Source organism: Argiope bruennichi, chromosome 6 (genome assembly GCF_947563725.1).
Source record: "Argiope bruennichi chromosome 6, qqArgBrue1.1, whole genome shotgun sequence".
Taxonomy (NCBI): Eukaryota; Metazoa; Arthropoda; class Arachnida; order Araneae; family Araneidae; genus Argiope; species Argiope bruennichi.
The window spans coordinates 138382863-138491760 of NC_079156.1; the positions used below are offsets into that span (position 1 = coordinate 138382863).

Genomic DNA, 108898 nt, shown 5'->3' on the forward strand with positions numbered 1-108898 from the left:
TTTCAAGGCCTATGCAGGTTTAAAACGCCACCAGCATATACGGATTTCAGGCACTCCCACAGCCAAAAGTTACATGGGGTGATGGAAAGGAGTGGCCATTCCTTCTGAAAATATTGACTGATAACTCTCGAAATGCTACCGTAGAAGGGTCTGTGCTGAACGATGAATATGTGGCCGTGCTCCATTTTGCAGAAAAGAATATTGAGCCCAAGCATTGTAATTGCGAAATAACAAAAGTTTTCAGCATTTTCCCATATTTTTCGCTATTAACGGAGCAGGTAATAGGACCTGTTTAGGTGAGATTCTCCAAAATGTACGGTCCAAATATGAAGTTGGCCGTGAAACCGCACCACACGGTCACATTAGTGGAATGCAACGACATTTCCTGGATCACTGTGGGACGTTCACGTGCCCAAATACATCAGTTCCGAGTATTGACGGACCCATTAAAATAAAAATGAGCCTCATTTCCCCACAATATTTCCAATGCGGATCTCCATTCGGCCAAGAAACATTAAATGAAGCGCTTTTCATGATCTGTGATTTGTAATGCTTGCATACGACTGATCTTATGCAGATAGAAATGCAGCGTTTTGCGTAAGATTTTCCATACAGTAGCAAAGAGCATATCGGTTTGGCGAGCAACTGCATGAGCGCTTGTACTACTACTAGTCTCTGTAGCAACATCTGTTATTGCATCGCCTGGTAATGCTTTTCGTCCTCTGCTGGCTCTAAGTCCTAGTGAACCAGTTTCCTCGAATTTTTTAATCATTGTTCTCAGTACTAGAGCAGACACTGGACTTTGATGCAGGTTGTGAAGGTTCGAAATGGTTTAACAGCCACGGCATTACACTGTAGAACAGTTTTACCAGTAAAACACCTTGAGGTAAAATAGGGCCCATATTTAACATACATCAACAATCAATCACGAACAGCTAACAGGTCAGTTGCTCTTCCCTTTTTACAAGGAATGCATGGCGCTGTTGTCACACACGCACTAGGAGTTTTACATAATCCATCTCGATATGCAAATTTCCTCGTTCGTTCGTGGTAGCAGCGCCAATATTTTTCCTATGAGCAACTTTTAGTTCTTTTTTTTTTTTTTGCCGGATTCATCCTCCACAGTATATATGTATATGAAATGTGGTTTCATTTCGTTCATTCGTCTTAGCTGTAGATGCCACCAAGCATGGAAAGTTATTTTATGGCCATCCTGTGCTTATTTTGCTTTGAAATTGCCATTGAAAGGCAATTCATTCAAACTCCCACATGCAACGTTTCCAAAGTATCCGGCATAAAAAAAAAAAGTATTGCAAGAATTCAAACTTTGTTTTGGGGATAATGCGCAATGGCGTATAAAAATTCGCCAGGTGCTCTTCATTGATCATTGCAAGATTTGGTAACATCAGATGATTTCGGAGCGCCTTAATACTGCTTGTAGGATATTTCAGACAAATATTGGCTACAATTTTTTGATTGTCATATGAAATAAATGCTTGCTTGAAATGCTCTACTTTGTAAAGTTTGTGTAATTAAGTACAAATATGCTACCCAGCTACGATTGATTAGCTGCGATATTCCCATATGAATAGACAGAATGGTTTCGGTTAATCTGACCTCGGGACGAATTCTGTTTCCTCAAAATTTCTGCGTTTCAGTGACATCAAAAGAAGAGTTGGTTGAAAAAGTAGTGCTCAATATTCAAACCAATTACAAGAATCACAATTAGCTGTGCAAACGATTTTTATGAGCTTAACAATATTAATTAGTTTTCAATTCGAGGCAGTCACATACAAGTCTACCGAATTTCTATAAAAGCAGATAAAACGGTTTATTATCCAACAGATTTTTTTGAATTCACGCGATCTGCCAGAGCTGTCATCACACGTACTTTAATTAATAATCAGCATACCAATTATTATACTGTTAATTTTCAACCAGCCAAAGTTTTGCAAAACCAGGCGGCTTGCAGTAAAAATAAAAAAAATCAATCATCAACGTTGTAAAGGAAACGATCTTCACAGGACCTTTCAATGGTGAAGATGCTCTTATTCTTAGCATTCTTCTGATTCCAATAAACATGCCATTTCAAAAGATGAGATTGCAATTCCTAATTCGGATGGGTTTTCTATTCCATCAACAAAGCTTAGTGTCAATCTTTAGAATTATGCTGTTTAGATTCACACGTGGATTCATTGCACATGAATATATATACGTTGAGTGTTCTAGAAGCAGCAAATAAGACAATCTCTGTATGTGCACAGACAATGGGACTACAAAAAATATTGTATACCTGCGAACATTGTAAAATTAATCGTATTTGAAAGATAGATTTCTCTTTCCATTTTCCCCCATTTAATCAGAGTGAGCCACAGCAATGCGTGGCTGGATATAGCTAGTATATATATAAAATGTGCGTGTAAGCACATATTTGTGGAACTTTCTGATATTTATTTAAAGCATATTGTGTTTTTATGAGCAAATAATCAACGCATAAAAGTATTGAAAAGTAGTAGAAGTTAACAAATTGTAAACTGACGGAATCGTAATAAGAACTCAGTTTACCCGATATTTGAATTAAACACGACTCTGACCTAAAAATGAGTAAGCAACAGCAAATGGCAATTTTTAAATTAAAAATGACAAGTAAAACTTTATTTTTACTATTTAACAGTTTTATTAATAAATAAAATGGAGTTTTAAAATAATTATCGTTAAAAATGTCAATAATTTTTAATTTACTTACTTAAATCTTAAATTTATAAAGATTTCAAAAAGTGAAATATTTAATAGCTGTTTCTATTGAATACATCCTGCAGCAGTTAACTTCACAAGCCGATTGATATCCTTAGAAATGCATTTATTCATAATCATTGAGGACAACCGGGAATCCAAGGGACTAGAGAAAAATTCGAATCAAGAAATGTTTGAATTAGCCATTGTAATAATAACTTCACCTCTCATGAAGCAGGTTTGGCATCCACTTGCAACCAGAGAAGTTACTGCTTTCTTTTTGTTGGTTTCTAGAAAGAACCAGCGGGAGTAGTCTCCCCAAAACTTTCTCGCATGCCCTCTAATAAAGTTGTTGTTTCCAGTGAACGCCATGCATGGCATCGAAGAACAATAGCTTCGAAATGTTAAACTTTGGCTTAAAGTTAGCATTTTTACGGAATCTATCGTGTGAGTTTTGGCGATTAATGCCTGGCATGCGGTCAAAAGTATCCAAAAATTGAAATAGAGTTTCAGATACTTTCTTCCTAATCGAGTGAGGCAGAAAGACACTTGTAATCACATGCCAAATTTGATATACTTAAGTCGCTGGTTTTTTTAATTTAGATGTTTCTGAACTAAACTGACTGTCGAACAGACTGCCGACCCCTTGCTGGATTCCGCCCAACGTTGGGAGGTGTCTGTCCGGCTCTTTTCGTTTTCTAAACAGATTTTGTTCAAAATTTGATAGAAATCTACAAATTTGCTTTTTGCTACAATTTTGCTTTGCCCACCTATATACCAAATTTCATCCGCCTAGCTCAAAGTGTTTTTTTATTACAGACAGACATTTTCCTTTTTTTTTTTCTCCCGAATTCTCGCATTGAAAACGTATAAATGTGTTGAATTTAAACTTTCAAGCATTATTTTTAATTTCCGATGAACAACAATGTTGTACTTTGTTTTATATTCTTTTAATGACCCTATAGAGTTTATCTATTAATTTTTAAGCATCATATAATATTTTTTCCAATTCACGCACGCACACGCCGCTGTTTTTTAAAGTTTGCTGAAAGCTTTAAAATATGAGATTGAAAAAAGTTTTACACATACAAAGATCTATTACATTTAAATCTGATTAGAAAACTTATTATTTGTTTTATCTCTTGCAGGAACATTAAACGAAAAATTTCATAATGCTTTTGTATTCAAGCCAGCTCTTTGAAAGCACAATCTTAAACTCATAGTGTTGTATGTGATAGAATTCGTTGACGACGTCTGAATTGATCCCTAAAAATAATATCGAAAATCAAATTATCATAAGTCTTTAAGCGAGATATTGTTACAAAATTTTCCTTGTGGATGTGTTTGGAGGCAATCCAATAAGCAGGATCTTACAAAAATAAAGTTCTTTATTTTAAAGAAGTCTACCAGAAAAACTGCAAAGTAGCACAAAGCGAAGAAATGTCCCCAATCAGTCACACTTTGGTCTTGAGTGCCTGCTTTTTATAATCTCTCCACAGGAAGTGATGTAGTCTTTGGAAAGTTCCAGAACTTTCTCCAAGCTTCAGGGAAAAACTGACCTCAGTTGATACAATGTTCAGACCATCTGGATTCTTCTAGAAGATTCTTTTTGTCGTCAGAATGATCGCCAAATTTCTCGCCAAGTTGTCAATTTTTGTCGCCAAGATTACCATGTCAGGGATACGTTTTACCACTTTGTAATACTGCTTCCCCCTTCAAAGACTGCACGACCCGGGCAGTCTCATTACATAGAACTATGTTCAGTGGTTTGGCATTCGACGACCTCCGTACTCTGTAGAACGACATCGTTCAATCTCTTGACAATAGTATAAAGTCAATCCCACTTCTGTTGTAACTTCGGACTCAGACCTCTCCGTCGCTTCGGCTTATACATCCAGACGAGATCACCCTCCTTATATTGGTAGTCGGTCGCTCTGGAGTCGTAACGAGTTTTCATTCGTTCGCTGACCAGTTTAATTCACTCTCTACCAAAAGCATGTATGCTTTCCAAACGTGTCTTTAAATTTTTCATGTACTCTTTCGGCGAGGAAGGCGTTTCACTCGGTTGTCCAAAGAGAATATCACAGGGCAATCGCAGCGTTCGACCAAACAGCATTTCTGCTGGGGTTATTCTGGTCGCCTCATGTTCTGCGCTCCTATAGGCCAAAAAAAAAGTAGCAGATGTACATCCCAATCAGTCTGATATTTGGAAACAAATAAAGACAGATTATTTAAAATTGTTCGATTAAATCTTTCAAACATTCCATTGGACTCGGGATGCAACGCTGTCGTTAGAGTGTTCTAAATCCCCAAAAGTTTTCAAAGTTCAGAAAAGAGCGCGGAATTAAAATTTGTTCCTTGATCAGAATGCAAAATCATAGGCACGGCATAACATCGATCCAGCTTCGAATGAATTCTCCAGCTACAGTCGAGGCCTCTTGATCTGGAATGGGAATTGCTTCGGGCCACTTGGTAAAATAGTCCATAAAGGCTAGGACATACTTATTGCCCTTTGTTGTTACAGGAAAAGGTCCTTAAATATCCAAAGTCATTCTTTCAAATGGTGTGTCCACATTATAGCCTTGCAAACGACCCTTCGTTCTTGTTTAAAGTCCTTTTCAGGTTCCGCAAGCATGGCATCCCTGCACCATTTTTCAACGTCAGCGTGAAGTCGATCCCAATGAAATCGTTCTCTTTGTTTACTCAAGGTTTTCATGACTCTAAAATGCCCTCCACTTTGGTTGTCATGAGTCTCTCGCAGAATTTCTGGATTTCTACTCTTTGAGAAAATGAATTGCCATCGACAGGAGGTTCCATCATCACTCTCCCACTTGCGGTATAAAACACTGTCTTTCAGATGTAAAGAGTCTCAAAGAGCCCTGTATCGTTTCGTTGCCGGATTTTCCGGAGCGATTTCTTGCCAAGATGGTCGTTCCGCCGGATTTAGTTTCTTCTCCAAAATTGGCTTAGTAGTGGGATCTTCCAACTGCACTTTTTGTATCTCGCTTGAAGACCATGGATCCACCGTTGTTATTGTTAAAACTTTTCCGAAATATCCGTTTCCTTTCCGAAAGTTTTTTCCCGCAGTCATGCAATGTTTGCAGCTTTCCCTACAGGGTCTTCGTGAGAGGGCATCTGCGTTTCTGTGCGAGATTCCTTTGCGATGCTGGATTTTGAATTCATACTCCTGAAGTCTTTGAATCCAGCGAGTTATCTGACCTTCAGGCTCTTTAAAATTTAAAAACCATCTCAAGGAAGCATTATCAGTCCGGAGAAGAAACTTCCGTCCATAGAGATAGTGATGGAAATGCTCTATAGACTTTACAATGGCTAGTAATTCTTTACGCGTGACACAATAATTTCTTTCTGGCTTATCCAGGCTCTTGCTGAAATAAGTGATGACTCGTTCTTCATTTCAAATCTTCTGGGATAGCACGGCTCCTATTCCTTCATTACTAGCATCCGTAACCAATATAAAATCTTTTTCAGTCCGAGGGTAGTCAAGACAGGGGAAGTTGTCAAAGCCTGCTTTAAACTGTTGAAAGATTTATCGCATTCTTCTGTCCAATTAAATTTAGATTTAGCTTCAGTTAATTTGTATAAAGGTCTTGCTATTGTAGAAAAATTTCTTACAAAACGTCGATAATAAGTACACAGTCCAAGGAAACTTCGAAGGTCATGCACTGTCTCTGAACGAGGCCAATTGACTACTGCCTTAATTTTCTCTGAATCGGTTTTAATTCCCTCTGCTGAAATAACATGTCCGAGGTAAGTTACCTGCTTTTGGAAGAATCGGCATTTCTTAGGGCTTAACCTAAGGTTGGCTTTCTATAGTCTCTAGAATACTTTCCGAAGGTTATTTAAATGTTCTTCAAATGCCCTTCCTACTACTATGATGTCATCTAAATGTACTAAACAGGATTCAGACGGTAGTCCACAATACTTCCTCCATTAGTCTTTCGAATGTTGCAGGGGCATTACAAAGTCCGAAAAGCATTACCTTGAATTGCCAAAGGCCTTACCCAGTGGTGAAGGCTTCTTTTCTCTATTGTCACGTCGGATCTCTACCTGCTAGTACCCACTTTTCAAATCTAGCGTCGTGAACCATTGGCTTCTGTTCAAAGCACCCAGAGTATCATCTATTCGCGGTAGAGGATAACTGTCTTTTTTTAGTAATTTCGTTCAATTTTCTGTAGTCTACACAGAATCTTGTCGATCCGTCTTTCTTTTTGACAAGAACAATAGGCGAAGCCCAGGGGCTTGACATTTCCTCATTTATTTCGTTGTCAAACATTTCTTTAATCAATTTCTCTGTTTCTTCTTTCTTTGCAAGGGGCGACCGTCTGGGGTATTGTTTAATTGATGGATGGTCACCTGTATCGATTCTATGTTGTGCCATTTTGCACCGGCCAACATCAGAGTCACAGATCAAAAACAAGTTTTTAAATTCCTTAAGTAATTTTCTTCCTCTCTCTGTTGTTGTTTATCAAGCCCATCAAGATTTTCCAAAATTGCAGCAGGGTGTGCTCCAGAAAACTATTGAGGACGAGCGACGATATCCACCACCGGTTCCCATGACGCAATAACAGTTACTTTGTTCACGATCTCGGGTTTATTGTTCAGATTCAATACTCGAACGGGGATGGCTTCCGTTTTCAAATCAACTAGTGAGGCCTCTGCAAGCATACCTTTTTAGGAGACTTAACTAGGAAAGTCCGTTACGGAGTATCTGAAATGTGCAGAAGCTTTAGGAACTCCCTGGATAAGACATTCAGATCTTGGCGGTATTTATGTTATTTCCTTGGCCAGTACATAACATGACTTTTAATTCTGTACATGGCTGAAAATAGAGCTGCTCTTCCCCTGCTGCGTTTCTCTTAAGGTGTACAGTAAAGTTAAATTTTTGAAGGAAATACAGACCTAGAATACAGGGATCGGTGATGTCAACTATGTAGATCTTATAATGAAATTTCCTTGATCTCAATTCAATGGATGCATCTAATTTGCCATGTATTTTCGCATTTTCTCCTATAGCAGTCTTTAAAGAAATATTAGGAGCCGTGTAATAAAATTGTTCCTTTAATTTCTGGGCCAAGTCTGTTCTTAAAAGTGTGACATTTGCTCCCGTATCTACTAACATCATACACTGGATGCCGCAAATAAGTCCTTCTAAGTAGAGTCCATTTTTATTTCCACTAAGAGCGGAAACTCTCAGTCCTTCTTCAGGGGCTTCATTCAGAAAAGGCACCTTCGGCCCGCAAGACGGCCATGAGTTAGTTTCCCTGGTTGGAAACAACCACCGAGTACTCTCTCTGTAAGCGTCCCTTCTTGTTGCACCTCCAGCAAGTCACATTCGGGTTTCGGCAAGGCATGTCCTTCTTTTCACCATCACGGCTGTTCAGTAATTTTTCCAGCATATTGCAGAGTGATTCAAATTTGTCATCACTTTTCCTGCCGGTATCATCCTGAATCTGAATTGGTCTGACATGTCTGGGACTTCTGGAAACAGTTTTTGCAGCTTCATACTTCATGCTATAAGCTAGAACTGATTTTAGATCTTTTTCATCCATTAGCCTCTTTGCATTCTGCGTTCTTCGTCTCTGATGGCATGAACGAAATACTGCGCTGCTAGGCTTTCCCGAACATCTAGAGGGCATTCGGCGTAAGCCAGGCTCATTAATCGCTCCACATCTGGGGCCCAAACTTGAAGGACTTTTCCTGCCGTCTGTTGTCTTATTTTCAGCTCTGTTATGTAAAATTGGGTTAGATGGCTGTCCCCAAATCTGGATTCCAGGGCTTTTTCAATTGTCATTAAGTCCGTCAACTTTTCAGATGGAATTCCTTGAAGAACCTCCGTCGCTGATCCTCAGAGACTCTACAAGTTGGCTAGCTTTTATAACATCTGTCCATCCGTTTGTAGAAATGACAACATCAAACTGGGTTTTAAAAACAGTCTATGATGTCTGCCCATCAAATGTCAAAGGCTTGACTGTCTGTCTGGTATACGAGAATTCTGGACTTGGTAGGAAGTTATGTGGTCTGTCCTCAAGTTCGCGAAGTCTCTTCTCGAGATTGCCTATCCTCTCCTGAACTGCTTCGATCTTGGTTCGAACCTCGCCCTCACTTCTCTAATCTCCCTCTCGATACTTTGGACATCTTCTATCTTCTCTGTGCAACGTTAACGTTATCCTTAATTCTCTTGACTTGACTCTCGACTCTCCTTTTGGCCTTTCCTCATTTCGTGGTGTCCAGCTTCCACTTTCTTTTCTAATCTTACATTCATCTCCTCTTGACATTTCTTCATCTCTGCCATCATGGCAAATAGCTCTGCGAATTTTTCATCCATTCCTCTGGTCCAAGGCATACTCAGGAAAATCCAACTAATCCCACTCCTGACACCAAATGTTACAAAATTTTCTTTGTGGGTGTATTTGGAGGCAATCCAATAAGCAGGATCTTACAAAAATAAAGCTCTTTATTTTAACGAAGTCTACCAGGAAAACTAAAGTAGCACAAAACAACAGCACTTGCATCAGTCAACAAGAAATATCGCCAATCAGTCGCAATAACACAGCGCATTCGATCACTAGCTGTACAGCTTGCTTGCTATCCAACCCAAGCAGCAAAAGATCGTTGGCCAACCATTGGCCAAGCATCGCCCCACGGAACGAGCGAGATTGGGGCGAGATCGGAGGCGATCTCGCCCCGACATTGGTCATGTCCCCCGGCGGTTCGCCGCGCGATGGTCGCCCCGACTTGTTTTCGACGAATTTGCCGATCCTTTGGCGACTTGTTATTATCACGGGCGACGTTATACCAAGCGTTTCGCGACCTGTTTTATCAATGGGCGACCCAATACCAATCATTTCCCGATGTGTTTTAACAATCGGCGACCCAATACCAATCATTTCCCGATGTGTTTTAACAATCGGCGATCCAATACCAATCATTTCCCGATGTGTTTTAACAATCGGCGACCCAATACCAATCATTTCCCCTTGTGTTTTAGCAATGGGCGACCCAATACCAATCATTTCCCCTTGTGTTTTAGCAATGGGCGACCCAATACCAATCATTTCCCGATGTGTTTTAACAATCGGCGACCCAATACCAATCATTTCCCCATGTGTTTTAGCAATGGGTGACCCAATACCAATCATTTCCCAATGTATTTTAGAAATGGGCAACCAAATGCCAATCAATAGGCAATTTATTTCTGAACACTTGCTGGTGTCAAATTGAAATATTAGTTTAATGGTTGTTCAATTTTCTCAAACTCTAGAAACTAGTGTCATAATATTTAAAACTATCATACTTTCAAAATTTTGTCAAAAGCTTGAAAATACGAGATATTTTGAATAGTTTACTTTTCTTTTTTACCTATTAATAATAGTGTTTGTTATTTATTTTGATAAATTTAAAATTCCATAAAATACTTGTTTTCGATAAAAATTCATGGAAAATGTCATTCTAACAATTCTTCCAACTTTTTTTTAAACTATTATTATAGCATAGATTTTACCACAATTTTACCCTATAAAATGTTTAAATGACATTTTTTTACTGTTCTTAAAAAAAAAATAAACAAATGTTAAAATTATCTGAAATAATTTTAAATTTGATCCCCTGAACATCTATCTACATATAAGATTTATTTCCTTCATTGATATTTCCTATTTATTTTCATTGTTTAATGCATGGGAAGAAATGTTAACATAATCATAGTTTCAATTATATAATTAATCAGTATGATTTTAACTGATATTAGAAATTTAAAAGTAGATGTATTATATATATTGCCTATATCATTTGTTTTTAAAAGCTATTTTATAAAAATTCGAAACAGAAAAATATATAATTCCTATTAAAAAATATATATATATATATATTTTTTTACTATACACACTTTTATATTGCTTAATGTGAGCAATAAACAAATAATTCCTAAAGAATAATGAATAAAACACAAATTCCTATTTTAACACCCTAAAATTTAATGCATTGGTTAAAAATAGTTTCAAACACTAAATTATATAATTCCTATTATATATTTCTTCAATAGAAAATATTTTAAAAGCACAAATTAATAAGTTACTTCAAATTTCTAATATTTTCATAATTTATGTTTAGTGAGGTTTAGATTCGTAGCAAAATAACAAAATTTGATCAATGTTAAACCCCGAATATTTCACAAATATGTTTCATAAAAATTCCATATACAAAAATGTAACGCTTCTTTCAATTTTACTGATTCTATTTACTATTGATTTTACAAAATTACTTCATGAAGAAATTTTGTACCTCATTATAAATTTTAGTGTTAGCTAATGTCCAATAGATAACATTTTACAAGAACAAAATAATAATTTACTTCAAATTTCTAATATTTTTTTTATTATCTATGATTAGTTTGGTTTTATGGCACAAGAATTAAATTTGATCTTTGATTAACACTGAATATTTCTCAAAAATTCCATACACAAAAATGCAGCACTTCTTTTAATTCTACAAAATTCCTTATATTTACCATTAACATGTAAAGTTTCTTCAAGTTGTAGAAATTTTACACATTATAAATGTTAGTGTCGGTTGATGTCCAACATACAACATTTTACAAGCACAAATTAATAATTTACTTCAAATTTCTAATATTTTCTTGATCTATATTTAGTTGTTTGGTTTTGTAGCACAAGAACCAAATTTAATTAATGATTAACACTGAATATTTCACAAAAATTCCATACCCAAACATGGAACACTTCTTCCCATTATAGGAAATTTTATTTACTATTAATTTACAGAGTTACTTCATATTGCATTAATTTTAAACCTCATTATAAATGTTAGTGTTAGCTAATATTCAATAAACAACAATTTACAAGCACAAACTTACTTCTTATTTAATAACTTACTTCAAATTTCTAATATTTTCATAATTTATGTTTAGTGAGGTTTAGATTTGTGGCAAAATAACCAAATTTGATCTATGATTAACTCTGAATATTTAAAAAATATGTTTCACAAAAATTCCATGCACAAAAATACAACACTTCTTATACTTATACGAAATCTTATTATTAACTTACAAAGTTACTTTATTATTATTAACTTACAAAGTTACTTTATTATTATTAACTTACAAAGTTACTTTATGGTGTAGAAATTTTATACCTTATTACAAATGTTAGTGTTAGCTAATGTCCAATTGATAACATTTTACAAGCACAAATTAACAATTTACTTCAAATTTCTAATTTTTTTTTAAATCTATGATTAGTTTGGTTTTGTTTCATGGCACAAGAACCAAATTTGATCTATGATTAACTATGAATATTTTACAAAAACTCCATACCTAAAAATGTAAACACTACTTTCAATTATACAAAATTTCTTTAGACAAATATTTTTTTAATTATTATTTTCCCCTCTTCATTTTTAGGAGAAAAGAAAAACAACTATGCAAAACAATTTATTTACAAAGACCTTCATTAAATAATATTTTAGAAATACAAAGTAAAATAATAATTTACTTGAAATTTTTTACTGAATTTTCTGTAATGACTTATACACCCAAGCAAAATCCTGAAACTATGATTTATAATTTAGAAGAATAAATAATATTGACACAAAGTAATTTATAAAAAATTTATTTAAACTTTATTTATTATGTAATACTTGAAGAGTTTGAAATTTCTAAAAATCCACACACATTTATATAAATATTCTATATATGTATAACTGAATCTTCAGCTACATATAAAAAAATTATATATTTATTTATACATTTCATTTTTCCTTTTTGCTGAACCTAGAAAACAATTATAATAGTAATTGAGATTTCGCTTCATTTAAAAGTACAAATAAAACATTTGTTGACAAGTGGACATGAGTAACTAACAAGCAAAAGTCTTATAGAACTTCATAAGCATAATATTTTTGTTCTGATACTGGACTGTGTAAGCAAACTTTATAATAATGTTTAGGATAATAAAGAAAAAAAAAAAAAAAAAACTCAAACTAATGGGAGTAAAATTTATGTTACTGTTATATGAAATGCGAAATACTTTGAAACTATTCATATAAGAGAACTCAAAAGTGCCTGCATAATCTCAAGTTTTAAAGTAGTTTTTTTTTTTGAAGTTTAAAATAAATACATTCTGCTAAACTTTTTTTTAGCCTCATGTCAAAATAAAAATAATTACACAAATGTTATTTCAATACCAAAATATAAAAATGTTATTTAATACTTTATTAAACTTCTTTCATAGAAAAATTGTAAAGGAAAAGGAAAATTAACTAAGCTAAATAGAATTAAAATCACTTGAATTGTCAGTCTGAAAAAATAATGAGGTTGCCATTAAAAAAATTTATTCAAATTATATAGAAAAATAAAATTTGTACAAAACAAAATTTATGCCTTTCTAATTAAGGCAAATAAGTTTTCAGATAAAAAAATCAGAAATTAAAATTTACCTACTTGTCATTCAAGCCTATCACATTGCAACATTTTGAAGTTTTACTACATTTTTCACGAAAAGACATTACATATTTTGGCACTTAAACACATACATCTGATAAATCCTTGATTGCTTCCACTGCTCTGAGTAATTGCAACTGACCAGAGAGAAATTTTCTGATTTGGAATATCTTCAATTCTAAACAAGTTCTTAGGATATAAAGTGAATTGGGACATATAATTGTTTTAAATTTCCTTCTGATGTTCCAACTAGGTAGAAACCATACTCCGTCACATTAATTATAACTTCCAATATTTTGCTCTTTCTTGAAGTCAGGAATAGAAACTTGCACAGTAGTTTCCAAAAAAATATTGAGAATTTTTTTTTTGTTTATATTTATCGATCAATTTTAAAATTTATTTTATCTTTAATTGCATTTTCAGTTTTGAAACAAAGGTTGCACAAAATTTTTATTTCATTGAATGAGAGATGTATTTCATACTTTGCCAGGTTGTCATTTGGCATTCTATAGAATGCTTAGAAAATGTATGAAATACAAATTGTTTCATACATTACTGGCTTGTTTTAGGCATTCTATACAATGCTTGGGCATTCTATAGAATACTGGATTTCATATTTTGCTGGTAATACATATAAAGAATTATACATATACTTTTCTTCAAGTTCACTCTTCTTTTTGCAGATTTGATGAACCTAAAAAACATATTCCTTAATTAGAATAATGATTGAGCTTTCACTTCTTTTAAAAGTACAAATAAAATATTTGTTGACAATTGGAGATATGTAATTAAGGAGTAAAATAGATATATAGAACTTCATAAGCTTGATAATGTTTTCAATCTGATAAAACTATATAGGCAAATATTATAATAATGTTTAGGACAATAGAGAAAAATAATATAAACTAATGGGTGTAAAATTTATGTTACTATTTTATGAAAGGTGAAATAATTATAAACTATTCACATAAGAGTATTCAAATATAACTACATAATTGCAAGTTTTAAAGATTTTTTTTTTTTTTTTGAAATTTACAATAAATATATTCTGCTAATCTATTTTTTTAGCTTTATGTCGAAATAAAAATAATAACACAAATGTTATTGCAAAACCAAAACATAAGAACGTAATTTAATATTTTTTTAAAACTTTTTTCATTAGAAATTGCTGTTAACAAAAGGAAAGGCATTGTAAATGAAATGGAAAAATATCTGCAATAATTTAAGAACAGACACACACACACAAAAAAAAGATAGGAAATAAAATCACTTGAAAAGAATACAAACAAGAAAAGAAATGATAATCGTAGCTTACGCCTAACGCTAATAATATCACGTGCAACTCCATGTTAAGCAACGAGTTCGAACGGCTTCAACAAAAATAATCTTTTTTATTCACTATTTAGAATAAATAATATATTATTTACAAATATATAATAATAAAAACTTTACACTTACCAAGTTTCTTGAAATGACAGTATGCGTTGCAGGTTGAATTTCAAAATCCAATACACGCCAGGTGATTCATGGGAAATTTCTAAAATATGTTCGCATAGCGCCACCTAGGAAAAGCAACTTTCCCGACATCGAGGCGACTATGGGCCGATTGCTTTGAGCCGGTCTTTTTCACTAAGTCGCCGTAGGAGTTCGCCCGATGAAAAAGCGATCTTCAGAGGCGACAGAAAAAAATATGGTCAAAATCCGATGTCGCGCCAATGCAAAGGTGACATTGGCAAAATACGGGCGGCGTATATCAGATGGCTGCGATGCTTGGCCAATCGTTTAGCGACTTCTCTTGCTGCTTGGGAATACTCCACTCACACCTTGGTCTTGAGTGCCAGCTTTTAATAGTCTCTCCACAGGAAGTGATGTAATCTTTAAAAAGTTCCAGAATTTTCTCCAAGCTTCAGGGAAAACCTGGTCTCGGTTGATACAATTTTCAGACCATCTGGATTCTTCTAGAAGATTCCTTTTGTTGCCAAGGTCGCCAAAATAGTCGCCAACTTTTGTCACCAAAATTGGCATATCAGGGATGCGTTTTACCACTTTGTAATAATATTATTTAAAATAATTATTGATACAGTTTCCAAAATTTATTTTTATTTAATTATTTTTGTTGAAAGCTTTTCGCCTCCCGGACGCATTTTTTTTTTTTTTTTTGGAGAAACAAATAATTTTTGAGCAAATGAAAATATTTCAATTTTTTGGTTTTATTTATTTCTTATTTAGATATGCATTTTAAAATTTCTTATAAAAAATCTCTCGACAATGAAAGTCTTAAAATTCGTCATTATTTTAATGTTCAATTTTCTACGATCATTCCGGTATGCTGTAAAGAACATTTATTGAATATTTGCAGAAGAGACTTTGGTTTTGGTGAGATTTTGTGGAGCTAGAGCCTTATCAGATTTTTCTGCTCTAGATAAGATTGTTTAAAATCACTGATAAAATGAAACTCTGAAAAAGAAAAATGAATGGATAATATTGTAGTGACAGGTAAGGTGACTCCGTCCGATACAGATGACTGTAAAACAGTCTTTCTGATGATGGAACCAACTATGCTGGGAAGCAGCATTATAGATTCGTAACAATATTGATTTATTAGCGATATAATGATAAAACAGTGAAAACAGCATGTTGTTCTCATTATTATGTCGTTTCACTTTACTTCGAATTTCTCTCAGTGTTATTTTAAATTTGTATATACGGGCCACGGTGGCCTGGGGGTAAGGTCTCGGCTTCGGAACCGGAGGATTTCAGGTTCGTGACCCGATTCCACCGAAGAACCGTCGTGTAAGGGGGTCTGTTGCACGTTAAATCCGTCATGACCAAATGTATTCCCACTGGTGTGGTGTGGTGTGGAGAGGGGGGTGCCAGCTCAGGTTTCGTCCTCGTCATCTGACCGCGGTTCAAAATTACGAGGTCCATCCCAAAATAGCCCTAGTGTTGCTTCAAACGGGATGTTAATATAACTAAACTAAACTAAATTAAATTTGTGTATAACATTGCATAAATTCAATTGCGTATCATGTATCACTTACGGAATGATTTGGACCATGAAGATAAATGTGACTGCTTTAGTCATAGGCTTTAGTATTCCAAATTCTTGTTCCTGCCGTCGTAACGATCATTATTCAACTGCACCGGATGTTTTGACTTGGCGAGAAAAATGTATTGCTCTAAAATATCCCCGAAGCCCCATTACGAGAATGACATTTTAAAGTTCTGATTCAAATAGCAGGGATGGTCTTCCCCAAAGTTCCTGGTGTACTCTCTAATAAAGATGGTATACTTCTCTCTTCACATACCTTGGGCAAAACTAGGAATGCCACGAGTGCTTAGATTTTCTTTCTCAGGTTTCCACACATGAGAGCTGCGTTGCTTCTGTTAAATTTGATTTTCTGGAAAGTCCAGACTCAATCACTAAATAAAATATATCTAATCTATAGATTTTACCAAATTCAGATTCGTGAGAAATCCCTTGACTCCTCGATATGTCATCAAGGGACATGCATTCCGAAAGCATCTATTTTCAAGATATATTGAAAAATAAAACTTAGGCAGTTAAAGCTGTGTTCCGATGACCTGTGCGCGCCTTGATTACCAACGCATTTTTGCTCTGTTATGGTTTTCCAAGGATCTTTGATGTCTGTCTTTTTTAACCGATAATTTGCGGGAAGCTCCAGACCGATGTCCACAGGTAGGGGCGGTCCAACAATGGATAAGTTTGCCGATTTACTACCATATAAGATCCAGGCCGTCGGAACGCGGCTTAACACAAACTCAACAACTTGTCGATTTCCTTAACTTATTTTGTGGAGTTTCGTCTCGAATTGATTTCGCCATTTTGCAAGCCTAGCTAATCAATCAAAGTGTTCTACCATTACTATGCAGTCATATATTAAAATAGTACTATTCATCTTTTTGAGAAGATATATTTCGTTAAAATTTGCCTACTTGACTATATTAATGCCACCTATATGGTTGCCGAAGGCACCTGGTAAAAAAGCTTGATTCAATCATATCGATCAACTTCTCTTATTGCAACAAGCGTAGCAATAGTAATAAGTAAAAGTTGAATAAGAGTAATATAGAGCATTCTGATTGCTTATGTAGGTTGCAGTTATATATTTCAATGAGGCGAAACCGTCATGTTGGTGGGAAAAAGTGGCGAAATCATGCGGATGTTAAGGTTGACGGTTATGCCAAAGTGGGTTTAAAATATATATATATATATATCCCAAAATGGTAAGGGAGTACACAACCATTTCTGAAGTACTGAGGGATTATGAGCATTCAAATGAAATAAAAATTCATGAAGTCGGTCCAGGGATTTAGGTGGGCAAGATTTCCCCATAGAGAATGCATTGCGAAGATCACCCCCCCCCCCTTTTCTCGAAAATGGAAAGCGGTGGGAAGCATTAGATCATGGATGGCATGTCTAGAAGTCATAAGCGTTCCTTCATATGAATTGAAAATACCGAAATCGGATTAGTAGTTGGGTTGGGTGACTGGTTACTTTTTTCCTTTATTAGTTTAAATCAATAGATTACAAATGCGACTATGATTTACAATTTACTGAAAGTTCTATCGGTGCCTCAGCTTCTCCGATTTTTGCTTTGTCCTTCACATTTTTGTTTAGAAAAAGGCATTTATTGTTATAATTATCTTGGTCATCGTATCGAATGTGAGCATTTGAAGAAACCTCTCTGCAGTTGCGGTTCCGTAATCTCACACCAGAACTTAATTTTTTTTTTAAATATAGTAATTTTATTTTCAACATTTTCATCGATACATGCAGTAATTTATTAGTCATTCTGGCAAAATTTCTTTCCCCTCCAATTTGTTTTGTTGGTATAATCTTGTTAAATTCTTCCCCTGCTTTTTAACTATAAGAGCGGAACTTTGTTACCACTCACTTCCTCACGCATCTGAAATTTTCTGCGGTTATTGATTCTTCAAAATAATAGAATATTTTAATAATTTTAAAGCCCACTCTTACCAATTAATGATTTAGGAGACCAATTAAGTTTTTTGGCAGCCCTGAGGCAATGCGAATTTTTTTACCCCCATCGAACTTTCAAAATCAATTTTATTTATTGATCTTAATTTAATATTTATATAAGTAAATTTAAGTGACAAATTTGACAAACTTAAATAACAAAATGTTTAATTACTTTCTAAAAAGTTTGTTTCATTATATGTAAAATAATAACAATAAAAAATGCAGAACTGTAATTTAAAAGTAATTTGAAACAAAATAGCAAGTGAAAACTTTTCTTAACACAATTTACATAATATTTGATATTAGGATCAGGCATTTTCTAGAATTACAAAATAACATTAAACGTACCAACTTTAACTAAATGTCTAGTAATGTTTTACTAGAATAATGTTCCAAAATAACCTTTAAATAATACTTGATTTAGAATAAGTTTGATTGCGCAGTCTTTCTAATGAAATGAAAGCACAAAATTGAATAATTTTCACAATGTCGAAAAAAAAAAGAATTAAATTTAAAAAAAACAAGCTCAGCGTTTATAGACAATTGCCTATTTAATAATCTAACCAGTGGTTTATATAAAAATGAATTTCATTGATACTCCATTAAAAAAATTATTTTGAAAGGTATTAATTTTTAACTTTCATAATAACCGATATAAAGTGGGGGAAAATAGAAGCAGGGGGGAGAGAAATCTTAAACAACTTTTATTAATGTAGGAAAAATTAATAAAGATTTTTTTTTTCTTCTTGAAAATAAAGCAATTTTACAATGATATTAAGATGCAATGTAATCACGAGAAGAAAATTTTAAGATATTTATTGGAAATTAAAATTTATTGTAAATGTGATTAACATTTCGATGTATTTTATTTTGATTAGAATCTCGGGCTTTTGTATTAACATCCACATTTTTGATCAAAAATTATTTCGAGTTAAAGTCAAAGATTGTAGAAAAATTATTCTAAAATTTATGCCTCAAATATAAATATTATAAAAAGGCGAACTAGAATATTTGCAAATCTAGTAGAATATTTAAATATACAAATATGTACAAATTGGAATATTTGTCCTTAGAAATCTAAAATGCTGATAAAAGATAATTTTTTCGCAGTTTAATTTCATATAATGTTTAAAATATTATTACGAATTTATAATATTGCTTTTCTGCACAATTAGTTTCATGGTAAACAAGATAGTTTCACAGTTAACTTTAACGAATATTGAATGGGTGGTGAATCAATATCCCTGGCCTTGGCTTGACGACAAAATTGAAAGTACCTGAGCTACTGGAATTTCGGCGATATATTAATTAGGAGTGAAGATACGATAATCTTCTAGAACATTCATTGCCCTATCACGAAAAATACAAATGTAGAGAGACGAAGTCAGTCAGCAACGGAAGAATTTAAAAATGTGAGTAGTTGAGCGTTTCTCTCTCCAGTGAGATTTGTCTGAGGGCTTCTCGCTGTTATGGTACTCTATTACCGATTTGCTACTGTGTGCTGCATTTCATTGCAAGTGTTTTTCTTATGTACTGTGATGAAATATTGTTTATGACTCTTTACTTGTGCCACCTATAGGGGGCCCTCTCAAATCTATGAGATATCTACCAATACTAAATAGAACGGGAAAAAAGAAAATTAATTTTTAGCGCAGCTCTTCTGTAACATTTTCTTTTTCCCCGTTCTATTTAGTATTGGTAGATATCTCATAGATTTGAGAGGGCCCTTTAAGTGGCACAAGTAAAGCGCATCCCTTTTAAAAAGGAAGAGCTTTGCTTTTAGATCTATCAAAAGTACTGTAGACAGACAATATCTTCTCGACACTCGCTGCCGTAAGGTAGAAATTAATTCACATCGGTGAGGCAATTTTGATTTCTCCCCCAAGATTTGGTAGCAAATGAGAATTCTTTTTTTTTTTTTAAGAGACGCCGGTTGATAAGTATTTTGAAAATTTAGACCAAAAGAAATATACGTTTTTAAAAGATCGAGCCACCGTCGATACATTGAAGTCATATCACTGACTCTCTGACCCACCCGAAGACACTCGGGTAATAAATACTGAATGACCGGACCGCCGCAATAGTAACACTAGCGGGAGCTGTGGTCGAGTCCTAATGGGGTCAATTCATGTGACGTAAAAGTCACATGTCATGAGCTATCCGCGCATGGCATTTAAGTTTCATCCGCACCGCTTTCGTCGATTAGTCTGCCATTAACGTTCTCCGCCGAGTATGAAGCGGATTTTTTTGTTTACATTTGCAGTTATAATTTTTGAGTCATTTTCTTTCCTCTTATTATGTGTTAAAAGAGGAAATACTGGTGTACTGATGGATGCTTTAATGCGAAACACAAGAGTGACTGTCATGATAAAATGTTTTCTTATTTTCCTTTCAACAATCCTCCTAGGGTTGATAGCTTTAGTATAGATTTTTTCAAGCCTCCGAAGTCGGTGATATGCTTCGATCATTTTGAAGAATTCATTCAGTGTGTGTTCATTTATTAAATCGTAAATGGAATTCCAGTAATCGCAAATGTTTCAGTAATTTTTTAGAAATCTTCTTCGAAGAAAAGAAATTGGTAAGCGATTTCCCAAGAAAAACAATCAAACAAAATCATGAAAGCATTTCTAATTCACTTTATTCACATTTGATGAAATTTCTGATAATTTTGAATATGCTTAGAAGGTTTTAAAATGTTTACATGAGTATTACATTGCATTTTCTAAAAAATCTTATCTAAATGTAATTAATAAGATTGTAAGTAAACAAATTCCAGCTGCAAAAATAACAACTGCTATAATGTTTAACTTAGGTGGAAATGAATAAATTTCTTCAAGATTTATTTAATAAGTGAAATCTTTACTAACTACTGAAAATTGAATTTTCTTATTGACTATTATAATATATATATAATTGATGTATTTTCTTAAGCGTGCTCTTAATTTTATAAATTGAATGCTATATATAAGAAATATATATATATATTTAAGTTTTGAAAACACATGTCATTTATTTAAGTATATAAATTAGTTAAGTATAAAAACCATTAATTAACGTCAAATAATTTTTGCATTTGATTTTTAGTTTTTGGCATAATAATAAAATGCATTGTGAGGCTTTACTTTTTTATTATGAACCTTAAAGTTTTCTTTATCTTTTAGTAATTTATGTTATTCAGTTATTGCTGGGTAATCATGTCTAATAGCAAAAGAACAAAATGGATGGCTCCAGAAAGCATTATTACTAGTTTTCTAATTACATTTTCAGATTTGTGATGGATTCAAAGTGAATTTATATCAAACAACTTTTCTATTGTTAAAAATGAAATGTCAATAGTTTATTGTAGTATTTAAACTGAAATTGACTTTTATCATAATATCATGTTATACCATTGTGCACCTCAGTGATTTCTGTTTTAATAAATACAGGTCTTTTCATTGAAAATCAATTTCCATATCAGCATTTATTATATAATTTTATTCCCAACTTCATTGCTACATGCATGTTTCACTTTTTTTTTTTTTCTATTTTTTTAACATATCAATTTTGAATTATAAAATTCTGTAAAAGCATAAAAGTGTTTCTTCTAACTGATCTTTATATCCTATTTAACTTCTCTCTCTCTCTCTCTCTCTCTCTCTCTCTATATATATATATATATATATATATATATATATATATATATACTTATAATAAAGCTCAATGTGTGTGTGTGTGTGTGTGTGTGTGTGTGTGTGTGTGTGTGTGTGTGTGTGTGTGTGTTGGCGCTCTACAGGCCAGACCGTTTGACATACAGCTACCAAATTTGGTACATGTATACCTTGGAGGTTGGGAATGTGCACCTGGGGTTTCTTTTTTCAAATTTTTAATTAGAATTTTAATTATTAATTAAAAACAAACTTTCCAGCCAAAAAAATCTTCCATTTTCCCCACCGCCAACTTTTCCGCCAAAAAAATCTTCCATTTTCCCCAGCGCCAAACGAGAAAGGCTTCAGTTTTTTTTTCTCCCAACAGTAATGAGGCTAGGGTTAAAAATTTTCGGCGGATTATTTCAATCGGTTCTGTTTATTTTCTTAATGTTTGATGCATTTAAAATTAAACATTGTTAATGAATCAATGTTTCAGATTCATTCTGAAGTACTTTTGAATTAAAATAAAACAGAATAAAGGAAATTAAAAATTTCTAATCCGCATAGCGTTACCCCAACTGGCGTAGGAAAAATCACGTATTTGCGTAACTGGGGAAGAAAATTCATGCATGCGCATTCTGTTCTGAGTGTTGCCATGACAACCGTTATCAATGGATGATTTAAATTATTTTTGAGTTAGTCGCATGCTTTTGTAAGTAAATTGTATTTATGTTAGTTATATATTTTTTGTATATGCTTATAGTTTTAAGTACATCGTTTTTTAAGTAGTTTTTTTAAAACCTGTTTTCAACCGTTTATTTTAAACGATTCGTTTTATTTTCTTAGTGTTTGATGCATTTAAATTTAATCATTGTTAATTAATCGATCTGCTCATAATGAATCTAAGAAAATTTTGTTGACCAAATCTTGAGATATTACATAAATTAAAAAAGATATTCTTTAGTGCCCATAAAGTTAAAACGCTGAGTGACTCTATTTTCAGTAATCAGATTATAAAAAAATGCTTTGTTTCAGTAAAAAATATTATTATATTAATTGAAGATTAATTCTTTCCACTTTAATTTAAAGCATAAATTCTACGGGTGCTAACAGAAAATGAGAGAGATACATATTACGTTATGACTGAAGGCCTTTATAATATTATGAATGAATTATATGATAATCAAAATTTGAAGTTTTAAAATATTTTGATGAAGAAGCTATTAAAGTAGAAATTGCATAAAATATTTAATTATTAAAATTTTAACGAACATTAAGATTGGCGAACCGGCTGGTCGCCAAAGGCGGCTAGTACTTATAATAAAGCTCAATGTGTGTGTGTGTGTGTTGGCGCTCTACAGGTCAGGTCATTTGACATACAACTATCAAATTTGGTACATGTATACCTTAGAGGTCGGGAATGTGCACCTGGGGTCCCTTTTTTTGAAATTTTAATTAGAATTTTAATTATTAGTTAAAAACTAACTTTCCCGCCAAAAAAATCTTCCATTTTCCCCACCGCCAACTTTTCCGCCAAAAATCTTCCATTTTCCCCACCGCCAACTTTCAGTTATTTTTTTCTCCCAACAGAATTGAGGCTAGGGTTAACATTTTTCGGCGGATTATTTCAAACGATTCTGTTTATTTTCTTAATGTTTTATGCATTTAAAATTAAACATTGTTAATTAATCCATGTTTCACATTCATTCTGAAGTACTTTTGAATTAAAATAACAAAGAATAAAGGAAATTAAAAATGTATAATCTGCATAGCGTTACCCCAACTGGCGTAGAAAAATTCACGCACTTGCGTTAACGTAACTGGCGAAGAAAATTCACGCATGCGCCATTGTTTTCTGACTGTTGACATGGCAACCAACGAATGATTTAAATTATTTTTAGGTTAGTTGCATGCTTTTTTAAGTAAATTGTATTTATGTTAGTTATATATTTTTTGTATATGCTTATAGTTTTAAGTACATCGTTTTTTAAGTAGTTTTTTTTAACCTATTTTCAATGATTTAAATTATTTTTAGATTAATTGGATGCTTTTGTAATTAAATTGTATTTATGTTAGTTATATACTTTTTTGTATCTGCTTATAGTTTTAAGTACATCGTTTTTTAAGTATTTTTTTAAACCTGTTTTCGACCGATTATTTTAAACGATTCATTTTATTTTTTTAGTGTTTGATGCATTTAAAATGAAACATTGTTAATGAATCGATCTGTTCATGATGAATCTCAGAAATTTTTGTTGACAAATTCTTGAGATATTACATAAATTAAGAAAGATATTCTTTAGTGCCCATAAAGTCTAAACGCTCAGTGACTCTATTATCAGTAATCATAGTATTAAAAAAATGCTTTGTTTCAGTAAAAAATATTATTATATTAATTGCAGATTTAATCATTTACACTTTAATTTAAAGCATAATTTCTACGAGGGGTAACAGAAAATTAGAGAGATACATATCAGGCTATGACTGAAGGCCCTTATAATATTATGAGTGAATTATATGACTATCAAAATTTGAAGTTTTAAAATATTTTACCGAAGAATCTATTAAAGTTGGAATTGCGTAAAATATTTAATGGTACGACCGGAGTTTAACCTCCTGCTTGGAGCAATTTTTAAAAGTCGCCAACAACGACCTTGCGAAATGTTCAAAAGCAAAGGAGCAGATGTTCAATTATAGTGCATAATAAAGATTGCCAGCTTTGGAGCGTTATCGCAACTTGGCGAAGAAGGGGGTTAAACTCCGGTTCAACCTATTTAATTAATAAAATTTAAACGAGCATTAAGATTGGCGAACCGGCTGGTCGCCAAAGGCGGCTAGTATATATATATATATATCATGACCTTATTCTTGTTTATTAAATTTATTGTATTGTATGTTTAATTTTATGATATCCATTCAATGTAATTTTTACCAATGTAACTTTAACATTAAAAAAAAATTCATAAACGTTCTGCTTTAAAAGTATATTGTTCAACATAATGTTTTTATTCGTGATAAAAAAACCCCTGTTGTTTAGTATTTAGAATGTTTCTGTTCTGTTGAATAAAATTGATTTCATCATTTACATTGACATTCTTGTCATACTGTGTTTATATTATTTCTAAGTGTCTAGAAAAATAAATGTTGATAAATAGTAAATAGTTTTTTTGAAAAAGTGAGTACATTTAAACATCCATTTGATCATATTTTTTCAAATAATTATCATATATATTTTATCTATCTATATATATATATTTTGTAATGTGTAAATAAAAATATGAAACTGTAATTTTGTTTGTTTTCCTTTAATGATCTCTAGAAATTAAAATGAAATAACTGATTCATAAGTTGCATAGATTTAAAAAAAGGTATCTATACCTTTTATATTTCATAATTTGAAATTGTAAACATAATTTATTCAATATATACTAATTTGAATTTCATGTTCTTTCCTCTGAGCAAACTGAAAACATCAAAGTCTCAATATTAATAAAAATCATTACATAAGAAAAAAAAATGTAATAATTGTATTAGTAAGCTTTAAAATATTAACTTATCTAAGAGTAATAATTTATTTTTAAAAAGAACTATATTTATAAGATTCAACATTCAATAATATTTAAATAATATGTAAAAAAAAAAGAACATATGTAATTTTTCAAAACACTGCCATAGTCATTTGTCAAAATGTATCCTTTGGATAAAAAAAGAGAGGTGGGGAAGGATATGGGAAAGGAAAGAATAAAGCAGCACCAAACGAATTAAAAAGCGACGTTAGTTAATTATGTAAAAACAATAATTCCATTGAAAATACTAATTAAAATTTTGATATAAGAAATCAAATTATATAACTACGAAAATTTGGAGAAAATAATTCAAAATAATATCTTTAAAAAAAATCAGAAGTTTTTAATAATTGATCGGCTAGCGTAATATTTACTAAACAATGGTTTTATCAACGTTATCGGCAGACATCCCGACATGCGCAGAACGGTTGAAAATTAAACAGAAACGATTTGTTTGGTACCTGACACGTGACCGTGAATTGACCCCATTGTCATCACCGGCCATGGTATAACCTTTCTCCAGGAAGTACGTCCCGTCATCGATGGGAGGAGCCAGATCCCCACCTTTTCGTGTACCCTCCAGGTAGTGAGATCCAACCACCATGCCGGAAACATCTCATCCTCATTTAGAGGTGCAAAAATGGGGGGTGGGGGAGGGAATGTTGCTACATTGAAGAATAAAATTGTTTATTTTGGGCTATTAATTCTGGCTAGAGAAATTTAAAATATTCCGCAATTAGTAACGGAGCAATTTTGAAAGACTTTTGATACAGTTTTGTCTTTCAGAATCTTTTATTTAATAGCTAATCACATAAAAACAAACACTGTAAGGATAGTTTAAACATTGGCTATTGACTTATTTACAAAGATGTGCGGTCCAAGGAAACATCTTCAAAAGAAATTGTAAATTTGTTGAATCGGTTCAAAATTGGCCATCACAAGACCGGATGTTAAATTTCAAAAGTTAACCAAAATTTATATTTATCTATATACTTCGCCGATTGCCTCTGGAGCATCAAATATTTTTAATTCGGAAGGAAAACGCTTTACGGAATAGAAGAAAGATTTTTCTCTGGCGTAGATAATTCAGACTCCTCATTTATTACAAAGAGAGCCACCATTTCCAATAATTCTAGCCAGTTGTCAGATAAAAATAAATTTTGGTAAAGTTTTTAATGTTCGATTCTGTGATGGACAACTTTTGAACCGAATTTTACAAATTGCGGTTTCTTTTAAAGGTATTTTCTTTGTGGATTGTACATTTTGTAAATAAGTTAGTATAGCAAGTGTCTAAATGCTTCTTCCATGCTTATTTTTTATGTGATTGGTTGTTAAATAAAAAATCCAGGAAGACAAAATTTTGTCAAAATTCTTTTAAAATTGCTCCGTCACGAATTGGAGCCAATTCGGCTCTGTTTTATGACCTGTGCATTCGTGTGGAATAAAGCTTCGCTATCCGTTACTGTGGTCGGTAGTCTTTCACACCCATAGAGCTGAGATACTAATAGAGGGAGTGCAACCCTACTTTGGTGTAGGACAAGATAAAATCACGTGACTTTGGGACAGAATTTGTGTTCACTGTAACCCCATTCTCCATTCCCCATTATATTTCAATGGCAGATTTTTTCTCGCTTTTAACTGTTGGATTTTAAAACTTATTTAAGCCATGGTTAACTATTGCTGTGCAATTGGATGCCAAGAAAAAGCTTCTAAGGATAGTCTTGTATCATTTCACAGGTATGTACAATAAACATATTCCGTTTATATCCATTTTAAGTCAATTTAAAATTTCGTAACCTCCATCACTCAGTGATTTTGGTGTTAAAACTGAATAATATTTCATACTTTGGTTTAGTTATAATATTAAATTTATTTAATTTTTATTAAGCTTCATTTAAACCGATGTAACTGCATTATATTTTGTTACTTGCTTTATTTTAATCTCAAATGTGTTGCAAGTGCTTGGCTGCAAGCTTGGCGGGATTTTTTCTCGCCAATACAAGTGTTTACATAAAACACTATTGGTATTAGTAATGGTAAAAAAACACTATTGACCGATTAATAATTGTGTATTTATTTTAGTGCAAATAAAGTTCCTTATTATTTCCAATATGTTGTGTTTTTTTACCATAAATATTCGAATCGTATTATACCGTAAAAGATATTAAATCAGCATTGTGAATGAAATCGTGAAACTAAAACGTTTTATTTAAAATGTTATATAGTAAAATTTCATAAATATGCTAGCAGTAATTGATGTTTTTATAAATTTTAATTAAGATCTAATAAGAAACTAGTGGATATTCTAAAGATAAACTATTAAAGAAAGAAATGCTATCTTTACAGATAAAAATTTTGTCTAAATTTTAACTTTATTAATAATTTGCGATATGCACATACCCTAAAATCTCCGTTTTCGTAAAAATTTCGAATTTCCTTATTATTTTGTATTAAATCAACACATTTAAGATTCCAAAAATGATTTAATTTTGTTTCTGCGGTAGTTAGAAGCGAAGTTACCGCCAACACTATAAACTAGAAGAGAAATATTTAAAACTGATATTAACAAGGAGAAGGCACGATGTTTAAATTGAGTTCGGAATGAGATTTTGTATAATGATAGTATACATTTAGAATGTTTATTAATGAAAATATTAAGACTCAATAGTCAACCTTAAAACTTTCAAATTAGCTTATATACTAATAATAGGTTACCCAAACGAGCGCTCGAGTAGTGTAGTGATTAGGGCACTGGCGTAGCATTCAGGAAACCTGGGTTCGATTCTGAACTAACGTTGTTCTTTTTTTTTACTTTCTAAATTATTTTGAAATAATTTAACAGTTTTAATTAATTTCTTCATTTTTTATGCAAAAATAAATATTATTCAGAATATTCAAGAGAAAAAAAAAAGACCAGGGTCACTTTTATAATCTGCTTTTATTATAATTTTTTTTTATCTGCATGAGATAATGATAAAAGTATTTGAACATGTAATGTAAAATTAAACGATGTTTTGGGGTAAAGAAACGAAATAAAATGTTTACTTAAAGAAGAAAAATACTCACTTTTAATTAATACACAAAAACAAAGTAAAAAAGTAAAAAAAGTAAACATAATTTAAATCAATAAACTCGGCTACTGATGTAAAAAAGAAAACATTATTTTCGAAGCCAGTTTGTTTAGTTTTCAAAGAATGAATATTATATATATATATATATATATATATATATATATATATATATATATATATATATATATTGTCACGTTTATAGGCTTAAGAAGAGAACACTTTTGAACAATATCACTTTATTTAAAGTCAACCAAAGACCTCGGTTACTACAAATGAAGCTCTTATATATACACATGTAGAATGTTCTAGAACATTCCTAGAACTAACTAAAGAGGAAATGACGTACAAGGATTAAGGAAATTATAATTTGAATATTCCAGAAACTTCTGGAAGAACTGAAAGGAAAATAAATTAATAAATAACAAATTTTTTTCCCGAGGATCGAACCAGCAATCTCTTTGCCCGCAGTCCGATGTTTTATCAACGAGCCACGGAGACATGTGGCTAGCTTCGTTGCATTGCTTCCTCCTCAAGAGAACAGCGTCTCGATGTTATAGACGAAGGTCCTTAGAGCGTGATCTTGTCATGGGTCCGGTATAGGGCGGGGTCGTCTTCTGAAAATCCACTTCGTCTAGATCAGGATTCCGTATGTCCTGTCCCACGGTCGTGGAATCTGAAAATATATCCTCTTGGGCTTCTGGAGCGTAGTAGAGCTTCATCCTCAGCACATGAACAATGTCCTTTGACTTACGTCTCCTAGAATTTGGATCAAAGTCCTGGACCTCGTAAGTGACCTCCGAAAGTTGACGCAGGACTTCATACGGACCGAAATAATTCTTGAGAAGCTTTTCGGAGCGGCCCACCTTCCTTATAGGAATAAAGATCCACACTAAGTCACCAGGCCGATACAGCACTGCGCGATGTTTTGAATTATAATGACGTCGGTCTTTCTCTTGGGCATCAAAGGTGCGGATTCGAGCCAACTGACGCGATTCTTCTGCGCGGGTTACTAGCCCCGTGACATAGTCTTGTCCTGTATCCTCGATTGGGTGATGGAACATAGTATCGAGTGTAGTTTCGGCTTCCCGCCCAAATGTCAGGAAGAATGGAGTATACCCAGTGGTGCTCTGTTTAGCCGTATTATAAGCAAAAGTGACGAACGGCAGAATTAGGTCCCATGTTTTATGTTCGATATCGACGTACATCGACAGCATATCCGCTAACGTCTTGTTGAAGCGTTCCGTGAGTCCATTCGTCTGCGGGTGATAGGCGGTAGTCATCCTATGCACCACGTTGCATTGATTGTTAATTTCGGCTACGAGCTTTGACTGGAAAACTTGACCTCGGTCCGTGATAATGGTTCTAGGGGCTCCGTGAGTTAGAAGAATCTCTTCCACGAAGAACTTTGCTACTTCTGGTGCTTCTGCAGTGGGAATGGCTTTTGTGACGGCGTATCGTGTAAGATAATCCGTACACACGATTATCCACCTATTTCCTTCTTGAGACTTCGGAAATCGACCAAGCAGGTCCATCCCTACACGCTCGAACGGGACTTCGGTTGGAGGTAGGGGAACCAAGTATCCGGGTGGCTTCAGAGGAACCGTCTTTCGTCTTTGGCACTCCCTGCAATGCCTTACGTAATGACAGACGCTTCGAAAAAGTCGGGGCCAGAAGAACCTCCTCCGAAGACGATCGTACGTCCTTGAAAATCCAAGATGTCCAGCTGTAGGCTCGTCGTGAAAATGACGAAGGATTTCTAACCGCATTTTCTTAGGAATGACTGGAAGCCACTGTTTTCCGGATGGGTCAAAATTTTTCTTGCAGAGTATGTCATTCACTATAGAGAACCCCGAACTTGATAAATCTGGCGACTCCTCGCAAGCTTTGATATGCTGGGCCAGTGATGGATCGCGACGTTGTTCCGACACCAAATCAATCATTGCCGCCAGGGTTTCTGTTTTCAGCACGTTGTCGTCAGGCACAGGATTTCGGGACAGACTATCAGCGTCGGCATGCTTCTTTCCACTTTTGTGAACAATACAGACGTCATATTCCTGAAGCCTCAAAGCCCATCTTGCTAATCGACCAGAAGGATCTCGTAAATTAGCTAACCAGCATAGCGAGTGATGATCCGTAATTATTTTAAAGGACTTCCCAAAGAGATATGGACGGAATTTTGCTATCGCCCATATAACTGCAAGGCATTCGCGTTCAGTGGTCGAATAGTTTCGCTCTGCTTTGGATAGGGTCCTTGAAGCATATGCAATGACTCTTTCCTTTCCGTCTTGCTGCTGGACTAACACAGCTCCAATACCGTACCCACTGGCGTCGGTATGCAGTTCGGTGGGAGCGTCTTCGTCGAAAAGTGCCAACACAGGTTGCGAAGTCAATGCTGATTTAAGGTCTCTGAACGAGTCTTTTTGAGCTTTATTCCAGCAGAATTTAGCGTCCCCTTTTAAGAGCTCTTGGAGAGGCTTAGCCCGAAAACAGAAGTTTTGGATGGACCGTCTGTAATAAGAGCACAGTCCCATGAAACTTCTTACATCGTGCACAGTCTTCGGTGTAGGAAAGTTGGTGACAGCGGACACTTTATCGGGATCAGGTTTCACGCCTTTTCCGGAAACAAGATGTCCAAGTATTTTGATCTCCTTGGCTCCAAAATGGCACTTTTTCGGATTTAAGGTAAGTCCGGCTTCCTGTATGCAAGAAAGTACGCAATGCAGCCGATGCAAATGTTCAGAAAAGGTCTTCGAAAATACAATTATATCGTCCAAGTAGCAGAGGCACATCTTCCACTTTAAGTGACGTAATAAATTGTCCATAGTTCTTTCAAACGTTGCGGGTGCGTTACACAATCCGAACGGCATTACCTTGAATTCATACAGCCCTTCACTAGTGATGAAGGCCGTTTTCTCCCTATCTGCCTCGTCCACTTCGATTTGCCAATACCCCGAGTGCAGGTCCATCGATGAGAAGTATTGAGCTCCTTTCAAGCAATCCAAAATGTCGTCGATTCTGGGTAAGGGATAGACGTCTTTTTTAGTAACTCTGTTCAGACGACGATAGTCCACGCAGAAACGCCAGCTGCCATCTTTCTTACGAACTATCACCACTGGAGACGACCATGGACTCTCCGATGGTTGAATAATATCTCGCATCAGCATCTTATCGACTTCGTCGTTGATTATGCGTCGCTCCACTGGCGATACCCGATAAGGTCGTTGGCTGATCGCAGGGTGGTTTCCGGTGTTTATCCTGTGTTTTACGTTGATCTTGCGGTTTTGGCGCTGTGGTCCACCATGGAATGAATCTTGAAAATTTCGCAGCAGATTTTGCATCTGCTTCCGCTGCTCAGCACTCAGGGTCGCGGCCATCATTTGGGAACAGTCGATTGGGTCAGTGTACGTCGCGACTTCCACATCGGCAAATGAAGGCACTTCGGTCAGAGTATTTAGGCCGTCGGTGCTGAAAGAATTAGCGTAACCAACACACATGCCTCTTGGGATGTAGCGTGCTTGTGTTTGCCCGTTGGCCACCCAGAGCATACCCTTGTTTTGGAAAAAAGAGGCTATAGTGGAGGGAATGGCAATTCCTTGATTGATGCTTAGACTTTTATTCCCTTCCACAACTAAATCAGTGGCGTCATGTACGTCCGGTGATTGCACTATAATACGTTTGAAGGAACAACCAGGTATGATAAAGTCCGAAACGGCATACAAGTTGAAAGTCTGAGGCGCCGTCTGTTCTTGAAAAACGTCATCAAATGCGAGTTCAGCTCGGCCACAGTCCAAGACAGCTTGTGATGCTTTTAAGAAGTCAAAACCCAAAATGATGTCATGGCTGCAATTCGGCATAACAATGAACTGGTAGGGCTGTGTTCGGTCATTTATGGTAAGTTGAAAGACAAGTTCCTAACGGCTTTGCATAATTGCCGTCGGCGACCTTCAGAATGATGTTTTCCGAGTCGCTGAACATGACTTTCCGCCGTTTCCGCCGGTATGCTTCGGAGACGACAGAAAAAGATGCACCAGAGTCTACCAGCGCTTTGCCGGGATGGTCGTCAAGAAGAACGTCGATGCGATTCCCGTGCAATTTAGCGGCAAATGGAGGATTCTGAGAAATCGCGGCCTCACCTCCAACACAGGTCGCGGAACTTAGTTTTCCTCATTTCGGCGGTTCGGCGACTGGCTATATCTTCTGTAGGGAGACGGCGATCTATAACGGCGGGTAGGCGATCGTCCTCGACTCGGACTTGGTGAAGGATTTCTGCCCGTTTCTCGATTGATGTCAGCGGTACGATTGTATGTCCGGTAAGAAGTTGCGTCACGTCTGTCGTTCTTGAATTGGTCAACAAATGAAGATCTATCTCTGCAATAGCGTACTACGTGACCTGGGCGGCCGCAATGGAAACAGACTGGCCGATTGTCGGTGGTACGCCATACGTCGGTTTTCCTCGGCATCTGGTTCTGTTGAGGCCATGAAGTCTGGGCAGGCCTACTATATATTGGTTGCATGCGGCGTTTAGGTTCTTGAGCGACTCTTCCCAAGTTTTCACGAGATATAGGAGCCAACGATTGCTCGATTTCCTCTCGTACGATGTTTTCGATGGATTGTAGTTCGGAATATTGGCTTTCGACTTGTGGTGCAGTCATTCTTTGTATTTCTTCCCGAACAATTTTGCGTATCAGCGATGTTAACGGTTGGTCCTCGTCCACGGAAGCTATGGGAATAACATTGGGTAAACGAGAAAACTTCTGACGTCTAATTCTTTTTTGTTGCATTTCCTCGATGTACTGGCAACATTTAATGAAATCGACTGTCGTTTTTACCTCTTTAGGTAACAGTGCCTGGTACACATCTTCTGCGACTCCTTTCATTAGGTGGGACACTTTTTCTTCGTCGGACATGTTTGGATCTATTTGGTTGCAAAGTCCCAGTACGTCTTGAATATAGGATTGTGTAGCTTCACCAGTATTTTGCGCTCGGCCTTTCAGGCGATCTTTTGCTCGCCTTATGTACAGTTGGGTGTCACCAAAGGTTTTTGTCAGTTCTTCTTGAAATTCGGCCCACGAGTTCAGTTTATCTTCGTTATTATCAAACCAAGTCCGGGCGGTCCCATCCAGGAAAAAATATACATTAGCTAAGCAAAGTGTGTCATCCCATTGATTAAATTTCGATACTCTAAGGTATTCTTTCATCCATTTGGTCGGATCTTGTCCAGGATCCCCTGTAAAAATTGTTGGCTTTTTAGGCTCCCTTATTAGGGCAGGAGAAATCAGAATAGGTTGAGGTTTTTCTTCTCCTTCCGGCATTTCCGTGCGATTGGGCAGTTTTCGTGGGGCAACAACGAAAGGTCCAAATTCCGGAGGAAGATTTAAGAGTCTGCGGCTTCGCCGTATTTCTTCCGCTTCCAGACTGAGAAGTTACCCGGCGCCTCCACCAAACTTGTCACGTTTATAGGCTTAAGAAGAGAACACTTTTGAACAATATCACTTTATTTAAAGTCAACCAAAGACCTCGGTTACTACAAATGAAGCTCTTATATATACACATGTAGAATGTTCTAGAACATTCCTAGAACTAACTAAAGAGGAAATGACGTACAAGGATTAAGGAAATTATAATTTGAATATTCCAGAAACTTCTGGAAGAACTGAAAGGAAAATAAATTAATAAATAACAAATTTTTTTCCCGAGGATCGAACCAGCAATCTCTTTGCCCGCAGTCCGATGTTTTATCAACGAGCCACGGAGACATGTGGCTAGCTTCGTTGCAATATATATATATAAATTACGTGTCACGTTGTTTGTCCGCGATGGACTCCTAAACTACTTAACCGATTTTAATCAAATTTGCACACCGTGTGCAGTTTGATCTAACTTAAAAGATAGGATAGCCCTTTTTTTGAATTTTTAATTAGAGTTTTAATTATTAATTAAAAACTAACTTTCCCGCCAAAAAAATCTTTTCATTTTTCCCATTGCGAAATGAGTACGGCTTCAGTTTTTTTTCCCAACAGCCATGAGGCTAGGCTTAAGATTTTTCGGCTGATTATTTGAAACGATTCTATTTATTTTCTTAATGTTTGATGCATTTAAAATTAAACATTGTTAATTAATAGATCTTTCATATTCATTCTTAAGTACTTTTGAATTAAAATAAAACAGAATAAAGGAAATTAAAAATTTCTAATCTGCCTAGCGTTACCCCAACTGGCGTAGAAAAACTTACGCATTTGCGTTACGTTTCGAATCCGAATGTTCGAATTATTTATGATCCTATCTGAAAACGTTTCTCAGGAATAAGATATCATTTTCCACAATTATTTTTTAATGCATACAATAAATTTGATACGTTGCAAAGGATAAAGTATCACGATCTTATGTTTGAATTTTGTATTACTGTGCACGGTGGCAATTCTCAGAAATAAGATATTTTATTTGAAAATGATTAATTACAAACGTTTTAAAGATCACTGATTAATATAACATACTAAAATTCTGCTTTTTTTAATTATAAAGAAGTTTGGAAAAATACTTGGAGGTGCACACGGATAATTATTACTTTTCGTTTTGAATGAATTCCGATTCTTTATCTGACTTTTTACTAAGAAAAATGTTGCACGGCAATAACATTTGTTACCTTCATTGAATTTTCAATTAAATGATTTTATTTCTTTTGTTAAGGATATCGTAAAAAAGGTAAGTGAACGAGCCAATCATAAGTTCCTCTAATCGGATAATAAAAATATATTAACTCATTTGTATGCTAAATGAAATTTAATCTTTTTTTATATAAATTATTGAAGATATGATAATAAAAAATGGTTACAATAATCGTTTCAGTTTTTCATTTCTTTACTAATAAACTGCATGTACGTATCAAGTTATGTCAGCTATCATTCACTTCAGCTACAATGCTTATCATTATTTAATAAATGTTTCTGAAACCGATTTCATTTTGTAAATGAATTTTGAATTATTGCAACAGACAAATGTATCAATGACGGAATAAATCTCATGGCAACTTCATGTGTGGAATATAGAACTTTTTTTTTAAAAAAATTCTTTCCTTTAAGCCGAGGAAGCCAGAATCTGTATCACTGAAGTTAGAGGATTTATTATACATCATAAAGGGTTTACACTAAAAAGGAACAAATTATTTGTTCATTATTTGACAGTCACAATTATCTGTTAGCTCCAAGCGATTCTAACAGATGGCGATATCTGTTGACTGGATTGAGTAAGTATTCTAACAGATGGCGCTGTGTTAAAAGTACCAACGTTTCACATAAGCTACAATTTAATGGCATAACCACCACGTGTTGCTGAGGCTAAAGTATAAGTTAAATTTATTTCGTAGTAAACGCAATACAATGAAATTCAATTGTTCTTACTTTTTCAATTTTTGGTATTAGCATAGCCGATCACGTGTTATTTAGACTAAAGTATAAATTGAATTCATATTATAGTAAAACTAATACAGTGGAATTCTTCTTGCATTTTTAATTATTAGTGCTTCATTGTTCACCAATCTTTAATTAAAATGCATGTTTAAAACAATCATTCTTATGGCGAAGTGTTGAAACACTTCGATTGGCCATAAACATGCGCGTACAATTGCAAAATGATCCATCAGCACAAATATTTTCTGAACAATTACTAGATATTGGGAACGGTAAAATAGAACTGCAACCAAATACGCAATGAATTAAACTGCCAGACAATTTCTGCACTGTTCTTCAGGGAAAAAATGAATTGATTCAGAGTATTTTTCCGGATATACAGAGCAATTACTTGAATCATAACTGGCTCAGTGATCGTGCTATTTTGGCAGCCAAAAATGTTGATGTTGACGAAATTAACTTCCAAATACAACAGTCGTTACCAGGCGATCTGATGTTTTTTAAATCAATCGATACTGTTGTTGATGAAAATGATAGTGTAAATTTTCCAATTGAATTTTTAAATTCACTAGATATACCTGGAATGCCACCACATAACCTTCGATTAAAGATTGGTTCACCTATTATTCTCCTGCGTAATTTGAATCCACCACGATTATGCAACGGTACGCGTTTGGTCATCAAAAAGATGACCGGAAGTATACTTGAAGCTACCATTTTAACTGGAAAGTTTAAAGGAGAAGTGGCCCTGTTGCCACATATTCCGATGATACCATCAGAATCTACGATGCCCTTCAAAAGGTTACAGTTTCCAATTCGTTTAGCTTTTGCCCTGTCTATAAATAAGTCTCAAGGCCAAACAATGTCCATTTGTGATTTAGATTTGGAAAATCCACGTTTTTCTCATGGACAACTATATGTTCATGTTCACGTGTAGGAAAACCGTCGAATCTATTTGTGTTAGCTAAAGACAGGTTAACCAAAAATATTGTGTACCGATTAGTTCTAAATTAAATTGAAATTAAAAGTATTTATAATTCAAAATAATAAACATTATTTTCAAAGATTTAAAATTATCTGCCCTACCTACCTCATTTATAAGTTTAAGTGTTACGTGTTTTTTACTAACAACTTTGTAATGTACTCATTTGTTACAAACTTGAATACAAAAAATAAAGAAATTTAAATATATTTTTTTTTGTATTGATTTTTGCTCAATATCAATGGTAGTAGAAAATCAATTATGGAGGTCCCCCATGTTTTTTTACAAATGGCATCTGTGTAAAAAAGCATGGTGGTCCCCATGACCGTGTTCTCCTACTGTTTCCCTTGAATAGTTTACTACTATGTAATATAACAAAAACCTTAGCCACAGCAACGAGTGGCCGGGTCTGCTAGTATATATATATATATAACCTGACCCAATGCCGGGAAACAAAACGTTGCGCGGCAGTTTTTGAGTACGCCAAGATTTGCGATATGGCGCCAAAAAAGGCCAGATTTCTCACACGTGACTTGGCTCATGTTGCGTACACTTGTTTAGACTAGAAACAAGCGACTAGCTTTCTCCATTTATATCAGCTCTATGTTCACACCCTACACCCACCAGAGGCGGCGGCAGAGATTTGCCGACGAGGGGGCAAGATAACTCCGACAGGGGAGGCAAGCGCAATTTCTCTTATTTTGCTTCAAAATAACACATAATTAATTATACATTAATTAATTACATTGATTTTATTAATTTTACTTTTAATTAACAAAAAATTAAGTATTATTTATTAAATATTAATATTTTAAATTAATTATTATAATTTTCTTTATTCGGATGCTGACCCTTGCTTTCACTCTTAAAATTTATAAAGATATTTGCAAAAAATATTCTCAATTTTTTTCCCTTGACCATCAAAAGATTGTCAATATTTGAGTCTATTTTTTTATGAAACTCTTAAGATTTAATTTCTCTGAGATATAATTTATTTCATTCTAGATTTTGTATATAGATAGAAATACAAATTGCGCCAGAATGACATGTCATGATTAATGAATAAATGCATACTCTTATTTTATATCAGAAGCAATATGAAATGATTATTGAAATTAAATTCAAAAAGTTTTATAAAAGAAACTTTTTTAGAAATCCAGAATAATTAAAAATATATATATACAGGGTGATTATAATTAAAGTTACCCTGTTTAGACCTACGTAGTGTCCGCTATAGAGGAAGGATGTCGAAGAAACTTGATATTTAGGTTGTATGGATCATGGGGAAAAAAAAATCTGCAATAAAAAAAATTAGTTTAAATTCCGGCCGATAGATGGCGGTTTTCATGTACGATAAAGGCCGTTATGCAAATTTAGAGTAATTTAAAAAGCCAGTACTCACTGCCGCAAAATCATTCTTCGCCATGTTGTTAGAGAAGAAAGGAAGAGCTTTACTGATAAAGTTGTTTTATCAGAACAGCATAATTTGTCAGCTGCACTGCGAGAATACCGGCGCTTGAAAGACTTACGAAAAGGGCCTATGTCCAGGTAGGCTTTGAAAAAGATGATTATTAAATTCGAAGAGACTGGAGAGTTGGGCGTGGTACAAGGAAGAGAACGGAAACGGATTTCAAATAAAACTGCGGAAGATGTCGCTCTTGCCGTGTCGAAAGAGCGTCTGATTCTTAATATTTTTCATCAAGTGCTCAAGCGGTGACACGTGATTTGTCCCTCCCTTGGTCTACAGTACGAAAAGTTCTTCGACCCATTGTAAAGTGGTATCCATAAACATCCATCATGTGCAAGCGCTGAATCCTGCAGGCCCGGAGAAACGAAATCAATTTGCTAGAATTTTTTTAGCCAGAATAGCCGTTGACAATTCATTGCCTTGGAACATTTTGCTGTCGGGCGAGGCTCATTTTACCCTAGGTGGAGCAGTTAATACTCAGAACTGTCGCATATGGGTTACTGCAAGTCCTAATGATGTGCATGAACAATCTCTACATCCTGATTACATTACTGTATGATGTTTTACTGCTGATTTCATTCTTGGTCTTTTTTTTTTTTTTTTTTTTTTTTTTTTTTGAGGAGAACACACCTCATGGTCCTCAAAGGTGTTCCGTTACGTGTGCCCATTACTGCGACTTTCTTCAGCAGCAAGTCATTCTTACGTTACAAGAACGAGAATGTTTAGGGACTACTGTCTTCATGCAAGATGGTGCACCACCTCGCATTGCTCGACCAGTGACGGCATTGCTTCGTGCATATTTTCAATCTTTTCTAAGATCAACGGGAAATTTCAAGAAGTTTTACACCTGCCTGGCCTCCGCGTTTTCCAGACTTGAATCCCTGTGATTTCTGGTTATGGGGATTCCTGAAAGATCGTGTCTATGGAGTTAACATACGGACTCGGCATGAATTGAAAGCAAGCATAACACGTTATGTTGCTGCAATTGATTGAGAAACCTTTCGTGCCACTGTTGAACACGCCATAACACGCTTTGAACATGTACTTGACGTAAATGGAATGCACATTGAACAAATATTGTAATTAAATAAAGGTTTTAAGTTTCAAATTGTGTTGTTTCTTTTCCATGCGCAGCCTTCTCATCTGGCGGTTGAAATTGGAACTAATTTTTTTTATTGCAGATTTCTGTTCTCCATGATCCATACAACCTAAGAAAATCCGACTACTCGATGTAAACAATTTTTTTCTCCATAACCTATGATAACATCTTAACCGAAAGATAAAAATTAGTAGACTTTAATAAATAAAAGATAAAAAATATCACTTAAGATAAAATAAAAGAATATCAAAGATAAGATAAAAAAATATCACTTGCCAGTTTATTGATTATTTTACTAAATATAGTACAAATTATAAATTGAATAAACGGCATTTAAATCAGATGACTGAAAATTTGCGGACTTAACATCGACGACATCCCTCGCATTGAATTCTTAGACGACCGATTAAAAATGTTTGGTAAAATGTAAAATATTGTTCACATGTCGCCTTGTCGGTTATATTGCCAAAAGTAGTGCAAATTAAAAGTTTGATGAACGACATTTGAATCAGGTGTCTGAAAATCTGTGGATGCTCAACATTCATTGCATTCAATTCATAGCCGGCTGTCCAAAAATTGTCAGCGGAATGCAAATATCTTTTTTACTTTGTCGGACAAATTATAAGTTCGTTGAACGACATTTTAATCAAATATTTGAAAGTCTGCAGACTTACATAAACAATCACCGCATTGAGTTCATAGTCGACCGACCAAAAATTGTCCGCAAAATGCGCCTATAACCTTGTCGGTATCTTATTCACTTGTTACCTTGTCTGTTCTATTTCCAGAATTAGTGCAAATTATAAGCTGAATGAACAATATTTGAATCAGATGTCTGAAAATCTGCGAACTTAAGGTCTCAATTGCATTCAGTTCTTAGCCGGCTTATCAAAAACTGCTTGCAAAATACGTCCTCTTATTGACCTGGAACCCTGTCGATTATTTTGCCAAATATAGTCAAATCGCTTTAACCATTACTTGGATTTTTGGAAAGTTTACAATATATATTAACTTTAAGGTGGTTTTTAAATAATCATGTTTGATGATGCGCAACTCTCTATAATCACCCTGAAGTGGTGATGACTTTTCCCGACAAAACTCACACTCTCGCCGACGGGGGGGGGGCAACAGGCTGCCGACAGGGGTGCAATTGCCCCCCTGCTACCACCGCCTCTGACACCCACCCACACGTCGGAATCAGATTTTCCTCTAATAGTAAGGATGTAAACTTAAAGACAGCTGATCGATTTGGGTTAGCTCAATTACAGCAGTGGTAATAGGAAACTGTTGAGTAATTTTTTTTCAGTCATCAAGGATTATTGACTCAACACTTATTATATTTTTAGTTTAACAGATTGAAATAAGTGAATCGTATTTCATACTAATTGGTTCATTTCTTATATGTATTTAAATGAGTCATTTTACTGAAAAGGTATTAAATCGGATATAGTTATACTCCTGAGCAAAATGCGAAGATTTAACTCATATACATTATTTCAATGCATTGTAGCACGTTATTTCATGCCTGTCAGTTAATTTGTTATACATATTTAAGTGATTCACCTTATCCTAATCTAAACAATTGGAATAGGGCTGATATACTTCTGCAGTGTTTGAGTTAGTCAAAGAAACACTGAATTTCGGCAAGATTACCTAACTCTTTAGAAATGTGGAGCAAGCATACATCCTCGCACATTGAGTACCGTTTATATAGATTCAACTTTTTATTAGAAAATCAAATGGTAAATAGCATTAAGAGATAACAACTTTGTGAAAAAAGCAAACGCATCCATTTTTGTCCGCAATAAGGCACAAATTTATTCTTTATTATAATGAATTCAATAATATATTATTTTTTGCTTCTTTTTAGTAATAATTAAAAATATATAAAATATGATTTTCAATTCCATCATAGATTGGTTGGAAATGTAATATGTGCAGCGCATACTCTTAAAATCTTAATTAAAATGGCAGTATAAACAAATATGGTAATCAACTGGTTTGTCCATAGTAGGGAACTGGCAAAGTTGCTCAATGGCAATTAGGTCCCTTTCCACAAAACACCACATGGGTCCTAAAATGGCGTGTAAAGGAGAAAGAACAACGAGAAAAGGAAGCAGATAATTGTCAGAATTTTCTTTGCCTTTAATAATTAAGTAAACAAAATAGGAAGAAATTACTTTTTGTTACAAACACACAACTTCTGTGTAAAGGTGGTTGCAGTGACCACTTAGAATTTTACGACTATCAGTATCCTACGGCAAAACAGAGGGAATGCTGAAAATAGTTGTCCTAACAAGAGAAGACTAAATGATTCTTATATTTATGCAGCTACATTTATAACTGATGAAAAATTTGACCGGCAGTTTTAAAATAAAAGGCAGTCTACTACGGACCATGCAAGAGACAGAAGAATGAAGAAATTGGATGACTCGAGTTACATTTGAGAAAACGGAGCAAGCATAACTTAGATTTATGCGTTTGATGGCATTCTTTTACAGGATGGTGGAGAAGACAAAAAGAGTCAATCTTATTGGGCAGATATCTGGCGATTCTTTGGGAGCAAATATGTGGCAATCCTAATTTTTGTGAGCATAAAGTAAGGTATTCAAAAGGAGAAAATCTTTTCTGAAGAGGTGTGTACTTTCTTGTATTAAATACTGGCACTCTCAGCAACCAGCGAATTCGCACATCTCATTATTTGTATTAATTCTATCAATCAACTGTAAATGCACCAACTTAATTTCTTTCGCCTAAGATGAAAAATTTTATTACAAAAGACCAAGAAATTAATGAGTAACATACCGAAAAACACAATGAAGAAACAACAAGACAGAAAATACATTGAACAAAATTCTTTGTGCAGAACAAAACACGCTAATAACTATGATATTCAATAACTATCATTTTTCTTTTGATTATGAATGAAGCGAATTTAAATTACAATTCTATAACTTATTTAGTTAAAGTTAATATTATCTTTAGCACTAATGAAGATGAGTGTGTATTTTCAACGAGGGAGGCGGGGATCTTTCACGGTAGAAGCAGCAAAGATGAATGTTTTCATAGTTTACACATTTCTCTACTCTACGACGCTACTCTTTTTTCAAAATAATCGAATGCAAGTTAATAATACTTGTTAAGTTTAAAATTTTAATTTCTTATATTAATACTCTAAATTTTTGTATTGAATAGGTTAAAAATTATGGAAGATTTAGAGTGTCACATAAACTGAAGTTGAATTATTTGACTCATATATATTTCATGGAGTTTTGATTCAACAAGCATAGTTAAAATGTTATCAATTTCTGTTTATAATTAAAGTTCAAATTAGGCGAGATGACAGCAAGTGCATATCACAATGAACAGAGCATTTATAAGGTTTTTAAAATATTCTAAATTACCAAGCAAAGATTACCTGCTTATCAATATGAGAAATTTAAAAAAAATATTTTTTTTTTTTTTATGAGGGACCTAAGCCCAAGCTACACACAAAAGATTTTATTGATATTTTTCTCAAGTAATAATTTTAAAGAACTAGCTGATTGCCATACAGTTGGAAAGAAATATTTGCTTTTTAAGATATTTATATACTAATTTTTTGATATTTAATTAAATATCTTAAGAAATACTTATTTTGAAATTAGAAAATAAAACAGTCGACATTGTAAACATTTGCAGAGTAGAAGATGAACAGTTTGTGGAGATTTCATTTTGCTACTATTCATTTTTGGAGGAATTCTGATGAGATGCAAACATGCATTTTTCCCCCCTTTTCTATATGCAATAATTTCACTTCATCTGCATTCTGAAATATATTTATTTAGTCACTCGAACTCAGGCTTCATTTTTAATTTCCAAGTTGCACAGGTTTTTGATTTCCAAGCTCAATTTGCGAGTGTGTACATTAAAAGTTGATTCTATACAAGAATTCTCTTTGAAAACTATATAGGTTACAGTATAAGCCCAAGAGAGCGCTTGTTTCTGAAGTTCTATTCAATTTGTGGCATTGTTTGGGCATGGCTTGGACAAAGAAATCTTTACAATATATAAAAACTGAATTTCTTCCGTAGCATCACAAAGAGTAAAAATTGTTGTTAAAGAATTCCATGACTACTTCTCCTTAAACTGCAGAAAATCTGTGTACACACACACACATATATAAAGAGAGAGAGAGATTTAAGTCTGCTTGTTAGTAATTCAGATTTACTGAATATTATATTAATTAGAAATCTTTCCAAATGAGGAAGAATGAAAAATGTAAAGTAATTATGTTTAATACAAAAGTTTAATAAAAAAGAAACTGGACTGGCTGATGCTCTCAAAATACTGTTCAACTTGAAAGATTTTAAAGAAATTGAAATGAAGTATTATTTATTGGCAATTGATAGAAATACAAATCTTTTCTATTTCCAAATATGTATTTTATTATAGCAAAGTTATGCCATCCTGAAAATTTTCTTCGAGAATTAGTAGCTTCTGTACATAAGTAAATATAAAATGCATCATCTTCACATGTTAAATAATAGTAAGAACGAGAAAATTTTGAATGCATATAATATACATTCCTCCTTTTCCCAATGCATCACCCATTTAAAAAATGCAGAAAAAAGCAAATTAATAAAATGATTAAATTTTTTTTATCATATTCAAGATAATTAACAATGTTAAATCATATATTACAATTGAGAAGTTTTCTTGAAAATTATGATTTGAATAATTCAATTAACCGATTTGAAATAAAACAGCTACAAAATATGTGCATATCAATGATTGATTAACAAAGATATCATGTTTGTCAAGAATTTGCAGTTATGCCTAAAGCTCTTTAAAGGCAAGGAAATACAAAAGTACACAAATCTGTTTCAATGTAAAATAAAAAGTTATCTACAAATTAGAGCTGCATAACTATAAATATCAGATTCTTCTTAATCTTACCAATAATAATAACAACATTACATAAAAAAAAGAGTAGAAAGAAAAATTAATGATTAAAAACTAGACTAAATGCTTTAATCAATAACTACTATTTATAACAGCAACAGTCTAATATATTCAATTATAGCATTTTTACCAGTAAGAAACTAACAACCCTTTTCTAATTACATCAATGAAATTCATAACTATATAATTACTAAATCTATTAATATTTAATAATAATTGAATACTGCTGTACACAAAAAGAAGCTTTCAGTGCTCAAATCATTACAATACTTGAATATTCAATCAAAAAATGCCACTAGTCTTTTAAGACAAGAAGTATCTACAATTATCCATAGAATGCAATCTATTGAATTTATATTGACTCCTGGTCACACAGAAATAATTGAAAATCGATTCTATTTTCTTGATCTAAACCCATCAAATTCCTACATTTTAAACTAGATTTCCCGTAAGAACTTGATTAAATATTTAAAAACATCCAAGCTCATAAAAGCTGAAAACACATAAAAATTTAGAGTAGTAACCTGAATTTTCTCATTTTAATAATAAACACAAACGTTATGGCTTTCATGTTCTAATTCAATGTCTTCATTTTTTAATTAAATCCTAACATTTTATATCCATCATTTTCTTTGATTTTCAACCCTTCTAAAAATTAAAAATTTCATAATATTATTTGGTATTTAATGGGAATTTACTGTTTTGCAAAAAATCTGTATTATATTTTTAAGTTTTATCATTAAAAAGATGCATCTTTAAAAAGTTTAAAAGCAAAAGAAATTACTAGATGGAACAATTTTTTCCAATTTTAACACAACCTTCATAAATTATATATTAGAAGAGATATACATAACCAAATAACTACCAACATTTCTTAAGAGGATACATGTAGAGAACCACTGAATGCCTAATAAACTGAACACCTTAAATGATAAGGAAGAAAAAACAGGATGTACATACAATCATTTGATTTCTTTGAATTGGTGACCATCTAGTCTTTCTAAAGATTCTCTCCCCATGTTAAATTAGGTTTTATAACATGTAAGGTAAAATAAAAGAATTAGGTGCCAGGTTTCTCACCAAGACAGAAAAAAATGCAGGCCAAACAACACTTATCAAACAATTGGCAAATTAACTAATAAGTAAAAGATTAACACATCTGGCGACTTATCTTCAAAAAGTTACACACTGATGCCATTTGTCGCCATATACCCGATTCTTGCAAAATTCAATCCTGAATTTATGTAATAATTTAATTTTTATGTTAAACAAAATGCATTTAGCTATGACTCTAGCTTACGGACAAAAAAACTGAAGTTTATGAAGCTCCTCAGACTTAAACTTTACGAGTAAGGAAAAATGTAAATGGATATCATGGATTCTCAATTTGGACACAAATCATCACAGGAGCTTAAACTAAAAATTAACCTAAAATACTAAATAAACTTAAAAATAATTTTAATTAATTAATACTAAAACTATAGATAAATGCTGTTTCCAGGAATCGCATGCTCTCTGAAATTTCAGATTGAAAACTTATCAACATGTACATTTTAGGTTATTAAACCAGTTTCAGAGCGCTTTTATCTTCACAAATTTTAAAGAGCATTATGACTCTACTGAAAACAGCACTGAGTTAAAATATAACCTTATAATATTAAATAGCTAGAAAAAGCAAAATAAAATTTTATAAATTTACTTAAAAACTAAATTAATAATCATTCTATAGCCTAAAAGTTGAAAAAATGTAAGAAAATAATCGTATTTATTTTGGTAGCACAGGCATGGTCACAGTTAAACTATTTTACAAAAAAAAAAAAAAAAAAAAAAAATTCTTGACCCACTAAAATGACAAAAATTCCATGCATTGCTTACAGTTTGTTTTCATAGTAATAAATAAAAGTATTTTTTTTTCATTATTTAATTTCTGCATATTTTTTCAAATGTTTGATGCACATGAAAATAAGTGCAATTAATTCACACGACTGAACGGTAACTATAGCAACGAAACTATTGCTTGGAATTTTATCAGCTGCGTGGAAAGGATCTTGGAATGAACTGGATATGTAAATATTTAGGGCATAGCATTGTAAATCGGCTTGACATTTTGTCAAGTTAATCTTGAGCGGCTTACCGTGATATTTAGTTTTCCGCTTTGCTTCGCATCTTATTATTTTAGCATAATTTTTCCACGTCGGCGGAAAATTTCTCATTCTTAAATACCTTCTTACATGCAAAATTTTATATACATTAAAAATGGAAAAAGATTTTGCACTTGCTGCATCTTTAGGAAAGGAAAAATATCCAAAACTCTCATCTAAAATTCTTCAATATGGTACTGCAGGATTTCGAGAGAAGTAAGAGTTAATGTTTTTGTTAGATTTTCTATTCTTGGAGGTTAATTATGAATAAACAAGTTAAACAACATCTGATTAATATTAAGAAATTTTTTTTCCAGAATCTATCGCCAATATGGTAACTAAAATATTTTCGAAATGTTGATTTTTATATTTTTTTTGTTATTGAAATTTCCAGTTTATAAACCAGAAAGTTCAAATATACAATTTAAAATAAATACCATTTTAATGTTAAGAAGCTTTTTTTTTTAAAACATTTTATCCCCTTTTTCATATATTGCTATATGTTTAAAAAAAAGAAATTGTTTTGTGTAATATGTTAAAAATATATTCTTTCAAATGCTATCAGTAGAATATATACAGTAGTTCAAACAATTGAGAGTAAACCTTACTTTTACTTGATAAATCTGACTTTCATTATAAATAATACATTACTGAGAAGCACAAACATGTTTTTATTTTTACACATAACAAATGGTTTCATTTAAAGTAAGAATAAAGAAAAATCAATGGAAAATTAAATTGAACAATTTTGGGAGCATTTTAAATAAACATACGCATATTTTTGCCTCAAAAATTAAGAATACACCAATTAAATTTTTGTAATATCTCGCATAGAAAGAAAGTGTCAATATTTAGTTGCATGTCTTATGGCTTTTATAATGGGCTCTAAATGTCGTAGTACCAATTCAACCAATTTTTATTGTATCTGAAGATATTTTGTCCCATTCTTCTTGCAGCACTTGTTTTAAATAGGTTTTGTTAAAATTGGGTAATGGGTTTTGTTTCTAATTTTGTGTTTTTGGACTGCTGTTTTGAGTGTGGCCCACAGTTTTTCAATGATATTGATGTCAGGGGACTGTGGTGGTGTGTGTAACTGCTGTTTACAATAAAAAAAGAACATCTTTTGACCTTATGTGCAGTTTAGAGTCATTGGCCTACTGGGAAATGAAATTTCTCTCTAAACTCAAATCTTTAGCACATTCCTTTAGATTGCTGCGAAGTATATTCCAATAAACTATATGGTTCATAATGCCATCCATAAAAAAATTTCCTACTTTAGATGTAGCGACACAACCCCAAATCATGATGTAGTCACCACAGTGTTTAACTATAGGACGTAAATTTTTTGGATCCAAAGCACTATTGGCATAGCACTATTTTTTGGATCCAAAGCATTGCGACTGCTGTTATTGCCAAAAATGTTGATTTACTTTCATCACTAAATATAACTTTCTACCAAAAGTTATTGGTCTTCAATTAAGGACTTTTTGCGAAATCCAAATGCTTTTTCTGATTGCAAGGTGACAAACATTTTTTTTTCCTAACAACTCACATTTTATATTTAACTTGTCTAATTTCATTTCATGCAGTTCCAGCATTTGCATTGTGCTAAAGATTTGAGTTTAGAGGGAAATTTCATTTCCCAGTAGGCCAACAACTCCAAATAAACTGCACATAAGGTCAAAACTTGGTTTTTTAAAATTGCAAACAGCAGTTACACACATTACCACAGTCCCCCGACATCAATGTCATTGTAATTTGTGGACCACACTCAGAACAGTGGTTTAAAAACATAAAATTAGAAACAAAACCAAATTAAAACAATTATTGCAAGAAGAAGAGAGTAAAATATCTTCAGATACTACCAAAAAATGATTAAATCGGTACCATGACGTTTAGAGATCATTATAAAATCCAAAAAACATACAACTAAATATTGACACTTTCTTTGTATGCAAGATATTAAAAAAATTTCATTGGTATATTCTTAATTTTTTTAAGCAAAAAATTATTAAAGCAAAAATTTTTTTAAGCAAAAAATTTATTTAAAATGCTTCTGAAGCTTTTCAAATTAGCAATTTTTTGTTGATTGTTCTTTGTTTGTACTTTAAATTAAACCATTTGTTATGTATAAAAATAAAAACATGTTCTCTCTTCTCGGTAATGTGTTATTTAAATTGAAAGTCGAATTTATCAAGTAAAAGTAAGGTGTCCTCTCAATTGTTTGAGCCCCTGTATATCATATTTAAAAGTAATCATGCTTTCTTTTTTTTAACTATAAAATTGCATGCTGTGTAAGGAGAAGGTTGCATGTGTCAATGAAATTTTATATCTTTACTACATAGTTTAATAACATATTTTTATTATGTTTTCTATTAAAGACAATGCAGAAATTCATCTTTCTTTTCTTTTATACTGGGAAATTTATTTAATTACTTTATTTATAAAAAAAAGAGGTTATATATTAGATTAATGTATTCTCTGTCTGAAAATGATTTGTAATTTCTTTTAAATATATTATTTTTCAGCAACTATAGTAAAATGAATAATTGGTTATACTCCTTTGTCTTAAAAACTGTAATATTTTATACAAAAATATAAAACAAATATAAAAGTTGTTTTGGAAGGACTATAATAAATTTACAGGAGTAGGTTGAGCATACTAATGTAACATAGAAGCAAAGAGTCAGGAGTATTATTACTGCTACTAGTATACCAAAAGAATAATTGTAGATAAGTTTTCAAAAAATATTTTATTGTATATCATGTGCATAACATTGCAGAAGATGCTCCAGAGGCATACATTCTAAGTCTCCTTTTTTGTATATTTTTATTTCTTTTTTTGAGTGCACAAACTATTCATGTAGATTGTGTGGGTTTTTTTGAAAATTTATTATACTATTGTGCTATTTCTTTGCTCTTTTAGATCATATGTTTCTACATTAAATATATATCCTTATCTCTGTATTGCTATTTATAATTTTGTGTTACATTTATAGTAGTTAAATTTGGAATAATAATGGTTTGTATTGATAAATTTACAATTGATTAATATTATCAAGTTTTTCAGAATGCTTTGGAATTTTCTTGCACATATTTTAAACTTATTTTCAGTTAAATTTTTTAAAGAGTATTTTTGTGAATTATATTTACATGTTTTTAAATTTTTGTAGGGCATTTGAATTGCCTCATGTTATGTATCGTATGGGCCTACTTGCTGTTCTGCGTTCAAAAGAAAAACAGGGTATATTTTCATCAATATTTGTAACCTACATAACTTTATCATCAAATAATATTTTGTATATTATTATATTACAATAATATATTTCTGATAATTCTATTCTTTTTTAAATGGATATGTTCAACTAATTTTTATCAAGTACAAAATTTCAGGAGTTCCTTTTGTCACAAATGTTATTATTAAAAATGAAAAGTAAATTGAAATATAGATTAATATTATAGCTATTAATTTTTCTTACTATTAATTTTGATTGAATTGTATTAGGTTTAAAAAAATTTAATGTTTATAAATTGCAGGATTTTGTTTTTTTTTTTTTCCCTCAGTGGCATAAAATTTAGAAGGGATTTTACTGTGTATTGTTTTTTCATATTGTATTATGTGCTTATCCCTCTAAATATATTTAATAATAATGGCTTATTTGCATACATATTCTTTTATTTACTTACCTTATATATTTATCAATATAATTTTATGTATTGATAATATATATTTCTGTTTGCGCATGAATTATTTGTTCTTGAAACTAGTATATTCTAATATAGTTTTTTAGAAATATTCTAATACTGTTAATATTTTAAATTAATTTATGGTGATATCACATAAATTCAATCAGGGTCAGTTTATACATAGCATTCAGTAACTGCAGTACCTCCAATTATTTCTGGTATATAAATTGAATTTGTAATTTATTTCAAATTTGTTTGTTATGTTTAAATTCATCAATAATTTAATTCTGTTTCTCTTAAATGTTTTAAGCTTCTCTTCAATGTCTCAAGTTTCTCTTTAAATTCATAGTTTCTCCTAATGTTTCACAGAGAGATGCAGAGAGTTAGAAAATAAAATTATCTAAAACTTAATCAGTTTTTGAAAAAAAAAAAAAGTACCCTTTTGATGGATTGTATTTTATTCCAGTCTTGTATTGTCTTCTATCATATATGAACAGTGATAGAGTACAGCTTTTAACTTACTCTGTTTTTGATTTGAATGGAAGAATTATAAAAAATACAGTTATAGAGGTGTTAGAAATAGAGGAATACAGTTCCCTTTAGGAAACAATATCTTATAAGAAAAACTGAAAATAAATAAGACAAGAAAAGATAATTGATTCTTTGTAAAAAAAAAAAAAAGTTAGTTTTTTTGTCTTTAAATTTAAATGAAATATATTGTTATCCAAATTATTTTTTTAACTGTTTTTTTAAAACTAACATTTGGTGAAAATCTAATGGAAAACAAATACAAAATTTCTGAAGTATCAATATCATTATTTACAATCATATTTAGCATTGCAATTCATAATTAAGAAGTCTGATCAAAACTAAAGCAGGAGCACAGCACACCAGCAAAGAAATGTGATAGAATTCATTTTTTTTTTCATTCTAGTAATTCTTGTTACTGCATTAAAACATGAATATTGCACTTCAAAAACAAAAAAAAGAACTTTTTATTTTTTTATTCTAACCTATGAATACAGAAAGATTACATGCAACTGATAGATTTAAATAGATAAAAAATTTTGTGATTAGCAACAAAAAAAAAGTCCTTGATTTTTTAAAAAAAGAAACAATACAAAAAGAATGAATTTTTACTAATAGCAATTATCAGTAGTATTTATTTACACATATTTTTATATTAATTGTGCTTTAAAATTTTTCTTATGAACGGATAAGAAAATAATTTTCCTGGATATATATATTTGTTTCAACTAATCAGTATATGATCATATTATTTTTTTATCTATAGTTTACTTTGGTTTTATGAACCTTTATCAATGTAATAAGCAATATGGAAAGAATAAGCAAAAAATTAAAAAGTAAATTAATTTATAAATTAAGCATTAAACTGTTGAAAATTTATTTAGAATTGGCAAAATGTAAGCAATGTGAATATAAATTGCAGTACATGAAGGTTTGAAGTTACTGCACCTCTATAATTATATCATAAAATCCATTGTATACAATTACAGTTCGTGCATATCTACAAATTTTTATTAATTATGATTATTGTTACTTTAATTATACTAATTTTATTCTAAACAAGGTTATTGCAATCCCAGTTTTTATTCTAAAAGGTATATAAAATCATTAAAATTGTAATACTGATTCAATGAACCCTATGGCATAGCAAGTGTAATAGGTACCTGAGGCATAATATTATTTATTATTGGTCATTAGTGATTTAATGAATATAGATAGTGCCAGAGGCATGATAGTATTTCCTTACTCTTTTGTGATATTTAATTTCAAAAATGTTATAAATCCAGTAAAATTTTATTCCTGTGGCACTTCATAGATCTGGTGCCCAGGACATGAAATACCTCCGATCACTACACCACTGATTGGATCATATATAGTAAGGTTGAAAAACAAACATGCATAGCTCAAATTATCTATCAATTAACTTGATAGAAAAAGACAAAACAATTATCATCATTTTATTATATGATGTAGTTGATAGCAGCCTAATAAGGACATATCAGTGGTACATAAATACATCCAGATGCAATTCTTGCATTGGTACTGCAAAACATAATTGTCCATAACTTTTTCATTCATAAAAATAATCACTATTTTTCAAATATTAATCATCAGTATTCAAATGCAATTCCTTTTAGTGTTTTCTGCCTTCAGAAAAAATCCAGGAAAAAAGTTTCCTGTCTTTCTAGAAAAAATAACTTTTCAAAATACTGCCTTTTAACTCATACTGTTTTGCTGTTTCTCATATGCAATAATAAAGAAAATCTGTTTCAGCTGCTAAATTTGTAAGGGAAAGATATTACAACTCCAGAAGTGTTAGAATGGGATTTTAAATGTCTCTATACATTGAAAATTTTATTGCAAAATTAAATTTGAAAATAAATTTTAAAAGAAATAATAATTCTTAATGTTAAATGAAAATTGATTAAAACATATTGTACCATATTTTTTATAAACAAGCATAAAAATAATATCCATTCAGATACATTTATTTAAACTTTGCATGTTCATGGCATTTTATTATTCAATCACCACTGCATAAATTTTTATGAATAGGAGTTAAGAACTATATTAATATAATTATGAATATTTATTCAAAAGTTTAGTTTCAAATAAAATAACTTTTTTATAATTGTTTGATTATAATTTCTTTGTTAAAATTGATCTAAAATTAATAAAAAAAATCTTATTATTTATATGAACTACTAAATTATATATGAAAAAAACAACAACAAAATTTATTTTTGTCAAAATCCATTATGATGAAATGGAGTATAATTACAACATCTTATCTATTTATTTGAACTGAATTAAGTTTTAAATATTAATAATCAGCATTTTGTAAAATAACTTTAAATTGAAAATAAATTGTTTATTTTAATAAAAAAAGATTTATTAGCCTTAGAATCATAAAAGTACATGTATCATTTACACATGTCATTGACAAGTTTAAAATATTGTTACAAATCTGTAATTTTGCTACCCGGCACGAATAGTGTCATCGTGGGAAAAACCGTTGTAAGATCTGTCCTGTGCGTGCTGAGCGGGTGCCGCGTCAATGACCTCAGAGCTTGGTGACTAAATGGATAATACTGGAAAGTTCGAGAACTTTCACGATTCATCCACAAAGAACCGACATGCACCCAGGTACGTCCTGATTGGTCTGAAGATTCTAGCCCCACCTCCCGGAACTATAAAAGACAGGCACTCGGAACTGAAGGAAGTCGTATGTATCGTCAGAAGTGGTGTGTGAGAGTAGTCGGAGTCGCCGACACGTAGAGAAACTGGAGGATTAGACAGCAAGAAAGCTGCTGAACTAGCAATTAAATGTGCTGCGTCATTACGATTTATTGGCGGTATTTGTAGCAGAAAAATTTTTGTAACATTTGGTGTCAGAAGTGAGGTTATTTGGATTTTCCTGTGTATGCCTTGGACCAGAGGAATGGATAAAAAATTCGCAGTTACTTGCCATGATGGCAGAGTTGAAGAAAGGACAAGAGGAATTGAAAGCCGGATATGAAGAAATAAAGAATGAATTAAAGAAAGAAATTTTAGAAAATAAAGGTCATAAAATCGAAGATGTCCAAGTTATCACAAAAAAAAAAAAAAAAAAAAAAAAAAAAATGAAGGGAAAAACGAGAGCCAAGTGAAAGAAGAAAAGACTGAAGATCGAATGGAGACCGGTGTCACCGGAAGGGAGTTTAGCCATCCGGAGGATGAACCGAAGTTCAATAAGGAGATGCACGAACAGGGAGACTGTCAAATAATGGCAGAGCTGAAACAGGCTTCTCCGAATGAGTTCCCTGAAGTGGAATCGAATAAGCAAACACTTGGGGATGGAGAAGATGAACTCTGTTTGGACGGGTCTGTTAGTGGCGACTCGTGCTCGATGCCTATGGATGCAGGTGTTAATGCGACCCTGTTCGGAATGGATTCATCCCAGAAGTTAAAAGGACAGCTTCTTTGCAAGTCTCTTAGTAACTCCTTGCAGAGTGCTACGGATGAAGACTACGTGGCTGGAATCGCTGATCCCTGTAGTTTCGGTCTCGATTTCTCTCAAGAATTCGGCTTTGATGTGGACTTTCCAAGGAATGTCATGTAAGTAGGAGCCGAGGAATCTCCTGTGCATCTGGTCGAGTTACGTCGTCACAGAGGAACCTTTCTCGTAAAGGCAGATGTCCTCTTCAGAAGATCCTGCATTTGAAGCTATGGGCAGTTCTCAAGTGTCGAGAATGAGTCGGGAATAGTTAGAAATATTCCCGTGAAAGCTCTGCCGACGAATGCGAATCCCTGGCTTTCAAGTGGACTCCAGAAGGCACTGTTGGATCATCCTGATATACGGTTGGTTCGATAGAAGAAGTTCAAAGTGTCCAACCGACCAGCCTGGCAAGAATTCATTCCGGAGAACTATGCTAAGATCCGGCGTTTGGCTCCATGGGACACATTGCATTTTAGGAAGAAAAATCCAGTCTGGGTGTACAATCCGAAACGACGAAGAGGTCCGTGTCAAAAGAATTGAGAAGGTTCGGATGGATCTTTAGTTGCCTCCAAATTAGTGAATGATGTCATCTTCGAAAGTATGGGAGTCGCTAAACGCATCAACATCATCACATCATTCGGAAGCCTACGCCAGCTGTTGGATTGAAGTGGGACTGTGGGGACGTCAGTCTTTGAAGAGGGGAGCAATGTTACAAATCTGTAATTTTGCTACCCGGCACGAATAGTGTCATCGTGAGGAAAAACCGTTGTAAGATCTGTCTTGTGCGTGCTGAGCGGGGGCCGCGTCAATGACCTCATAGCTTGGCAACCATTTGGCGAGTTTGGCGACTAAATGGATCATACTGGAAAGTTCGAGAACTTTCACGATCCGTCCACAAAGAACCGAGATGCACCCAGGTACGCCCTGATTGGCCTGAAGATTCTAGCCCCGCCTCCCGGAGCTATAAAAGACAGGCACTCGGAACTGAAGGAAGTCGCATTTTTTTCTGTTCATTCGACATTCAGTCCTCAGCCATCGATGAGGACAGTTGTAGTGAGAGCGGACGCTCAAGTAGTTGCTCATCAGCTTCACGAAATTACATTAAAGACCCAGAAAAGAGGTTTAACTTTAACTCCTTTATTTTTAAATCGGTAGAGGAACTAGTTGATGCCAAAAAATACGCTAGACAGGCAGTAAAGAATCAAATTTCAGCTGACCCTGGAAATCACGATGAGATGGAAACTGAACAGCCCTTCCAACCAGTTGACAAAAAACACGTAGCTAAAAGAAGAAACTCAGTAGATAACTCAACAATAGATACAGCCAACAAATTTCAAATCCTGGAAGACGAGACACAACAGTCAACAAAAGAATCTCCCCCTATCCACCTAAAACTAACCGAAGACTACAATTTAATCCTACAAGAGATCTGCAGAAAATACCCAGGTACCTACAGTAAGCTCAATAACGGTTTCATCAAGATAACTACAATTTCAGAGTCGGATAGACTGGGTATCATAGAAATCCTCAATAAAAAGAAAAAAGAATACATAATCTCCGAAGATCCCACCAACAGACCAATTAAAGTTATCATCAAGGGGCTACCAGGAAACCACAACAAAGATGAACTCAGAAGGGAACTAGAAGAACTAAATTTCGCAATTGTACGGATCTCACAACTAAAGAACTTCAGAACCCAGACCTTTCACCCCATATTCCTGATTGAGATAAAAAAAGTAGGAAACTACAATAATATTTACAACATAAACCACCTGTCCTACATGAGGGTTAGGATTGAAACCTATAGGAAACCAGCCAAAGCCACGATGTGTTTTAGATGTTCTGGCTTTTACCACAACGCGCCTAATTGCAGATGCAATCCGCGCTGCATTAAATGCAATGGAAATCACCTGACGGTGGACTGCAGCATTAAAGAAAAAATTCCGGAGCCAGTATGTATAAATTGCAAAGAGATAGGACATTTAGCTTCTTGAAAGGGGTGTCCTGCCTACCCATCTACATCAACAGGAACCAGAAGATCATATGCTGAGACCCTCAGAAAGTAATCCCTAAATAATTCAAACCCAATCTACATCCCAACAGTGGCCCAGGAACCAAAGAAAACCATCTGAGTTCAACCCAACAACAAAAGCCCATACCACCGTCCCGGATGTCTCTGAAATACGTAGTATGATTGAAGCATTTAAAGAAATCAAGAAACTAATAAAAGAACTCCCAGGCCTCCTGACAATAGCAGCCAAATTAAAAGAATCGAAGTCCAAAGCAGAACGAAAACTCATCCTCCTAAATGCACTTCTAGAATAAGCTCCAGCTTTCCCGCCCACCTCCACGTAGCAAGCTCCTGATTCGCTGAACTCGTACAATAGTTTATCCACCACCTGACCTTCGGAACCCAGAAAACCTCACCCACTCCTACTACACAGACTTGCTGCTTTCCCATTGGTCAACAGAACTCACCCCCTCTCCCACTCCCAGTCTCTGCTCCCCGGTCACTATGAAGGACCATATCGACCTCAGTTTGCCACCAGTTCATGGCACACTCAGACGCAAGGTCTTATCTGTTGCAAGGAAGGAGATAGCCTCGCTTCGCGGGGCGGGTGCTCCATAATCGCCGAATCCCGCCGCCGAAAAACTGAAGGAAGTCGTGTGTATCGTCAGAAGTGGTGTGTGAGAGTAGTCGGAGTCGCCGACATGTAGAGAAACTGGAGGATTAGACAGCAAGAAAGCTGCTGAACTAGCAATTAAATGTGCTGCGTCATTACGATTTATTGGCGGTATTTGTAGAGAAAAATTTTTGTAACAATATGGTGTTATTTGATAATATTTTATCCCTCTCCTATTTAATAGCACTTGTGCATTTTCTTTTTTAGGTACATAAGCCTTTTTTTTAAACAAAAAAAAAATCATTTACTGTGATTTGTCTTTAGTAATGTGAGAACAATGTTTGTTTGAATTCCAAAGGGAAAACCGTTGGAATAATGATCACTGCATCACATAATCCTGAAGAAGACAATGGAGTGAAATTGTGTGATCCCAGTGGGGAAATGTTGAATAAAGAGTGGGAAGATTTTGCAACTGACTTAGTGAATGTTAAGTAAGTAATTCTTTTATATGTATTTATTTATCATTTGCAAAAACTTGCAGTTATTTTGTTTCATATATGTGCATGTATCATTTGAAATACTTTTTTTGTTTCCAAATCAACAGTATCTTAATAAAAAAATATGTATAAGAATTACTTAATTAATATACTGGTATCTTTCATATTATTGAGTCTTTCTCCCAAAATTTATAGATTGTTATAGACTATATATTGCTCATAATATATTCTTCTTCTTCTTCTTCTTCTTTTTTTTTTTTTTGATATTTATTTCTGAATACTTTAATTTTCACATTTGTGCTAATTATTATATTAGTATTAATGGTGATATGCTCTTTTAAAGCTTTAACCTGCTTGTGAAACCTTAATTTTTTCAACTCATTTCACAATGAAGTTTTTTACTTCACATTGAAAAGCTACATATTTCCATGACAAAAAAAAAAAAAATCTTCAGGCTAATTGATCTGCCTTGTGATATGAATTATTTTGTCAAGCCTAATTAACATATTAATTACACCATTGATTAATTTATCTGCTGATAGCTAAATTATTACTTAACCTCTCCTCTTATTCTCATTTGGGTATACTTTTTTCCTGACAAATGCTTCAACTGTTGAAGACATTAAATTTTTTTTTTCATAAATTTTAATAATGATCTGATTGAATGAAATGTCACATTGAGAAAAGATTAATGACTCTAAAATTTGTTGATAAATAAATGGAACCTTTTATAAATGATTAGCTTTAAAAAATGTAATTATTTTGGATAGTCTAATTGGTATCATAACTCAATGAGATTTGATTTGCACAATATTGAAACATTTTTTTTTTATTTAAAAGTTAGGGTGTCAAGAATATTTTACTGAATATTGTTCATAGGACTGAAAGATCATATAAAATTTAGGCTTCATAATTTTATCAAAAGTATACTTATTGATAGAAATAAAATAAAAAAAAATATTTATCACATTTAGAACATTTCCTCAATTGAAAGTATCTTGAATAGTTCAGAAATTCGCTATTGAGCTATGACCTGAGTGAACATCTTGTAGACAAAATATTTCATGGAAATGGTGATTTGCAAAATAAATTCTTTCACAAAAAAAAAAGACTAATTTTAAAGACAGAAAGAAAAATAAATTTATAAAATGAGTTGGAATAACAGAAGCTGAATGCTTTAAAAAAAAAAACAATTCATTACAAATAAATTAAATTAAAAACCTCTTGAAATTGTCAATATATTAATGCTAATCAAATGTAGATTTTAAAATACTTTCCAAGCTACAGTAAAATATTATTTAAACTACATTGGAGTATCAATTAAATTATCAAAAATTTTGAACAATCAGTATTTAACTTTGGTTTCTTGAATTTAAAAGATGTAGCATTTACTTATACTCATGAATGCATCACGAAAGAAGTTCATTATTTCAGATAATATCAGAATTTATATATTTGAGATTATATCAAAATTTTGAAATTTTCATGTCTTATTTAAGGCCAAGCTAATTCTGAAACTTTCGCTTCAACAACTTGCCTTGGTTTATTTGTATTGCTGAAGAAACCATTGGGATCAAGTTACATAAAATATTTAATTGAAAATTTTAGCAGTCATTGATGCTAGTATTTAATAAAATTAATATGACTTTTATTTTCTAATGTACGAATTATAAAGAAAGTATTTTAATTGTCAAAAAATGCAAACTCGAGATATTGACAAATCTTCATTTTTAGACTTCCCTGGCTCGAAAAACTTATTTAGGAAAATGTATATTTGTTTGTGACAAAGATAACTAAAAAAAAAAAAAAAATGTGAACTAGCAGGATGAAATTTGGCATATGGTATTTATAGCAAATTTGTAGATTTCTATTAAATTTAGAGCAAAATCTGTTCTTGCGAAATCTGGTTGTTCGAAAATAAGTCAATGTGATAACTGCAAAACGAAGATAACTTGATGGACGAAATTCGATATACAGATTTAACATTTGTAGTGTATACAACTGTTTACTTTTGAGCGAAATGCAGCAAGAGGTTGACCGTCGGTAGGTCTGTACTTTCAGAAATATTAAACACACTATAACTCCAAAATACATTGATTTGCATATGTAAAATTTGGTATGTGAGTTTTTGACTACAAGTGTGTGTGCATCAAATTTTTATTTTATTTGGTTGTTAAATGTGTCTGAAACACGAAATCGCTTTTTGGATACTTTTAATCGCATGTCATTGAACAATTGCCGAAAAGTCGCCAAGGATCAGACGACAGATTCAATTTAAAAATAAATTCATTCAAAAGTTAATATTTCGTAATTGTTGTGTGCTTATGCCATGCATGGCGTTCTTTGAGATATCATCTTTTATTAGAGAGTTTTACGAGAAAATTTTAGAGAGGCTATTCCCGCTGTATTTATTAATTTATGTTGTTGACTTATTTTTTTATGAAATTGAACAGTGGTATAATGTTTTTTTTTCTTTTTAATACTACTAATGAATTTGAATGAAATGAATACAAATGAAATTTGAATCTAAAACATTTTAAATAATGTTGTTTCAACACTGTTGAATAATATTTAGGAATTACATTAGGTGACATTTTTTTTTATTCATGTATAATTGGATAGTTAGTAATTAATTCATTTCATTGAATTCATTCATTCATCAATTCATTTTATGTAGTTCTATGCCCGAAATAATACATTAATGTTGCCTTTTGTTCTTTTTTTTTTCTCTCTAAAAGTGCTTAAATTTTGTATACATGCCCTTAATAAAGGTTTTTACTCTATTTAAAGAAAGTCAATTCAAAATTTAAAAAAAGTGTCACAAGTTATTTATAAAAAATGTCACAATTTTTCTTTTCAAAGCTTTTTGTTATATTATTAAAAGTGCTTTTTGGTTAAGTACATGCTTTCAAAATTAAGTTGATTGAGTTAATTTTTTTTTTTTTTTTGATACAAGAATCAGATTGGCTATACTGCACCACACATAAAATTAGACTATAAAAGTTAGAATTCTAATTCATGGTATAATTAATATTAAAATTCGTATTTTTTAAAAATTGGTGTTTTTACTTTTGAAACTAAAGTGATGAAGAATTTTGCTTTTTTTTTTTTTTTTTTGTATATTCTGTCTTTCAGATTGGCTGCCAACCAAATATTTTAATCCAAACAGTTGGCACATTTTGTAATTGAATTTTTAATAATTGAATTGACAAAACTTTATTATAATTTTTACATATCTGACATTTTTACATTGTTATTCAAAGATCATGCTTCATAATTATATTTGTCAGTACTATTTTTATTCAAAAAAAATTTAAAATTGTATAAAAAACAGAAAAAAATTTATGTAAATATAATTATTATATATATATATATATATATATATATATATATATATATACTATGAAATTAGTATGTTATTTTGTATACTATGCATAATATATACTAATATACATAATAATATTTATTATGTATATTCAAAATAAAAACACAACCTGAAATTGCTTTTATTTGAATTTTTTTTTTCGTTATTGTTGTAAAGCTTAGAGAAGCCATAGCTAATGATGTAAAAAGATTTAGATTGTATTTTAATAATAATAATTTTGAATAGTTACTTTTTGATTGTGTTAATGTTTGATTTATTCGATTTTATTTCCTGTTATTAAACTAATACTTTACTGTAAATAACTTATGTTGCTATTTTCTTAATGTAATATCTATACCTATATATTTTATTTAGTGATGAATATCTTAGTGATTGCTTGAAAACAATTGCTTGCTCAAGTGGAATCAATTATGATATCCAAGCTAATGTTTTCTTGGGAAGAGATACAAGGTAATATTTCATATTGATTACATTTTTTTTTCTAATGTAATTTTTCTTTTTTTTATTTATATATTCCATAGTACACCTAGTAAGATAAATACAAATTATAATTTAATGAAAAACGTTTTCAGGCTTTGCTAGACTATGAAGATTCCCTCCTCCCTTTCATTATAATATTTTTACAAAATATTTTTTTCTAGTGATTGGTTGAATTACTTATGAAATATTTAGCTAATTTATTGCCACTTATTATAGACAGAATGTGACTTAATAACTGAAAATAATTTCTATATTTAAAGGAATTTCATTTCACTAAAGCTGGTCTCTATTTAATAGAAATCTTTAAACAACTTTTGTGCATTTTTAAATTCCTATCTTCCTTACTTTTTTAATAATCTGGTGGATCAATCATGCTTATTGATTTTTGTCTAGGGAGATCAACACCAACTTAATTTTATCTCCAATCGGTTATTGTGTTTAACAAATTTGTGTAAACCATTTTAACCCAAACTGAGAATGATTGAACCAGCTATTTGCATTTTTACCTTCAGCACAAAGTAGATTATTTTTATTTATTTGTATATATTTTTAAAATTAAGTGGGTAAAATGTTTTTGAGATTTCAAAATTAATGATTTATCTGCCTTAAAATACCTCATATCTATGAATTTAATTTTGCTTGTTTTAATATAATTGACTGCTTGGAGAATTAACCAAAAATGTAGGATAATTATATTTTTTGTTTGTTTTTGAAAACTTAACATTGTTTAGCATTTTTTGGTTTTTATGCCGTACTATTGAATAAAATTTTTTTATTTTCAGAAAAAGTAGTGAAAGTTTAGCAACTGCAGCTTTAGAAGGAGTGAAAAGCTTAAAAGGAGAAGTGAAAGATTTTGGTACATTTTCATGAAAATCTTTTCTTCAATTCTGCACTTTGTCTTTAATAATTTCACTGATGTTTAGTGTACTTGATCAGTTTAATTAAGACATGTAAAATGGTTTTTGTTCTTTTATTGAACAAGATTGAAGCTTTGAGACTTAATATGTTCGAAAAATATTAATAAATGCTTGATGTGATAACAAAATGCTAAAATTTTCCATTAATTTTTTTGTGTGAATATAATCTGTTTTAATTTATAAAGAGTTCATTTTATGATCATGCATTTTGATGTATCATTTCAGATAGATTGTAAGATGATATTTTTTTAAGAAAATAATACTGTTGATGCATTTAATCACTCTTACTCAGTGCTATACTGTACATAACTTGTGATAGGTAATGCGACATGCAAATGTATTCTATGTTTGTATATTTTTATTTATTAAATTCATGCTCAATTATTTTTATTTATTAAATTCATGTATTTATTAAATCATGAAATTCTTTACAATTATAATTTTTTAATCCAGAAAAACTGACATGTTTAAATTTGAAATATATTGTTAATGCCAAAACTGGAAGAATCTTTGTATTTTTATAACAGAGACAAAGGTTTTGATATTTACTATCTTTTTTGGCGGTGGTGGTGGATAGATATTTATACAATGAAGAATTTTTTCGAGTTAAAACTGTAATTGAAATACTTAATGATTATAAAATTTATCTTTATATTCCCTATGTTTTCTTTTATTAAACATCTTTGAATCAAATCAAGTATTTACATGCACCGTACGTACGCACACACACACACACAAAATTCTGTTCATAAATTTAAAATTTTGAATGCAGATTTATGGCCATATAAATTCTGTTCATTTAAAGAGTTGATATTTTTGCCTGTCAAATTTTATTCAAATTTGTTTTTCCACAATTTGCATATTTAAAAAAAGTATCACAGTTTAATAATATTTTTTGAAATATTTCTCCTTCTTTAGGTTTGCTGACAACACCTCAGCTGCATTTTGTTGTGAAGTGCCAAAATTTCCCAAATTATTCTACTCCTACACTACCAACGCCTGAAGGATATTATAAAAGGTTCTCAAGTGCCTTCAACTCATTGATTAAGCAGATGACTGACCATCCACTGCAGGTAAATTTTTAAACTTTTAGGAATATTTTTTTTTATTAAAGAAAACTATATATTTTGCAGTTAAAAGTATTTTTGTTTTTTATCGTCTTTATTAGTTTTGGTGATTTTTATCAATTAAGATTGGGCAGTAAATAGAATATCAGTATCATCAAAGATAAATTGCTTTTTTCCATATATAATATACTGTGCATTTCAGCATTGTATTTAATTTCTTATTGAAAGAAATAATTTAATATTTTATTAGTTAAGATAATAAAAAGGCCTCATTTTGTTTAACAATTAGTTATGAAAAATTATAAATACCTTTGGTTAAAATTTTTGTCAGATACTTACATATTTAAAAAAAATGTTGAAAAAAAAAAAAAAGAAATTGAAAGAATTTTCTAATTATAAAAATTAGCATTTTTTTAAAAGTCATCAATAAAATATAAGAAACAAAGAATTTTTTGTTTCTTAAAAAAAACATATTTATGCCTTGTGTAGGGCGAGTATACCTTTACTATTTTCAGGTGAAAAAGAGTTTGCTAATTTATTAAATGTTCAACTATAACCTAAAATTTTATGTAAGGAATGAGCTGTTTTTTTAATAAATATTTAAATTTTTATCTTGAAGTTTAATTTGGGGATAGTTTAATATTATTAATGTCCGGTTTTAAAGAAAAACTAGGGCTATTTTGGGACAGACTTCGTAATTTTGAACCTTGGTCAGATGACGAGGATGACACTTGAGTTGCCCCCCCCCCCCTGCTGAGCTGCCTGAACTTGAAGCCCTCCGTTTCCGATTTTTATCTTGAAAGAAAAGTATTTAATTTCTGTTTGAATTTTATAGTAGAATATTTTATCATATATTGGATTAAAGTAATTTTTAAAGGTGATTCTCTAATCACGATCACAACAAACTTTTTGAATACAAAGTAAGTGCTTAAGTTTTACTGAATTATCCTACATATTAAAAAAAAAGCAACAACACTTCAATTCACAAACAACGCAATGAATTGAGAAAGCAGTATTTTATGATGGCATAGTGAAAGACACTTTTCCTTTTCAAAATAAACAGTTTTTTTATATGAGCATTATAAAATGCAAAGGATTCCAAAATACAGATTCCGAAGAAAACCAAAGCACACATATTTTAATCAATTGATTCTTATGAAAATTAATTCAATCAATAACAGCACATGAAGCTTCAAAATTAAATTGAATTGAAGGAATCATTAGATTTTCATCTTTGCCTCATAGTGCTTTATGATTTTTAAAATAAGAATAGTTTTTTATATAATATGTTTGTAAAGTATTCTATTAAATTTGAAACAAAAAACTTATAATTCTAAATGTGTACTGAACAGGACCATACAAGACAGGCAAAGTATACTTCTGAAGTGTATGTGGATGGTGCAAATGGCGTTGGAGCAATGAAACTTAAAGAACTTCAGTCATATATAGATTCTCTTCAATTTCAAATATTTAATGATGGATCTAATGGGATTTTGAATTTCAAAGTATGAAAACTTTTTTCCATTTATGAATAATATTTTATAATATTCTCACAAAAAAATGCAGTTTATAAGCAATTACTAGTAAAACATGTAAAGCTTCATAGGCAGCAATTTAACTAATTTTAATCCAACTATGTAATATCAGATTCATATTGACTTTCTTTCTATACAATTGTCTGTACAGATAATAGCTTTAAAATTGATTAATTATTTTTTATTTCTTTGTACATTAGCTAATTATATTATTAATAATAATATGTTATTATTTTAATTGGTGAAATTTCTGTTAGTAAATTAATTAAATAGGAAAGTCAGTGAAATTTGATTTAAAATAAGTGGGAGGGTTTAAGTTTATTTTTATATTAAAAACACTTGATTGAAAAAAATAATAAAAAAGTAGATATGCATTTGTAAACAAAATGCATTTGAATTTCATAGGTGAAAGTACTTATAAATTTACTATTGGCATTTTGATATTTTTCAAAAATTAATTTATTTTATATAAAAGTATTTATTTTATTGCATAATAAAATAAAACTGAAACATCTTTCTATTTTATTATTAACTGACAGTGAACTGTTTTTATATTTTTAGTGTGGTGCCGATTTTGTAAAAGTTGGTCAAAACCCACCTGAAGGTATTGGTAGTATTTATTTTATTGAATGCTTGTCTGTTGTATAGATTAAATTTTAGGGGCCTTTAGATGACGGATGTTTTGAGGGTTTCCCCTTTTTAGACCAAATATTTTTTAATTACTAATTTAGTGTGATATAAGCAGTTTTTAGGTAACAAATGTTAAAATTAACTAAAATAACAAAATATTTCATTGCAGATTATCTTTAATAGAGCTATGCTATATATAAAACTTTTTTTAATTAAAATTTAAAATAGTAAAAAAAACTGCTTTTTTAATAGTCAAATACAAATTTCTCAAAGACTTGTAAATCAGTTAAATCATTGAATTTTTTCCCCTACCTAACTAGTTTGTAAATATTTGAGAAAAAAAAAGAAGAAAAACAAACAAACAATCCTCTGAAATTTAATTCTTACTTGAATATCATAGAATGCATGCCCTTAAAAATCAAATGAAAATACAAAATTATATTACCTGGAAAATGATTTTAAAAATAAATCCTGGTATACACCTGAAGTTGTAGGGGTGGGGCTAGGCAATCACCTGTTTTGCCTATTTGTCAATCCACTCCTTGTTATATATTATTTTAATATAGTGTGAATAAAACTTAAACTTAATAAAACTCAAAGTGATATTTACTTATATTTAAAAAGTAAATGGTAATTTCATGCACTTTAATTTGTCTATAAGTTAGCAATGAATCTATCTAGAACTGGAAAATTATACTTCCATAAATTGGCAATTTAATAAATTACGGTTTTCTTCTCTGCATGGATGGCATTGATATGGAGTTATTTTACATTGGCTCATTGATATGGAGTTATTTTACATTGGCTCTAAACATTATAAGTATTATTCTGTCAATATATTTTCCACAAATACTTATGACCTGAGTTTATATTCTCTATTAATAAAATTGTATTTTAGTTTTTAAATTTGCTTCTATTGTGTATTTCTGTTTTTATAAATCTCTTATAGGATGAATAGAAAGGGTATTAATTAGTGTTTTTCTATTGCAGCATAATCAAAAACTTCCTTATTTGCTTTAGTCCAAAGAGGAAAAGTGGCCTTATAGCATTCTAATTTATTTTTAATGAAAGTAATTGACCTTACCCACCTTAAAAGTAACAAGATTTTCAATTTCCAAATCTGAACTATTTGCCATAGGTTTCATCTCTGTTAATTTTATAATGAAAACACAGACAAAAATAAAGGAAAAAAAATCTTTAAGATTATATGTATGCAACATTTTTTGTTCAAAAGTTGATTGATTTAAAATGCTTTGGCTTAACTTTACCATTTTCATATTTGTTTGGATAGAATTTTGTAATTTCCTAATATGTCAAAATTCTGAAATTTATTCACTTTTTGGTTTTTTTTTACAAAAAATTATTCTAAGGATAAAATTATGTTAATAATATTGGAGCTCTGGATTATCAATGAATATTTTAATATTAATGATTTTGCAAAAGTAGAACCATCTAGAAATGTTAGGTTTTAGATTGTACAATTTATATTATGAATTATGAAATATATTAAAGACAAAAAAGTGGAAACTAATTAACAAAAGAAAGTTTTTAAACTTATAAAATAAAGTGTAATAAAAAGGTAAATAATATTTTTTAAATAAAAAAAATCTAGCATTGTTATAAAGAAATTATGACCCAATGTAGAAATAAGAAATAAATTCTTAGTTACTCATTGAAAGTTAAAATGTATTATAAATATAATGCTAATATGTTTAAGACATTGCTTTCAGAATTTTGGGCTTTTACGATTTTAACTAAATGAATTTAAGAATATTATGAGAATGATTAATTTGAAAATATTTATCCTTAGAATAAGAAGACTGCAATGCGAGCTATTTTATTTAAAATTCTGTTAGAGTATTAAATGCATAGATTATGCACCAATAAACATATATATTCATAGGAAGCTAGAATATAAATAGAGGGTAATTTCTTTTTTGATGAAATCTTTTACAACCGATTAGATGTAAGCTTGAAGATAGTCAGTTGATTTGTTTGTTGATTTGTCAGTTGATTATCACTCTTCTAGTTTGACCACCTTTCATTTTTCTAGATAAGATGTTTAGTGTTTTTTAAAGCTATATTTAATATTTTAAAAAGTAAGGACTAAAAATAATAAGTTGAGTTATTTCAAAATAAATGTTTTTATTAATTTATTAAAAAGTTAAAAAAATTTTTTCAAAAAAATATAGGGTTCAAAATTAAAATTGCAAAATTATGAGACAGAAAATAAGTGGAGAAATTATGAAAACAAAATAAATACGATAAAAATTAGAAAAAAAAGTCTCAAACATTCATTATGTTATATTTAGAATTACTATAAATGTAAATATGATTTAACTTTACTTGAAGTTTCTTTATCTCTTCCTCAGGTTTTTATGATTTTTTTCATCTCTAAAATGGTGATTAAAAATTTCTCTTAATTTAATAAACTCATAAAGGTGTTTTCTAATTGTTTTAAAATTTTTATTTTGATAAAACTGGAAAAACTAACATAACATATAAATTATTTAATAGATAAAGTAGGGATATCGTTGGAAAATTTCCCACAAATATTCTTGATTTATCTTCTTTTTAAAAACCTGATCATTTTGAATTAGGAAATATTAAATTGTTTATTAATGTAAGATTTCATGTATTTTTTAATAAATAACTTTTTTTTAAACAAATGGCATTACTTTTATTTATTTCTTAAATGAATATTGAAATTCAATGAAGTATATATAGTAATATGTACTTCGTAATATATAGTATTATAAATAATGCTAGATTTTTCACTATTGTTTCTAGACACTGATTTTGGTAAAACAGAAGTAAATAATCTAGTACCCAATACTTATTATTATTGAAGCAGTGGAGAAGATATATGATTGCATAATTTCTTGTTATTTTTTGAAATAATTCCCAAGTAAAATTACTGTTTCTATTCACCCAAATTTATTGTTTGTTTTGCAATGGAAATTGAATGGGAAAATTCTCTCTGAAATTCTTATTAGTTAGTGTAATTATTTATTTTGAAAAAATGAGAATCTCGTCTCTATAAACAGACTGGAGACAATGTGATAATTTAAAAATTTCGTTTAAAATCATAAAATTTAAATAATGGTCCTGTATTATTAGAGAGTCGATTGTAATGCAATTTCAAATCTTTTTGATTGGATATTGTATCATTTGAAGAAAGATTACAATTATTTTTTTTTAAAGATTACAGACTTTTTTTTTTGTAATTTGGAAAATTTTACATTTAAATTTATTAATCTTTTATAGAATAAAATATTAGATGCATTCTTTAGTTTTAATTATGTTGAAAATATGCATTTATTAAATTTTTCTTTCATATAATCATTATTATGCTGGTTGTATTATTCTACTCTTGTTATTCTCTCTACTATTTATATTTTATCTTTATAGCACTATGAGACAAAAATTGTTCTTCACTTTCATAAATTTCATCATTATGTTTCAAAATTTTTCATTATTTTATACTTGTATTATACTTTAGGATTTGTACTTAATTTCATTATTTTCTGATAGATTTAGTTAATGAAAAGAGCTAATTGCATTTTGAATAGTTTAGTTGAATTAATTTTAGTAGAGTACCTTAAGAGTTATTATTTCTCTTTAGGCTGTGTAATAGAGAGTGGAAAAAAGTATGCTTCATTTGATGGTGATGCTGATCGTCTGGTTTACTATTACAAGGATTGCACTGGCACTTTTTATTTACTTGATGGTGATAAAATTGCAACACTGGTTAGTGAACTAATTTTAATCACATGCAATGCAATTTTTAAATTTGTTAATAATCAATTTAGCCATTTAATGAATTTTTCTAATAATTAATGCAACAAATGCTCTTAAAATAAAAATATATTCTAATTCTTTCTTCATAATGCGTTGCAATATTATTTTGCAAATACTCAATTTAAGAAACTGGTATCAATAATGTTTAGAAATTAAGATTAGAATATGTTAGAATTGTTAATTTTCCAACACTCAGCAGTACTCTTAAATATAAATTTCAATAATTTATTTATTGAGGTATTAATCCTGTGCATAATATATATTTGCTTTTTGTTTAGTTCGTACGATTTAAGGCATTTATTACAATTAAACAACTCAAATTGATAATATGTTGAAAGATGTATGCAGCAGTATCATAGTGAATAGTTTATAAGATATTTTTGTATTTTAAGGGTACAGTAATTGTTTCTTGTAATCTAACATATACAAATTAATAATATAGCTTATATTTATATTTTAAAAATAAAATTAAAAAAATTAATAACCTTTATAAATTGGATTATTATATGAATTTTTTAAAGGGATAGAAATGATCACTGATGACCATCATGGAATGAATAATGAATCCAAAACTGATATAGCTCAAATATTTCATATTTACACATATCTTTAAGTTAGTGCTTTGTTCAAGATGTGAAGATTTTTTTTATTTGATTTTTCTTTTTATTGCTAATTATTAAATGTTTCAAAGAAATAAAATGGAAACATGTAGATAATGATTAAAAGAAATTTCAACCCTTTATTATTTTTTTTTTATGGATTTGCATTGTTAAATCATTCCTATTGTAAATTTTATGTCAAAATGGTCTTGTATTTATTAATTTTTTTAATTACTTTGATTTCAATTCTAGTTTGCGCATTTTCTTCAGCCTCTGATTAAGGCAACAGAATTAGATCTTACGATGAGAGTTGTACAGACAGCTTATGCGAATGGTAGTTCTACCAATTACATTGAAAAAACTTTGGTAATCTTTTCACAATTCTTGATGAATTTTGATTATATATAACTAGAACTTGGTAAAATATTTTTTTATTGTGATTTACTAATTATTACTTGCATAATTGTGGAAAATAAATGTTTTTTAGGGAATACCTGTTGTTTGTGTTCCAACTGGTGTCAAATATTTGCATCATGAAGCATTAAAATATGATGTTGGAATTTATTTTGAAGCAAATGGTCATGGCACTGTAAGCATTATTTTAAAGCCTAAAAACTACTTTTTTTCCCTTATACTAATTTGAATGTCAATGTTTCATCATTTGATATATATTAAAACTTTTTTTTTTATATTTTATGTATTCTCATATGCAATTATTTCTTAAAGTTTTTAAAATTGAAGTATTTTAGCAGCATGTGTAGCTCTAGGGATTCAAAATTGTTTTTATCTTAAAGTTTTCTTGAGAGTCTTTGTTTCATCTTAATGTTGCCTTGTTCAGACATGTTGAGCCATTTTTGGAATTTTCTTCCTGTTGAAGTTACATTGTGGTTTTATGAATTTTAAAATTTATTTTATGATATAATTTTTGTTTTTCTTATTGTAAGAAGAAGATTTATAATTGTTTTCTAGATTTATTTTGAATTATTTTGCATATAGTTTGGTGTTTTGATAAATTTGACAATATAAAAGGCTTTAAAAAAACAAATTTTAAAAATCTAGGATGTTTATTTAAAAATATTTGCCAAAAATATGTATATTTAATTTTATGTTTTTCCTCCTTATAGGTTGTCCTATTTTTAAACAATAAAAATTTTTTTATTTGTTTAATTATTTGTGTCTATGCATATCTATAAATGAGCTTAATTTGTGCAAGCTTTTTTTTAACTTTTTAATTTATCTGTTATGTAATATAATCTGTGCAAGTTTGAGGTTCGAACTTGCAACGTTAGGGTTCATAGCCAAGTAACAAAGGCACTAGACAAAAGTGTACACTCCTTTCTGGAGGTTGTTATCTGGCTTATGAAGCTACCACCACAAATCTATCAAAATTTGTATGAATATTGATTTCTTTATAGAGTTATCAACCCAAGTTTGTGATGCTGTTTTGACATCTAGACAATTTCTGTTTTATGTGAGCACGAACATTAATTAGTTTTTATTATATAGGTTTGAATTTTATCCTTAAGTGTTTATAAACACATATATGGAGACTTTTATTTCTGTCTTCTATTCAGTTTTTTTTTGTTTTTTTTGTTTTGAATTTGGCGAGATATTTTTTCTTTTTCTTTTAATAATATTTTTTCTTTGCTTTTCACCATTTACTTGGATCAGGTTTTAATGACCTGCTTTAATTTGAGTGTTCCTGAACATTAAGTAGTTAAGGATTGCTATAATCAGATTTTATTTACAATTTTTTTTAATATTGGATTGTGGCAAAGATTAAGGTATGCTTTACTTTGAATTTCAAGTTATTTGCTACTTCTCTTCCAGAATTACTTTTATTTTGTACTTGGCATTACAATTTCCTAGAAAGACTGATTTCGTTGGTTTCAAAAGGGAATTTTATCATTCTTGAAGTTTTTTCATTTTTTAATGTAATAATTCTACAATATTTTTAAAATTTCAAGTACTTTTTGTGTAAATGTATTCAATTTAACGCTTATTTGATCATATGTCTGCTATTTTATTATTTGTTATTATCTCTATTTGTTTGGTCAAATTCATTATATTATGAAGTTCAGTTTTGTATTTTTGTTCCAAGCCTGTGTAATATCAAACTATTTTTTGTCAGTGGATCCCTGTTGATTTTAAACCGATATTAGTCATTAGTTTTGATTTGAATGTTTTAACTTTATGGATAGAAAAGATCCCACTGTAAGGAAATAAATCTTTTAATATTATATATTAAACATATAATATTAATATGTAATATTTTATATTAATAATATTTCTTGAGCTCCCTCGAATTTGTATGAAATTTTCTAGTACATATTTTATTAATAATCTGTTATAAATAAGATGTTGTTGATAGCATAAAAGACCATCTAGATGGTTGCATCTCATCGAAGAATACCTGCGTCTTTAGAGGTCGTTTGATGAAGGGATGTGTATGGTAGGTGGAGAGAGTATTGGAAGTTTCACATTCTTTGTGAGAATGAACTTCATTCTGCAAAAGCACTGTCATCTGTTTTGGTCAACCATAAGAAAATGAAAATAAGATGTTGTTAATAGCATAAAAGACCATCTAGATGGTTGCATCTCCCAGTCATCGAAGAATACCTGCGTCTTTAGAGGTCGTTTGATGAAGGGATGTGTATGGTAGGTGGAGAGAGTATTGGAAGTTTCACATTCTTTGTGAGAATGAACTTCATTCTGCAAAAGCACTGTCATCTGTTTTGGTCAACCATAAGAAAATGAAAATAAGATGTTGTTGATAGCATAAAAGACCATCTAGATGGTTGCATCTCTCAGTCATCGAAGAATACCTGCGTCTTTAGAGGTCGTTTGATGAAGGGATGTGTATGGTAGGTGGAGAGAGTATTGGAAGTTTCACATTCTTTGTGAGAATGAACTTCATTCTGCAAAAGCACTGTCATCTGTTTTGGTCAACCATAAGAAAATGAAAAATAATATATACGTACGAGTAAAAAATGTGTTTAGAAACCAACTGATTATGATAGATTTTTGAATACGGATTTCAGGAAAAATAGCAAAAAGCTTCATCGCATACCATTTTTTCACAACAGAAGAAAAAGAAAAAGAAAAAAGAAAAGAAGAAGAAGAAAGAAAAAAAAAAACGTTTTTGTAGCCACCTATCTATTTTGTGGTAATCTTCTAAAGAGAGATTAGCATTTAATGTCATAAGTCGGCATTACTTTTGAAAATTAAATATTATTTGAAAACTTTGTAGTGCGTATAAAATTGGATAAAAAAATTTGAGCTACTTGTTTCTCTTTTGCATTCCACACTTTCTTATATCTGCTCAATTTTTAGGCCATTTTTTAGTGCAAAGGTTATGTGCTGTGCTGTGAAATTATTCTCAACCTATTACATCCACAGAGAATATCTTTTTTTCCCGAAGCGTCACTTTGATAATTTTCACATTTAAAGTTTTCACCTGTGAAATATATAAAATGACAGCACGAATTTATCGTCATTCAATTGATTCCTTTTCTTACATTTGTTGGAAATTTATGAATATCTATTGTAAAACGTGTGACCATAATGAGTCATGTACTCCATATCAAATAGGTTATCCTTGTGTTGAAAAACTATGAAAGGGGGGGGGGGGCAAAAGGTACCAAAAAAGTTTTTCCGTTTTGGAGTTCCTGTTATCTCTTAGAATCATAACGATGATTGCTATTTCTGATCATGTAACTAGGCGTATACTATATATTTATACTAGGCTAGTACGATATATTTTAAAGACTTTTTTATCCGCCTCTCCCATCGGCAGCACACCTTGCTTCTCATAGTTCAGGAATATCTTTTGATAGACTAGAGAAAACTCTGAAGACGAAACTGAAGCTTCTGATGAGGACATTTACGGTCCCTGCTAGAATTGAAAAATTTATGGATATATTGTTTTCTAAAGATTATGCAAAATTCTTAGGTTCTAGACGAAATCAAAAGAATGCATTGGTGCCTGGTACTATTTCTCATTGTCCAGGAAAAGAAAAACAGTTTTCATCAAATACTTTTATCAAGATAGTAATTCATCTAGAAATGTCCTCGGACTAATTAATGGCGATGTATCATATGCAATATTCCGTGAATGAATGGACACTCTTTATAGACTCGTCAAAAAGAAGCCCGAAAGCAGTGTTTCTGCAAAATAGCAATGCTTCAAATTATTCTGTGTATCTGAAGGAATGTTACAGAAATTTAAACTTGATTCTTACCAAATTGAAATAGGAGGAGAGTAAATGGACGATATACGGTTATCTCAATGATCGTTCCATGCTTATCGGACAACAAGCATGATATGCCAAGTATCATCTCTGTTTGTGAGAACGAGGCAGTCTGAATATATATATATATATAATATAATATATTGAATAAAAAAAAAGCTCTCGCAGGAAATCATTAAAGCCTGCACACACACACACACGCACGCACTATAACTTTGATTGACCTTCTTGTTCCTACTTCGTTGATAATTGTCCTTATGAAAGTTTTATCAAAAGATAGAAATTACTTTAAATACCTTATCAAAAAACTTTTAGGGCTGTTTGAAACAAAAATCAAGAAAAGTATCTTCATTTGTTCAGATATTTGGAAACATTTTAAAGACAAAATATTTGGAAGTAAAATAGAAATGAATGGAAAAGAGGCCTGGAGAATTTTTTAAGAAGTTTTTTAAAAAAAACCCATCTTTGAGAGGTTTAAAGAACCCAATTTTAAATGTATCATGGGAAACATGAGAATGAAATTCAAAGATTTGATTTGCTCTAGTGTTTTAAAGTACATATGTGAAATTCATGTTCGGATTACTTTCCTGAAATTTTTGATGTTATTAACGAAAAACAAAATATTTCATCAAGATGAGAAGGAGCATAAATATCGAAGTAAGTGGAAGGTGGCAAACAGTGCAGAGAAGACACAGAGTGCCAAAAGAGCTTTCAGCCTGAGGGAATGAATGCCAGGATGTATAAATGCTGCTCTTGTTTTTTGCTTGTTGCTCATTTCCAGTAGTTTGTTAAACTATACATCTCAAAAGGAAACATTTTAAAAATATGTAGAAAAGAACTGGTTTTCATCAGAATTTGTGAAATAAATTTCTTTCTCATGTATTCAAGTCTATTTCTGTGAAAAATGCTATGCAATGAATGAAAACAAGTGCTATATTTGAAATCAGTGCACTAAGCAATGTAAAAATCCGTCATTACATTGCAAACACTGTCTTATGATTCAAATTCTTCAGACCTGTGTAATCACGTGTATTAAAAAAAAATCAGGAGTTGTAGAAATACAGGTGCCTTCTCCTTTATTATTGGTTGATATGCTGAAAGTGCTCAAAAGGCGGAAGACTTTAGTCGTCTAAATCTTTACATCAGATTCACTGCAAAACGTTTAGTGTGTGTTTGGATACAAAGTAGATATTATTTGGTTTCTCATAGTGATCAGATTAGGCATTAACAGTTTTATTTTCATTACAATTTCTTTAATTTTTGCAGGTTATTTTTAGTAAGGAAGCATTAAGACTACTCAAGGAAACTGGACTTAACTCCAAGTAAGCATTTACAGCATTTGAAATTAAATTTTGATAAATTTTACTTCTTCGCTGTTATTTTTATGTCATTAATTATGTGTTAACTTTGAAATATGTTATATGATTTTAGTTTTATCTTATTTGTATTAATTAATGGTAGAGACAATTTCATTCCAAAACCTTGTTTGTCCTAATTTATTATAATGTAGTTTTATTATTACTTATTATATTGCATATATTTTTGCTTTTATCTTTCAAATTTAATTTCATTATCATATGCATTCTGCTTTTATCATGCAAATAATGTGATAAAAATAATTTGAAAAGGAAATAGACATCTGAATTTATTTTTAAACAAATCTTAGTCAGTTTTCAGTTCATATCAAAATGATGTTTAATTAAGAAAAAATAAGGATACATGCTGTGAGAGAAGTAGTCTATTCCTGATTATTAGAGAGGGGGAAAAACACTTTGAATCTTTTTCTGTTTTTTTCTCTTGTTAAATTCTTTTCTTTGGCTCTATTTTTTAATCCTTTCATCTTAATTTTTGCACGAGTTCTTGCTTATGAAATATTTTTAAAATAATTCTTTTAATTGATTAATAACAAGAAAATTAATGGTCAATTTTTAAAAATTATTTTCAGGGTTGACATATTTCTAATCAACTGCTGCAACATTTCAGTTTGCAGTTATAATATGAAACTTTCCTCGTAATGAAAAAGATCTCGAAATAGTATTGAATAAGCTCTTGGTTGTTTTTATTATAAATAACGAATTCTCTTCCTTAACACATTAACTACCATGTTCATATTCGGTGTAGAATTTGATGCAAGTAGAACAAGCCTATTTGTGGTTTATATCTCCTTCTTTCATATGTCATTCATTGCGTGAATCGTCGGTGATTCACACTTACTATCTAATTATATATTCTCTTCCACACTACAATAAACAGGTAGCAAAGAAATGAGCATCTTATTAAGTGGTGGTCGGAATCGCAGGCAGGAATCTCTTTGACCTATACAATCCTTGAAAAATATCCGTTTCGGGTTGTATGTCATTATTAGTTCTAGTTACTAAAGAGTTGATAGGGAAATGCTCAGCCATGTTTACCTGAAATTGCAATGAAAGAATTTATAACCACATTTCATTAACAAAATTTTTTTTACTGAATGTTGAAGTAAAAATGTAAAGTTAATTATATATCAATAAAAATTTTATATTCAAAGAATTTTTAATTTTTTTCTTTGTAATTCTTTTTTGTGAAGAAATTAACTCCTTTACTGACATATTTTTATCTTTAAAAAATTTTGTTGAGACTTCAAATAAACAAAAATCATTAATAGAGCATACAATCATCAATTTATTGCTGACAAGAAATTTTCGATTTAAATTATCAAGTAAATTTTATTGAAATGTTTATAATTTGCCTATTTTTCTAAGCAGTTGTGCCTACAAAAATTGAAGAATCTGGAAACATTCAATTTTATTATTTTTTTAAAAAGTCATTTGTATGGTGCAATAGGACCAAATTTGGCATTTTGTATCATTAAAATACTACAAATTAAACATGTTCAAGTTTATACTATCCTTAGTCTACATTAACTTATATTATTGTGGTTGTACTGTGCTTTATTCTGCTCATATGAAAGATTCTGTAAATATGATGAAAAGGAGTAATTTTGAATTTCAATTGTAAATTGAGAAATCAAATTGTGAATCAAATTCAAAATAAACTTAAAATTCTTGCTGATTACTTTATGTACAAAGGAAAAAATAAAAGTCAGTGTTTCTAGTCTCTCCACAAGATGGAACAAATTGAAACAGTGCTGAAAATTCGATTATAATTTATAAATTTTATTTTGTTTATAGTAACAAATGAAATTCATTATTATGCTTTAAGGGAGTCATCTAACTTAAATAATTAGTATCTATAGAAGATGAAAAGTTTTGTATGAATTGATATTTTTAAAATACTTTAAATAGAAAATTAATACATTTTATCACAAATATCAGTAACGATCGGTAAAAAGCTTTAGACCTTGAAACTGAATCAACTTTATGATTTTTTTTAAAAATTCCTTTATTTAACTTTACATGTTTTATGTTTATGGATACAAAATTTTGTTATCGATTTCTCTGTGATTTCTTCATGAACTTTAAAGCTGTTGGTTCTGAAAAACAGTCGAGTATTTTATTAATGCCAGAGTTCTTAATTATCAATTAATATATTAATTTAGTTAAAAATGACTTTACAGAGATGATCCCATTTATTATTTAATTTGAGAAATATTAACTTTTAACTACCATATTATATTTTAGAATTAATGAATAAAATGTATGACATAATAAAAACGGTTTAAATACTCTTTTATTTGTGTAGTAAAAAAATAAATAAGCAATAATATATTTTTTATAGAAAAATCAAGCAACGTTATAAAGAAATTAAAGTGCTAAAGTAATAATAAAATTTTTTTTTTGTCTTTTCTTAAATATGACAGTAAATTATGATTAAAATTCCAATTTACTTAGAGAATATCTTTCAGAAAGACATACTTTTATGGTTTTGTTTTCATATCGAAATTTTTGAGCTGTGCCAACATAACTGAATTTAAACTATAAATAAGGCTTAAATGTTGTTTTTTTTTAAAATCACAACAAATATTGTAAGAATTTAAGTCTAAAAATTAGAAAATAATAAATGTAAAAAAGGTTAAGAAACACCTGAATCAATACCTTGAAAAATAATTTTTTGATTAAAAAAAATTCTAAAGACCAAAGTAAAAATTGTAAAAGTATGAAGTGCAGGAAAAAAGAAAAGAAAAAGAGCCTTAAAACTGCAATAAATATAAAATATAAAAAAAAAAAAAATCCAAACTTTCGTTACATAAAAATTAAAATGCATCATAAACATGATTAAGATTCATATTTTTAAAGTTTTCTTTTGTGTTTCATGCTTCTTCAATTTTTGCAGTTATGATTTTAGACCTTCCAATTTTTTTATGGGAAATTATTTTTCTTTTTAATGCATTTAATAAAAGCAGTTTCTCAAAATGATTTGTTTTTCTTTTATTTATTTTAGTTTTGTATCAAAACAACATAGCCTACCTAGCGTCTTATCTGCTATGTGTTGATTCTCTTTTTGCTTAAACGAGCTTTTTCTAAATTATTAATTTAATCATAAATTTTTTAATAAAAAGCTGAATATAAGTTTAAATTAAAAAAATCTTGAACATAAATTTGTATTTATTGTAGAGAATTATATTAATTGTATCATCATTATATAAATTATTAAATGATATCATTTTTATATGAGTTTTATATGTCATCTTCTGAGGTCATTGAATATTTTTTGCATCATAATAATTAAAATATTTTTTTTTGTTGGATTAGAATAAAAACGAATGGTTAACATTGTTTATTACTATTTTTCTTCACCTATTTATTCTTCAAATGTAATGTTGAATATTTGTACACTCAAAATTGAATTTTAAGTTAAAAAATAAACTGTAATTTAACTCTTGTCCTAGATTTACATTACAGGTAATTAAATGAAAATATCTGGTATACATTAGGGTTGATAAATAAAGTTTGAAATAAGCAAAAAAAAAAAAAAAAAAAACCAGTGCTACAATTATTTGTAACGAGAATTAGACAACAGCTGTCAATTGTTTCCAATTTAACAAATAATAGCCTTTTTTGATGGATCGAGCAATGACAATGTAAGAAAAATGTAATTTATAAATAATGGCTTGTTTACGTTTGTAGTACAAACTATACAAACTTCCCTATTTTATTTCTTTTCACTTCATTTCTAATTAATTATTCGCATATTCAAAATGATCTGCATTATGAAACAAAGTTGTATGAAAGTTATTTTCAGAAGCAACATGTTCTGGAAATCAATGGAATTCTGCTATATAAATCAAAATTCTTTGAAATTATAATTACTTTTTATAAGTGTTAAATAAATCATGATCATAACATGATCATAATATATTTTCATAAAAATGTTAAATAATTTTCTTAAAATATTTTAATGAAAAAATCATAAAATAGCTTTTATGGCTCAATTTTGCATTTTAGTTTAATCATTTTTTTTCCAGTGCAAGCTTTCAGCAACAAATAGCGGCAAAAAAATTGACAGCTGTGACGGATCTTATAAATGAGGTAATTTGCATATGAATACAATTAATTCGGTAGTGCGATTATTTTTTTTTTTGACCAACGTATTATCATACCAAATGAAAGTACTATTTTAAATTATACTTGTATAATAAATATATCGTCAGCTATTTATGAAAAGTTAATAAAAAGTTAAAAGTGGTGAAAAGTTGAAATTTTAATAATTCAGTGTAAATCTGCATTGTAATCGTAATGTTTTACAGTTTGTAGAATTTGTATTTTTTTACACAATTATTTATTTGGCAATGAAGCTAATAGTATTTTTTAATCGACCTTCGTGCAGCTGCTTTCAGCCTAGATGCTCTGAGCAGCTACCTGATTGGAAATCCACCGCTACGAGCAGCACAAAGGAGGGGAGGGGGTAAGAAAAAAAGAAAGGAATTGTATTGAGGTTGACTGAAGAGATAAAAGATGTAAAATAATAATAGTTCATAACGTAAGTGCAACTTGGTGGATAGTCAGGTGAAGCATTCGCGTATATTTGATGGAAATTGTTTTATAAAGCTGTAGTTCTAAAGTGAAGCAAAGAAGTAAATATATTGGGTTGGCAACTAAGTAATTTCGGATTTTTTTTTTAGAAAATCAAAGACAATTTTTTCATGGAACTAAATAACTTTATTTTGTAATGTATTGCCCATTTTGATAGATGACCTTTTGCCATCTTTCAGGCAGCATCATAATTCCACGTTCATAAAACTTCTGGTTTTTAAAACAAAAAACTGAATCAGGTACGATTTGACATCATCATCATTATTGAAATTTTTACCATTCAAGGAGTTTTGTAAAGATCGAAACAAAAAGTAATCAGATGGTGCAAGGTCAGGACTGTATGGTGGATATGGCAAAACATCCCAACCAAGCTCCAATAATTTTTGCCGAGTGACCAAAGATATGTGTGGCCTTGCATTGTCATGATGGAATACAACACCTTTTCGATTTGTCAATTCGGGCCGCTTTTCTTCAACTGCATTGTTTAATTTTGTTAGTTGTTCAATGTAGACATCAGAATGGATCGTTCGGTTGGGTGGTAAGAGTTCAAAGTAGACAATTCATTTGTAATCCCACCAAACTGATAACAAAACCTTCTTTTGATGAATATCAGCTTTTGATGTTGGTTGAGTTGGTTCACCTGGCCTGCTCCACGATTTTTTAAGCTTGATATTGTTGTAAACAACCCATTTTTCATCGCCAGTTATCAGTCGTTTAAAAAATGGATCATTTTCATTACGTTTCTTTAGCAAATCGCAGCTGTTAATGCGTTGCGTTAAATGCGTTTCTTTCAGTTCGTGAGGAACCCATGTATCGAGTTTTTGAACATAGCCAAATTGTTTTAAGTGATTTTCAATGCATGTATGTGATGAAGCTTCTCTGCAATCTCACGTGTTGTACTGTGACGATCCGAATCGATTATTGCTTTGATTAGGTCGTCATCCACTTCAACTGGACGACCAGAGCGTTTTTCATCTTTGAGTGAAAAATCACCAGAATGAAATTTGGCAAACCAGTTTTGACACTGCCGTTCTTTTAAGGCTTCGTCACCATAAACAGCACATAACTTTTTATGAGCTTGCGATGCGTTTTTCCCTTTGCGTAAATAAAAAAGCAAAATATGACGAAAATGTTCCTTTTGATTTTCCATTTTTCAACGAACGCCAAACGAAAACTACGCAACCGATCAAAAAACTTTTTTTACTGATTGACAGCTGAATTGCCAACTATCAAATAACAAAATGTGTTTTACATTTGTATTACGTCTACAAACCTAAAAATTCAACTGAAGCCATCTATGAATGAAATCTGCAATTACTTAGTTGCCAACCCAATAGATATGTGAAATGTGTCTCGTTTATTTTTTAAAATTTTAAGTTTTATTGATAGAAAAAAAAAAAAAAAGAAAGAGAAAATGCAATTGCATCTCAGAAGTTTTATTCTTGTTATAAAAAAAAAAAATGTCCCTTTCTTTTGCCAAGTTTAATCAGTTTATTTCAACCCTTCAAATCTTAGTGACTATTTATTTTTAGGCCGTAGGAGATGCAATTTCTGATCTACTTCTAGCAGAGGCTATACTTTACTGCTACGGTTGGAATGTTGAAGATTGGAATGCTATGTATACAGATTTTCCCAACCGGCAGTTGAAAGTCACGGTATCTGTCATTCAAATTGTTATTATTATCATGTATTTAAGTTTATGTGTGCAGTGAGAAGGAACTGAACTGCTGAATGTGTTTTTGCACTCTGTATTTGGTTTATCGATGTGTTGTAATACAGAATGTGTATTATTCAATTATCCTTTCCAGTCACTAAAGTCAGGAAGTGAGCAGATTGGCATTTTACACTAAATGATGCTAAAGATAATATATAAATAAGACCTTAGAATTATAGACAGTTAATTAAAACAATTAATTTGAAATACAATTTAATAAGGTTAGTAAAGATCTCTATTAAAATTATAAAGGGAAAATAGATTTTTTTGGAACAGTATTGAGTGATTTTAATTTTCAGATTATAATTGAAAATTAGAATATTGTCACGTAGGTACTTAAGTGTGGAACTCAATGGCACGCACAAGAAGTAGAGCTGAACCAATTTATAAACTCAACTCTGAACTTGGAGACTGACAGATCTTCTGCTTTTATATTAATAGGGAAAGTTCCAGAATACTTTTCTGGAGACAGTAAGAAAAGTCCAGAACACTTATCTGGTAAACTAAAGAAAGGTCCAGAATCTGCTGGAACATGAAATAAAGGAAAACATAAAATCAAGGAATTAAATATTTACACAAACAGTGAATCGCATTGTCTCTAGCGGGATTCGAACTTACGATCTCTTGATAATGAGATAAGTGCTATCACTATTCGGCCTTGGGGAGTCGACTGCCTCTTTTAATGCGACAATATATATATAGATATAGAAATGCAGAATTAAAAGCGCGGAGTAGCATCAAAAATCAATCAATTGTGAATTCGAGGGAAGATTTGACGCAGAGGAAAAAATTAAAAATTTTGTACGGAATTAATGTTTTAAAAGAGACTTATGAATTACAGATTCATTTGGGATATTAAATAAAATTTTTATAGTTGGCCGAAACAGTACATATAAGTTTTTAGGTAATATCCCTAGATTCATTATTTGGACCACTAATACGGTTGTAGATTTGAAAGCTTTGATTTCTCTTAGGTTTTAGTCTCAACCATTAGGGTAATAATGCGTCCAATAACTGATTTATGAAAACTTCTTCTAAGTAAAAAAGTAATTGGATGTTTGGTTTTATCGCCGTTTTTTTTTTCTTTAACAATAGCAACTGGAGAGGTTCAATAATGATGACGGACCTTTTTTGGTTTTTTAAAGATTTTATTGTTTCTCCGCTTTCGGGAGTTGGTTTGAGCTTTGCCTTTCGGCGTGCTGCTACGTCGATGATGTTACAAAGGCTGACGGTTTTTTACATATACCGCTAGAGGGCGTTACAAGTGAGAGGTGGGGCAACATGGTTACGTAACATACTCCCGCCTTGAAATTGCACAATTTCAATATTCAGACACTATATGAATTTCACACATTACAATAAATTCGACAGAATTATTATAAAATGAATAAATGTAAAAACAAATAAAAAATACTGAAATAATTCTTATATATAAATTTACACAAAATAATACTGAAATAATTCTTATATATACAAATTTATACAAATGAGTTAAAGTCTCTATATATTATTTACAATCATGTACACATATGAATCCAATTAATTTTTTGGAAGTAAACATATTTGACTAATACCTCTTTTAATAACACCATTCGAAACTCTTATTACTACAACTCTGACTAAACCATCTGAACCTTTTATTAATTCTTGAATTCTACCCAGTCTCCATTTATATAGAGGCAAATCTGGATCTTTGATTACAACCATATCATTAAGATTTACATTATTCTTAGCAAACTGTCATTTGTTTCTAAGATGTAAATTATTCAAATAATCACGTTTCCAATTTTTCCAAACTTGTTGCACTAATTTAGTTAATTTTTGCCATTTTGACAAATAATTATCTGATTTTTCAATTAATGGTGATTCAGTAATTGAAGTTATTGGACGGCTAATTAAGAAATGTCCCAAAATCAAAGCTGTATAATCATTAGGATCCGTAGATAAAGGTACAATAGGTCTACTATTTAGAATACCTTCGATTTCTGCAGTTAATGTTAAAAATTCTTCAAATGTGAGTTTTATAGAACCTACTGCTCCCTTTAAATGAAATTTAAAAGATTTGACACCTGATTCCCACAAGCCTCCAAAATTAGGAGACCTTGGGGGAATAAATTTCCAATCAATACTTTCTGTAGTTAGATAATTATTTAAAGTATCATCATGATTACTCATTAATTTTTTCAATCCTTTTAATTCTGAATTTGTTCCAACAAAATTTCCTGCGTTATCCAAAAATATCCATGCACATCTACCGCGTCGGCCAAAGAAGCGTTTTAAAGTTGCAATTTAAGCATTAGACGTTAGATCGGTAACTAATTCCAATTTAGTTGAAAAACAAATAAAGACTGCAATATGAATCTTTTGAAAAATACCTTTGCGTTGGCCTTTACATTTAATTAAGAATGGTCCACAAAAATCGATACTACAATTTAAAAATGGTGCTAAATTTTTAATCTTACTTTGTTTAATGTGAATACCTTTTGACAAATCTTTAATTTCTTCTGAAAATTCAGAAGATTGCACCTTGCTTACCATGAAGTTGGATGCTGTTTGAATTTCCTTTATTGTTACCTTACCCTTTTTTTTATGTGCAGAAGAGCACTTCAAATTATTAATAAATCTGAAAAGATAACTTACAAAACTTAGTGTAGTTGTTACTTAAATTTAAAATATTACAAATAAAATTATTAGAAATATTAGTTAGTAAATTCAATTCGCAAAGAGTTTTAACTTCTTTCATAAAGTCGTTATTGATTGCACACACTCGCGATTTGCTGCACAAAAGACTTGTTTTCACTTCACAGGATTTATCAAACTGACAGTCACTTCAATCGTGAAAATGTCTGTGGGACGCCACTGCATTCCGACCGTTTTAACAGTTGTTAAGTCTGGAAATTCAAAATTTAAGTTTTGATTATTCCCTAATAATCCAGGATGGTTTGAAACCCATTTGTGAAGTTGCATGCCTCCTTTACTTAAAAGTTCTATTAACTGCTGTTGTAAAGCCTCGATTTTTGGTAAGTTATTTGAACCAGTTAAAATGTCGTCAACATAAACATCAGTAGGAAGTGTTGCAGATGCTTGGGGAAATTCACTTTTTTCTTTCTCAACTAATGCCTTGAGTGTTCTGGTGGCTAAAAATGGAGCACATTTTGTTCCATATGTCACAGTCCGAAGTCTGTATGTTTTCACAGGAGCAAATCTATTAGGTTTCCACAGAATTTTTTGCAGGTCTCTATCTGCTTCTGCGACCAAAATTTGGTGATACATTTTCTTTATATCTGCACTAAATGCAAACTGATATGTTCGGAATCTTGGAATGATGCAAAATAGTTCCTGTTGAACTGTTTCGCCGTTCAATAAAATGGAATTAAGTGAAACTCCATTGCTAGAATTTGCAGATGCATCAAAAACGACACGCAAGGGTGTTGATGTGCTTTCTGGGCGAAACACAGCATGATGAGGAATATAATATTCGCTATTGGCAATTTCAGGAGAATCTAAAATTCTTTCCATGTAATTTAACTGGAAATATTCATCCATAAAAGCCTTGTATTGTATTGCCATTGTTTTATTTTTATCTAATCTTTTCCAAAGTAAATTTAAACGCCTTTCCGCTGTTTCTTTTGAATCGCCTAATGTAGAACGTTTTTCAACTATTGGCAATTTAACAACATACCTTCCGGTACTATCCCTCTTATGAGTGGAAAGAAAATGTTCCTCACAGTAAGCTTGTTCATATGTTCTCGAGTTTTTGATTCGACTGATTCATCTGTATTATCACCAGGAAAAGACTCTAAGTTAAAGAAATTTTTAACAGAATTCTCCAGGTTATCATTTTTAAAAATTAATCCAGAAAAGAAATAAGAATTTTTGCCTGTGATTGTTCCAGTTACCAAATATCCGAACACACTATTTTGTAACAAGAGTGAATTATCACATGATCTAAATTTTTCTGCCTTCAATAAATCAAAGAACAACTCGCATCCGAGTAATGCATTAATTTTACTAGGAATATGAAAAGTCTCATCCGCAAGTTTTATCTCACTTGGGAAGTTAACTTTTGAGATATCGATTTCTTTAGAAGGAGTTAAATGCGTTATTTTAGGCATAATTAAAAATGATACAGTTCTGGAAAAATCATTGTCTTCATTAAAAATGGTAGTGGTTAATTTATTTTTAACGAAGAATTCTCCTCCGTTAATACCAGAGATAGATGCATTCACCTTTTTCTGCTTCAAATCTAAAGAATTGGCCAAATCTGCAGTTATTATGTTTACCGAACTCCCAGAATCCAACAGGGCTTTTATTTTTATTTTTTGACCAAATGCGTCTTCAATAAATAACTGCGCGGTGCATAGAATGTTTGAAGATAGTTTCGAGTTACTTGTAAGCGCTGACTCAGCATCAAGGGTTAGTTTTTGTGGCAACCTCGACGGTATCGGAACATTTGCGTTCGGTAAATCATTCCCTACCCCTGTTGCATCGTAGGTTTACTGGGATTTGGACCTTTGGCAAGAAAACTTGGCGCGGGTGACGGTTTTTAGTTTTCCATAGCTGCATTTCCGGTCGGGCTAATTGGTAATAATGGAATGGCGATAATTTTTGAAAATTTTTTATTTGATCTTTCATTTATGAGATCTTGTACATACATTTATCTTATTCATATATCTTGCAATAAATGATAATTAATTCTATTATTAATAGAAAAGTAAGACTGTTTTTATCAGAAAAATAAATAGCGGAATTAAATGCATTTAAAAAGAAGTAAGATATAAGAGAATCTATAGCTGTTTTAGTTACTAATATTTGAACAATCTCATATTTCTGAATGAATTTTCTTCAAAATTGCTATTATCTTTACTCATAAAAGGGAAAAAATGTATGTGTATGTATATATATTACAATAGTTCACTTAGCAATTTTATGTTTTTTAATCTCAATAGTACTCATGTTTTATGTCATAAAGTAAAATTGTCTTAACATTTATTGAAATTAGATTCGTAATGGAAAAGAAATTTTAGTTAAAAAAAAATGTACATAAGTGGATTAATTTGAACATAGGATTCTGCCAATTATCTGCCAGTTTTATATTATAGATTTCAAGAATTCTTTTGCCTTTTTCTTTCAATACATTAGTTTGGAAAAACCTACTTTTGTTTATTTCAACTCCCTTTTTTGTTAAATATTCTTTTAAAAAATATTTTAAATCATGTAAATTCTGTTTACAAAATCAATTCTGCTTTTATGCAAAGAAATGTCTTATATCTGATAAATAATTATGTTTTACAAAAAAAGAGAAAGAAAATAGATGCCTAAAGAGAACATTTTCACATACGAAATTTGAATACTATATCTTGCATAGAATAGGATATCTAATACACAGGGAATTGAATTTTTAGGCAACGACAAGACATAAGTTTTGACTTCAAATTCAGGTTTTAGTGATACAACTATATCAATTAACAACAACAACAACAACAAATCTAATGGAATTGGCCAGTAAATAGAATGATTAGTGCGTTACACATCATTTTATGGATTTTATTTCCTTCGTAATTATATTTATTGGTTGAGAAAAAAAATTAGTTTGATATTGCTTACTTTCATAGGAGTATTTTCAAAATAGTAGAAATAAGGGAAGTTTGTCATATTTGAATCACCAAAATAGTTTTTAATGAAATCTGACAGAAAAATAATTTCAATAAAGGAAAAACAGTAAATTTTTTGTAGTTTATTTATTTTTAAAAATGTAATAAACACTCTGAGAAATACGCTTTAATGTAGAAAAAAATATAGCCTATTAAAATCGTTTCATCGGATCAATTAAAGAAAATGATTCCACAAATTACATCACTAATTTTTTTAAGCTCAATAATGGAAAATAGGTTTTGATTTTCAAGCTCATATCAGCATATAAAATCTGAACTCAAGTTTGATATTTTATGAACGATATCATTTCCTTTTTTATTCGTTTGTTCCTCAAGATATAAAAGAATACAGCCTTAATTTTTCTATTGATTGGTGGCTTTTTATATTAATTATTATCTTTTTGCTTTAGACTTTTCCAATTTCAATTAATGATAATTTTTATAACTGCTTTCTGAGAGCTACGATAGACCTCTTCAAATTCAGGTAATAATTTTAATTCCAATTTAAGCCCTTTTTGGAAGACCTCCCCCCCCCAAAAAAAAAAGAATAACCTAACCTTATCTTTAAAGTATTTGAATAAAATTATACTATAATATGTACTAAACTGTGGTCAATAAAATTTACTCTCAAAGGATATAACATGCTTAATTTCAAGAGGTTGAAATTCTATCTTTCCTTTGATAAAACATAACATTTATTAACTTTCATTACATTAAAAAAAAAAGAATGATATTCTATTAATTAAAGTGCTTAAAAATTGGTTCCAAATTAACACCTTCAACACCTATGCAGAATTACATTAACTTAATAATGCTTGAGCATATGTGATTAGTTCATGTGACATGAGGACTGGCTTTTTGAGTTAGTCAGCAAAGATTTATCAAATATCTATTGATAAAGTTAATTCATTTCTTAGTTCAGATATAGTGCCAATAAAAATTAACTGAATCTATCGTTACCATACAATATACTTTTGTAGAAAATAAGACCAACTCAAGGACTTCTAGAAACGGCAGTTGTAACATATGAACAGAAAACTGCGAGTGATGATGAATTTCTTGCACGAAAAATTGTCTTCACTTTTCCAAACGTGAAATTTTTTCAAATTAATGTTTCTATCTAGATTAAAGCAACATTCGTCTCTCCAAATAACATTTTTCAGAAAAAAAAAAGTTTTGATTTTGCATTGCAACAAAAACAATGCTTTTCTTGCTGAGTATTCCAGTAAGTCTCTGAGATGGTTTAAATGTTCAGTTCCCGAAGTTTCTCTTCCCTTCTTTATAAAGACGATAGTGCAACTGCCGAAGAGTGAAAATAAACAACGTTATCATTATCAAATTTTTTTAAAGCCATAATGACTTGATGATGTACTAATTGCATTCCGAAATAAACGCTTTCTTCCACATTTGTGGCCAGTCCTTCGAAATTTAAAACTAAGCATATACCTACAAATGTTCTAGATAGAAATGTGAAATTTTGTATAGATGGAAAATAAGAATCAATATATACTAATTCACTCTTGAAATTATGATGGATATAAAAAAAAATTTATTTTTACAATTTTTGTACAATTACCTATTATATTTAATGAAATTTTATAATTCGAAGTATGTTTATATGCAATATTTAAAAAAAAAAGTGACTTTAGAAACCATGTTTACATAGTTGTGAAATTAGTTTTTATCTTAAGGCCTAATATTTAAATATTTACCATTGTAATTCCAATTTTGATTACGATAAAGATCCAATCTATATAAATCTATATTTTTGGCAAGAAATTCATCGGCGAAAAAAACAAAAGAACGAATAAAATATAAAGTAATATATTTTATTTTTAGCTTTCTTTCGTGCATAGATTTAAGACAAATTGAAAATTAGTAATATATCATTGGCAGCGCTTTTAAGAAAATAGGCAGAAATTTGCTACTACATTACTTGCGAATAAAATTTAAGCTCATGATACTGTATTTGAGAATTAAGCGTTTTAATGTAGCACATTTAGATGTTGCATTTAAATTAATTATCAACATTTTCTTATTGAAAATGTTTTTTTTTTTTCCCTGAGAATTAACCAGCAGCTGTTTTTAAAATTATTAATATGATTCCTATCATTTATTTTAACCAGCCAAAAAGCTTATTTTTTTTGCAAAAAAAAAAAAAAAAAAAAAAAAACTTATTTGAACAGATTTAACGTAAAAATTACATTATCTCATTTCAAGTATCAGTTTGTGGAATGTATATACATAAAAGCATACATACATATAGAAAGAATTAAACATTATTGATATCCATTTAAATTTGAATTTAAAGCCCTTTCTATGCATTTTTTTTTTCATTTTCTTAAATAAAGTTAAACAGTAAGAGATATAAAGATTAAATCCTCATAAAACTAAAAATTATAATTCATTTTATTGGATTAAATTTGTATTATGCACATCAGAATTATAATTTTTATAAATGTCTTCCATGTGGGAAAATTGTAAACGTATTCCTTTTAATAAATACATTTTTAAAGCAAATTTCTCACACTTTATATTTATTATATTCAACACTCGTTTGAAACGTGGTAAGGGTCATCAGCATTTTTCTCAAGGAAGTTTCGTTTCGTTATCAGAGACAAGGTGTATCTTTCTCATTCATAGTGAGTTGATTACCATTTGGCGTACATTGTAAAATCGCCAAATCTTACATGCGAAGATAAAGTTTATAATGTGGTAGTCTTTCTTGACACTTGAGCGGAAAGGGGGAAATTTATCGAGCGCAAGTACCATAGAACCACCTCGACGAGCCAGACGGTTCATTGTTTACATAAAGTTGCTCCCCCGCGCCTGGAGGCGTGACCTTTGCAGGGCGCGTACTTAAGAGTTTAGGATCCAGATGTATCAAAGAATTATGGCCTGATTTTTGACAGCTTCGGCAGAGGAATGTGGATTTGCAGGGTGGCTTATGCAATTTCAAACAGTTCTTACAAATGTTATATTTTTCTAAAAGCTCGATTCTTTTAGAAACACTCAATTTTAAAAATTCAGAGCATCTTTGTAAAGGATGTTCAAATTTACATAAAATACATGGCTTTACATTACTTAGTTTATTCGCATTAAGAAGAAAGTTTTTTTGGCTTATTTATTGTGCCTTGAAATTCCTTCTGGAATTTGTTACTTGTAGGGAATTTCCCTAATTGATCGATTACCATCGCTCTTGATTCTAAAAATTGCAAGAGTTCCTTCAATGAAGGTATTTGTTTTGATTGTATGGACATTTCATATGCCTTTCTACTCTCTTTGTCAAGTCTTTCTAATATTATATTTACTAATATAGCATTTGTTAAGTCATTACATTCTAAATTCAAACTTTTTAAACCTCTCAGACTTTTATTTATTGTGTCTGTGATATTTCGTAAACCTTTTGCAGACTCAAAATTTAATTTTTCTAGTTTTAGCATATTTCGAATGTGAATATCAACAACTGCTCGCTTATTTTCAAAGCGTTCTTCGAGAGCAGCAAACAGTGACTCAAATGTATCGTCACTTGTTTCTATAAATTTAGCTTCACCACGGAGGGCAGCTTTTAAATAAAATAACTTTTGATAATTCGTTAATTCGGTATTATCGTTTATTAGACACATAAACTGAGTTTTGAAATTACTAAATTCTTCCATTTTTCCGTAAAATAGCGGTAATTGAATTTCCGGAAGTTTCGTTTTTAATTCAATATGATTGATATAAGCTTTCAAATTTGAATTTTGATCATTTATATTATGAATTACATTTTCCTTAACATTGTAATTAGAGAGTAAGCATTTCAAACTTACCTCTAATTCGTTTCTTTCTTCTTCGATATCCAACATTTCTTGATCGCACTTTTGGCTAAGTGTTTCATCTTCGTCGATTTCTAAATAATCCTTGAATAAAATTTCTAATTCATTTTTTATTTCTTCCACAATTGCCAGCTTTTGTTGACAGCTGAATATGAATTTATTTTCTTCTTCAACCGTTGAACTACTTTCAACAAACTTTTTAACACTTGTTAGTTTCGCCTTTATCCTTCCACGGATTCTATTTAACTCTTTGGCTTTTTGAGTTTTATTTTTCTCCATATTTTCGCTAATTCGTCTCCGGATCGCTAGGACCAGAATGGAGAGGTTCGATAATGATGACGGACCTTTTTTGTATTTTAAAGATTTTATTGTTTCTCCGCTTTCGGGAGTTGGTTTGAGCTTTGCCTTTCGGCGTGCTGCTACGTCGATGATGTTACAAGGACTGCTGGTTTTTTACATATACCGCTAGAGGGCGTTACAAGTGAGAGGTGGGGCAACATGGTTACGTAACAGCAACGTTCACAATTCTTGATTTCGTTTCAAATTTCAGTAGTTCTTAATCTATGGAAATTCTTTTGGTTTCAATCCTAAGAAGGCTCAGGTTATTCATCTTAATTTTTCTCATTAGAAAAGGATTGCAGATTTGCATGCACTTCGTTTGAATTTGACTGCTGGTACGGTTTTGAAATTATAATTATTTTTAGCTATAACATCAGCTATTAGCTGTAACTATTTTTGAAATAAAAGCGGGTGACGATTTTTGTTGCATTTCAGAAGACATTCTGTGCCTTGTCTTTGATAGCATCGTTCCTTATGAAGGACGCCATTGGTTCTTTCTGACAGCGTAACATAACTGATTGAATCAATAGTTTCATCTATTGTTTCTATTATTTCGTCTATTGCACATTTTTTAAAACGCATGTGTAGGGTTCCGACCCGGGAATGATAAAAGTGACCACGGCTCCAGGTTTCTTGCTATCGGCAAAATTTGATGGATAATTAAATGTAACGTTTTATTCTGACAACGCTTGGATAAATGATTGTAGTGTTGAAAAAAAAGGAAGAACGCGGCATTTTATCCTGCATTTTAAGGAACAGTTTCTGTCATTTACTTTTTATTAATGTATTTATCAAAAGAAATGCTTTTCAATAAAACTATTAGAATCTTTAAAAAAACCCTAAATATTCATTATATTAAAATTCAAATACTTTATAAATGTGATTACAGTTTTACTTCACTTTATTTATAGCTTTTCTATCTGCGTTTCGTGCTTTTACGATTTTGTTTTGACTTCCATATTTTTGATGAAATTGTTTATTCTTTTTAAAGCTTTTTTTTTCGTGAGAAGACTTTATTTCAAACTGCGAAGCTCTATCATGCCCATTCCTCTCTTCCACCAGGTGCCCGACCGCAACGTCTTCTCCACCACCGATGCCGAGCGGAAGTGCGTGAAGCCAGAGGGCTTCCAAGAGGCTGTGGACAGGGTAGTCTCCGAATTCAAGAAAGCCAGAGCGTTTGTCCGGTAAGTACATTTTCAAGCTCTTGTTATGAAGCTCGAATAACTACATAGTTGCGACTGGATTCATACTGATTGGTTTATTCTGTTTATTATGCATTGCAATCTTTTAATGTTGAATATTTTACGAATAAAATTTTCCTTTGGGGTAAAATCAGCGAGAATCTTGCTGGATGTCGGTTTCTTTATGATCACATTGTTTTCGGCGCAAAAATGCCGACTTTTGTTAGATTGATTAAGCAATTATTTGAAATTCTTTTTAATTAGTGCAAGAGTATTCTGACAAATTTAATTATCGATTTTCGTTTTAAAGATACCCTTAAATGGTAAGTAGTCCAAAGTCATATTTAAATCAATGAGATTGACCGTGAAAGCAGACTTCTGAGAATACTAAGTACAGCTTTAGTCAACCTTTCAATATATAAATATTCTTACAAAAGATACTTTCTGTGCCTTATAGTTGATCTCATTTGAGATATTTGCAGTTTTCATGTCAAGATTTTAAGACTTGCTTTGATTTTTAATTATTATGTGATCAGAGCGATTATTTATTGTTATCTACTGTTTTTTGTGTTTCAGTCCCTCTGGCACAGAAGATGTTGTGCGAGTATATGCTGAAGCCCAGACGCAGGTAACTTGTCACGTGATTTGATTTCATAAAAGATATTTTTGAATAAATTTTTCGTTTTACTCGTTGTTATTCACAGGAAATAGAGAAAGCGGCATGTTATATAATGCTCTCACTTCACAACTTCCTTTTTATTAGTGTGTCGGAATGTATGCAGTAAACCGAAAATTTATTGACTGAGGCCATATCTCGGCGTAAAATGGCACCATCACGCATACGAGATAAACTCGTCCGTTCCTTGTGGTACTGCCAAAAATTCTACTCTTTTCTTAAATAACAGATGTAGAAATACTTGAATGTCATTATAAGGGCAGAATAGAAACCTGTAGTTAAATTTAACACAAAATTTCGCCCTGGGAACGTTTTATTTTGTTAAAGAAGTTTGAAAATTGGGAATTTTTTTCAAGATGTCAAAAGTGGGTTTTTAACCTCAGTGTAAATGTTTTTTTTTATGAAACTCGTGATATTTTGAAAGAATATTGCAATACGTCAAAGATTTAGAAAATGCTTCCACTTCTGATTCAATTAGAATACAAAACGCAAGTGTCTCTGAATATTAATAGCATTTCGGGATGCTTTGTCAACATTTAGATATATTGTGAACATCGAAATGTCAAATTGAAAATTAGAATACTAGAAGTATGATATGAAAGGCAATTATAGATTGTAAAACTTTCAGTAAAATATTTATCATAAAAATAAAATGAAATATTTCAACAAAAAATATCTCAAAATTTAAATGGGAACATTTTCTAGGGAATTCGAATGATTGAATATTTGAAAAGAAAAAAGCATTTTAAAATTGTGAATGAGGGTAAAAGAAATGCGACACGAAAGGTCCACGAAAAAGCATTTCATTCCACCATATATTTCAATTGGCATCGCTGTCTGATGTGCACGGAACCAGTTTCATTGCCGTGCCATCGAAACGAAAAGGGACGCACTTGAAATTACAATCAACACTGAACGCGGATTCGAATTCGACAAGCAACTGTATTAAGCACCGATCTGTCATTGAAAATAATCATTATTACAAATGTAAAGTGAAATAAATGAATGAGCAATAAATTATAAAATGGAAATAAAGCATTATTTTTAGAGGCATAAAGCTTTGAAAAATTATGTATTTTTGAAAATATTTAGAAGCGTATGGAAAAAAAAGTGATAAACATAATAGGCATGCTAACACACTTATTCTACTCTTATGCAATCTGAAATGCATCCAAGTAATAAAGGTCTTCCAGTCCATCAACACATATGCCGCTTCCGGAAGTGCTTCCAAAGAGATGCATCTGAATCCAATTATTAGACTTATTCTCGATGGCTTGATCAGAATAGAAAATTCGATTCATATCGGAAGTTCAATCAGTATCGAAAACTCTATAAGAAGGTTCATTCGAAAGTTCGATGAAGCTGGATCAAGACTGATGAACATTAAAATTTAGATTGGGACCAAATAACAGGTGAACAGATCTGCCACATAAATTAATTTTTAATGCAAATAAAAAATAATTGAATGAACAGTATATTATAGAATATAAACTAAATTTTACATTTAGAGGTATAAAGTTCAAAAAATTATATATTTTTGAAAATTTAAAAGTTCCTACTGTTAGAGGAAGCAAAACGAATTAAAAAGGGGAAATATATTTTAAGATATAATTCCAGAATTGATTTCGAAATTTCGATCTGCATCGAACGTTTGACTAGAAGTAAAATTTATTCATCAATTGGCAATTAGACAAATTTTTCAGATTTTTATTGCTTAATAATAGTTTCGTTGCTTTATGCTTTTATCGTTATTAGTAAATCGAGAAATTATTTAACGAAAAGTTTTATATATTATTTTAAACATGAAAAATAGTGCTATTTTTATTTTATATTTTTAACACGTGAGTATTAAAATTTGAATAATGTAACACATATTAAAAATAAAATACACACGCACACACACACGCACACAAAAAAAAAACCCGGAAAATGGACTAAATTTAGGATTATGTATACATATTGTTACGAATCTGTGATGCAGCTTCCAAGCATAGTTGGTTCCATAGAAGGTCCCAGAGCTTGGCGACGAATTTGGCGACTTTGGCGCCAAAATAGATTATACCCGAAACATCGAGAATTTTCCCGAGCCGTCCAGTAGGAACGGAGATACGCCTCAAACGTTCCTGATTGGTTGAGAAGCTTCTAGCCCCGCCTCCTAAGACCTATATAAGGAGCTGCAGCTGCCGGGGAGTGGTGGGGAATTGAGAGTCGTGGACCAGTGGTGGACAGAGAAGAGTAGTCGGGATCGACGGTAAAAAACTGGCCTTCCAGAGATAAGCGGAGCAGCGACGGAGTGAAGCTAGTGCTGAACTAAGCTGTGCGCTACTGACTGCAGTAGAGTGTGTTGTTTGCTGCTGTGTATGCTGTTGTATGCTGCACGTCTCGGCTGGAGATAATCGTGTTCTGTGCTGTATATAGTTGTCGTCTTTGTGCTATCCTGTGTGTCTTCGTGTAAATAAACGTCGTTGTTTCATTTTCTACTGCCGCCTGCTGATTGAGTGTTCTCCACACCATATAACTTCCACTATCCAAACGAACCCCGGAAATTTCGTAACATTTGGTGTCAGAAATGGGATATTTCGTAACATTTGGTGTCAGAAGTGGGCTAGTGGTCAACAGTGTATGGTGAAGACGATATCTCAGGCTACGATGGCTGATAGCGGCAATGGTGAGTTACTGGCTCTGTTGGCTGAGATGAAGAAGTCTATGGAAGAACTGAAAGCCGGACAAAAGAAACTTTTGCAAGAAATGGAAGCCTTCACGGAAGAAATGGAAGCCTTCACGGAAGAAATGGAAGCCTTCATGGAAGAAATGAAAGCCTTCACGGAAGAAATGAAAACCGGATATGAAGACATGAATTTTGAATCGAAGAAAGACCTTCGTCGTGGAAAGAAATTTTAGAAGATAAAGTTAACAAAACTGAAGGCATCCAAGTTATCACAGAAGAAATGGAAGGAAGCAGCGAGAGCCAAGTGGAGGAAAAGACTGAGGATCGAATGGAGACCGGTGTCGCCGAAAGGGCGCTTAGCCATCCGGGGGAGGAGCCGAGGTTTAATGAGGAGAGGAGCGAACAGGGAAACTGTCAAATAATTGCAGAGCTGAAGCAGTCTTCTTTGAATGAGTCCCCTGAAGTGGAATCGAAGGAGCAGACGCTTCGGGATGGAGAAGATGGATTTTCTTCGGACGGGTCTGTTGGTGACGGCCCGTGCTCGATGCCTATGGATGCAAGAGTTGATGTGACCCTGTTTGGATTGGATTCGTCCCAAAGATTGAAGGGACTACCTCTCTGCAAGCCTCTTGGTATCTCCTGGCATAGTGACACGGAAGAAGACTACGTGGTTGGAATCGCTGATCCTTGTTGTCACGGCCTCGACTTCCTCCAAGAATTCGGCTTTGCTGTGGATTCTCCAAGGAGGTCATGCAAGTAGGTGCCGAGGAATCTCCTGTGCATCCGGACATGTTACGTCGTCGCAGAAGGACCCTTCCAGCAAAAACGGATGCGCTCTTCAGAAGATCCAGTGTGGAGAGCTGCGGACAATTCTCAAGTGTTGGGAATGAGCCGGAAATAGGCGGAGATATTCCCGCGGAGGCTTTGGTGATGAAGGTGAATACCTGGCATTCGAGTGGATCTGAAGGGACTGTTGTATCATCCTGATATACGGCTGGTTCGATGGAAGAAGTTCAAAGGGATCAATCGACCAGCCTGGCAAGAATTCATTCCGGAGGACTCTACTACGATCCAGCGTTTCGCTCCATGGGACACATTGCATTTCAAGAAGAGAAATCAAGTCTGGGTGTACAATCCGAAACGACGAAGAGGTCCGTGTCAAAAGCATTGAGAAGGTTCGGATGGATCTTTAGTCGCCGCCAAATTAGTAAACGATGTCATCTTAGAAAGACCGGAAGTCGCCAAACGCATCAACATCATCACATCATTCGGAAGCTACGCCAGCGTTTGTATTGAAGTGGGATTGCCCGGGACGTGCAGTCCTTAGGAGGGGGACAATGTTACGAATCTGTGATGCGGCTTCCCAGCATAGTTGGTTCCATAGGAGGTCCCAGAGCTTGGCGACGAATTTGGCGACTTCGGCGCCAAAATAGATTATACCCGAAAATCGAGAATTTTCCCGAACCGTCCAGTAGGTACGGAGATTGTTCGAACGTTCCTGATTGGTTGAGAGGCTTCTAGCCCCTCCTCCTAAGACCTATAAAAGGAGCTGCAGCTGCCGGGGAGTGGTGGGGAATTGAGAGTCGTGGACCAGTGGTGGACAGAGAAGAGTAGTCGGGATCGACGGTAAAAAACTAGCCTTCCAGAGATAAGCGGAGCAGCGACGGAGTGAAGCTAGTGCTGAACTAAGCTGTGCGCTACTGACTGCAGTAGAGTGTGTTGTTTGCTGCTGTGTATGCTGTTGTATGCTGCACGTCTCGGCTGAAGATAATCGTGTTCTGTGCTGTATATAGTTGTCGTCTTTGTGCTGTCCTGTGTGTCCTCGTGTAAATAAACGTCGTTGTTTCATTTTCTACTGCCGCCTGCTGATTAAGTGTTCTCCACACCATATATCTCCCACTATCCAAACGAACCCCGGAAATTTCGTAACAATATGCATAAAATTTCAATTTTTTCAATGAACAATAAATACTATAATCAAGAAAAAATATTGCTTCACATAAATTTAAAACTAGATAGGAAATCTATATAAGTTTCAATTTAAATGTTCGACATGAATTGATGGCTTTTTTCAATATGGGACCAACACCAATTTATTGATTTAATTTTGGTTTCATTAGTGTGACATATACATCAATGTTGGCTGCTATACAAAAATATTTCATCGCACAATACATTTTACAGGAAATTCAATAGTTGTATTTGAGTTTTTTAAAATAAAAGTTTATATGTAATTTTTGGCTGTATTTCATCATTTTATTTCATATTTTTATTCATATTCAAAACTTATAATTTAGATTTGTATCCTTACAGGATATTTAAATCAAAATGAATTTTAGACGGATAATCCAACAGTAAAACATACAATTGTAAAAATTCTGCAAATGCACTAATAATAAAAATGCGAGTAAGTATTTGTTAAGCATCGAAAAGGAAAATTAATCGAGCGCATTTATGTATTGGATCGCGATTCATCGTGGGCCCATGATTCATCGTCAAAATGGCGATAAATCGATTTTTTTTTCAAAAATTGATATAAAAAATCGTTTGATGTCAACTTCGCTAACTTTTAATTCGTATGAAAGCTTGGATTCTTGATATGTTATCAAGGTTTATCTAATTCCTCCATTTTCATTTTCCAGAGATATTGCTGGCTGGGATGACCTGGTGGTTAGATATAGATCAAGGGTTCCAGGTTCGAGACCCGATTCCTTAGAGGAACTGCAGTGTAATCGAGTCTTATACACGTTAAATCCGCCGGGACCAAATGTCCTCCCTCTTTGTGGTGTGGAAGTTTGGAGAGGGGTGACAGTTCAAGTGTTGATTTTGTCATTTGACCACGGTTCAAAAGTACGAGGTCCATCTCAAAATAGCCCTAGTATTGGTTTAAAACGGGACTTTAATATAACTAAATTAACTGAACTAATCCAAAAATATTGCAAAGTAGGCAGAGTCCTCAATCTCGATTTCGCCAGTTTTCACTGCCAATGAATTCTGTCACTTGGCAGACATAGCTAACCGATAGAAAGTTTTATCGTTGTTATGGTAGCATAATTTTAAAATAATACTTTTTTTCGTTATGAAGTATTTTTCTCAAAGCTGGCCAATACGACTATATTAATAATATTACTGTCATCACTGAAGGCGGGATGGCATTAATAAAATTAATTTAATCATATCAGTTAGCGTCTGTGTTCTGCCTCTTATAACAAAAATATACTAAAAGTATAATTACTATAATATAAGTTGCGAAATTGTTAAGTTAACGACGGAAGTAGGTAAAATCAGACAAGTTGTAGAGATTAAAGGCTCTATCAAAGTTTTATTTTGCAATATCTTTCGAAATGAAGAGTGGGTAAACGACCATTCATGAGTATCGAGGATATTCATATGAAGCAAAAACGTTTGAATTCGGTGCCGCGATTGTGGTTATGTATCCAGGTTTTAACTGCTCGGAGAATGTGCAATGCGTTTTCTTCCAAAAATGAAACCTGCTGGTGTGCTGGCGAGTGTCGAAGATGTATCTATCGGCTATGGGTTCCATATGATGCATTGGCTGGAGAACTTTGTCGTGAGTTTCCGCATAGCGAATGCACTGTGAAGCTATTTTTTTTAACGACTTTTGTCGAAAAGGAGAGGGAAAGAGGACAGATGACCGTTAAATGACATATTTAGAGGTCTTGATGATATGCAACAGAAATTGGCGAAAACGGAGCAATTGTTGGAGCTAAGTGACTGGTTTTCTTATTATTTTAAACGTGCAGATTAGAAAAATAACGGGCTACAGTAATCAACGAGTTCTCAGTTTTGAATTATTTTCTCCGAAAGGTTCGTTTCTGGTTTCAAAAATAACATAAACTGTCCTTTAACAATTAAAATGCGCCTTCCTTCTGTTTCTCTTTTTTATCTGTGGTAAGCCATCCATTTTAATGTCCATTCTAATCGTTTAAAAACGTGAAGAATGAACATTAATTATTTTGCACTGCTCACACAATCTGTTGCGCATCAAGCGGCAGAGAAATCAAAGTGCGGTTATGCTTGCCACGCGACTCTATTCACTTTTCAGTTTGAAGGATAACCCCGAAGTCATTTTAAGCTTTCTGTAGTTCTTTCTTTTAAGCAACACAGTGAATTTTCGAAACATAATTTAATAATTTTCTAAAATGTTTAATTTTTTTTTCTTTTTCAGGAAGAAGCTGACAAACTCGCTAAAGACATTTCTGTATTGGTTAAAAAGTTTACCGGTAGTTTTTGAAATTTTGCGAAAGAAATATGTGTTTAAAGAGCTTTGCTGTTGGTTTGCTTTGCATTTAGTACTGGATGTGTTCTATTTATAAACAAAGATTTAAATGTGAAAATTAGGTTTATACAAAGGGAAGAGGATCAAATATTTTCTCTATATATGTTAATTTACTGGAATTTTTTTTAATTTTTTTTTTAATTAAGAAGTATATATATTATGAAAGATTTATATTTTTACCAGTGAATAAAGTATTTTTTTTTCACAAACGCTTGCATTTTAATGGACTCGATTTTTTTTTTTGAGGGGGAGCTAAAATTTGACTTGTGGTACAAAGCCAAGTGTGGCTCATTTTTCTTTGCGGACATTACTCAAAAAAGAGGAAAGGACGGGAAGGATAACTATGCATTTAGTTAAAAGTGAGTTGCATTGGATTGGTTGGTATTGTAATGCTGATAGCAATGATTTATCTGAAAAATTATTTTTTAGCGTAATTACGATACTGTGTATATAGTTAAAAAAAAGATTTGTACTAGCCACTAAACGTTCGTTTGCGTTTGTGTTCTATATGTAGATAGGAACAGCAAAATTTAAGAATTCGAAAACTCTACTAGTATTTATTAATATAATATAATTAGACATGTATTTTGAAAATGTTTTTGATTGTATCTACTTATTTTTATGAAAATATACTTGTTTTAAAGCCGTTTTTGCGATTGGTATTCAAATATTCAATAATGCTTAATCAAATATTCCAAATCCAGCACTTGAGTTTTGAGCCTTGATGGCATGGCAGTCACGATTAATAGCAGAAACCCAAATGTCTGAGTATAATTTCAATAATTCGAGTTCCAGGAATTGGCCGACGGTGTGGTAAAAGCAGCTTCAGTCCTGCCGTGGTCAGTTCCGTTTTCTGATGTTATATCTATGGCCTGCACTCACCATTGAGAATATTGCGGGGTTTCTGATTAGCAACATTGAATTATACGAGACACTGTCCCTTATCCAAGTGCGAGAACCAGATGTCAAATGGACTCGACATCGGTCGCACACGTTTCACACATAAGTATCTTTTGTTTGGTGAATAGTATTTTTCATGCGCATCATGTTCTCATCCGAATTACAGCTAATAACGTTCTTTGAACCGCCATCTATTAAGCTTTTTTTAAACATCGCCAAACATTTCTGATTTGAGAACCACATCGAAATCTTTTTAGATTTTCAATAGCTAGTACTTTTTACCCTCGTATTTTACAGGGTGCGGCACAAAGTTATTACATCACAGAATAGAAGTTAATTAATTTTTTTAAACTTTTGTTCATTTCTTTTTATCTACCACTTACTTCAGTTGTAACATATTTTATAATGTATCCTTTAGTTTATGTACAGATTTTTGGCCTTTTAACAATGCCAAGCAAAAGATATGCTATTTTAATGTTGGAAAACGAGCAGTATGAAGTCATTAATGTGCCTCTTCAAACAGTGTCTGATACAATCTATCGTTTCAAAGAGCTTGGCAATGTTGGTAAAAGTCCAGGCAGTGAACTGAAACGTATGGCGAACACTTTCAGTAGCCGTAGGTTATCAAAAAGCAAGTTCAATGAAATTCGAAGGTTTCCATGAGAAAGATCGCTAGTGAACTGGCAATAAGAGATCGATCAGAGCAACGAATGGCAAAATCAGAGCTTGGACTGAAGCCTTACAAAGTCCATAAAGTTCAGCTTCTCACTGAAGAAAACAAACTCGTGTGACTCGAAAGACACCGAACACTTTTGAAACGGGCCGCATGTCAGAACTTAGAGATATTCCTTTTCACTAATGAGAAGTTCTTTACCGTTCAAAATTTAGTAACTCCTAGAACTATAGGATCTGGTCAGTAGATGCACCAAGCACTTCAGCAGTTTGTGAACATCTCAAAAATCCAAAATCGGTCTTGGTCTGAGGCGAATTTGCGAAAGTTACAAAACATCTCTGGTTTTTGTGGGAAAAAAAAGTGTACCAATGGGACATTCTAGAAGCTGTTATATTTCCGTGGGCCAAAGCGCACTTCGGAAAGGTAAAATGGGAGTTTCAACAAGACTCTGCATCAGGCCACAAGGCTAAAAAGACAGACGATGGAAGGAACATTTTCTGGACGTGATATTATCTGGAGAATGGGCACAATACTCGCCGAATCTGAATTCCATGATGAAAGTGTATGGTCCATTTTGGAGTCTAGGGTTTGCACTAAACGACATAAAAGTTTGGACTCTCTAAAGAAATGTCTTCTGCGGGAATGGGATAGATTAAAGGTAGAAGACCATTGCTGAACATTTCAATAAGAGTTTGCGCCTCTGCATCACTGCAAAAGCCGGCCACTTTGAAACCAATTAAATTTATTTATCAGTAAAAGTTTACTCTTATTATTATTTGTTATATTTTGTAAATTTTTTAATTTTTAATCAAGTTATATTAAAATTTGTTTGTCCGGGGTTTTCTACCGCACCCTGTAATTTCATGGAGTTATTTTTAATCGCATTATCATTTTTTTTTCTGTTCAGGCATGTTTATTCTTTTAAGTCTGTGTTATTTTTGGTTCGGTGCATTGTATTTTGCACAGATGGTAAATTGTGACCTTTGTGCCATAAATACAAACTAATAACAAGCAGAAATAATAAAGTTGTGTAATTCGAAATTAAAAAAAAAATATGTAAAAATAATTTTTTTTAAATGTAAAAACAAAGCTAATATTTAATCCTGTCTTAAAAGAAACTCTTGAGTTGGAATTTACGAATGAATACAGCAGCTTAACTGCTAGAAACAAAATCAGTCTTATTTTTTTTTTAACAGTAACTAAATCTAGATGGGATTTTGCATTATTACCGCATAAACATCACATCGATCGGTGAAGCAGCAGCGTGCTATTTTAAATAGCGTGACGTTAATTCATGTGTACTAGTCGCATATTTGAATCAGAATTTGTCGAGATGTCCTCAGGATTATCTAAATTCCTGATCGCTGAATGAGCGCCGTCTGAAAATGATGATACTTGACTACAACAATGATTCATTCATACCCGCTACGAATCACTTCGATGGCAGGTTTCGACACATACTAGATCAGTGATGTGAATGCCATTTGGGAGCATTAGACAGCAGATGAAATCACCGCCGCTAGTTTTAACCCAAAGAGCCCTTTTTAGTGCGTGGTTGCCCTGGTAATCATGGATCACTCCGGCTTTTCAACTTATTTGCTTGTGGCTGTACTATATTGTGCGAATCGCCAATAGCTCATTCCGTGCTCTGTTACAGAGCATTCAGAGTCAGTTCTCTGGTGCATTTAGCTTGTCAAGAATGCTTTTATCGAATTTTCTAAGCAGAGGTCTGCCCTCGGATTATCTCGGATTTCCGAAGATTGCACTGTATTAAAAAAAGTGATGGAAAAAAAATCAACAAATTTGATTTGGTGATGTTTATGGTGATTGCTGGTGCAAGAGACATGTTTGTCTATACTGCGTAAAACAAAAAGCAAGTTCTAATAAAAAGATTATTTAAATGAAATTAAAATTTAAAAGCAAATGAAAACACATAAAACGTGATGATACAATAATGAATGGATAAAGAAGATTTTAAATTAAATTATTGCAAAGATGAAACTAATGACTGAAAAATCTGCAGAATTTATGCTCAAATATAGGATTGAAAAGATAATAATTTTTGTTAATTAATAATTGAATGGTCTGGGTTTTGAAAGTAAGAATTTTATGTTACTTACCTCATGCTCTGTCGTTTTAAGTATCTTTCCTCCCTTTAAAACGTGAACATGGTCTTGCTAAATTCTTGGCAATAGATAAAGAGAATTTTTTTTCTTGTTTAATCCAAATATAAATATTCATTTAACATACTGTCATTTCAGGCAATGTTGAATGATTACATTCTTCTGCTTGCTTTTTCTATTGATAAAAAATAAGGGAAGTATTGCTATTAATTGTAACTAACACTAATGTTGTTCGTGCGTTTCCTCTTGTACAGTATATGCATATATAGGGAGACATAGGGATTTATTTTTTTTTTCAGTTTCAATGGCAATCCTGAAACTGCAATTAGCCATAACAGTTCATATATATAAAAAAAATCTTTAGTGTATTTGAAGACGGAAAGCAAAATAAATCAACAGATTTAATGGTTACATTATCGCTGTCCGGGTCGTGCAGGAGTATTTTAGCCCTCTCATTTCACAGAAGGACGGCTATCACACAGTCTCCAAGGACCCATTGCCAGTGTCGTTAGGTATACAGAGTGCCTTGGGACATTGTCCAAAGATGATACAAGGTGGATAATAAAGAAGGAGGTGATAAGGTACAGGTTATGAACTGGAGACAACCGAAATGAATTAGAGGAGATTCGCGTACTGGACAGTGTCGAATCATTACAAAATAAAAGGACTGAACATTACTATACATCCGAAACTGAAAGGATGTGATGAATATGGAATAGAAAGATTCGATCGCAATCCCTGATATTTTGGAACAGAAATGTCTAAGATTTGTTGCGCTTCTTCCGAAGATATGAGATATGCGGCGGGAAGAGGAGTTTTCGTTCAAAGAATGCTCCCCCAAAACCGTTTTCCGGGTATTACAATAATGAACTCATAATAATAACGATAACAATAATAATGAAACTTGAAAAACAAAAATAAGAGCAAAAGCCTTTTCAAACTAGCATTAAAATGTGTCGAAAGTTTGCCATAGTGCCATGCACGGTTATATACTTTTTCGATATCAAAGAAAACAAACAAGGTGATTTGTCTTTAAAATTGCGTTACGTGTTTGGTTTCCATAGAACGAGGTTATCGAAAGTAGAACGATATCTGTGGATAAGTTTCCTTGTTTCTATAATTCGAGACAAGAAAGGCATTGATCATGCATGGCAGAATTTTTCATAACAACTCGTCAAAATAGTTGACTTGTAGTGCAGAGAGTTTGCAAGACCTTTACCAGGTATGAAGACTGGAATCAGAAAAGCTTCGTGACATTGTAAAGGACACTTCTATTCAGTCTAGATTATGATAAATAATTTGAAAGGAATTAAATTGGAAAGAGAAGTGGTATGCAAATGGCGAAGTATGTTATATGTGATTCTTTCTGGTCCTGGACTGGCAACGAGCACGAAGCGAAGACATTTGGAATTCAAACACTCTAACTACACGATTATGTGGAAAAGTACTTCGGATAGTAAAACTCAAAAGCAACTGCTCCAAACGATTCCTAATTGCCAAAAAATCCGAACTGCAAGAATCAATTATTGAAACTTGTGCGAATGCTTGTATTTTAATATTAGCTACGTTTTACGGAGTGGATAGTATCGCATTTCCGGCGTTTAGAACAAAACTTAAAAAAAAAAAAAATCGCGATAAATCCCCTTGGCAACATTCACATTGTTCCACAAATGTTTACTGGAGACAGAGAATGTGACGGATGAGACGAAATTGATCCATGATTCTCTCTGACTATGAAAGTAAATATGATGAGCAAGTGCTTTGTCTCGTTAAAAGCTGCAAGATTTTCTGTTAAGGGATATTTTATATATTTGTTCCAAAAATTCTTTTGATTCTTCTGATTATCGCGATAAGCTTTATTCCGCCACCGTGTACCAAATTTTCTAATACGTGGGGAGTTTGTCGGGTATTGTTATTAGAGACACTTTTTATAGCATTAATATCAAACTGTGAAACTTTCAAAATTTCCATGATTGGACTGACCATATTCTCAATGATATCTGCCAATTAAAAGAATATAATCCAGTCAGCCTCCTGAAAGAGGAAGCACGGAGAACAGCAAGCGAGACAGTTGTAGGGGAACGATCTCTGCTACAAATATATAGATTATCGTTAACTGCAAAAGTCAGCAGCGGCTGGAGTGGAATTACGGTATGTTTTCTCATCATTACTGGGCACGTGGTGAAATAAATGGATCATCTTTGAAAGTTTGTTTTACCCGAACCTCTCAAAGTACAATGTCTGTTGATGCCTCCTAGCATATAAAAGGCGGAAAAAGCTGCTCCTTTAAGTTGTCGAGACTCTGATGAGAGGAAGCAATAAATAAATGCACCATACTATGGCCAAGATCCATTAATGAACTTGTGCAGTAAGATGGAACGAAAAAAATCAATTTTTGATTTTTAATTTGTAATAGGGCAGAGAAGTTGCCTTTTGGTGTAGATAAAATAAATATGAAAAATATTGGAGTAGGTTTTGAGGTGCCGCAAGGATGTTCGAGTTTCATGCAATGGGGTCAATTCACGATCACGTGACAGGTACTAAACAAACCTCTTCTGTTCAATTTTCAACCGTTCTGCGCATGTCGGGATGTCTGCCGATAACGTTGATGAAAGCATTGAAGTTGAACGTTACACTAGCCGAATAATTATTAAAAACTTTTGATTTTTTTAAAAAAGAAATTAATATTTGGAATTATTTTCTCCAAATTTTCGTAGTAATGTTATTTTATTTCTGATATTAAAATTTTAATTAATATTTTCAATGCAATTATTGTTTTTGCGTAATTAATTAATATCGCTTTTATATTAGTTTGGTGCTGTTTTATTCCTTACTTTCCCATATTCTTTTTTTTTGTCCAAATGATGCATTTTTACAAATGGCTATGTCAGTGTGTCTGAAAAATTACATTTTTACATATTATTTAATGTTGAATTTTATGAATATATTTTTAAAGCAATTGTTACTCTTAGATAAGTTAAGATTTTAAGAAAAATTATTACTTTTTTTCTTATGCAATGATTTTTTATTAAAATGGAATCTTTGATGTTTTTCGTTTGCTCAGGAGAAAGAACATGAAACTCCAATTTGTATATATTGAATAAATTATGTTTATAATTTCAAATTATGGAATATAAAAGGTATAGATACTATTTTTTAATCTATTCAACTTATGAATCAGTTATTTCATTTTAATTTGTAGAAATCATTAAAGGACAAACAAACAAAATGATACCTTCATAATTTTTATTTACACATTACAAAAATGCATAGATAAAATACATATCATAATTATTTGAAAAAATATGATAAAATGGATGTTTTAATGTACTTACCTATTAAAAAAACTCACAAACTTTTTATCCCCATTTGTTTTTCTAGACACAATGAATCTAAACATAGCATGACAAGAATGTTAAAGTAAATGATGAAATCAGTTTTATTTAACAGAAATATCCTAGATACTAAACAGTCTTCCCATTTTTGAATGTATTTTAAAATGCTAAAGTTACATTGATAAAAAAAACGCATTGAATGAATATCATAAAATAAAACAAAAACATATAATAGAGTAAATTTAATAAACAAGAATTAGGTTATGATATATAAGTTAAATAGGATATAAATAGGAGTTGGGAAAAAACTCTTTTATGCTTTTACAGAGTTTTGTGATTCAAAATCAATATGTTAAAGAAATAGAAAAAAAAAGTGCGAAACATCCATGGAAATAAAAAAATATATAATAAATGCTGATATGGAAATTGATTTTCAATGAAAAGCCTTGTATTTTTTAAAATAGAAATCTCTGAGGTGCACAATGGTGTAGCATGATATTATTGATAGCAATTCATTTCAGTTTAAATACTAGAAACAAAAATGATAATTATTAGAAAAAAGCACTAATAAGAGTAAACAGATTACTCTTTTGTTATTAGACATGATTACGTAGCAATAACTAAATAATATGAATTACTAAAAGATAAAGAAAACTTTAAGGTTCATAATAAAAATGTAAAATCTCTAATGCATTTTATTATAATGCCTGTAAAAGATTATTTGATGACAATGAATGGTTTTGGAAAGAACACAACATGCAAGAAATAAAAAAAAATACCGAATTGACATTATACAAACATTTATAAGGAAGAGCACCTGCAAAATATTTGTACATTTTAATTCTTGAAATAGCTCTTTCTCACGGCTTTGTTTGATTGTCCCCATTTGTTTTTGATGACAAATCGTTTTCCGATTTCTTTTTCTTCGAAGGTTTTTTTTTTTTTTTTTTTTAATTACTGGAACAGTTTTGAGTTTCAATTTCCTGTATTTAATAAATGGAAAAACACTGAATGAATTCTTCAAAATGATCGGAGCATATCACCAACTTCAAAGAAGGCGTGAAACCTTCTAATCCAAAGCTAATAACCCAAGTCAGGATTGTTGAAAGGAAAATAAGAAAACATTTTATCATGAAAGTCACTCTTGTGTTTCGCATTAAAGCATGCATCCAACAGCACAGCAGTATTTCATCTTTTAACATATAATAAGAGGAAAGAAAATGACCCAAAATTATAACTTCAAACGCAAACAAAAAACCCGCTTCATACTTGTCGGAGAATGTTAATGGCAGATTCATCGACGAAAGCGTTACGGATGGAAACTTAAATGCCATGCGCATAAGTTCATGACATGTGACTTTTACGTCACATGAATTGACCCCATTGAAATTTTTGAAAATTTGTAAATTTTTTACGAAGTAATTAATTTTTGATTTTTAATTTGTAATAGTGCGGAAAAGTTGCCTTTTGGTATAGATCAGATAAATAAAAATTATAAAAAATATTAGAGTATATCTTGAGGCGCCACAAGGACGTTAAAGTTTAA

The 108898-nt window shown here is 31.7% G+C and overlaps 1 protein-coding gene across 1 annotated transcript; it reads left to right on the forward strand.

Moving 5' to 3' along the window:
• The first annotated feature begins 46389 nt into the window (after positions 1-46389).
• Positions 46390-100492, forward strand: LOC129971554 (phosphoacetylglucosamine mutase-like). The gene is made up of 17 exons (XM_056085429.1): positions 46390-46737; positions 49695-49765; positions 57197-57329; positions 61075-61170; positions 61983-62056; positions 63036-63190; positions 64537-64689; positions 65281-65323; positions 68975-69099; positions 70002-70115; positions 70237-70338; positions 75266-75321; positions 79404-79467; positions 81504-81626; positions 92559-92680; positions 93254-93305; positions 100211-100492. The coding sequence occupies exons 1-17, from the start codon at positions 46637-46639 to the stop codon at positions 100274-100276; spliced, it is 1650 nt and encodes a 549-aa protein (XP_055941404.1). The 5' UTR covers positions 46390-46636; the 3' UTR covers positions 100277-100492.
• The last annotated feature ends 8406 nt before the right edge of the window (positions 100493-108898 follow it).

Bases quoted from the DNA above. Each gene is read 5' to 3' on its own strand.
- LOC129971554 (XM_056085429.1), top strand. From the start codon at position 46,637: ATGGAAAAAGATTTTGCACTTGCTGCATCTTTAGGAAAGGAAAAATAT. The intron at 49,766-57,196 runs GTATATTTTCAT...TGAATTCCAAAG, and splicing joins GCGTTCAAAAGAAAAACAGG to GGAAAACCGTTGGAATAATG. The intron at 61,171-61,982 runs GTAATATTTCAT...TTTTATTTTCAG, and splicing joins TTCTTGGGAAGAGATACAAG to AAAAAGTAGTGAAAGTTTAG.